The sequence below is a fragment of the Monodelphis domestica genome, chromosome 7 (genome assembly GCF_027887165.1).
Source record: "Monodelphis domestica isolate mMonDom1 chromosome 7, mMonDom1.pri, whole genome shotgun sequence".
Lineage (NCBI taxonomy): Eukaryota > Metazoa > Chordata > Mammalia > Didelphimorphia > Didelphidae > Monodelphis > Monodelphis domestica.
Window position 1 is genome coordinate 143,683,985 of NC_077233.1, and position 123,269 is coordinate 143,807,253.

The 123,269-nt window shown below is 43.5% G+C and overlaps 5 protein-coding genes across 25 annotated transcripts; 2 read left to right on the forward strand and 3 right to left on the reverse strand.

The window, feature by feature from the left end:
* Positions 1 to 4,923: 4,923 nt before the first annotated feature.
* On the forward strand, positions 4,924 to 36,365 carry CIAO3 (cytosolic iron-sulfur assembly component 3). Of its 4 annotated transcripts, none has more exons than XM_001365885.5 (11): positions 4,924 to 5,215; positions 8,006 to 8,101; positions 15,921 to 16,064; positions 16,696 to 16,828; positions 18,004 to 18,138; positions 18,680 to 18,798; positions 21,179 to 21,308; positions 22,701 to 22,773; positions 32,043 to 32,180; positions 33,961 to 34,118; positions 34,668 to 36,365. In XM_001365885.5, exons 1-11 carry the CDS (start codon positions 5,150 to 5,152, stop codon positions 34,904 to 34,906), a joined length of 1,431 nt encoding a protein of 476 aa, XP_001365922.1. In that variant the 5' UTR covers positions 4,924 to 5,149; the 3' UTR covers positions 34,907 to 36,365. The 4 variants fall into 4 exon arrangements, with proteins under 4 accessions (XP_001365922.1, XP_007499306.1, XP_056661706.1 ...); XM_007499244.3 differs by having other exon boundaries at positions 5,019 to 5,250; XM_007499243.3 differs by lacking the exon at positions 4,924 to 5,215 and adding an exon at positions 5,439 to 7,357.
* On the reverse strand, positions 24,885 to 87,688 carry HAGHL (hydroxyacylglutathione hydrolase like). Of its 8 annotated transcripts, none has more exons than XM_007499245.3 (10): positions 87,638 to 87,688; positions 76,683 to 76,749; positions 56,973 to 57,108; positions 54,243 to 54,307; positions 51,136 to 51,253; positions 49,743 to 49,851; positions 49,328 to 49,431; positions 47,553 to 47,654; positions 45,439 to 45,518; positions 36,710 to 37,779 (listed from the first exon to the last, which is right to left on the reverse strand). In XM_007499245.3, the coding sequence occupies exons 3-10, from the start codon at positions 57,075 to 57,077 to the stop codon at positions 37,614 to 37,616; spliced, it is 849 nt and encodes a 282-aa protein (XP_007499307.1). In that variant the 5' UTR covers positions 57,078 to 57,108; positions 76,683 to 76,749; positions 87,638 to 87,688; the 3' UTR covers positions 36,710 to 37,613. The 8 variants fall into 8 exon arrangements, with proteins under 8 accessions (XP_007499309.1, XP_007499307.1, XP_056661707.1 ...); XM_056805729.1 differs by lacking the exon at positions 87,638 to 87,688 and adding an exon at positions 86,067 to 86,178; XM_007499247.3 differs by lacking the exons at positions 36,710 to 37,779; positions 76,683 to 76,749; positions 87,638 to 87,688 and adding exons at positions 24,885 to 25,255; positions 62,067 to 62,256.
* On the forward strand, positions 61,006 to 86,335 carry CCDC78 (coiled-coil domain containing 78). Of its 5 annotated transcripts, none has more exons than XM_016424155.2 (16): positions 61,006 to 61,130; positions 70,834 to 70,945; positions 72,277 to 72,471; positions 73,058 to 73,144; positions 73,589 to 73,768; positions 74,959 to 75,141; positions 75,889 to 75,939; positions 76,714 to 76,814; positions 77,764 to 77,842; positions 78,647 to 78,772; positions 79,421 to 79,635; positions 80,003 to 80,177; positions 81,177 to 81,220; positions 82,730 to 82,790; positions 85,018 to 85,118; positions 86,104 to 86,335. In XM_016424155.2, exons 3-16 carry the CDS (start codon positions 72,283 to 72,285, stop codon positions 86,213 to 86,215), a joined length of 1,704 nt encoding a protein of 567 aa, XP_016279641.1. In that variant the 5' UTR covers positions 61,006 to 61,130; positions 70,834 to 70,945; positions 72,277 to 72,282; the 3' UTR covers positions 86,216 to 86,335. The 5 variants fall into 5 exon arrangements, 4 of the variants coding, with proteins under 4 accessions (XP_016279641.1, XP_056661704.1, XP_007499315.2 ...); XR_008913547.1 differs by lacking the exon at positions 61,006 to 61,130 and adding an exon at positions 63,248 to 63,362 and having other exon boundaries at positions 82,730 to 82,840; positions 86,104 to 86,151; XM_007499253.3 differs by lacking the exon at positions 61,006 to 61,130 and adding an exon at positions 63,328 to 63,362.
* ANTKMT (adenine nucleotide translocase lysine methyltransferase) lies at positions 86,661 to 92,833 on the reverse strand. Of its 7 annotated transcripts, none has more exons than XM_007499258.3 (7): positions 92,710 to 92,833; positions 89,810 to 89,973; positions 89,567 to 89,723; positions 89,011 to 89,030; positions 88,728 to 88,868; positions 87,638 to 87,688; positions 86,661 to 87,145 (listed from the first exon to the last, which is right to left on the reverse strand). In XM_007499258.3, the coding sequence occupies exons 2-7, from the start codon at positions 89,969 to 89,971 to the stop codon at positions 86,945 to 86,947; spliced, it is 732 nt and encodes a 243-aa protein (XP_007499320.1). In that variant the 5' UTR covers positions 89,972 to 89,973; positions 92,710 to 92,833; the 3' UTR covers positions 86,661 to 86,944. The 7 variants fall into 7 exon arrangements, with proteins under 7 accessions (XP_007499320.1, XP_056661711.1, XP_056661710.1 ...); XM_056805733.1 differs by lacking the exon at positions 89,011 to 89,030 and adding an exon at positions 92,005 to 92,236 and having other exon boundaries at positions 89,619 to 89,723; positions 92,710 to 92,817; XM_056805732.1 differs by lacking the exon at positions 89,011 to 89,030 and adding an exon at positions 92,005 to 92,236 and having other exon boundaries at positions 89,619 to 89,723; positions 92,629 to 92,791.
* Positions 92,834 to 103,224: 10,391 nt separating this feature from the next.
* METRN (meteorin, glial cell differentiation regulator) lies at positions 103,225 to 112,910 on the reverse strand. Its single transcript, XM_001373252.5, has 4 exons — positions 112,539 to 112,910; positions 107,701 to 108,122; positions 105,941 to 106,000; positions 103,225 to 104,237 (listed from the first exon to the last, which is right to left on the reverse strand). Exons 1-4 carry the CDS (start codon positions 112,634 to 112,636, stop codon positions 103,921 to 103,923), a joined length of 897 nt encoding a protein of 298 aa, XP_001373289.2. The 5' UTR covers positions 112,637 to 112,910; the 3' UTR covers positions 103,225 to 103,920.
* Between the last annotated feature and the right edge of the window lie 10,359 nt (positions 112,911 to 123,269).

The following is a 123,269-nucleotide window of genomic DNA, read 5'->3' on the forward strand; positions in this document are numbered from 1 at the left end:
GGGCCCCAGGAATGGATTCTGGAGGAGGAGAGAAGACTGGCTGGAAGAACAGTGAGGGTCTCTCCATCTTGAGAAGCTGAAGAGAGAAGGTGGGGAAAAGACTTTCTCCTGAGGGTTACCCACTTTTCCTGCTAGTGATTAGAAATCTTTCCCCCCCCCCAACACTTCCCAATTGAAGGGACTTGTGAAGAGAAACCTGACCAGACTTTACCTCAGCTCCTGTTGCCCAGGGGTGAGTCAACCAGACTTTCTCTCAGGGGGCTCAGGCTGCCAAGGCCCGAGTTCCCCCCAAACTTCAGGAGGGAGGAGAAAGGGTTAAGATAGGACGGGAGATGGGGTACAAAACTTCCTTTTTTATCTTTGTTTTAATATACTGTAAACAGACAAACATTTATAAATAATATAAAGGGTGACAGGGTCATGTGATCCAGTCTTAGTTCCAATTTATATAGACCACTTTGCAGTTTACAAAACACTTTTTCCCAGAAGAATCCTATTATATTCTATCACCCACTAGGGGTAAAGTAGAGGGTGAAAACCTGGTTGCAGAGGCAGTGTCAGATCAGTTATTACCAGTCAACAAAGATTCAGGGCCTGAGAAGAAGGATGGTTAGAAACAGGAGACATAGTTGAGAGCTAGAAATATGGGTCAGCATGCAATAGTATTAGGATCCAAAGAGCAAAATAAGCAAGCAAAGTCTAAGGGCAGACACAAGCCCAAGGAACTAGGTCATAGATGGATCTATGCCCCAACAGCAGCCTATTTCCCAAGTTGGCTTGCTTGGCACCAAATCCATAATGCCATTATTTTGAACTCCACCAAGATTTCATATTCTTTCTCCATGCCTTTAGAGGATCCTTCTCCTCTCTTCTACCTCTTGGAGTCCCTACCTCTCTTCAAGACTCATCTCAAGAACCACCTAGGTCTTTCTTGATTCTACTTGTTAGTAACATAATGCCCCACCAATTTCTTTTACTTTATTTGTACATATCTTGTATTTTCATAACTGTGCCCACACTGACTGTAAGCTCTTTACAAGAAACAACTGATTTGTTTTATATCCCTGTTGCTTGGCACATTAATAAATGCTTCTTCAGTTTAATTATGAACCAGCTGAGGACAGGTCCGTGATCCACTGGTATTTTCCATGATGGAAGCATCTGTTTGTCCAAGTTTCATTATAAAATAAGTAATGTAGACATTGTTATCTTCACTTTGTAGAAGAAATGTATGCTCAGAGAGACTGATAATTTGATCATGGTCAACCAGCAAGTAAGTGGCAGAGATAGGAATTGACACCAGATTCTCATTGTCTACTAGGCAGCCCTAAATTTAGGATCATAAACCAGGATTCAGAACTTGTGAGCCCATTGTTTCTTACATTTATTTACTTGGTTGTGTAACCTTTAAAAGGTTCTCTGAGCCTTAAATTCCTCAGCATATAAAAATGGGAGGATAGAGATTTATATATTAAATCTTTGAATATAAGAATTATTGATTCCTCGCTCCCCTTTGAAGACTTAACTCTTAGAATACAAGAATTAATCACTCCTTTCTCCCACTTTTTTACATCAAATCCTAGATTACAGGAATTTAGATTACAGGAGAGAGACTCACATCTCTCTCCCCTTGTACATCAATTCCTAGAATACAAGAATTAATGAGTCCTCTCGCCTCTCTTGTACACTAAACCCTAAAATACAAGAATTAATGACTCCCCTCTCCCCGCCTTGTACATTAACTCCTAAAATACAAGAATTAATGACTTACCTCCTTGAAGCTAGAAGGAGCTAGTTTAGAGGAGTAATGATACCCCACAATAACCCTGAGACATAGGAAGTACAGTGCAAGTTGAATTATTACCCTACTCTTTTTGCCAAATTAGTTAAGGTTACTTTGGGCATCTGCAGGAAAATAATAAAAAGGGAAATTAATCATATTCTCCTACCCATATTGCCCTCAAAATGAACCAAATTGGCTAGTAGGGATATTGCCAGAGCACAGACTGGGTAGAAGCACCAAAGATGATTCTCTACCATTTATTTTAGAAGCACAAAAATCCCAGATCAGCTAGTGAATGACAGAAACTCCTAGAAGTCTCAGGAGGGTCTACAGCACCAAATCTGGAGTTGTAGCATTCCAGATGTGATGTCAGTTTCAGCACTACAAATGAGATGTCAGCACTTGGAAGGCCAGTTGGAGGCAGAAAAGTCCAGCACTAAAGACGACTCATTAGCTTTTCTATATAGAAAATGTCCCATCTCTGATAAAAGTCATTAATGTTTCTAGTTTCTAGGGGTTCCAGGTCAGAGATGGACAAGCCTGGATGTCAAAGAAAGGATGCAGAAATCTGTTAACTATAGTCCCAGGAACTGACTTCAACAAAAGAAAGAAAAATTCCTACTTGAACTATAAAACTTACTTTAAACTTGAGATGCGCACTATTGTAATTCTGGAAACAGAAAGACATCTTCCCAGAAATATAGGGAATAAGGTAACAATGATGAGCAACAGATTATGTAATTAAACAGAATATACTTTTTGTAGAAACTGAATTCCTAACGTTATTTTATCTCTAACTTGACCATAGACAAGAGGATGTCTTCAAGCCTTTGTCTTTCAGTGAAGATTTTGTCTTAAGGAATTACAATGAACAATGTCAATTCATTTACTGGTATCACAGTTGCAATTTTAAGAGTCCTAAATAATTTAATGCATCTTCATATACATTATGGAAAAGGATATAGATCCTCAAACTAGACAATATGCACAGAATGTATTTTGGCAGTAACAGTTTAGTTGACACCAACCCAATGACTTACGAACATCTAACTTGTGAAAGGCCAGTTTTTCTTCCATGGACTCTACCTTCTGTTGACCAATTGCAGTTTTCCACTCATTTGAGGACCTTCTTTCAATTCTTTTGTTTGTTTGTTTTTTTAAAAACCCTCACCTTCCATCTTGGAGTCAATACTGTGTATTGGCTCCAAGGCATAAGAGTGGTAAGGGCTAGGCCAGTGACTCACTCAGGGTCACACAGCTGGGAAGTGTCTGAGGCCACATTTGAACCTAGGACCTCCCGTCTCTAAGCCTGGCTCTCAATCCACTGAGCTACCCAGCTGCCCCCAATTCTTTTGTTTTTAAAGCTCTTACCTTCCAACTTAGAATTAATACTAAGTACTGGTTCCAAGGCAAAAGAGCAGTAAAGGCTAAGCAACTGGGGTTGTAACTTGCCCAGAGTCACACAGCTAGGAAGTATCTGAGCTCATATTTGAACCCACTTTTAGGACTGACTCTCCATCCATTGAATCACCTTGCTTCCCCTCCTCCCTTTAATTCTTCTATAAATGATTCCTTGGCAGTTAATGATTTCCACTCTAACTTATGTGAACTGCATAAGGAACAGCTCCTCATTTTAGAATATGTAATTAGAATTTTGTACCCCAGGACTCTGTTTCCCAGAACCCACTTTCATCCTCACCTTAACATACAAAATTCTAATTCTACAAGAATCTATTAAATTCTGCTCCATAGTTCATTAAGCTTTGATTGACTGATGGGAGGATCCTATCTGACATCACAGACACATAAAACATTTCATTCACTGAAACCCACTTCCAGGATCTGTTAAGAATTCCATTGTGGGGTCCAGGAGTAGCACCCTAGACAAGAAGGGGGATGAGCCTGCAGCTGTGTCACTATGACTTCCAGGTCTTGGAGTGAGCTTATTTCTTTGACCTGAGAAGAGCCTTCCAGTGCTCTGACTTCTGAGCTCAGGTGATCCAGGAGCCTCAGCCTCCCCCTTAGCCAGGATCATAAAGCCATTTCCCAGGTTTAATTATAAACTCCTCAGAGTCCTTCTGCAACAAGGTGCCATCCTTTCTTTCTAATCTTGTCACCCATTAATTATGCCCCCCCTTCATATATAATACAGCCCAAACTGGCTTTCCTGCTGTTCCTTCCTACCCACCATCACCCTCCAGGGTTTGGAATGTGCCAGCTCTCCTCTCTCTCTTAGGAACTCTCAAGCTCCCAGTTTATGTCCTGGACCCCTCTGGCAGTCTGTGGACCCCTTCTCAGAATCATGTTCTTAAATGCACAAAAGAACTCACTTGGGATTATAAAGAAAACCAGTTGTTTTGAAATAAGAGTTGTTGGAATCTTTACAGGAAAAATTCAAGGACCCCAGCCCAACTGGATTCCAAGGATGTTCCTTTTTCTGCTCACCCCCTTGGCTATGAGATTGCCTTATCTTCCCTTCCTAGACTGTAAACCCCTCTAGGACTGGGACCATTTCACTTCTGTATTTGCTCCAGGGCCTGTCACCAAGCAGGAGCTTCATAAATGCACATTGTACTTTTAAAACTTTATTATTCTAGGGGTTTTTTGGTTTATGTTTTCCTTAACATGTTTTGCATAAAATGTTTTTCATGACTACACATGTATAATCTATATCAAATTACTTGTCTTCTCAAAGAGGAGGGATGATGGGGAGGGTGAGAACTTGGAACTCAGAAATTTTTTTTAACTCCTGCCTTCCATCTTAGAATCAATACTGGGTACTGGTTCAAAGACAGAAGAGCAGTAAGGATTAGGCAATTCGGGTTAAGTGACTTGCCCAGGGTCACATAGCTAGGAAGTGTCTGAGGCTAGATTTGAGCCAAGGACCTCCCGTCCCTGGGCCTGGCTCTCAATCCATTGAGCCACCTAACTGCCCTGTGAACTCGGAAATTTTTAAATGAACGTTTAAAACCATTTTACACGTAATTGAAAAAAAATTTGTGTAAATGTCTGTTGGTGGTTTGGTGACTTATTGATGTCTCTCCTTGGCTGAGAAGATGCTCAAGATTCCCATTTGGGAAAAGGAGAGTGACTGGCTCCAGCAGGGGGCAGCCACACTCAGGGCCACCGTTACTCATTCTCAGAAAGCGATAGAGAACAAGGGTTGGGGAGTAGCCAGACAAGAGAGGCGCGAGGCACAAACACTACGCAAGCGCACGATCATTCCTGAAAGAGAGGCGGGGAGAAGGAGGAGGCCGGGCATGAGTGAGTAGCTCTTGACGGCAGTGTGGCGGAAATGAACCTCCCTGCAAGCCCCTTGACGACAGTCCCGTCTGAACCAGAGCGCCTCCCAGCCGTGCGGCCGTCATGGCGTCGCCCTTCAGCGGGGCACTGCAGCTGACGGACCTGGACGACTTCATCGGGCCGTCTCAGGTGGGCCAGGAATAACAGGGGGATGAGCCTCACAGGTGGGGAGCCTGGTGGCTGATGGGGCGGGAGGGAGTAGGCGGGAAGGGGAACGGGGCGCCCGAGATAGGACTGAAGAGCCGTTGGTGACGTCATGGGGGCCGGGGGATTTTCCCATATGTATATTTGCATAACATGCTGGAAGATTCCTGCGTTGTCGCCTCAGGTCTTTGGCTTGTTTCTCCGCCATCCTTTCCACTGATGGGGAAACTGAGGCCCTGTTGAGCTCTCCCTGGGACGTGGCTCTCCAGACTCCCTAAGCCAGACCTCTTCCTCCCCCGTGGAGGGGTTCGGAGTGGGAAGAACACTAAATTTAGCTTGGTCGCTAGACCTGGCTTCGAATCCTGGCCCCTGCCCCTTGCTGCTGCCCACGTGACTTCGGGCAGGTCACATCCCGAGTCAGGGACTCATTTACCCCCTCTCTTCAACGCAAAGCTTCTGGTATCGCGGGTGCTGGCAGAGGCGCCTACGACAAGGTTCTGCCTCCCACTTTCCGGCCCAAGGTCCTCTTCCACCCCGCCCACTGGGGTCACACCCCTTTCTCTGGAGGAAACCTGGAAGCTGCAGAGGTCTTCGGGCCTGGAGCTGGGGGGCGGGCAGGGACGACTAATCGTGACTCAGCTTTTCGGCCAAACGGGCAGGTGGCTGTTATTGAGTTACATAAGTCCCCCGTGGGTGCCCAAAACTTCGTCGCTGGTAGATCATTGAATGGTAGAGCTGGAAGATACATTTAATAATAATAATAATAATAGCAGCTTCTATATGTACACCACCCTTGAATGTTTCCCAAGCCTTTTACACAGACCACAAAGCTGGCTCTCTAACTCTAATCACAAAATGCCCATAACAAACATTATTTTCCCAAATGATGAGGCAAAGCACTTTTGTACAACTTTATAAGCACAGTTATAAATGTGAATTGTTGTGTGGCCCTGGACACAGTCATATCACAGCAACTAGTATGTAATAGAACCAGGACTCCAGTCCAAGTCTGGTGCCAACTTCAGAGCCCATCTTTTTTTTTTAATCTTAATTTTATTGCTGTCTTTTAATTTTACATTACTTTCATTTCCAAAAGTACACTTCCCTATTTCCTACCCATTGAACCATCTGTTTTATTTTTTTTAATGGAGAATAAAAGCAATTAGAGAAAGTCAATCAAAACATTAATGATGTCTGACAGTGTATGTGTTCCTCACCTCTGCACCTTTGGCTTGTTTCCCTGCCTCCCTTTGCAATGATGGGGAAACTGAGGTCCTGTTGAGCCCGACCCAGGACCCGGTGCATCCGACTTCCTAAGCCAGACCTGTATTTTTCCAAGTGCAAACTTGGTCATTATGTTTACACAATATTCAGTTTTGATTTTTTTGTATTTTCTGTTCCCATTGTTGTAGTCACTCTATAGTTCCATCCTTTGTATTTAGCTTTCTCATCAGTACATATGCCTTTCCATTCTTCTGTGAATACCCCATTTTCATATTTTAAGAATCAGTAATATTTTCTTACATATATATACCACATTTTGTTTAACCATTACCCAGTTATCAAGCTTCTACTTTGTTTCCAGTTTTCATCACCACAAAAAGTGCTACTCTGTATATATTTGGGAGCTTCCTTGATTAAAGCCCTTGTCCCAGGCTCTTGGTGCTGTACTAGTTTGTCTCTGTCCCTAAGAGGTCTTATCAGAGAGAAGTAACAGGATGCCTGGAATTAATACTGTTCATCTCGGCTAAGGAAAATTTCTGACCCTGTTCAGCAGCCCTGGGGACTCTAGGGAGAAGAAACTAAAAAAGGGAAATTCTTGCACAGTGTATGGGGAGGGGAGTTGGGGAGATGGATGGAGATCTTCAAATGCAAAATAGTTTCCCCTGACCTCCCTCTGAGTAGCAAATGCAGCATTTTGTCATCTTGCATTTAATGACCACACCTCCTGTTTGCTGCTATTAAAAAGGAAGGTCAGGATCATTAGAAGGGCTGATATAGAGACTTCTGGGCAGACATTGGCTAGTTCTTAGTAAACTTGTTTCATGGGCTTCTTTTATGCTGATCAGCCGAATAACCTTGGGTTCCCTCACAATGTTAGAAAACTGTTCTCAATGTGAAAACAAGGTAAGCAACTCTTAATCTTGTGCTGTATTTCTGCTGGCAGAAAGCCAGCCTTAAGCGATTAATTTATTTTTGCTCTTTCAGGACTGGTTGGGAGTGGCGGCAAAGGGCAAAACTAAAGCAAGTATTTAATGTCTGGGTTTGTCGGTGAATTTTAAAAATTCACTATAAAGCTAAGTGAGACCTCTTCAATTTTGCAAAATATAGTGATTTCCTTTTGTTTTACTAGAACCCCAGCCTGAATCAGGCAGGAGTCATTGCAGTCTAGTAAAAAGAACTCTGGGTTTGAAGTCAGAAGGCCTGGGTTTGAATTTTGATCCTAAAATCTACAGTCTATGGGAGTGATCTTAGGCAAAGGACTTTATCTGTACAAGGGAAATGTGATACCTTCCTCAAAGGTGGGGAAGAGTTTTTAGGTCATAAAGCACCATGTAATTGTAAACTATATTGGACTGGGAATCAGGAGAATGTGGATCCCAGTAAAAGGTCTGCCATTCACTTGCTTTGTGACCTTGGGTGAGACCTTTCCAGAAACTGAGAGGGTTGGATCAGATGATGGCTAGAGTCCCTTCCAATTCTACATATATATCTCTGATATTATGATTTTCTCACCGTTATACCATTTGAGTTTTATGTGTTTTTCTGTCCTAGGATTGCATAAAGCCTATGAAAGTTGAAAAGAAACTTGGAAAAGGCACAGCCAAAATTCAGATTGAAGATGATGGGACTTATTTCCAAGTGAATCAAGTAAGAATTAGGGGAATTTTCTCACCATTCCTAGCCATAAAATTGCAACTAACATGTTGAGTCCCACTTTTCTGTGCTTCCAGTTTGCTTTCCAGCTCTGAATGTTGGTTACACATAAGTTATTTCTGTTTGATATCAATCCCTGGAGTCCATTCAGATTGAACAATGTATGTGATTTGTTTGGCAGATGGTATCTATTTAAGAAAGATATGGCCAGTGACTGGTCCCTTTTCTTTTTAGTGTGTTCTGCTTTTTTTTAAATGAGATTTTCAAATTGAAACTACTTATCCTGAATGAGCATCTATTGCATAATTAGCTTATGATACAATCAAAATCACATTCTTTGTATTAAAATCAAGCTATTTCACTGAACTCTGGTTATAATTTAGGTTGAACTTATAGAATTCAAGTAGATCTGCAATAATCTCCTATTTGGCAGGAATTGAAAGCATGTCTGAGGATGAAAGTTAAGTGTAATTTAGTGGAGAAGAGTGGAGTCTTGGGAATGAGATGACTTTTTCTAGTCTCAGTTCTGACACTTACTGTGTGTGGCAAGATGATCAGTCGCATCACTTGATCTCCCAATATTCAAGAGCAGCCCATGTTCAGGCTCATATGTAGAGCATTGTATTAGGTACCAGGGGAGCCCATATTAGTCTGGTCACATTATCGTGCTTTGGTAGACATATTCCCAAATGCTTCCCTTCTTCTTGGCCCTGTAAGTTAGAATTCACATCTGCTAAAACTTATCTTCTCTCACACTTGTCTCTCTTTCTAGTCATAGATTTCCCTTTGTCCTAGATCTCTGTACTTTATACTATTTCCATCTTTTTGCACTAATAGAAACTTGTCTCTTTACAAAAGACGCTAGATTTTATTGACTGACTACCTGATCCCTGGCTACCCTTTCTGGTACTAGATGCTACTCCTCTCATGCACTGAGCAGGAAAAGTAAGCATACTTCTTCTATTTCTGGACTCTCCTTTTGCCATTATCACTTAACAACTTCATTTGAGGACTACCCCATCCAAAGAAGTGCTGGTAAATGTCTAATAAAGGACTCTTCTGAAGGAAAATATATGCACAACACATTTTTAAGTTTAATCTGCATTATTAACATTTTTTCTCCATCACTTTGTTAAACCTAGGCAGTCAAGGAGGCAATACATCAAGCTCTGTGGCATCTGAAGTATAAATGGTTTACACTGAAAATTTAACATTTCTCTCTCACAAAGCCAGTTCAGAGCTGACTCCAGCACACCCCTGACTGTCCATCTTTATCATCTAGTTCATTGATTTATTGCAGTCATCTACAGATCTAACTCTCCTTTCATAAGAAGTTCATTACCTGGCTTATAATGTTCCTTTTCATCACATCCTTTACCCTCCTGCTTGGGTTCTTTGATGTATATGTCAAGGTCCCCTCTCATACTCTGGCCTCCTGATTGATCCACCATCTAAGTTGTAAGTCCTTATCACAGCTGATTCTGTATTATAGCTATTTGTGCAGAAGAGAACAGCAAGCAAAGTTCCCATTACCAAATGAACAGTCATGGGAGACCTCACATGGTATTATTACAACTTCCCAAAAGGACCATGTTGTAACTAAGCCATCTTCCTCAGTGACCAACAGAATACCAAACTCAGTGAAAATGCTCTTGAACTATGGAGGAAGACTTGGTCAGAGGCAGAACTGAAACTAGAATGAAGGTCTCCTGACTCCTAAGCCAAAACGCCCCTTTCACTAATTCACACATAGAGTCACCAAGGTGAGGGTGCCAGAATTGGGCCATAAAGGATAATTGAGAATTCAGCAGACTTGGGAGAGGGGTGAAAACAAGGGCATAGGATGGGGGGAAAGGTGCAAAAACATTAAGGTAGGGCATATATGAGGGATAGAAAGTAGTCTTAGCTTAGCTGGAGGATGAAGTATATGGAGGAGAATAGCATGAGACAAGGCTAGAAAAATAGGTTTATTATTCTGGAAATCAAATTGGAAATATGCTCAGAAAGCTATTAAATAGCATATCCTTTGACTCAGCATTAGGCTTATATCCCTAGAGAGATCAAAGAAAGAGGAAAGGACCCATATGTACAAAAATATTTACAGCAGCTCTTTTTTTTGGTAGCAAAAAATTAGACATTGAGGGGATGCCCATCAATTAGGGAATGTTTGAACAAGTTGCAATATATTATTGTAATGGAAGTATTATAATGGAATGTAATTACAATAAGAAATGATGAAGAGAGGGCAGCTAGGTGGCTCAATGGATAGAGAGCTAAGCCTAGAGTTAAGAATGACCTTCATCCAAATCTGGCTTCAGCATTTCCTAGCTATGAAACCCTGGGCAAGTCAGTTAGTGTCCCATTTGCCTCATCCCTGCCCCTCTGTGTTAAGAATTGTTATAAGAAAGTAAGGGTTTTTAAAGTAATCAATGAAATGAAGAAGATTTTAGAAAAATCTTGTCTGAACTGATTCAGAGTAAAGTGATCAGAACCAGGAGAACTTTTTTATACTGTATTGGAAAGATAATCAACTCTGAAAGACTTCTGATCAACACAGTGACTTACCACCATAATTCCCAAGGACTCATGATGAAAGAAGCTATTCACCTCCAGATAGATACCTGGTGGGCTCAGAGTGCAAATTAAAGCATGTTTTATCCTCATTTTCTATTTTTGAACATGGCTAATGTAGGATTTTGTTTTGTATGACAACATATTTTTAATGAGTTTTGGTTTCCTTGCCTTCCCAGTTGTAGGGGAAGGGAAGAAGGAGGAAAAGAGGTAAAAATAAAATAAAATTGAATTTTAAATAAACTTATTTTTAAAAAGGTAGGATTGTGCCACATTGTAGAGGGTCTTATATGCCAGGCTAAGAAAGTTAAATTTTTATTTGATAAGTGGCAGAATGCCAGTGAAATGTTTGAACAGAAAACTGACATGACTTCCTTCTGCATAAGGAAGATTAGCAGCTGTGTGATGGGTGGAGTTAGAGGGAATGGAATATAGTAATGAAAGATATATTAGAGTAGTGTCATTTGGAATAGAGAAGGGAAGCAGGTATGAGAGGCATTTCTGGGATAAAATCAATAAGGTGTGATATAGCTGTGAGAGAGAAGAAAAAAAGAAGAGCCAAAGATAAGTGTCAGATTTTCGAACATGGGAGACTGGTGGTGCCACTGACTAAAAAATCATGAAGTCCAAAGAATGAGCAAGTTTGAAATGAAATAATAAGACCAATTTTGATTGCTCTGAGGTGAGGTGCCAGTGGGATGTCTATCTGGATAATTGAAGATGTTGGCCTGAAATTCTTAAGCTTGGAAAAACTGAAGATAAAGATTTGGGAAGGACCTACACAGATGAGGTCTTTGAAATCAGGGAAGTAAATAAGATTGCCAAGTGTAGGAATGAAAAGAGCCTAGAAAACAGAACCCTCAGAAATACTCATCTGAAGTAGTCAGGAAGACAAGAAGCAAGCAAGAGAGGAAAAGGATGGTTATAAATTCTGTAGGCAAAGGGGGAAGAGGAAGGCATTGTGGGCATAGAAACCAGTGGCAGAGGAATGAGAGTTCAGTGTTGTCAGGTTTGGTTGGAAACTGGAGTGCATGGTAGAGAGTAATAAAATAAGGCTCAAAATGTAGGGTGGGGGAAGGTTGCAAAGGGCCTTAAATGCCAGACAGAAAAGTTTGTATGTCAGTTGGGAAGCCAGAAAACACGTACTGAAGATTTCTGTGCAGAAGAATGATTTGTCTAGATCTTTGTGTAGGAAGGATTGTTATTGATTTCTGTGACACTGCTCTTTCTTGCTTCTATCTGTCTAATCATTTCTTCTCTATCTCATTTGCTGGATCATCACCTTTCTACCAGCTTAATGTGGGTATTTTCCAAGGCTTTGTCTTGGTTCCACTTCTCTCTATAGATACAGATATCGATATTGATATCGATATCCTTCTTCTTGATGATCTCTTCAGCTCCCATGAGTTACAGTAGACTGTAAACTCCTTGAGGTCGGGAACTATTTCATTCTTATCTTTGTGTCTTCAGCAGTTGGCACATAGTAAGTAGGTGCTTAAGAAATATCACTGAAGAAATTAAAGTGATTCAGATTATCAAGTTTTTGTAGATCCTTGCCTTGACTATCCCCCATGCCTTCCTTCAAAGTTCAGTTCAACCTACTATAAGATTCTCCCCACTGTCCTGCCTTGTTAGTGTCCTTCCAAAATTCCTTTGCATGTATTTTGTATATAATTTCTACATACATGTTGTTTCTGTTAAAGCAAGAATTTAAAAGGAATGCTGGTTTTAAAATCCCAGTATGCATGATAATGTATTGACAGTAGAACAGATCTTTGAAAGGACCATAAGATAGGAGGTAGGTAGTTGGAGAATTAGGTTGGAATGTGATTGGAGAAGAGTAGAAGTAATTTTTTGGTATTAGTTCTCAAATATTTTGGTCCAATATCCCTTTATACTCATAGAAAATTATTGAGGACCCTGAAGCACTGTTGTTTTTGTGGATTTTATCTATTGATATTTATCATGTCCATATTAGAATTATTCAAATAATTATTACTACCTTGGAGACCCTCTGAAAAGGTCTTGGGGGACCCCCTGGGTTCTTCAGACCTCACTTCAAGAATGTGAAGTAGACAATTCAGAAGGAAGTAAAATTGTGCTTGTGCCTTAGATGATGAAAACAGATGGAGAAAACTAGGACTTGATTTGCAGAATTTAACCAGAAGATTTGTGGCTTAGATATATCCAGCCTTCCCAAGGTTTCTCTTCCAAACTTCCTATGGCTCCTAATTGAAGGCAGCTGGACCTTGGCTCTCTAAACAACAATGTTTATCAGGTGGTGTGTAAGGGCCCTTTAGTATATATAATAAAGGCCTTGAGGGAGAATAAAAAGTGCTTTAGATTTCCCTTTCTGTTCATCAGAGTAAACACAGTGACATCAGGTTAAAATTCCAGGAAAGCAGCAAAAATGTCAGAAAGGATCCTTTACAAATCACTTGGTCCTCATCCAAGGAGCTCCTGCATTTCTAAATATGGGGATAGAGACCTGTTATTTTGCATCTAGCAAAAGGTAAAAAAGTGAGACTTGGAGGTTACGGATTTAACATGGGGTTAATGTATTTGTTTAAGAACTACTTAAAGGGGGCAGCTGGGTAGCTCAGTGGATTGAGAGCCAGGCTTAGAGACAGAAGGTCCTAGGTTCAAATCTGGCCTCAAACACTTCCCAGCTGTGTGACCCTGGGCAAGTCACTTGACCCCCATTGCCTAGCCCTTACCACTCTTCTGCCTTGGAACCAATACACAGTATTGAATTGACTCCAAGATGGAAGGTGAGGGTTTAAAAAAAAAAAGAAGTACTTGAGTTTCTTTTCTGTAAAGTTTAAAGAGAACAGTCTGGATTCCTGATTTTCAGATAGCTAGAAGGGCAGCTATTGGGAAAACCCTCAGCTCTGCTGCAATATTGACTCTTAGGGGACCTAGCTAGATATCCTTGTCAATCAGATCTGTAGCTAGAGCCAACCCAGCCTTTTACAAAGATGCTGTACTATTTACAACACCAGGCAGACCACAGGTTTCTATATTATTCAGAGAAGCCAGATGGTGTAATAGACAGACTGAATCAAAATACTTGGGTTCGAATCCCAACCCAAATCATTTCTCTCTCTGAGCCTTAGTTTCCTCATCTATAAAAATAAGCATATCACCTACCTCCAAGGATGGTTATAAATATTAGCAAGAGCTCCATAAATACCTTGTTACTTACTTTTCTGTCTGCTATTCTTAACCTCTTTCTTCCTTCAGCTCTTTTCCCTATCTCTCTTCAACAATTATGGATTACAAATGGCAAAGGTTTTATGGTAGCTAGGGAGTCAGAGCTGATTTGGAGCTCTAAAAGGGCCTGCCTCTGTTTCCTCCTCTGAAAAATGAAGATGATGATCCCTGCTTTGCCTGTCCCAGAGTCTGATAGCAGTTAAAGGACTTGGTAAGAGTCCTGCATTGACATCCCTTTCTAACTCCCAGCCTCATAAAACCTGTTAGAATATTGATTCCTGCCTAGTTTCTCCCTCTCCCCTCATCAGACCTATGATAATTTAGTATAAAGAACTCTTGAGGAGGAAACTCTCCCTGCCAGTGCTGGTATCATCTGCCCTGCTATTTGGTCTTGGAGAGCTGCCGGACATTAAGAGGTTAAGTGATAATAGTCAGCTGAGTGAGATCCCTTACCCAGAGCTACAAGGCCAATATGTGCCAAGGGTGAGACTGCACCAGCTGCCCAGTGTGGAATAAACTTAAACCTAAGGCTCAATCTGCTTTTCCTCTCTATTGATTTCATTGCTACTTTTTTAATTCATCCCTTTGACTTCACTGTTTCATTTAATCCAAGAACAGCTTGAGGAAATCTGAATGTTTGTCTCTTTCTGGTATTTCCAAATGAGTTTTTATGAAGTGTTGAACTTGAATTTTAGGAATATTTAAATGTGCGGTTTCCCATGAGTATTCAGCTTCTGAGTAAAAGTAGACCCCCATCTAAAGTCATTAATTGGTTCTTGAGGGAAATGGTCTTATAGTGTGTGGGCAGTTGCTTCCATAGGAAGAGATAAGATGGCAGACACTCAGGGAAGTTAGACCATTATAAGGAAGAGCTAATTTGATGACTGCTTACCATCTGGTTTGTATCCATGAGATCCACTGTCATTTTGTGGGTGTTTTGTATATATCTACATATATGTGGGTTTTGTCTCCCTCCTACTTCATCATGTAAGTTCCTTTAGGGCAGGGACTGTCTCAGCTTTGGCTTTGTATTCTTGGCACCCAACACAATACTTGACAAGTTGTTGTCCATAGGCTGTTGTTAAATGCTAAACAAGATCAGGCAAAAGACAATGAAATTTAGCATCATGGTGGGATTTGGTTATACCATATTTCTGTAGTTTTTAATGGTTTACAAAGGTCTTTCTTTCCTAACAACTCTGTGAAGTAGATCAGGCATGTATTAGGGAGCTTGGAGTGCCAGAGTAAGGTCTGCTCAGTCACACAGTGAGTGTCAGAGCCAGGACTCAAAACCCCTATCCACAAATTCACATATCTGGGGCTTTTTGCCCTCCCTCCTACCATTCCAAAATGGCATTAGTCCAAGAAACATCGTGGGTATACCTATATACCGTGAAATCTGAAGGACCTGGCCTGCAAGACCACTCACTTTCTTCTGTGCAAGCCTACTGAGTTAGTAGGCTTAAGATTTAACCTTACTGAAGTATCTAATGAAACTAAAAGAATAGAGTTTAAAATAAAATAACCCAACACCATTCTATTTCCCTGTTAGAATAATGCAAGCTTCTTAAAAGCAAGAACTGGCTTACTTGCTCATACCTATATTCCTAGTGCTTAGCACCATTTCTGGCGCATTGTAGACCTGGCATTCAGATCCAAATACTATAAGCAAATAGGCAGCATAAGGAATAAAGTGCATAACTTGGAATCAGAAGACCTGAGTTCAGATTCTGCCTCAGACACTTATTAGCTATGTGACCCGGAAAAGTCACTTAGCCTCTCTCATCCTATTTCAAGGAACCTACTTCATAGTTGTTTTGGGCTCAAATGAGAGAGCATGCAAAGCACGTTGCAAATCTTAAAGCATTATATAAATGTTATCATTTTTATAGATAATTATCTTTCTAACAACATAAGATTAGAACATAAAGACTTCCAGTTAGCTCTTTAAAGTAATTATCTTTATAGCAGCCTTCACAGAAATAATTTTCTGTTAGTTGTTTATGTGTTCTCATTTTGTTCTTCCTAGGATGGAGGCTCTCACAAGCTTGAAAAAGCTAAAATCTCTCTGAATGACTGCTTAGCCTGCAGTGGTTGCATTACCTCAGCTGAAAGTGTCTTAATCACCCAACAGAGTCATGAAGAGCTGGACAAAGTTTTGAATTTTAACAAAGTATGTGATAGCATATTTCTAAATGTATATCTTCATCAAATGCCATGGTGTAGGATTCAGAAGTTTTTTTTACCAGATGATAACTGTGTGGTTTATTGGGGGAGGGGGGGTGTCTTTAAAACCCTTACTTTCTTTCTCAGTAACAAATCTAAGACAGAAGGGCAAGTACTAGGCAAACAGGGTTAAGTAAGTGACTTGCCTAGGGTCACAAAGCTAGAAAGTGTCTGAGACCAGATATGAACTCAGGCCCAGCACTCTCCACTCTGCCTCCTACCCTAATGCTGTTTTTTAAATATTCCCTATGTTTTCCATAAGAAATCTAGAACTGTGAAATAGTCTTCAGGTGCTGCCTTCCTTTTTAACATTTTTCTTAACTGTAATCTTCATAAATTTTATAATGTGAAGTAATGTATTCTGCAGCCCTCAAATGGTATTTAAGTCTAAATTCACAAAAGCCACTGTAGAATGTTATTTATATCATTTTTGATATGATCAACTAAAGTGACTAAATTTGATATACCATTTATAAGTAGAACTGATGAAAATCTGACCCACAATCAAGTGTAGTCATTCTGCAGTCACTCTCTTATCTTTTGAAATGATGATTGATTCCTTCCTTTTTGTTTTCCAGTCTGCAGAACCAAACCAACAAAAGCTAGTTGTCATTTCTGTTTCACCACAGTCAAGAGCATCATTAGCAGCAAAATTTCAACTGACTCTTCTAGATACCGCCAAGAAATTAACTGCATTCTTTAAAAATAGAGGTGGGAAAGGGACCCCTTGTTCCAGTTGTACTTGGATAATGAGGGGGTGTCCTCAAACTATCAAGGTGGGAAGTGAAACACTTTCATGCCTATTAGTCACTGACATTTTGCTTAACTGCATTTCTAAGTTGTTGTTTTTTTTTAACTTCAGCCATTTATATTATATTTGACTCCAAGTTGAAGTTTCAGTTTTGAAGATCAGGGGCAGTGCATTTTAAGGCCAAACAGTTTAAAATTCTGACTTTGGTCCTTCCAATGTTTAGAATTAATTTATTTTTCCTTTAAACAATATTTCACATTTGCTTTCGGATTTATAAAGCACTGGGGGACAAAGCCAAGATGGCAGCTTAGTAGCAATGAAAGCTGAAACTGCTCTGACAATCCTTCCAAACCAATCTTTAAAAAGTGTCTCTTGTCAATGGGCCACATAGATGATCATCTAATCCAAGCCCTTCCAATACTAAGAATCCCTTTCTACCATCCTAAGACCTAAAAACTTTGGGTGAAGGGGTGCCCATGATAATGCATTCTATTCTTTTAACTTCTACTTTTTTCCACCAGGCCTAACATAATAAGTTTTCTAATACTTATATGTGAAAAAAAATTTTTTTTAATACTTAGCAAGTCTTCAGTACTCTAACTCTGATTCAGGATAAATATCTGTAATTCTTTTCATCTCATTTCTCAAATGAGACAGCCCTTCTACTGGGCTTGCCCTGAGCCAGGCACACTCTCTTTTATCTACTCCAGAGACCAATCCAGAACTGTTAGCATGCTGACAAAAGGAGCAGTGCTTCTTATAAAAATGCTTCATATGCAAGTACAGTGGGTAGTCTTTAGGGACATTTTTTTAGATAATATTCTTTCCTTGGCCAATATAGAAACAGCTAAGCGGTAACATTACTGGGGCTCAAGATCACTGTTATTTTTGTGGCATAATCAGCAGTACCATTTTCTCCTTAGGCAAAGTCAATTGATGTTCCAAATTCAGCCTCACTTCTTGCTTGTTGGTAAACTGAGATGAATTGTTCATTTTGTTATTCAGTCAACATATAATACAAATACAAAGTAATTAGGCAAACTTGAGGTTGAGGATTTGAATTTTTGGTATATTTGGGGGTTGTTTGTTTTTCTAGCTTTCTTCCTTGTTTCTAAATGAGGTACTCATTTAACAGGAGTGCACTATGTATTTGACACAACTTTCTCAAGAAATTTCAGCCTCTTGGAAAGCCAACGAGAATTTGTACAGCGATTTCGAAGACGCACAGAATCCAAACAAGCCTTGCCCATGTTGGCCTCTGCCTGCCCAGGTGTGCCTAAAAAATACAGGTTTTTATCAGCCTCTGAGTATTTAAAATAAAATCTGACAGATTACTAGTTGTTCAAAATAAGCAGAGGGAGAGTCATTCTTAAGGGGAGAGGAGGTGGGTAATATAGTGTTATAAAAGAGCTAGTTCATAGCATCAACATAAAATATTCTGTTCCTAGATCTACAGAAAATTGATTGTAGGAGCCAAGAAGTTTTTTCCCTGGTTCTTGAAATTGATTTTTCTAGTCTGATTTTCATTTCCTCATGAAACCAGAGTTGATGTGATCATTTGAACTACTATTAATAAAGATAATAGTTGTAAAAGAGGAAAGTTCTCTAATGTCATCATATACATGTTTTTTTCCTGTCAAGACTTTCTTTAGCAGCTAATCCTCCCCCAGATGTCATGTCTTGCAAACCTGATCCATAGACATTTGGCAGCAAAAGTACCTAGAATACTTAACCTTGTTTAGGGAGTGGGTGGCTAGGCTTTTTGAAGTTGTCAGATCTGTGCACTGACTGTATTTCATGGTGGTTTTCAGGTTGGATCTGTTATGCTGAGAAAACCCATGGAAGTTTTATTATTCCTTACATTAGTACAGCTAAATCTCCCCAGCAGGTCATGGGCAGCCTGATCAAGGATCATTTTGCACAACAACAGGTAATGCTTCTTCCTATCCATATGAAACTGGCAATGTTGGCAGAACCCTATCCGAGATCTCTTCACCACTAGGTCACTTTTTAGGAATAACAAGACAGACTAAATTAGAAAGCATGTGTGCTTTTAATGTGTTTCTACTAAAGTCTTCCCCTGAGGCCTCATTGCAGTGTAAAAGTGATCCAACATGGTTTCTTAAAGGCCATGGCTTCACTGGGTCCTACTATTTTCAAGAAGCTTTTTGAGTGTGGGCTTGGTGGCAGACCATCTGTCTACTGACTGACCCAACCAAGATAAGAGAAGCTCAGTGCCAGAAGTTTGACCACCATGTGAATATTTTTTGGCTGCACTATCTCATGAAGACCATCTACTAAGGTGTAATGGGGATATAGTCTCCACTTGTGGAAAGAATACACATTGGCAAAATCCTAATTCTTGTGAAATATATTTCATTGGATCTGTGATACTGCCAATATGGGTATTCTCTCATGATGCAGATCAAAACCCTTCCATACTTTCTCGATGACCTCCTATTAATCTTCAGGTCAGGGATTTATTCTAGGTCTCTTAATATTATGTGGGTACTAGTACCATATACTTTTTTCTCTCAAACTCCTATTTATTAATTCATAATTGTTTTTGTTTTTGCTTTTTTTTTTAAACTCTTACCTTCTGTCTTGGAGTCAATACTGTGCATTGGCTCCAAGGCCGAAGAGTGGTAAGGGCTAGGCAATGGGGGTCAAGTGACTTGCCCAGGGTCACACAGCTGGGAAGTGTCTGAGGCCAGATTTGAACCTAGGACCTCCCATCTCTAGGCCTGGCTCTCAATCCACTGAGCCACCCAGCTGCCCCCTTCATAATTGTTAAGTGCTGGTGTCCATTGAATAATCAAAGGTAATCTAATAAAGGGCAGATTCCAAAATATAGGTTGCGTTTAAAGACATAGAGGTACCCATGATACCCTCATACTTCCTAAGAAGAGGGGAATAAAACTAAAGAGCAGGGCATCTAGGTGGCTCTCTGCATAGGGAGCAAGGCCTGGAGATAGGAGAACCAGGGTTCAAATTTAGCCTCAGATACTTCCTAACTTCCTAGCTATTTGATCCTAGGCAAGTCACTTAACACCAATTGCCTTGCCCTTACCACTTTTCTGCCTTGGAAACAATACTTAGTATTGATTCTAAGACAGAAGGTCAGAGATTTTTTTTTAAGCTAAGGAGGCAAAGCCATTAGAGCATAATGGAAAAAAACGCTGAATTAAGAGTCAGCAAATCTGAGCTTGATTCCCAGTTCCACCATTCCATTTATTAATACCTTGTGACTACATAAGTCACTTCAATGTTGACCTTCATCCAAAATGAAAAGGTTCAACTAGGTGATCCTAGCTGAGGTCCCATCCATTATTCTATAAGAAAAGGGAAAAATAAAAAAGGGCATTATTCTACCTGTAATGTGCCAAATATTTTTAAATGTACTCTATACAGCCTTTGAGGATGGATGAAAATCCCATGTAACTCAGCTTAATTATTCTACTTAAAAGCTATTTTGGGGGGCAACTGGGTGGCTTAGTGGACTGAGAGCCAGGACTAGAGATGGAGGTCCTGGGTTCAAATCTGGCCTCAGACACTTCCTAACTGTGTGACCCTGGGCAAGTCACAACCCCCATTGCCTAGCCTTTACCGCTCTTCTGCCTTGGAGCCAATACATAGTATTGACTCTAAGATGGAAGGTAAGGGTTTAAAAAAAAAACTATTTTGTTTTTCATCAAAACATGAATAGATCTTTCTCTCTAAGCTTATTAATTTTTTCCAGTGTGATTTTTCCCTTCCTACTTGACCTCTGCAATTCCTCTTTAGATACATAGATATCCCAAGGGTTTTTTTCCCCTCTTATTTCAAAATGATTTTGTTAGGGAACATGTGAAAGTACTACAAACTCCATGATTTCCTATCTGAATGATTTAATATCTGTGAATGATTTCATTTTCTTCTACTAAATTTAACTCAAGACATCTGCAAGCATTTTTTAAAAAACACTGACAGAGACAAAAAATATTTGGCAAAATTCTCATTCAAATGGCCTTGACTATCAGTTATTTCCTGGCCCTTCCAGAAGTTGGTGGTGGGTATGTTGTATTTTTGTGTCTATAGTGACATGTCCCTGATCCCCCTCATTCAATAATTTGAGAAGTACTATTAGGTATTCATAAGAAAGTTAGGCTAGGACTCAGACAACATGGGCTTTAGTCCTAGCTTTGCCACTGGAAAGTGCCCTATAAACCAACAAGAACCACAGGACTGTGAGTTAATGTTTAGTAGTGAGATTATTCTTATGAATAGTAATCAGTACAACAACTCCATGTTTTCCATATTTTTTAATGTAGCATTTAACTCCTGACAAGATCTACCATGTAACTGTGATGCCCTGCTATGACAAAAAGTTAGAAGCATCAAGATCAGACTTTTTCAATCAACAGTACCAAACTAGAGACGTAGACTGTGTAATTACCACAGGTATGAGTAACATTTTTACAATATACTCAGCACTTCTCTGAGACCTAATATTTTCATTGGATGTTATAGTTGTTTCATATTAGTTACTAGACTAACAACATCTCTAGGTGCCTGGCTTTTCTCAGCATCCCTTTTTCATGACATATAGGAAAACTATGCTATTTTATTACTTTGGTGTGGAATCTAGCTATAACTTGGTTCTTTTCTTATTCATGTCATATTTATGTGAAATACCACTGTTGGGCCTCGGAATTTGGGGGACTTCCAAGTTTCTCAAGTATTCGACAACTGAATGCTTTGAGCATAACTGGACTCCTTTGTTCCCTCTGGAGCTAGGAAAGCCCTGGATCTTGACTCACCCCAGTACCAGAATAGTGTTCACAGCTTCCCTATTTCAAGGAAATTTAATAACAAGAAAGGATTATGTCACAAGCTGAACAGGAATCAGCAGTGTTTTGTTGTGACAAATAGCAAGCATAAACCTGAGAACAAATTAGAACTATGTAATAACTTCTCCCTCATAACCCAACCCTTGCAAGCACTCAACAAGATGTCATGTCCATTTCTGGACTGTAGGAAAATGGGAAGAAGATGGAAAAGATAGTAATCCCTAAAAGAATAGAAAATGGGATTTTTGAGGGGATGTTCAGTAACCTGGGATGCTATCCTAGAAAGCAGAAAACCAAAAGGTAACTTAATCAGTCTTCATTATCCAACCATCTGCTCCACAAGCATTTATTAAAGTGCAGACTATATGCCAGACCCCAGTGCTGGGTGGAGGGGATACAAAGACCAAAATAAAAATGGCCTCTGCCCTCACAGAGCTTCAGTTCTGCTTGGTCCTAATAGAGCAGTCATTCCTGATCAACTGTTCTCAGTTTCCACTTAGAACAAAACAGGAAGAAATGGACTTATACTACACTTGGAAGGGTTTGGAGACATAGGCCTAAACCTACAGTTTTATTTTTGTAATAATAATGGAGGTAGAGGTGTCAGTGACAGGATAATAGAAGGGAAAAAGCCTTCAGTTGTGTTAACTAAAGCATCAGGTTACCAGAGGAAGCTGTGGATATCCTCTGGAAGACTTTAAAGTCTGATAGAGGCACATCTAGTTTATCAGGGAAAGGATTTAATGACTTCTTAGGGTCCCAGGTCTGGGTTCTTGTAGGAACTGAGCCATAAGAATATGTCAATATCTTTACTCAGCTCTCATAGCTTTAACTCAGCCTAGGATTTTTGGTCCTTTTAATTATGTCAAGCTTGTACGATGGTCCCATATCCCCTAACAGTTATTTATTTTTTTAATATCTGTGAAATTTTTTCACCTAGATGACTCAGAATTTTTAGCGACATGCCAAGGAAAAAAGATTCTATGCTGTGGTTCTTTTCTAGGGGAAATATTAAGGCTGCTGGAACAAGAAGGAGTCTCTTTGTCAGATGTGGATCCAGCCCCTTTGGATGCTGAGTAAGCATAAGTGTTTTTGTTGCCTGTTTGCTAAGGCAGAGTCTTCATTTATATCTGCCAGAGGGGAACAGAGCAAACTTCAGAAACATCCTTGAGTGCTCTCACTCACTGTTTGGATGTTGGGATCTAGGAGCTGTTACAGTGCATTTTAGAAATGGGGAACTTTATTTTGCAATGTGTGTAGAGTGGCTAATTGTCCAAAGCAGAGTGAATCAAAAGTTGAAGTGAGCTTTGGCAGTGGCCATTCTTTGACTTGAGCGTGGCTTTCTAGAATGGTGAGTCCAACCCTCTTATCTGATAGAGAAAGCAAACAAACTCAAGGTCATTCAGCCTGTTGGTGGCAAAACCAAAACTGGAACTCAGTTCTCCAGATTCCTGGGCCGGTTTTCTTCTATCGCATGGTGCTTCCTGACAGATCAATAGACATTTACTGCCATAAAGCATTAAATCCCTTTTGATTAAAGATCGCCTCATTCTTTGTACTTGTAGCCCTTGCACCTAGTACAAGACCTCGCATATAGTAGGCATTCAGTAAATACCGATTGATAAATTGATTAATCCAGTGTTCTGAGGATGCCAAATAGAATCCCCAGACTATTACTCTGGTTTCTGTGCCTTTCCTGTCCTTTATTTCTATACAGATATTTCTTCTGTATCTCTACATATATTAGGTAAATTTATTTGTGACCCCAGGACCATTAACTGAGGGGAAAGTTATAAGAAATGTGAGTCTACTTTTGAATGTCCTTTTTTTATCCAGATGCTTAATTCTCTGGAACAGATTATGCAGTGATAAATAGCAATCTTTTTCCCCTTCCCTGGCCATTTATTTTATTTTATTTTTTAAACCCTTACCTTCTGTCTTAGAACCAATACTACGTATTGGTTCTAAGACAGAAGAGTGGTAAGGACTAGGCAATGGGGGTTAAGTGACTTACCCAGGGTCACACAGCTAAGCACTGTCTGAGGTCAGATTTGAACCGAGGATCTCCCATCTCTGGACCTGACTCAATCCACTGAGCCACCCAGCCCAGCCCAGCCCAGCCCACTCCCCAACCATTTTTTTAGTCAGTCATTTCCAGAGGGTATCTGAATCCCAAATACACCAATAAAGTCATCTGGGGTCATTCTAGCTTTCCCCTTTGTGTGTATCATTTGTTTTCAATTTAATAAAAGCAAGAGCTCTCAAATGTGAAAAACAGATGAACAATGATTCAAATGCTTAAAGTGAAAAGCAGCACCATTGGCTGGATGCCATCCATACAAACAGAGATGGGACTCAAAAGACTTTGAACAACTTCTAAATTACATGTTTTTGCTGCTCTAAATTAGTATCAGCTGTAAATGTACCACATTTGACTGAGCTCATTTCTTTTTAAGTGTGCAGAAAATGGCTTTGTAGCCTTACCTCCTATTTAATCAGTGATACCAGATAGCTTGGCACCACAGTCAGGGTTGAATTTGAACTTATCTCTGTGTCCACATGCATTCAGAAGTAGCACACAGAGCTGCCTAGTCTGGGGCCCAAAGATCTGGATTCTCTTCCTGCCTCTATGAATTTCAGCAAGTCTTCCTCTCCCTGGGCCTCACTTGCCCCTTCTGTATGAGGAGGCAGCCTTTGCTCGATGACCTCTTAAGGTTTCTCTCTGACCTGCTAAATTCAGGACTGATAAAGTGGAGTTAATTCAGTCTCACCACACCATTTAAAGAATTAATTGTGGATTTGTTGGGGGTTTTAAGTCTTTTATGAACATAGATTCTATATTAAGGAAAAAGAAAAGTAACCCAGTACAACCTGTTTTCAAACATTCTTATCAAAGTGTCCCTGGACTTAAACAGAATTCTACCTAGGAGATGCATTTTAGCCTGAATCACTAAGACTCACACTGTTTTTGTCTTTAAAAATGTTGTCCACGTGAAGAGGAGGCAGGGCTGTGACCTGGCATTTAAGTGAAATAACCAGCCTAGATATTTTCATAGTCAAAAATATCTGCACACTAATAATGAGAAAGCCTAATTATGGATATTTTTTTTTTTGGAGGGAGGAAAAGGTTCTTAGGCCACATAATCCCTCATTTCTCATTATGATAAAGGAAAGGACAGTGGAAAGATTTGTGGAGTCCAGAAGACCTGGGTTCAGGTCGTCTCTGACATTTATTAGATGCTATGAGGATCAAATGAGATGATATAGGTAAAGTACTGTTTAACCCATAAAGTGATGTATAAATGTCATAATAAATAGCTATGTCCCAAGGAAGTCATGAGGAAAGCATTCTGTAATGGCAATAATACACTCTAGAAATATGAGCTTATATTATTATAACTTAGGTAATATAAGTGCTTCATTGTGGAATAGAGGTGACCCTGTATTCCCAAAGGCCATCAGTGATGGAGAGGCTAAAAGTAAATGTCCATTGCATGAAGATCAGCTTCATCACCAATAGATTGGTCACTTGGTGATGAATTCTCTGGCTCTGACAACCTAGGAAACAGACAAAAACCAAATAGCCAGTTATCCAGATATAGATCCCTCACTACTCTATCCTACTTCTGCAAAGACAGTAGCACAGTACCAGAAAAGAGCAGGGATTGTTAACGGTCACACATGCGTGTGACAACTAACAATTAACTTGGGTAACTAAACATGAGGTTTATAACCTATGACTAACAAGTAGATTTACTACTGGAAGGACTGACTCTTCCCAATCTGAATATGATGCTCAATAGAAATTAAATAAGATGGGGGCAGCTAAGTAGCTCAGTGAATTGACAACCAGGGCTAGAGACAAGAGGTCCTATGTTTAGATCTCCCTCAAACATTTCCCAGCTGTGTGACCCTGGGCAAGTCACTTGACCCCCATTGCCTATCCTTTACCACTCTTCTGCCTTGGGACCAATACACAGTATTGATTCTAAGATGGAGGATAAGAGTTTTTGTTTTGTTTTGTTTTGTTTTGTTTTTTAAGGAGGAAGCTGCAGCTAAATGGAAAGGTAGCTCATAAGTTCTCTTTCAAGATTCAAATAAAGAGAAATATTTCAGAGGACATTCAGTCATTTCATATTACAGTGCACAAGGACTGACTACTTTTTATTGCATTAAGAATGTGATAGGGACAGCTGGGTAGCTCAGTGGATTGAGAGCCAGGCCCAGAAATGGGAGGTCTTAGGTTCAAATCTGGCCTCAGATACTTCCCAGCTGTGTGACCCTGAGCAAGTCATTTAACCCCTATTGCCTAGCCCTCACACCACTCTTCTGCCTTGGAACTGATATACAATATTGATTCTATAAGAGATTTTAAATATATGTTAAAGTATAATATACCAAAAAAAAAAAGAATACCATAAAGATAACCGCAACCTGTAGGCCTACATCTGCCATGTGAGGAGGTAGAGAAATTCTACAGAGAATTTGATATTAGACTCTCCAAATTAAATCTGCATTAACTTTATTAGATTGTCACATTGCTTAGTGACAAAACTAGGATTTGAACTCAATCCAGTTTTCAATGCACAAGTAAGCATGGATGAGGATGGCAAAAAATATGTTGAAAAATATAGATCAGGAATAGAAAGAAAAGACCAAAGACTTCAAAGCTACACAGAGGCCTCACACCTATATTATGGATGTTTTCTTAAAGAATGGATTAAGAAGACACTAGATTTGTTGAGTAATCAAAATATATAACAACAAAAAAATTATATCTTTATGTATTAAGAAAAATCCTAATACTGATGTAGAAATCATTCCTGATTGTTAAATTTATGGTTGGACTGAATATTTAATTGGTTGCCAGGGATTAAATTTCTAAATCCCAAATACAAATTACTAAAGTAAAATGGAATTTATGGTAGTTTATTTTTATAATAGAGGGAAGATATTAAGGAAGAGAGAAAAGGGGAGAGAGAGTGGTGAGAGAGAGCTCCGGCTTCCTCTGAGTAACAATTCTAAGGCCCCAGCTAGGGGAAAGGAGTCTCAAGACAACGGACATTTCCTGGAGGCTAACGCCTCCAGAAGGCCAAGGAAAGAAGTCAGCCTTTACACTCACCCCATGTCAGTTCAGTCAGCAGATTCTTTATCAGCCTCAACTCCAGCAGGCTCCACTTCAAGTGTGTCTCTTTCAAACTTCAAGTGTCCCTCTTCACTCCAAGTGTCTCTCTTCACTCCAAGTGACTGTTCACGCCAAGTCCAAGTGTCTGCCCTCTGTGTGTCTCTGTTTCCACTTTTAAAGACCTTTTTCTCTTGTCACTTCCCCTAAATTTTACATCTACCAATCACAACTGACGCTCCACTCTAGGACTGCCCACTCTTTTACACATGGGTCACAGACCTCCCACTCAATGTATGAAATGGGTGTTCACACCTTTTTGTGGTCAAAATCCAAAATGTATAGATCTTCATATTCAACTTTAAGTACTGTGTTTACACTTTGGGTATTAAAATCTAAAAATAGACAGGGGATTACAATTTAATCTTCATAATCAAGGAAGAGCTAAGTACCGTCATTGTTACAATCTGGAGAGAGCTAAATCCAATCTTCACATAAATCAACTCAGTGATTAGTCAGTTTAGTTATCATATCAGTCAATCCGATATAGTCAAAACTCTGACTTGTAAAGATAAAAATCAGTACAAAAATAGAAGACTATGTTCTGTAATTAAGGCAGCAAACCTACTGAAATAAGCTGTTGACACTGAAAAATAGGAAATGAATAAAAGAACAGCTCTGGTCAGTAGACCTTCATCAGTGTAATAATTTATATATAGTAATGAGGAGAATCAGGAGAACCTGAAAATTGTCCCAACCAGCAAACAGTTGATTTTGTTGCCAGGTAGACACATGGGCAGCCAAAGGCAACCCCAGTTCAGAATGTAAATTCGTTGTCAAATCTACCAAAGAAAGATTATAGGACATTGTGTACTTCATAACACAACAAGAAGCAATGACAGAGAAAAACAAGATTACAAAGAGTTTTGCCAAAGACCTACGAGCTTGTTAGCATTTAAGAATGAAACTGGTAAGAAGACAATAATTACATGAAAAATGGGGACCTGAAAGATTTTTTAAAATAAACTTTTAACCATTAACAAGTAACTGCTACCACCTATTACCTACTTAAAGAAGTGGAAATGGTACTGAAGGAAATAAAAATGGTAAGAGCTCTTGTACTGGATCAGATATATACAGCAGAGTTCCATGAGTAGATGAGGAAATTTTGAGGAGATTAGGATTGATTCTCTAGTTATGAAATGGAGGAAGATACCAAACTTTTGGGGAAATTCTTCGATCTTGTTATTATTTTTTTAAAGGCAACTAAAAGATCATCAATAACTACTAACCCATGTGCTGACTTTTCTTTGCTAATAAAATTTTTGTGAGAATAATCTACATATACATCTATATATCAAAAACTCAAAGGTTTGAGGAAAGAATTTTCATGATTTTTTAGTAGCCGTATATTTATATTCAAAGTTGAATGAAAGGTAAGAGAATACAAGATCTCACTAAATTTATTGTTGAGTATTAAAAAAAATTTGATTTGGCAGAACAAAACACCACCTTGAAGTCTTTCCTTCAATAAGGTATATTCCATTTATGTCAAAGTCATATTAGACTTTGTGAAACATGAAACAACAAAAATAATTTTGTTCAACTCTAATCAAAATCAGGCAAAGAGAATAAAATCATGTGCTTGCCAACCATATTTGACACACATTTAAGGATTCTCGAATCCAAATGGTAAGACCCTACAGATAACATGGTGCATTTTCATTAAAACCCTTATCTTACACAGCTTCCTAAATGAAATCTGATAATTCAAAAGCCTTCCACCTAATCCCCCAGAAAAATACATGTAGGTGAAGAACGTTTCTGATTTGTAGATAAAAGTGATCTGCCAGTACCTGTGCTGCAAACATGCTGCAAATAGACAGTAAGCTTGGTCTAGAATGGATTAGGAGGAAGAAAAAGGATTGGATTGCCTTTAAGAAATTAATTGTTCAAGTGCTCCTAGTGCTCCCAACCTGAAATTGACTTATCAATTTTAATATTAATATTCTTAGGTGATGCCATATGGCTATGAATTGTGAAATACAATATCTCCAAAGAATTAAAGTTAAGAGTCACCGAAGGGAGAATGGGGAGGCACGTGGTGAATATTAAGTAGGTTACATACAATATATTAAAAATGAAGAGTTGTTTGAGAGACATAGCATAAAGGATGTCATCAGACAGAAAAAGATTGACAAAGAAAGAACAAGAGATGTGCCTGTGTACTCTGTTGGTATCCATGCTATGTTAGGAAATCTGAGGAAAGTCACCACCATGGTGAGTGGAACCAAGATTTACACTATGAATTTAAGATAAGAGTGTGCCCAGGATGAGTACATGTGAATGGACTGTAATCTGCACTATTGTTATCAACCATCCACATGAGGACATGGATCCACTGAAATAATGGTTAATATCAAACTACAGATAACCCCCAAATCAATCGACCAACAAGCATTTACTAAGCTCTAGCCATAGAAAATGCAGTCATAATTGTTGTATTTGACTTTGGAGTCCAGTCAAATGTGCAGATACTGACACACATCCCATTCAGTGTTGAGCTCTCACCTAGCTCAGCTAAGGATCTAATGGGCCAGAGGCAAACACTATGGATAATAGAGTACTGACTACAGTAGATTGATGGTGTCACAACTTGTGACACATCTGTGATGTAAACATTGGCAATCTCTTTTACTCTAAAGAGGTGGCAGGCTTTGTGGTGTTAGAAGCCCAAAGTGTCCACTTCCTAGCTCTAAATCTTTTGACAGTGAACTTATAAGGCCCCTCAGGCAGTTACTCAGAGTTACTAATTTGATTTCTCCTTAAAAGAGTGACAATTTTTGTTTTCCTTTGGCCTTTCAACAAGCTGAGACACATCTCAGACAGCTCCCAGTGCGTACTTTTCCTTGGGATTATTTTCACAGATGGAAAAAGAGAACATGGCACTTCATTTTGGTTAGGATATTGGGCTCCTGGTGTCAGAACCACTGATCTTGGTGTGACTATAGCTGAATCTGCTTTGGTTCCCTGATGAGGTTACTGGTAGCTCTCCTGGTAGAGACCAGCAGGACGTGATGCTGAACACACTGAAGCATTTACTAATGAATCTCAGTTCCTGTAAACAAGAGCAAGGAAGTTAAAAATAGAAGCTTTGAAGCAGATTCCCAGGCACAATGTTGCTCTTCATAGTTCTTCCCAAATGAAGATGTTAATCTGCAGAAGACTATAGCTTTTGCTTCTAGCAGAGAAGCCTCCATGCTGACCAAGTTGAAGGGCAGCCTTAGTTTCTGCCCAGCTATTTCCACAGTGCCAGCTTTCTGATTAACCTCCTGTACAAATCCATTGTTCCATTCCACACTGAATTTGTTTCTGCCATGCAGGTCTGAGACCTAAATAGAGGCTAGCATAGCTGTAAAGGAATGAACTGAAATTATATTCATGTGACTAAGAAGCATGGAAGAGCAAGGAACAAGTTGTAGGTGATTTCAGGACCTTGGTCCTTAAAGATACTCTCATGAGAGGCAGCATGGAATTGGTAGGTAGTGGGGAAGTAGATAGGACCAAAAGATCCAGTTCTCAGCACTAGACACCAACTATCTATTGACCCTAGGAAAAACATGTAGCATCTCTGAGCCTCAGTTACTTCATCTGTCAGAGATAATTCTTGTACCACCTGCTTTAGGATTAGTATGCAAGGCAGCTAGGTGGAGCACTGGGCTTGAAATCGTGGGTTCAGACCTTCATTAATTCAAATCCAGCCTCAGATACTTAACTACCTGTGTGATTCTGGGCAAGTCACTTTAACCCTGTTTGCCTTGGTTCCTCCAGTGTAAAGTGAACTAGAGAAGATGACAAGCCACTCCAGTATCTTTGCCAGGAAAACCCCAAATGGAGTCACAAAGAGGCAGACAAAACTGAAGAACAATAACATGCAGACAGTGTTTTGCACATCTTATATCAGTGCCAGCTGTTATCAACTGATGAATTCACACATAGATGGCCACTCAAAGCACTTTTTCAGTTTTTCAAATAAGCACCAAAACTACCAGAATACAACCATTTTTTTACCAGCTCACATTCTTTAAATCTGAGCTCATTGTTCCTTGTCTGATATCATGAGCCACTACAAGACTTTATTCTGTTATAATCTGACTTGAAAAATAATTTTACTAATATCCTTTATTTTTACATCATTGTTTCTGAATATGCCCCTACCCAGCCAGCCATCCCTTGTGCTGAAGAATTAAAAAGGCGGGGGAAACATCTCAGCAAATCTAACCAAGAACTCAGTCGTGTCTAACAGTATATGCAATCTTCCACACCCATAATCTACCTATGCAAAGAAGGGAGCAAGCTTCATTTTCTCTGCACTTTTCTGGGACCAGCCTAATAATTTCATTTTCACAAGCATTTAGATTCTAATGTCAGAGGCACCTTGGTCATTACCAGGGAGTCAGAAAATACAGCATTCTGTTTGGCACCTTCAGCACAGACTCGTCGGAGAGCCCATTGTACTTTTTTATCTCCTTCCACAGGCGAGTGGGACAGAATACATAGAAGCTTATCCATGCATGATTTGGTATGGGAATGGAGCCAAGTTGATTTTGTATCCAAGCACAGCAGTACTGGGTGCAGTGAGCCTTGTCCCATAGGCCTCAGTGGGCTGCTGAAGTTGAATGGCCTGAATGTAACATGATGAACCAACAGAGAGCCCCACTTCATTTCCTGCACCAGTACACATGTGCCCATCTCCCTGCATAATGTGATGAAAGGGTAATGATCCGACCGAGCCATTCCCAGATCTTAGTATTAAAGTGCAGTACATTTGTTCACCCAGTACATTAGACACAAAAAGGCTTTTGAGCTTCCAATATGTCTCATAATGAATTTCCCTAGAAACTTACTGTTACCATTTACGATTGTCCTTCATGCCACATGTTCACTTCTGCTGGGGCTGAAATTCTGTTGTCAGCAAATGGGCCCATGGCTAGGCCATCCGTAAACACCGTACCTATCTGCCTCAGAGATTCTGCAGGATCAGAAGCCCAGGGCCATAATTCTACTGTCAGACGCCTAGGAGCCATTCAAATCCACTGAAGCCATCCTGGAAGGCAGGGAGCAGCAGGTCAACTGAGAAAAACCTTTTCCTTGTTATCTGGAGATGGATTTCTTCTCCACCTGATCAAGCTGGTTGTGATGTCTGGTGTCCTCTCTCCCCAGGTTTAGCAGTGTTTCTGGAGAAGAGCTCCTTGGCCACCACGGAGGAGGTTCTGGTGGTTATTTAGAACATATATTTCGACATGCAGCCCAAGAACTCTTTGGAATGCAAGTGGATGAAATCACCTACAAACCCTTAAAGTAAGACTTTTAAACTACTGTGCAGAAAAGAGGATTTGGAATGTGTTAACTGTCTAGCAACAGTTAGTCCCTACACAAGCATGTATTAAGCACCGCCTATATGCCAAGGCGCCTATATGCCAAGGTACTGTGCTATGTACTGAAAATATAAATGCAAATACTCCCTGTCCTCAGGGACCTAAAACTATCAGAGGATGTAAGATTATACATACACACACATATATGAATGCAAACTAAATAAGGTAATTTAGTGGGGAGATAACAGGAAGCAAAGAGAAATCAAGGAAGTCCTCATGGAGGAGGTGGAATTTAACTGAGCTTTGAAGTAGAGATTCTGAGAGGATACAATTCGGGAGGAAATTCACTCCAGACATGGAAAACAGCCTTACAGAAATGGAAAAGTGGCTGTTATGTGTGAAAGAGAGCAAATTCTGAAGTCAATTTGGCTGAGAGTACATAAAAGTCATATATGATAAGGTAGGAAGAATAAGTTAAAGCCAGGTTGTGAATGGCTCTACATGACTATTGAAGGAGTTTGCATTTGATTCTAAAGGTTAGAGAAAACCACTAGAGTTGATTGAATAATGGGGTGGAGGGGGCTGCCATAATCCAACCTGCACTCTAGTTAATATAACTTTGGAAGTGAAGTGGAGGGTGGATTTGGAGAGGAAAGGAAGAGGCAATAATTCAAGTAAGAGGAAATGAAGGCCTTTACTAGATGGTAACCTCAACAAAGTTTGACAGATAATTAAATTTTTAAGATGGGCAAGAGAGAAGAATCAAAGGCGACTCCCAAGGTTATGGACCTGGGTGACTAATAGTGCTCTTCAAGATGGGGAAGTTCGGAAGATGGATGGGATTGGGGGAAAAGATTGAGTTGTTTTGAACTTGTTGAGTTTAAGGTGCCTGGAAGGCATTCAGTCTGAAATGTCCCCTGGACACTTGGTGATAAGTCCTGAAGTTCAAGAAAGAGACCAGGATTGGCTGTCAGATTTGGGAGTCATCTACATAGAGATAAGTGGGCAGCAATGAGGTCATCCAGAGAGAAAAGAGGACAGAACCTTGAAGGACTCCCAAATGTGTGAAGTGAGTGACGATCCAGCAGGAGATATGAATAGAACCAAGAGAACGGTGTCTCAAAAACCCAGCAAGCTCCCAGGAAGAGTGGTCAGCAAGTGTAAAATGCTGAGAATCAAGATTGAAACGAGACACCAGATTAGAGGTTTGGGGTAACTGAGGAGGAGAGTTTCAATTCAATGACATCAAAAACCATATTGCAAGGGACTAAGACCCAAGTGAGAAGAAATGAAATGAAAACAATAAAAACAGCCTGCATTTCCCAGGAGGTTAGTGATAGTTTAAGACGGTAGCAGCCCAGTTTGGCATCCTCCTTTAACTTCACTGAAGTCAGCCTTTATGGCAAACCCCTCTCCCTTCCTTTTTCTTCAGGGTTCACTTTGCAGTTTGTCATAGCCAGCTGCCAAGAGCAGGAATGAGGACTCTTGATTACTTTGGTGCCCTCTCCTCTGGTACCAAGAAAGCTAATCCTTCTGCATCTGCCAGCTATTCTGTTACCGTTCCTTTCTGGGTCCAATTTCCCATCTGCTGAGGGCACAGAGCAGTAAATGTTATCAGCTACAGTCCCGATGGCCCTTAGAGTTGGCACTCTGTCTAAAGAGCCACAGGTTAACTAATTACCTAATGAATCGGCCTGATGCGTGTGGAGTGTAACATCATTGATCACAGATTTTTACTTTCTGACATTTTCTCCTCATCTCAGAAACAAAGATTTCCAAGAAGTGACTCTTGAAAAAGATGGCACCGTTCTGCTTCACTTTGCATTGGCATACGGATTTAGAAATATTCAGAACTTAGTGCAGAAACTCAAAAGAGGAAAGTCTCCGTATCACTATGTGGAAGTCATGGCCTGCCCATCAGGTAAAAAGATCACATTTTGTGTCTAACTGGCTCCCATAGCGACTGTACTGGCCTTTCTAAGACTTAATGATTTCTTTATTATACAAATGTATAAATTTGCAGAAATTAACTTTGGGTAAGGTAGGGCAAGGGAAGGAATCAAGTGCCTTCTGACTTTAGTTGGTAGAGCTGTGCTTTTCACAGTAACCAGTAGGGGGCAGTAACAAAGTACTGCTGATCCTACTTCCCAGAGTGTTTGACAAGGTGATGGTGTCCATCATGACCCTTTCAGAATCCCAGAACAAAATTGAGGTCTTTTCTCCATGTCTTGTTCTTTTGGGGATAGGAAAAGGTGAGGGAGTAGAGTAATGGCTATTCTAAATCAGTCCCTGATCATTTTGTCACTTTATCTCCCTACTTTCTCCCCATTTTATCTTTATTTCACTATGTAGCATCAAGCCCATACCTTTCAAGTTCTGAATAACTTTTCAGTTGCATTAAGGGCTTCCTCTATTGTCTTTAAAGTTGGATATCTCACTCCAAATTCATGAGTTTTTCTTTTGCATTCAGGCTGTTTAAATGGCGGTGGTCAGATCAAAGCAGAAGCTATATCCAGTAAGGATCTTCTCCAGCAAGTTGAAAAACTATATGAGATGGTTAAGATTGTTGTGCCCGATTCAAGTACAGAAATTAAGGAATTATATGAACAGTGGCTCAAAGGGGAGGACTCTGAAGAAGCTGGGAAAACATTACATACACAGTATCATGCTGTAGAGAAGATGAGCACTGGATTTAATATTAAGTGGTAGAGAGGCTGTGTGTCCAGCATACAGTTTCTGCTGAATGAATAGTAACTGTGAAAATAAAAGGCTGCTGAAGTTGACTGAGCTTGGCCCCAGCAGAAGAAATCCTAATAAAGCCATCATTCCCCCTACTTGCTAAGAAGAACAAACTGCCAGGCATTGCCTCAATCAAGTATTGGAGCCATATTGAGACAAGAGGGCTGTCAGATAAAACTAGAAACCAGATTAAGAGGTGAGTTTCTAGTTGAATGGGACAGAAGACATTTATACATTACATTTTATCTGCCCTGGAGTTTTAGCCAAGGAGATTCAATATTCTAGCTTGTGGTGGTGAACCTATGGCATGTGTGCCAGCAAGGACACATGTCAACACATGCTGTCACATGCCATAGTTCATTACTAGAAAGCCAGAGGGACTTGGGTGGAGCTCCCCCCTCCACACACCTGAATCACCCATCCCTTTGCCCTTTGCACGGCAGCCAATGGCAACATTTCTTCCCTCCTGTCTGGGGTAAGGCGGGGAGGGGGAGATCACATGCTGTGTAAGGGAACAGCACAGTCTGTAGTGACGGTGATCCCTGTGGTGGGATTGGAGATGAGCTAGGTTGGAGGGGGGCATAGCTCACAGTATAGCACATAGCTGGAGGGGAGCAGAGTGCTCGGGCCACTCTCCTCTCCCTCTCTACACACACACCTCTCATCACCTGCCCCTCTGCCCAATGGGAGCACTTCCTCCCTCCCTTGCTGGAGAAGGGGAGGAGGCAGCATGGCACTCAGTCTCTAAAAGGTTCACCAGCACTGCTCTAGACTCTCCCCAACTCCCATTCAATCTAGTCTTCATATAAGTGATTTTGTAAGCACTTCCATGTATTATGTGACTCGTGTGTCTGTCACCAGGATCTAAGAGACCAAGGGTAGTTTCCTTGATCTCCTTGGTGTTTGTCTCTTTATTTTTGCACAACTGTTCTGAGATTTTCCAATAATTCAATGGTGCTAGCATCATTTTAAAAAAATAATTACTGATTGACCCCAAATATTAATGTAAATCAAAATGTGAATCATAAGTCATTTCCTGATGTCTGAAGCAGGAGAAATGAAAGTACCAGAAACAACTGAAGTAGTCTTGACAAGAATCTATCCCTAATTCCTGGTGTCATCAGTCATGTTATAGAATATTGGATTAAAGTAATTCTGTTGGTCAAATGATAAAACTGAAAACCACCTGGTATGAGAACAAATGGTATATTCAGGTACTTAGGTTCAACATGTCAAGCATCTAACCAACTCAGATGCCTTAAGAAGTCATCTGTATGCTGCTGTCTCAGGTAAAACATAGTATTATTTTTTACAATCTACAGTGACTTCTAGTCATAAGAATCTTTTTTTCCTTATATGTAATTATGTTCTAAAACCTGCATATTGATTTAATGAACAACATTAAAAATCAGCCCCCAGCTTTTTTCCATTTTCTCGTGTAAGCCTCTTGTTTCATTGTGAAGGGTCTAACTCAAACATACATTAAGGTGAAGTCCTCTAAACTGTAGCTTCTATACAGCAGGTATCACTAAATTACACGTTTGTGGTTTGGGGTTTTTTTAGCAATGAGAAATCCACTCAATGCTTCTAAGGAACTAAGTTCCTCCCTCTGACATTTCTTCAAATAAAAAAAGCTTTTTTCTAAGCTTTATTGGGGAAAAAAAAAACCACCATTCCTAAAAATAAATAGGTTCTGCCCAGTAACATGAAAACAAATGACTGTGAGCTCTCAGCTCCTTTAAGCAGTTTTTTAAAATCAACTTGGTTTCCATATTCCATTTTCCAAAATGTTTTATTTCCACAGACTTTCTTCACATATAATAGGCAATGCAGGTGCAGTAGTGATAAAAGGAAAGCCCATGACTAAGACTAAATTTTAATACCTTTTAGGGAAAAAAATGACTGCAGTTGAGCACGATGGTGCACATTCATTGTCCCTAGGGCTGGCATATCATTTGAGTTGAGAACTTCTGGGCTGCAGGAGAGCTTAGACCAGTCAGGGCTCTACACTAAGACTGGCACCAATAGATTGAGCTCCCAGGAAAAGAGGGCCACCAGGCTGCCAAAGGAGGGGCAAAACCAGCCCAGAATGGAAAACAGCAGCTTAAATCTTCCATGTCCCCTCAGTTTTAGAGTTGGACCAATGGCTGGCTACTGCTCTTCTAGTCTGGGTAAGATAGGAAGACACACCTCAAGATAGAAAGGAGAGAGGAAGAAAGAAAAGTGATAAATCAGCAGAACAAACAACTTAGGGCTATTAGAGATTTCAGAAAGCATTTAATTCAGTCCCTAATTTTACAGATGAAACTGAAGTGGAACGACTTGCCCAAGGTCAAGCAGCCAGTAAGGGATGGAGCCAGGCCTCAAAACCAGGTCTCTTAGAGCAGCTAGCAGGCTCTTATCTTAACCCTTTCAAATAAGGCCAAATCAGATTAAAATCACAGATTAGCCAACTATAAAAAATCACTCAGAGGATGAAACTATCTCCTAAAGAAATTGAAGATTCATCCCCAAAATCTTATTAGCAGTAGGCCAAAGTAAGCCTAGGAGAAGCTCTGGTGAAGGATTAACTTAAAACAAGCAAGTGTACAGTAGACTCTAGGAGTCCTTCCCAGCTGTAGTGTTGCCAAATGTTAGGTGAGGTGGGCCCAATTCACAAGTGCTGGTTTCACTAGCTTTATTTCTTTTGCACTAAAGAGCCCAAAAGGCCCCATTCTAGTGCAAGGACTGCACGGGGGTCCAGTGGTTCCACAGGTTTTTTGAAGTTGTCGTTTTCCTTATGTAGAACTTTCATGACCTCTACTGGATCCTTTTTCCCAGTGAATTTCTGGACAGATTCTTCCCTACAATTAAAAGGTAGCTTTAGTTCTGTAAGAATGTTAGAGGTTTTAGAAACTAATCCAGTCAGGGATCTGAAAGTGTCATAGCAGCAAACAAAATCGTGCATTGTGAACAAAACAACCCACATTCCTAGCACCTCTGATAATTCAAAGAACCAGGATTACCCACAATGATCAGGGTGAATGGCAGTGGAGAGAAGCAGGGCTTATGTAGTTTCTTCCATTACTTGAGGGCAGAGCCACTGTTGGACTCACAGGTGATCCAGCGGCCAATAAGATCCAGACCCAACATGACACCCATTGTCTAGCCAAGCCTTAGATCCCTGGGCTAAAGGATGGTTTTTATTTTTTTTTAATGTAATAAGTAAAAGTAAAAAGTAAAAAAAAAAATATTTACTATTTACAGATGTAAAAACAATTCTTAGCTCTTGTGGGGGAAAAAAAACAGGTGGTGAACCACAGAGGGAATAGTTTGCTGACCCCTGTCATAGTTTATCAGGATGTTTTGGGAGCCTGATTTTTGTCATCTATCTATCTTGTTAACTGTCTACCCCAGCTTTGTATCTTCTGCAGGTCTCATACTTACACATGTTGACTATGCCACTCTCTGATGTTGGAAAACTAATGGCTATTTTTTGGACTCACTGTTCAGCCAGTTCTGAAGTCACTTAAATGTTCTAGCTTATAATCCACATCTATCTCTTATTCATAAGAATAGCATGCAGTTTGGTCAAATATATATATATCTTCCTGAAATTTCAAGCAAACTTGTCTGGTAGATAAGGGTGTAATACCATTTCTTCCCCTATCTATGAGTCAAATCAAAAAAAAAAAAAGAAAGAAAATGGGTGTTTGGTATGTCCTTGAAGTCATGCTGGTTTATTATCATGGTTTTCTTTTCTAGATGTTCACCTACTATCTCTTAAAAATGTTCTAGAATTCTGCCAGGAACTTAAGTCCAACTCCCTTGCCTAATTTCTTCCTGATTTCAAAATCAGTTCTGGGACACCTTGGCCATTCAGCACAGTCTCACATAGATCACTGGCAGTGGGACAGCAATTACATCCAAAAGCTCTTTTACAGTGTACCCTGGTATTTAACTGGTCCTGGGGATTTGAACTCATCAAAAGCAGCTAGTGCTCTCTCACTATCTCCTTATCTTGAGTTTCAACTCCCTTATAAGCCATTTTGTTTTGTCCTTTCCAGGCCAAAAAGATACTCTTGGAAGGGGGGAAAAAAAGAAAGAAAATTAAAAGTCGAGTAGTTCCATGTTGCCTTTGATACTATATATATATATCATCCCTCCCACCCTAGCCAGCACCAGTCTTTATTCCTTCTTTGATCCTCCAGTTTACTTCAATAAAACTTTTTTAACTCCCATTTTGTTTTTGTTAGTAATGTTATTCTTACAGAACTATGCCACCCTTAAATATTCACCTTCTGTAGCTGTCTTAAACCACCACAGTCAAAGAGTTTCCAAGTATAAATAGAAGAGGCAACGGTCTCTTTAGATAACAGAATTGCTTCCTTTCTCTGTCTTTTGAATGTCATTCTGGAGTCATCCTTCTACCTACCCTGTAGAATTTAAGTGCATGATATCCCACCTATCCTTTGAAATCTGAACTCCCAGACTCTAGAGTACATGTCACACTCTGCCCAGCTCACCCTCCTAAGCGGATGTGATTACTTCCCCACCTCCCTTACCCATAGAATACAAACTTCTCAATTTCTTTTTAGTGGCCAGTGGTTGGTTATTTTTTTTGGTGGGAAGAGGGTCCAGAAAGGCAATTCCCCTTGTTTCCTTCAACTTTTGAAGAATGGAATTATTGTTAGGAAACATCAAGAAATCATCAGTTGCTCTCCTTTTGGCACAGAACTCCAGCAGATCCTGGTTAACTGAAGTGTCCTATCCCTTCTATATATCATGTCTGTGTGTCAAGCATCTGATCAATTTCCTGAACTCATCCATTTCCTCTTTTCTGTCCAGGTGGTCCACAGTAATCTACTTCCTAAGAATATTGTTTCTATTTCTTTAACTAAATGTGCTCTGTACCAGTTCTTCCCCTGATTTCTGATGCCTGAATTTCCTCACATGAACATCTTTTGTTTTTTTAAACCCTCACCTTCCATCTTAGGATCAATCCTATGTATTGGTTCCAAGGCAGAAGATCTGTAAGGGCTAGGAGTGGAGGTTAAGTGACTTGCCCCGGGTCACACAGCTAGGAAGTGTCTGAGGCCACATTTGAACCCAGGTCCTACAGACTTTCAGGTCTGGTACTCCCTCCATCCACTGCTGCCTCTGAGATTGTCTTTTTTTTTTTAAGACCTTTACCTTCCTTTTTATAATCAATACTATGTATTGGGTCCAAAGCAGAAGAACAGTCAGGGGCTAGGGCCATGATGACAAACCTATGACACGTGTGCCAAAGATGGCATGCAGAGACCTCTCTGTGGGCACACACAGGCCCGTGGCTTGGCTGGCTGGGAGCCTGGCCCCATCCCCAAACTGAATGAGAGAGACACTCTCTCCACCATCACTGGAAGGAATGCTGCAGGGTCAGGAGCCTGGCTCTGCTCCCCCCCCCCAAATGCAAGGGGAGAGTATGGGGCACTGGAGCCTCCCTGTGGAGCTCAGCCCTGGATTGGCCAGCCTGCAGCTTGGCCCCTCCCCCTGATCCCATCCCCAAGAGCAAGGGTGGGTGGGGTGCTGCATGGTGGGGCACACACTTGGGGGCAGGCCATGGCATGCAATAGGGGCCAGAGCACAGGCACATAGTTGCTGGGGGGGGGGGGGGGGCGGGGGGTATGGTACAGAATCCCTAAAAAGTTCCAAAAGGTTTGCCATCACTGGGCTAGGCAACTGGAGTTAAATGACTTGCCCAGCTAGCAAGTATCTAAAGTCAAATTTGAACCTCCAATCTCTATCCCTGGTGCTCCATCCACTGAGCCTCCTCACTGCCCACATCTTTTCTTTTCTGTACATCACTACTCTGCTCCTTTCTTTTAGATAAGGGATAGCTTCCTACCTTGTTTATTACCCACATCTTATGCACTGTATATAAGGATCTGTTGCCATGAGTTTTGTTTTGTTTTGTGAAACCTTAGTTGCCTTCCACTGCTACTTTTCCATCATCATAGTTACTCTCTCTGGAATCTAGCTTGATGGATATATATATGTGCAGTTCACCTTGATTCATTATACTACAAACAAATATATTTTTTCCAGCTTCTTTTAGGTTTACTCCATTCCTGATCAAAAGGATATCATTTCTACATTTTAAGCTGAAATCAAAATCCTCTTCTCAGACATCTCAACCATCCTTTCACTTCTCATGTCTGCTTTTCTCTTTTGAAGCCCTTGCCTTTAGTGAGCAGCATAAAAGAAAATACCTCCAAGCCTTGAGTTGTCCATTTCTTAACCAAGACTTCATAATCCTGAGCAAGCTTTCCAGATTCCTTCTGACAATATCATTTTTGCCTATGTCATAAGAATCAGGTTTAGCAAGTCTTGGGAGATCCTAGAATACATGCCCCAGGAAGAAAGGAGACTTCTGTATTATTATTGTTGAGAGGAAGACAACTGTGTGGTACTCATCAGCATCTCTTCTTCCTCTGCTCCTTCCTGGATCATCTTTTTACCTGATGATACCTATAGAAACACATCAGGATTCCTTAAAGGACAACCAGCTGCTGCTTGTGGAGAGGGTCCAGCTTTTTTTAATGGGAAGAGCCCCATACTGATGACAGTACAAGAAGACTGAGCAAGCTCTAAAATCAATCGTTTCTGCCTTGGAAATTGATAGACCTGTAAGAACTCCACTTCTCAGTGCCTCTTTCCCTCCTTCCTAATTTCTTTTCCTTATAATTAAGTAATAGGGCATTCCCTTAAAGTCAAGTGCTGATAAAAACAGAAAAGAAAGGCTTGGGAGTGTGGGTACAAGAGCTGAAAAGGAGGGATGCGGCTACAGAGTAGTTCATAGTGAAAAAGAATTTGGTAGGAATGGTGACCTGCAAGCTCCATGTATCTTGGCATGGTGACCAACAAGGCAGGTGTGATCTTTTTCTTCATTAAGAAAAGCCAGGGGCAGCTGGGTAGCTCAGTAGATTGAGAACCAGACCTAGAGACGGGAGGTCCTAGGTTCAAATCTGGCCTCAGACACTTCCTAGCTATGTGACCCTGGGCAAGTCACTTAACCCCCATTGCCTAGCCCTTACCACTCTTCTGCCTTGGAACCAATACACAGTATTGACTCCAAGATGGAAGGTAAGGGTTTAAAAAAAAAAAAGAAAAGCCTAGTGTCTTATCTTATCTGGTCATGTTCCCCTAAAGACTACTATATCCATTTTTTAACACAACTTAGCAAGGAAACAGTCCAGCTGAAGAAACAAAGAAGGAACTGGCTGCTGGAATAGAGTAATGGGAACCTCAGAATGAAAATGACTATACTATCTTGGAATTTGTAATAATAATAACCAGTATTTTTATAGTGCCATGTAAGGTTTCCAAAGAGGTTTATTATCTCATGTGATCCTTGCAACAACCCTGCAAGGTAGGTGCTATTATTATCTCCATTTTATAGATAAGGAAATAGAGGCAAACAGAGGTGTCACTTGAAACCCCCCAGGGTCATATAGCTAATAAATGTTTGAGGTTGGATTTGAACTCAGGTCTTCATGATTCCAAGTCCAATGCACTTCTCTAGCTACATGGAGTAAAGAGTAAAGATGAGCATCTAATAGGCACCTTAGATTTTTGGGAGTGCAGATATCAAAGGGTTCAAGAAATGCCAGCGTGCTACAAACTAAAATGCTACAGGGGGCAGTTGGGTGGCTCAGTGGATTGAGAGCCAGGCCAAGAGACAGGAGGTCCTAGGTTCAAATCTCAGACACGTCCTAATTGTGTGACCCTGGGCAAGTCACTTAACCCCCATTGCCTAGCCCTGACCACTCTTCTGTCTTGGAACCAATACACTGTATTGATTCTAAGGCAGAAGGTAAGGGTTTAAATGAACAAATGAATAAAATGCTGCAAAGGAATATAGTCTAGGAGGAATTGGAAGATCTCAAAAATGAAATTCTGTAGTTAAAAAAAAAAAAGAAACAATTCCAAAGAGGAGAGAAAAGGAGAGTTATCTAAAAGGACTGATTTGAAGGCAACTTGCCAACCAGCTTCTAATAAAAAAAGTTTTAAAAAATATGAAAGCAAAGTCAAGGAATGGAAGACAAATACAAAAGTATAGCATAGTTCTAAAAGAAAGCATCAGGAGGAGCAGCTAGATCAGATAGATAGATGGATAGAGAGTCAGGCCTGGAGGTGGGAGGGCCTGGGTTCAAGTCTGGCCTCAGCTGTATTACCCTGGGTAAGTCACTTAACTCCATTTGCTCAGCCCTTACCCTTTTATCTTAGAGTTGATACTAAGACAAAGAGTAAGGGTTTAAAAAAAGTGTCAGGAAAGCTAAAGTTCTGAACATATTAAAGTTATAAGAAGTTGAGGAATAGTAAGAAAATCAAAATAAAGTGTTGGGGGAAAAAACAATGTTTACTGGAAAAGAAGATCAAAGAAGGGATAGGATTGCTGCTACTCATGGCAGATTGGGCAATGGTAACTGATAGCAGTTATTCAACTCTTTATTTTGCTTTGTCCTAAATGAATTGTTTTCTCTTCCAAGAACAATGATCTCTGAGCTAGAAAGGACAGAATAAAAATGGCTAATAGAGAATGGATTCCCAAGTAAGGCAAAAGTAATTGCCTTTAATGGATTCAAGACACCTAGTGCAAATAAACCCCATCCCAAGCCATTAACTGACAGTGTGGCTGCTGGGCCACTGTCAGTGGTCTTTACAAAATTTTGGACAAGAAAGGAGCCTTAAGACCAGAGAAGACAAATGTCTTAATCTTTTTTAAAAGGAAAGGGGTTGGAAAATTAACTTCTATTCCTTGCAGAATTCTAGAACTTATTATTAAACAGTTAATGAAAGGTTAGAAAAGGAAGAAGAGCTCCCAGAACTGAGCAGGCCACACTGACCAGCTTTCCTTTTTTGACAGGATTGCTAGATCAGAGGAGCACAACACATTTGATACAATCATGCTCTGCTTGTGGATGAAACTACATATAGACTCAATAAGCTGAATTTAATAAGATGGACCACAATAGCACATGGATTTTAAAAATCAGCTTCACAAAGTATGAGATGGAGGGAGGCTTGTCTAGGAAGCAGAGAAAAGATTTGGAGGCTGCAGCCTCAGTATGATAAGGCAACCAAGACCTGTGATTTCAGTGGAATAGGGGGATTCCTGGTGGGAAAATTTCCTCTACCAAGGCAAGTATTCTCCAACTCAGTTTTTCAGTGTTTTCCTGGGTAGGTGACTTGCCCAAGGTCACAAAGCCAGTGTGTGTCAGAGATGGGACCTGAACTTACATCTCAATGCCAAGGCTAGCCTTCTAGTCCATAATGCTACCTTTGCTTTTCAGCCCAGTTTTGGGCTTCATTAAAAGATACACAGTGTCCGGTTCAGTTCTTAGCATTACATTTTAGGAAGGACACAAATAAGCTGGAGATAGCCCAGAGGTGTGCCAAGACAGTGAAGGATCTCAAGCTCATGCCATATGAGGAATGGTTGACAAAACTGCAAATGTGTACCCTGAGGAATAGCTGGCAGGGAAGGTCAGAATAGGGAAAGATGAGAAAAAAAGTAACACAGCCATAGATTTCAGGTCCATCCAAGGAAAAACTTCCTAAGAATCAGTCTCCAAAATGAGATGGGTGTTATCATAAAGCATCAAGTCTTACTAGAGGCATTCAAGACTGAATGACCGTTTATGGATTCTGTAGATCAGATTTGTACCTCAGGTTAGGAACTGAATTATCAGACTCGAAAGGCCCTTCCAACTCCAAAATGGAATTGTATGATCTAGAGAGCAAGGAGAAGCCAAAGAAGGGAAGAGAATGGGCTCAGTTGAGTTTTTACAGGCCTAATAGTTTCCTTAAAATACAAGCTTTCTATGTCCTTTCCCATTTTTAAATTTTGTAATTGTTATTTTTCAGTTTCCTGAACCCACTCATGCATGACAAGTTCACTTACCCAAGCAAAAATTACAGGTGTGACCGAGCAGAGCTTCAAGCAGCCCCTTATGCATGGAAATTCCATGAGCCCAACTGTCTCCAGGAGCAAGGGCAACAAATGGTCCCATAAAGATATCACTAACTGTCCAAATTATTGCCAAAGTAGGAATTAAGGCCCAAGAGAACCTAACCACTTGCTACATGGTTCTCCTACCTCTAAGTTTGCTCATTCTAAGCATGCTGTCTGTTCCAGTGTGGATTTTCTCACATTAACTACTATTAACTACTAAGCTAATATTCCTGGGTCCACAATAACCATGGTGAAATCCTCTGCAACAAAAATGTTATCATCCCATGGGAGCTAGACATTTCTTAAACTAAAGATAAAAAGAGTTTTTCCAAACAGGATCTCCACTAGCCCCCTGGACACTTTAGAGATGGGCTGAAAGGAGAGCACTACATAGAGTAGTGCGGCTCATTTGCAGGGAGCGAGAATGGACAAAGGGAGAGGCCAAGGCAGAGGACAAAAGGGCTGTACACACATGGAATATTCTCCACATCAAGGAATCAAACCCACCTAACAGTAAGATACTTACGCTACTCTCAGGAAAGGGTTGTAGTGAAACTCCTCTCCCAGGGTTGAAGGCACTGTGGGTATGTCGTCATCGTCTCTAGCCTGGAACGAGCAGGTTCGGTGATGTCTTTTCCCCCATGCCATGTCACATTTAAGTTGTTATCAAAAAAGCCAAAACAAATCACAAGCCCAGAACCAGTCACTGCAGGCAGTCTGTAAAGAACACTCAGCTCATCTGCTAGTTTCCTGGCTTTCCTGCTAGCAGTTACCTCTTCAGTGAAAAGCTGGAAATCACTGGGACCCAAGCCTGGCCTCCATTCCTTTCACATGACACAAAAGCCCCAGGTCCAAGTGGAGAGGCAAGAAGGAGTTAATGGTCATACACGACTACAGCCCGATCAGTACCCAAAGGGGAGGACAATGGAAATGGCCAGTGGGTCCACGAAGGGCCTAGAAACATTCCCCATATCTAAGCAACATCAGATGAGAGTCCTGGCACATGGCTGTTGTAGCATGAACTCAGTGTGACATAACAGAAACAGACTAAGAGTTAAGTATGGGAGAAGGGCTCATTCGGCTAGCTACACTACTAAGGGGAGACAAAGGAAAAAAAAAGAATTAACAGAAAACAGGGGGAAAGGAAAAGCAAAAGCCAACAGGGAAAAAGAAACTGAGATAAAGGAGTGGGGGGATTTGAAGGTCAAAAATTCTAATGAGAACAGACGAGAGGAATCATTCAAACACTAAAGGGAGAGGAGAAGGGAAAAAGAACATAGGCCAGAGATATCCTGCTAGTTATGAACGACAGTTAAAAACTAGGGTATACACATAAACTGACATAAAACTCGTTAGTGAGTAGCGAGCCTTGAAGATTCTCCTTTGCCAAAGCTACACCTTGTTATAGCATGCAGGAGACTGTGGGCTCTCAAAGGAGAAATGAGCTCACTGGGTAACTGTCTGCTAGCCAAGGACCAAGTGCAAGAGGCTCACCACCAGAAGATTCGTTTCTTCTACCACAACAACTCATTAAATGCCTCCTAAAGTCCCTGAACGGAACAAGTTACGATGAACAGGGATTATAAAAGCTCTGGTCTCCCCTCCTTGGGGAGGCAATAAGCAATGTGTGAAGAGAGCATGTCTGTGTGGCACCAGGAAGGACTTTCTGCTTGGGAGGTAAAATAGATCGTTTGCTATCCAAAGCAGAAAACTTCAGCCATCAAAGCTGGAACTGTGAAAAAGGCTCAGATTAGTGAAGATACAGGGGAACATCTATTATGCCAACTGATTCAAAAAGAGGGACAGTCAGGACTATACCCCCTAGTCCCTTGTCTTTCAAATGTCTAACAGTCATTAACATCCTTACTCTGTGCCAGCAGGGACAGTGTGCTAAGGAAGGTATCTTCCACAGGAACCCCAAGTGGGAGAAAGCTGATCCTAAAGATCCTCAGAACTCACTTCTGTCTGTATCATCATCTCTTGGCACTAAATGTCCATTAGTAATTGCACAGATGAGTTAGTGCCAGCCAAGCCAAGTAAGATGAGCTGGAAAGCAAAAGCCCAATTGAATGGGCTGCCCAGGTCCTGACAATTTCTTTGCTTGTACTAGGTTCCTGACATCCCAGACCCAGTAAAGCCCTTTCCTTTGAAAAGCATCATGTTGCCAAGGGCCCCCATCTCTGAAATGGAGCCAGATGTCCCACTCAATACAGAAAGATGGGGAAAAGCAATAATAAAACAGTTCTTTATCCAGATGTTCCTGAGATAGCTGTTATTTTGCTTTATTTCTACAAAGTGAAAATGAGAGGGCTGAAATATATTGTTATTTCCCAATGTTTCATGAAATAAAAACCAGGGAATTTGTCACTACCATCTTTGGGAAGCAATTCTATAGTGCTATTGCAAATAGCTTCCACCTTTTATCCTAAGATTTACAAAATTTTAACAAATCAACCTTTTTAGGCATTTTGATAAGTTTGGATAATAGAATGGGGCAGTTGATTCTGACTAACATAAATTTCTTTTCCCATTACATTTCTAAGTCCTCAGTTTCAAAGCAGACCTCCCTAATACTCCACTTACTTTCTCTTAACACAGCCTCAATGCCCCTTTTGTCTTCCCAAATTCTATAATACTTACTTTGGCCCAAGCCAACTTTGTTTTCACAGTTTCATTATCAGGCTCTACCTTCAAAGCAAATTTGAGATTCCTGACAGTGTGCTCGTGTCCACAGAACACTTTCTGCAAAAAAGAAAGAAATAGATGCTTAGGGTTCCATAGTACTAGGGGTTTACCCTGGCACATAAGGATGTTCCAAATCATCTCAAGAATAAGCTCAGGAGCAGTTAGGTGACTCAGTGGATTGAGGGCCAGGCCTAGAGACGAGAGGTCCTGAGTTCAAATTTGGTCTCAGATACTTTCTAGCTGTGTGACCCTGGGCAAGTCATTTAACCCCAGTTGCCTATCTCTTAGTACTTTCCTGCCTTGGAACTAATACATAATATTGATTTTAAGAGGGAAAGTAAGGGTTTAAAAAAGAAGCTCAGCTGGGGACAACTGGTGGCACATCAGCCCAAAGTCTATTACCCAAGCAGATAGATGAGGATTCCCCAAACCTTTTGTTGACTAACAACTGAGTCTCCATTCCCACCAAATCTCTCTCCTCTCAGAAGTATGCCATTGAACTTGTCTTTTTCTCCTCTTTTCTCTTCCTAATCTGGCTCTTCAGAACTGATGCCAGCTGTGGGAGTATAGTCAAAGGGAAAAAAGAAAAACCAAGGGCCTAGATGAATCGCACACAGGATCAAGGTGGCAGAATAGAGTAAAACCCAAGACTAGAGCATTGCAGTATTTAACCTTGGCAACATTTCTAGTCTTGGAGACTTCTGAGTGCAAACCCTGTCTAAATCAATTAGCTTATTCCTATTACATGTTACCCCAGTCACAGGATGACCTCCAATCCTGACCCCTGACTGAGCCCTAATCCTAGCCACAACCCGAATCCTGACTCTAATCCTTATGTGACCCTTAGCCTTGCCAGTTACTCCCCCCAAAATATATGTTGTCCACATGGGTAGACAGGTGAGGAAATATAGCCACATCAAGAGAGCCCATCTCCACTGCTGAAGACTTGCTTCATAGAACACATCCTACTAAAGAATTAAGAGAGTGGTACATAACACATTTAACAGAAGGCAGAAGCCTGTGGGATATGCGTGTATCTAGTCAGCTATTTGGTCTCCCTAGGCAGAAAGAAGTACATCGCTACTGCTTGATTATCTAAGAAATAGTGCCCTAAGCATGACCCAAAGCAGAAGCAAGAATGGGTATTAGCCATTTGCTTCAATTCAGGGGAACAAGTAGATTTTTGCATAGTTCCAGCAAGGTCATAGACTGGAAAGGAAGGTTCCTCACTCAAGCTACTTCATTCTCTTTGTTTTCTCTATGTGATGCACCCCCTGGTCCCCAAGGGCATAGCACCCACCTCCCAAATGTGGGCAGTCATCGTGTTAGCCAACTAAGTGGCCATAAGGCTAGATTCTAGACTCTGCTTGTCTTCCACACCTGACCAGCCTAAGTCCTCTGTCTCTTACAGACACAAAAGAGGAACTGGCCCCCCAAGGATCTTGATTCTTGGCTCTCCCACTCTTTACTTTCTCCGAGTCCGCTACCCTGCAGGATCCTTTGGGGCTGGTATCAACATCTCTGCTCATAACTTATCCCAAAGGTCTGGAAGTGTCAGGCCCCAGTCAGGCTGTCATGCAGTAGGGTCAGAGAAAGCACAGAGACAGACATCAGATAGCTCATCTCCAGCTCTACCTAAAGCCTCCCAAGCAGGAAGATTCAGGAAAATGTGGTAAGATGATAAGAGGAAAAGACGAGTGAAAGGAAGCAGGCTAAAAGAGGGCGCTCACGGTTTCCTTGGGCAGAGTCCCCAGTGCTTCATTGAGGCTCCGATACATTTGTTCTGGCGTCCCTTCCAGGAGTCGACCACAACCACCGATGAACAAGGCATCGCCTGTTCAGGGAAGGAGGGTTGGAAGTTCTTTCTAGTTGCCAGAGGAAAGGAACATCATGGAGAGAGACACAACACAAAGGAAAAAGACACATAGCCACACAGCAGCTCGGATGGCAGAAGGTACACAAAACTTCCTGCTGTGTCTGCTGGAATGGTCCCATTGGGACAAGACACCCATCACCATCAGCCAAAGGAGAATGCACAGGGAATGATATCAGCTATAATCCCAAGGGAAAACCAAAGTGCTCCCTCCCATTCCTGCTCACCCTGGCTCCTCAGCATATGCCACACAAAGAAGCGCCTCCAGGTACCTGAGAACACAGCTGGAGCATCTGGACAGTTGTCTTCCCACATGAAGTAACACATGTGGCCCAAGGTGTGGCCAGGTGTGAGCAAGCACCGCACACAGATGGCTCCAAACTGCAGAGGGAAGGGAAGGCCAGGAAATTGCCTGGAGCTTACAAGCTTCCTCTCCCATTACCCTGTGACCGCCACCCACCACCACCCCTGACCCAAAGGGTGTTCCCAAGTTGCCTTAGATGGAATCTATATAACCCCTATCCCATTCCCTCCTTCCAGATATGTGTCTCTCTCACTTTCTTGGCAGGAGGGTAAAGCCCAAATTCCAAAAGAGACCCAGGACAGGGGAGAGAGGAAGTCACCTATCAGATAGGAAACAAGCCTGAGACAGAAGTTTGCATCCTTCACATGCCTCACCTAGGATCGATGGCAGGTTTCTGAAGACAAACAGACTTGCTGGTCTCATTCCCCCTAACTTCCAGAACCATTCTACATAAAAGGGTAAACCATGAAGACTCTGGTCTGGCTGGTCTTAGAGCACAGAAGGCCAAAGTAGAAGGTACCTTAGAAATCATCTAGTCCAGTTCTTTGGTTTGATAAAGATAATGAGGTCCTGGTAGATATGACTTTGCTCATCATCATGCCTCAAGTTAGCAGCAGAACTGAGGCCCAACGCCATTCCCAAGATCAAAGTGAACTAGCCTCATCCCTTAAAACCCCCTTCTAACCCAAGATGAGAACCACTAAGAGAAGATTTCACCGATTCGTCACAAGGCTCAGGGCTGCCCCCTCTTAGCCAAAGCTTCTCTCAGCTTCTCAGAAATTTGTCACTGGGCCTGAGCCATCGGAAGACTCGTGCCTTTTTTTATTGCCATGTGGTTCTCCACAAAGAGCAGAGAGGAGTACATAAGAACAGAGAAGCTTAGTGGCTTACCCAAGGTCACACAAGAAAATGGGAATGTAACTACAGTGTTTCTGGCATCCAATCCATGCTCAGTGCCAGTACTTTGCACCCCTCTGTGCCCCTGGACAACCTGTTTGTACCCTGATAAACATTATTCCTTTCTGTTTTCCACACATAAATCCTCTCTCCCTGAACAGGCTGAGCTTCCTAGACATAGAATCTGTATCTCCATCTCCCTCCTCCTCCTCATGTGTCTCTCACTCAATGTAGTAAAATTCAGAAATGGTCATACTAAGGGGCTTAGGAGTGGCTGGTTTGTCTTATGCCTGATGACTAACTCTTGGTCCCTGCCTCTAACCCAACAACCTAATTAACCTTGGGCACTGGGAAAAGGTAAGGTGGCACAATTTGAGGCACAGGACATCCAAGAGGAGAAAAGGAATAGTCAAGAAGGGGAAGACAGAAGGGAACTGCCTTGGTCCCCTGGGCAGCCACCGTACCTTGAGTTCCTGGTTGTGAGTCAACTTGTGTGTTAAGGCACCAATACGCTCATCAGCACCATACACCTGAAGTCCTGGACACAGTTGCATCAGCTCCTCATTGCCCCTGGAATGATCCCTGCAAAGATAGATAGGAAGGTTTTGAGGACCCCTGAGAAGCCAGAATTCTCTGTATCCCTTTTTTCCAGCTCCAAAAGCCCAGGTGGGACCCTTGACCCTAAAAAAACAGAGTGAGTATCAATAGAAGTGACTTCCTCTCATCAGAGCTGTCCATCAGTGGAGATGAGGAGAGAGTATGACTTCCCTATCACTGGAGATCTTTCAAAGAGATGCTGAATGACCACTTAACAGAAATTAAAGAATTCCTTGTACAGGTTCTACTAGAGGGCCTCTAAGAGTTCCTTTCAACTATTATGAAATTATTAGATCATTCTGAGAGTCAAGAGATTTCTCCTATTTTTCTACCCTGATATTGTTCCTTGGGTCTGCTTTAAAAGCCCTTAGAAAGATGTGCCCAGGTACTACTGCACACATGTAAGACCCATCCTAGGTCTTGAGTTTACTGACCCTCCACAAGGGGCCAGATGTATTAATTCCTCCATTTGCCACCAATCAAGGCACTCTGTGGCTTTGACTTCCAGGTCTTCACCTTACACCATTTTCTATACTGATCCCTGAAATTACAATATAAGGCAGGAGGCCTCCTAGCTATCCTTGCTTCATGAATTCAGAGATATATCCCAGCCTCATCCATAACTGACACACCTCTTTCTGTCCCTATTGGTGACATTGACCCTCTTGATGTGGGTCCAAGCGCCTACTTTCCTCTTTCTCATCTTCATCTATTAATACACACTCCATACAACAAAAATGCCTTTCTAAGGTTGGTATGGCTCAGTTTTTAACAAAGGAAAGGAGATAATTAATAATCATTCAATTACACTGACATAACATTCTTTGGTTCATCAAAACACTTTCTTCATAACATTCCTGTGGATAGGTAGGACAGGTGCTATTAGCCCCACTTGACACATGGGGAAAATGAGATCAGAAAGGTAAAATTACCAACAATTCCATAGGCTTAGAAATGAAAGTCCCTCAGTGGTCATCTAGTCCAACTCCTTCATTTTATAGATAAGGGGAGAAAAGCCTCAATGAAATGAAATGAGTTGACCAAGGACTTCAATAAAAAATGTCAGAAGTGGAGTAGAACCAAACCCTCTCACTCCAGATCTCGAGTTCTCTCTGATCTACTGCCCTCATTTTATTTGTTATTGAACCTTAACTTTCTAACCAAAGTTTCTCAGACCCAGATTGACCCATTGTGATTCTCTCTAAACTAGGAATAACCATCACCAATAATGCTGACAACCACATGCTTGCAAAAGAGAAGTGCAACCATTCCTCAAAAGATATCTAGACAGTGGATATACATATAGGATTTGGCCATTTGGAAGCTCTTTTGCAGTTCTGTAATCCTAGGTTCATAATCAGCCAATCCAGAAGCCCCCTGAGTGCCACAACAGGCAGGTTTGGGTGCTCCCAAAACATTTGCCTAACTCTTCAAAAGGTCTTTATTAAGCCACTATGAGGATCCCAGGTTGTTTGGTATCACAGAAGTTGTATGACCATTTATCAGGCATGTTCTAGGTGGGATTGCTACTTAGACAGGGGCTAGATTAGATGATCTCCAAGGTCTCATCCAGTTTTGAGGCTCTATGATCCCATGACAATTTAACAATCCCTCCCCCAAACAAGAATGAGTAAATATAAATAACAACAATAATAATGCCAAAAAGGATCTAAAATCAAAAGGAAACAGGTAAGACAACTGTGAGATGTAGAAAGCCTAAGGTGGTGGGTAGGGAGAGATGGGCCAAAAGATAGATGGTAAAGTATGAACACATTGGTCTCCTATTTAGAGTACATTTCTGAAAGGGTAAACTTTATTTAAAAGGGAAGACATTTTTTAAAAGGGCAAAGGAAACATATTAAAAAGAAATGCTTAGAAAAGGAAATCCAGTAATAAGAGAGAATATGATGGATGCCATTCAGGTGAGATTAAATGGGACAAAGCAGAAGCAACAGTGTCAAAGATATATACATACTATAAACTATCTGGACAAAGGGAGGAAGAGCTTTACACAAAAAGCTTTGGTATCAGTAATAAAACAATAATGAGGAACATTTCAATCATCTGGACATTTTCTGGTTCTCTCTCTCACAATCTCTCTCTTTCCTCTTTCCCTCTCTTCCTCTCCATCATCATCAAGCTTCTTGAAAAACTCCATCTATACCTTATGCAGGATGTTCTTTCTAACTGTGAGATTTTGTGATTTGGGCTCAATTGTGGGCTCTGAATTAATTACTGGTATGTTTCCATTCTCTGTCATTCAGTCCCTTTTATGTCTGGACAACAAACTACATCGAAGTTTCCGCCATTCAAACTCCTAAGATTAGGAACATGTAATACCTAAAACATGAGAAACTCATGCAAGTACACTCTAGACTTTGTGCTTTAGGACACAGTTATTTAACAACACATTGGCCCACTGGAATCACCATTTTTTTTTCATGAATTCACTGCAATCTCACTCCTGAGCTCAGACTTTGCTCTTACACTGGGTTGGGCAGGGCAGGGCAGTGCAACTACCTGCAGCATTCCCTTCCAGATATTCTGCATTGCAGCTTTGTAACCATAAATAATGCTGAAGGGGCAGTCAGTGGATAAAGTGCCAGGCCTAGAGTTGGGAATATCAGACCTGGGTTCAAATCTAGCCTCAGACACTTCCTAGTTGTATGACCCTGGGCAAATAAGTTAGCCCCAACTGCCTAGCCCCTAATGCTCCTCTGCCTTAGAACCAATACTTAGTATTAATTCTAAGACAAAAGGTAAGGATTTAAAAAAAAGAAGTTAAAAGTAACTTGCCAAGTTCACACAGCTAATAGGTGTCCAAGGCCACATTTGAACTTGAGTCTTCCTGACTTCAGGGCCAACACTATTCACTGTTCTACCTAGTTGCCTCTAATAGGCCTAGTTATGTTGAAGGGGCTAGGACTGGAAGATATAGGTAAGGAACCATCTTTAGCAAAGGGAAATTACTTACCAGTGATGATGAGTGGTCAGGACAGTTGTTAGCTTCACTCCCTCCTTCTGGACAATTTCCAGCAACTGAAAGGGAATTTGGATGTTCCTGAGAAAGAATCAACTTTCTCCTGAGTTCTGAGTTCTGCTCAAGAACCATATTAACTGGCAAGGGATGAGGGTATTGAGAGAGTAAAAGAGGCAAGGCTTAAGGCTAGAGGACTGGGGAGGAAGGAACACAGTTTTGCACAATTAATTCAACCTGCTCCAGCCATACAGAACAAAGGGCTGACCCCTAATGCAGGGCAGCCTATAGGCCCATAGGATCATATCCTCAGGTGGTCAGGCTGGTAGACAACAACTGGTGGGGTGATGTCAAGGAATTTCCCAGATCCCTCCTCCCATTGGGGAACCCTGACAAAGATCTTTGGTACCTGGAGGAAATGAGAACTAGATTTAGTACTGATACATTCTTTTTTTTTTTATAACCCTCATCCTCTATCTTAGAATCAATACTAAGCACTGGTTCCATGGTAGAAGATCTGTAAGGGCCAGGCAATGGGGGTTAAGTGCCTTGCCCAGAATCATACAGCAAGGAAATATCCAAAGTCAGATTTGACTCTAGGCCTAGCTCTCTATCCACTGAGCCACCTAGCTGTCCCATACTGATAGATTCTTGTCAGCACAAACTACCAGCCCATTGCCCAAAGGACCTTTGCCACCATGAAGCCTTTCCAAGAATCTGAATCACAACCACAGAATATTCAAACTAAAAGGAACTTTGGAGATTAATATAATGTCTTTATTTTACAAAGGTGGAAACTGAGACCCAAAGGGGTTAAATGACCCTCTGGAAGTCACATGGCTAATAAGAGGCAGTAGATCTCTTGACTCTGACTACAATGACTTCTTGAGCTGCATGATTTCTATTTAGATTTAGGCAGAATATAGCAAGGTCTCGAGCTTCTTGGTGAAGCAGCAAAGGCCAATTAGGGCCTGAAACTAGGTGGAGAATTATAGCAGGCACTATCCTGAGTGAGTAGTCAGAAGAGAAGCAGGGTTGCTATGCAGATGACAAGCACTCCTTGGAGAAAGCACAGCCCATCCCCCAGGCAACCTTGAAGCTCTGTTTCATTTAAGGGAAACAGGTAAAGGAAAGATACTACCTTTGAACACCCCCTACAAACATATCTGATCCCAGGTGCCTTAATTCACCTAGCCTGGGGACCCATTTCCAAGTATTTTACTTCTGTTTTTTGTTCCTGCAGTCAGCTGACACCTTTCTGCACTTGGTTCTCTTTAAAGTTGCTCTATACTGACATGTCTTCTTGGATTTCTGCCTTTTGCGATTGTTTCTCAACTGCCCTCTCCTCGATTCATAAACTTTGGGTCAGTAGCATTCAGGAATTACAGGGCACAGCACAAAAAAGTGGAAGTACAAGTCACAGACACTCTCCCAAGTGAGCCTAGTCAGAAGAAAAGGGGGGCTGCCAGGCAGGCGATGATTGCCTCCTTAGAGAAAGCTCAGCCCACCCCTAGACAACCTCGAATCTCCAAGGAAATACACCAATTTCACTCCACAGAGAGCAGTGTGGTGGCTTGGAAACTGATCCTACCATCATTTTGCCACAGAAATGTGAAGGAAGCATGGGTAAGATTTGGGAGAATCTACAATACAGCTACAGTGGTATGGGGATCTCTTTGTTCTCCTTCGGGATGTGGGAGAGATTCCATAACCTCAATCTCGGCCTCAAGGGTGTTTCTCATGTTTATGATCTCTAAAGGGCATTACTTCCAGGAGGACCACTAGTTGTGTCTATCCAGGGCTTTGAGAGTGGTCAGCATGAAGGACCAGGGAAGTGTAATTAGCAGGAGAAAGAAAGGTCAGAGACACAGCAAATTATCCCCAGTCTCAGCTTTTTGTGCCTTCTCCTTTCTCCACTACAACAGAAACTCTGGCCATACAGAATGTCAGCAATAACCTTAAAGGTCACCTAGTGATCTCCACTTTACCAATGGAGAAATCAGCTTAGAAAAAAAGAGGTGACTTGCCAAAAGTCACACACAACATTAGTGACAGAGCCAGGAACCTAATAAATCTATTTCTTTTCTTCATATCCCTTCTTATTATTAATATTATGACCAAATCTAATATAGCAGCAGACTTTGCAAGGCTTGGGACCTAGAATAAGAATATTCTTCACCTATTCAGCCTCCTCCATCCCAGTCACCTGAATAGGAATTTCTTAGGGAAGGTCCCCTCAGACAGATCCCTCAAAAATTTTTGCTTTTAACCACCTTGTTCATTTTCATTCTTTGATGATTTAAAAGTTATTGTAGAGAAGGAAGCTAGGTGGCTCAAAGGATAGAGAAGCAGGCCTGGAGATGGGTTCAAATCTGGTCTCAGATACTTCCTTGCTGTGTGATCCTGGATAAGTCACTTAACCCCCACTGCCTACCCTTACTATTCCTATTCTTCCACCTTAAAACCAATACATAGTATTGATTCTAAGATGAAAGGTAAGGGTTTAAAAAAAAAGTATCATAGAATTTAAACTGAAAACTCTGATTTTGACAATTAGTGAAAACCCAATGACTCAAAACTGGGAATTCCTCAGTTCCTACAACAACCTAATCTCTTGAAAAGAGTTAGCAAAAAAGAAAAAAGAAAAGAAAAGAGTTAGCCCTAGCTAGTGCTACCTTAAGAGATGACTGAAGCCCACAAAGGGAATGTCCCCAAATTCCTACTTACCCTTTTGGGAACTGCTGCATCTACTGCAATGGCTTCTCTGGTATTCTCTTCAATGACCAAATACATATAATTGTCTTCCAGTACTGAAATAACCTTGACCTTCATGGTCTATTCAGTTTCAGGTTCTACATGAAAGCTAGGGAAAAAGAAACTTTTCAGTCTATTAGCCAACAATAAATTCCTGAGCATCTATGACATGAGGGATCTGTGTGAGGAGGGGAGAAAAAGATGGGAGACCTTCCTGCCCTCAGGGAACTTATATTTGAGTAATGGGAACAAAACCTCTACAAATAGAGTACAAGGCAGGATATGATTAGAGCTACACGAGTGGTACTAACTAAATCCTAGATGAATATAGAGGAGAATCATTTCAAATTACTTACTCACTCTAACCCTCAATTTCTTTATCTGTAAAATGGGAATTGGGGATGAGGAATACAATCTCTAAATTCCTCTCAAATCTAATCCTGTAATATTACAATCCTATAATCTACCAGATCTATATATTCCCTGCCCTAATTTCTCTTCTGAATTCCAGTCATGTGTTACCAACTATTTCCTCAAAGTCTATGCCTGGATATCTTGTTGGCATCTTAAATTTAACATGTCCAAAATAAAACTCCTTCAGCTCAGGGTACAGTGGATAGAGTGCTTGGTCTGGAGTCAGGAAGGCCTGAGTTCAAATCCAAACTCAGACACTTACTAGTTTGTGAACCCAGGCAAGCCACTTCATTTCTGTTTATTTCAGTTTCTTAAATTGAAAAATGGAGATGATAATGGCATCTACCTTACAGAATACTGAGAATCAAATAAGGTCATATTTGTAAAAATTCTTAGATACAGTTCATGAAATATAGTAGACACTTAATAAATGTTTATTATCTTCCCTTCCCCCCACATCCTTCATGTCTCCTCCAAACTTTCCTATTTCTGTGGAAGGGACCACCATTGCTCTAAGTAACACAGGTTCTCAATCTTGAAGTTGTATAAATGGAGATTTTGAACCTTAGACTTCATTCCCCAGAAGTCCTTGATATTCCCCAGAATTCCCTATAATCTCTCCAGTGTCTCCACATTGACGAGATCATGTTATTGATATTTAACTGAATCAAGTATGGTGGCAAACTAAGTGTGGGGATTTTAATGGGCTAACCAGCCATGGGCTGCATGGTTTTTATTTTGTATCCTCTTTATTCCTAATGATCCTTAATAAAACTCATAAAATATAATATTTTTATCAGAGATACAAATTTCATTTTTACAAAGTCATCTTTGACTCTTCCTACTCCCTAGCGTCATCATATCCAGATGTTGCCAATTCTACTTCCCCTTCAACTCTGGCATCTCTCCCTTTCTCTCTCCATTCATATTTGTTCAGGCCCTCTTTTCTAGACTACTACAAAAGCCTCCTGACTTCCCTTCTTCCATTTCTCTAACTGGGCTTCCTTATAGAAGGCAAAATAAATTTTTTTTTTAAAGCACTGCTATGACTAATGACTCCAATGGCTTTCTCTTGCCTCTGTGATAATAAAAATCTCTCAGCTTGGAATTTAAAGCCTTTCAAGAATCTGACTACAAGCCTCCCTTTCCAGAATGATTTCCTATTTCCCCCTTTCATACTCAACCACTCATCCAGCCAAACTACCTACCTGCTATTCCTTAAAGTCCATGTTCCATGTCTCCTATTGAGGGACAGCTCTGCATTTTGGGGCAGAGATTGTCCTACCATGTACTCCTTCCCTTCTTAGCTCCTTTCAAGGCTCCACCCAGCAATATGCCCTAGCAGAAGACCTTTCTCATCCCCTTATCTTTTAGTGTTTCCTCTCTCCTCAAATTATCTTGTATCAAACTTTCCTGTACAAATGTTGTATCACCCTAAAATGCAAAATGCTGAGGGCAGGGAGTTTTCCTTTTTGTCTTTGTATCCTCAGAGAAGAGCACAGTGCCTAAATGGGGACATTTGCCATGAGCTCCCTCCAATGCTTTCATTTCACCTCACTCAAATGTAGTGACCCTGGGCAGCATTGTGCTGAACATAGTAGATACTTAATCAATGTTTATCCAGTGAATGCATAATAGTACTTAATAAATGTTTCCTGAATTAAATGAATTGACTTCTAGCCAGAGGAACCAGGAAAGAAGATAGCACCTGAACTGGACCTTAAAGAACAGGTAGGTTAGAGACAGCTAGATGGCTCAGTGAATAGAAAGCCAAGTCTGGAGATATGAGGTCCTGGGTTCAAATATGATCTCAGACACTTCTTAGCTGTGTGACCCTGGGCAAATTGCTTAATCCCAGTTGCCTAATCCTTACCACTCTCCTACCTGGCAACTGATATTTAGTATCAATTCTAAGGCTGAAGGTAAAGGATTTTTGTTTGTTTGTTTTTTTAATGAAATTGGTAGGTTATTAACAGGCAGAGATGGGAAGAAGGCATTCTAGATATAATGGAGGGTATAAACAAAATCATTAAAGCACGATGAGCTTCCTTCAAAATTCAGGTCAGCTCAAGAATTACTCCTTGTACAAGGTTTTCCTTGATTCTTATCCCAGATGCTACTGTGTCCTTCAAGAAATTATCTTGTACTTACTTTGTATGCATTTTAAACATAATTATATGTACATATTTTCCCCAACACAGTACCATAATAAGCACTTAATAAATGCTATTGGTTGATTGATAACAGGAAGTGTGCTAAAGACATTTTAGGGGAACAGCAAATAATCCAGTCTAACTGAAACATAATAGTTCACATTTAAGAAATACTTTTGGGGGGCAGCTGGGTGGCTCTGTGGAATGATAGTCAGGCCTAGAGACAGGTGAGGTTCTAGGTTCAAATCTGACCTCAGACACTTCCCAGCTATGTGACCCTGGGCAAGTCACTTAACCCCCTTGTACCACTCTTCTGCCTTGAAACCAATACAAAATATTGAATCCAAGATAGAAGGTATGGGTTTAAAAAAAAAAAGAAAGAAATACTTTCTAAGTCTTTTAAAATGTCATTTCATTTGATCTTCACAACTCTGTAATTTGGATAGTAAAGGTATTATCCTGTTTATAAATCAAGAAACTGAGTCACCAAAGGGTAAAGGGATTTGCTCAAGGTCAATTTTCAGGTAAAAAGTGGCAAACATTGGTCCTTTGATTCTAAATGCATTACTCTTTATACTATATCACAAAAAGGGAAGGGGGGAGAGGGGGAAGGGAGGAAGGAACATCCAGGGAAACAGTTTGACTGGAAAGATAAATTAGAGCTAACTTGCAAAAGAACCCAGAATGGCAAACTAAAGAGTATGAACTTTATTGTAGGCCCTGGGGAGTCACTGAAGTTTTTGACTAGGAGAATGTCATATCTCTCCTTTACAAAGATGACTCTAGAGCAGGAATGATTAACCTGAGATCCACACATCCCTTAGAAGTCCATGGATAGGGGCAGCTAGTGGCATGGTGGCTAGAGCACCAGGCCTGGGATCAAATCTGGCCTTACTAGCTATGAGACCCTGATCACTTAATCCTATCTGCCTAGTCCTAGCCTTTTTTGTTTTAAAGCCCTTACTAAGACAAAAAGTAAGAGTTATTAAAGAAAAGAAAAAGAAATTCATGAATAGCTTTTAGAGGGTCTGCAAACTTGGGTAGTAAAAAAAAAATTACATTTTTTATTTTCACTAGCCTCAAACTAGGTTAAGAAGACTTCATGTTAAATCAGGTGGAAATTGTCCAATTAACATCACCACTGAACTGAAATTCAGCATTTCCTTCCATTATAAAAAAATCTGAAGACATTCTGAGAAAGAGTCCATAGACTTCACCAACACTGCTGAAAGGGTACATAACACAAAAAAAGTTTAAAACCCTTGTAGGGTAAGCATATGCAGAATGAATCAGAGAGGCAGACACTAAAAGCTATGCAATAATCTAAGAGGGAGAGGTAATAGGCCCTACCTCCTCCATCATCTTTGTCATCATCATCATGATGAACAACAAAAAGTGTTTATTATGCATTGGGCTGAGTCAGATCCAGTCTCTGCCCTTTGGGCAGCTCACCATTTAAAACAAACATAGGGACCATATAAGAATATTCAGCCTACTGTTCATTATAATGACCAGCCTCCAAGATGTTTCAGACCAAGTACATTTAAATTGCCCATCATCAGAAGTGAGTACAAGTAAATGGTCAGAGGGCTTCAAGTTAAATCAGGTCAAGGTCAACATCACCACTTCAGATGTGTCTAAGATGGCTTCTTAAGATCTCAGATGGGACATCTGGAGCTAATTCAAAACCACATAATAGGTTTGAGGGAATGGGTAGCCTAGGTCCATGACTTGATATATCAAGCAACTGGGTGGTAGTGAACATCAGATTAGATATTAAGGTAGATAAATACCTTATTATCTGTAAGTTCACAAATAGGTTCCTTTCCTTAATATAGTAGTAATGTCAAGTTTCCCTAGGATACTTAGGTGGTGCCCAGGCTTAGGGCAGTAAATGAAGAGTATTTCTTAGTCATGTGGAGAATTTGTCCCAAAGTTAAATATAATTCCCATACAAGGTTCTAAGCAAAGGTGCACTACTCTACAGCCGTTCCAGCTCTGGGCATCAATTTCTGCAACAGCAAAATAAGTGGATCGTCCAGCAGAAGATATAGTGACATTTACAGGAATTATTTAAGAGTGAGGGGTCAGGTACTAAGAATGCAAAAATTAGTAAATGTCATCACACTTCCAAATGGTACCCCTTCAAATACAGAACCAGGTGCCGATTATTCATTCACACGGGACACTGTTTTCTGTTCAACTTAATTCTGACACTCACCTAAAGCTTCCCATCACCCACCTCCTTACACTACCAAAATTCTGCCCACCTACCTCAAATTTTCTTACAAACCCTCCCCAAGGGCCTACCCAGCCCAGTCCTAGATAGCCTCTCTAAATTATCCTCATTTCTCCTACCATTTCAACTTCCGCCTACTGCCCCGCCCAACACCCATACTTCCGCCCCCGCCCATTTCCCCCCCTCCACTTCCGCTCACGTCGACCCCTCCCTTACGGCCGCTACCCCCTCCCTTTTAGGAGAGAAGGTCCCCACCCTCACCAGTGGCTGAACCCGGCCTGTCCAGACTGCGGGAACGGTGTGGGGTGGGGGGAACGCGCTCGAACTGCAGAGCTGGGGGGCGGAGCCCGAAGGCTGCACCAGAGGTTCGTTCTGGGCCGGCTTCAGCTGTCACTTGCCCCGACAACAGTCCCGCCCACCAGCAGCGCAGGCCCCCTACGGCCAGAGAGCAAGCGCCCCTCCCCCCGCCCTCAGGCCCCGCCCCCTGCTTCCCCTCTGCCCCTCCCCGCTGTTTCCGCCTTCTTTACCCCACTGCATCTGTCCCACGCTTCCTCTGTCTCTCCGATGTTCTCAGCCCTTCCCCCACTTTTTCCTACAGCACCGGAGAAAAGCGTTCCCCGTAATCTCCCTTGTGCCTCACTATAACTCCTCCAACCTAGCCAGCTGCCCCCTTTTTGAAGACCTTTCCATTCCGGCCGCAGCTGTCCATCTGCCCCTGCCTCAGTTTCCATGAGCTGACCCTGCCTCAGAGGTTGTCCTGCAGAGGTTGTCCTGCACTCCTTTCCGTGGCCTTATGGACACTGCCTTCCCCCCCAAATAAGCCTCATCTACACATTCCACCTGACCCTGGCTCTTATTCCAGTCTAGGTCGCCTTTTTCTTTTTTTCCTACTTTCAGTCCCTTTATAAAGTCCTCTTCTTCCCTTGAGCCTTCCCAGACTACTTTCTTCATTTCCATCCCTCCATTCCTCAGTTTATCCCTTAGGCAAACCTACAGTATACAGTGCATGGGGCAGCCCCTCCTTTACATTCCCTCCCCGGACCCTTCCAGAAGGCAAGTTCCCTTCCGTTGTAGTCCCTTAATTCCATCACCCCAGTCCCCTTCCCTTCAGAGAGCCACAGTCACTTCCCTGACATGTATCTCTCCAGCTTCCTCACACCCAGTGCTTCTGCCTCAGTTCACAGATAGTAAAAAATGGCATAGTAGTGAGATGATTGGAATTGGAGTCAAGGGACCTGAGTTCTAGTGACTGTTCTGCCATTTTATTAGTGCCATTTGGAGTGCCACTTATTAGTGCTACATTTCTGAGGTCATCTGTACATAGGTTGAATTCTTTTATGTAGGCTCACATCCTTTAGTCCAGGAAAGTAGTCAATGGTATCCAATGCAACTATTTTCTATCAGAGTCTATAAAGATGCTAGCCTGATTGCTCAAAGCCCATCAGAGAATTATGCCAGGCCCTGGCTTGGCTGAAGACTTCCAACGAAAATGTTTTGAACACTAGTTTTCTCACTTGGCTTCAAATGACCTACTTTAATGCACTTTATAAATAAGTGGTAAGTGATAAAGGATAATAGAATCTAGACACACTAGGCTAGCCATAGAAGTGAATTTATTGAAAAGAAGAATTGTGTTGTTTTCATCTTGGTATCCCCAGTACCTGTACTTAACAAATATTTATTCAATTGGATAGAATGGCATAGCTATAAAGAACCTCATTTGACATGATAGAAAGGGTTCAGCCTAAGTTTTGAGAGACCTAAGTTCCAGGAGACCTTAGTTTCTCTTATCTCCGCAAAGGCTTCCATTCCATACTGGCATAGAAGCAATACTTGGGTTTTCTAAGGGGACAGAGGATGTGGAAGAGAACCAAAAGAATTCTCTAAGAAAGCAGAAAGCAAAGGCTGACAGGTTCTCCCATGATGGAAGAAATTTTAAGTATAAACCTAGTACGAAATTTTATCTGCTTTCTAAGTTAAAACATGAGAAGGCTCATCACCAGTTAGTGGACCATCTGGTGATGAAGTCTTCTGGCCTAGGCAACAGATGAAACAAAAATATAAAATAACCCTCAGTCCTATATGACCCACTTAACATTTCTGCAGTGACAGTGGCAGATAGAAAAAAGGGAGAAGGGGGCAGCTGAGTAGCTCAGTGGATTGAGAGCCAGGCCTAGAGACGGGAGGTCCTAGGTTCAAATCTGGCCTCAGATACTTCCCAGCTGTGTGACCCTGGGCAAGTCACTTAACCCCCATTGCCTAGTCCTTACCACTCTTCTGCCTTGGAACCCAATATACAGTATTAATTCCAAGATGGAAGGTAAGGGTTTAAAAAAAGAAAAAAGGGAGAAGAGAATCCTAAGTAAAATCACTCGCTTTTTAGACTGTGAACATCAAATGTGAGATCTAAGCTACAGTAGCTAAATGAGAAGACAAAACAAGTTGTCACTAAATGAAAGGGTGGCCCCTAGTTTATTCTCTGGGTGGCAAATAAAGGCATTGGCAGAATTTTTTATAGTATGTGTAGAGACAAGAAGAAACATCATTTCATGGAAAATCTGCTTATCTTTTATATGGCAGTACTCAAGCTGAACATTTGAAATAAGGCAACCATGTGAAGACAACTGCAACTTATATACCAATATCCATTCAGGATGAGTTAGAAAAATTCTATTAAAAACTTGAGATCAGAACCCTCCAAATTAAATCAATATCTATTTTAATAGTAACTTCAATATAAAAGTAGGCATAGGAAAGGATGGCAAATAATATATTGTAAAACATGATCTAAGAATAAGTAATAAGAAGCACATAAGACTTATAGACTATATGGAGATCTCATATCCATAGATAATGAATATACCTTAACCATTTTCAAAAAGAGGTAGGAGGCACTGAGACTTACAAGCATCACAAAAAGAAAAGAAAGTAATCATATTTTAACAGATAAGAAATAACTGGGTACTGATGTGGGAGTAATTGCCAAATTAGCTGTCAGTGTATAGTTATCAAATTGTTAAAGAAAAAGACCAAAATTAGAATAAAGAACAAAAATTAACAGTTATTTCATGCAATTGAAGCAACCTCAATTTGACCTACTTAAAGAAGTTGATGCCAAAAAATAAATAAATAAGAAAATGGATAAAAGAACAATGACAAAGATGATCAGTTTCCTAAGAAAATTTAACCAATATAACTTAATTGCCACAAGGAGGAGCTCAAAAGAGTCTAGAAACTGCTTCAGCCTGCAAATACTGTATCTCTTTGCCAAGTGATATGGCCCCCAAGATAACACTAGTTTAGAATATAAACATTTATAAAATCCTATAGAGGAAGATGGTGGCAGATTAGGAAGATAACATTAAACAGGAGGGAAGCAAATGTTTATAGGAGCTTTAAAAAGCCAGATCATTCTGAAAGCATTTAAGAAAGAAATTAGAAAGAAAAACAACAAACATGTAAAATGGAGTCTGTCAAAATGACTAAAACAGTAACAATGTTCTTCTTCTCCATCAGATTCCCTCCCCTATCATTTCCCTCCTCATTCTCTAATCCTCGATCTCTTCCTATGTCTACTGTTTCCTTCCCTACCTACAAATACTCTCAAATCTCTCCATCCTTAAAAAAAATTCAGGGGGTAGCTGGGTAGCTCAGTGGATTGAGAGCCAGGCCTAGAGATGGGAGGTCCTAGGTTCAAATCTGGCCTCAGACACTTCCCAGCTGTGTGACCCTGGGCAAGTCACTTGACCCCCATTGCCTAGCCCTTACCACTCCTGTGTTGGAACCAATACACAGTATTGATTCCGAGATGGAAGGTAAGGGTGTTGTTTTTTTAAATAAATAGATAAATACAATTTTAAAAATCCACTAAATCCAACCATCTCTGCTACTTAGTTTTAGATAGACATACATACATAGAGAATATAAAAGATAGATAAATCAATGGATATAAATTCAACTGAAACTACCCTCTTCAAGGTTAACATATCTCCTAATTGTCAACTTCAGTGGCTTTTTTCTCAATACTCACCCTTCTTGATCTCTCTGTAGCATTCAATTCTGAAGACAACCCTCGTCCCTAAGTTTCCAGGACACTGCTCTCTTGGTTCTCCTCCTACATGTCTAAGTGTTCTTCTCAGTCTACATTAGTGGTTCATCATGATATCACACTCTTTTAAGGGTGATTATAGCCTAAGGCTCTGCCTTGGGCCCTTTTCTCTTTCCTCTCTGTCTTCTCTCACTGGTGATCATTAGCTCTTATGAGTTCAATGATAATCTCTGTGAAGATGATAACTCACATTGTATTTCTTCAGCCCTAGACTCTAACCTGAGCTCCAGTCTTACATCACCACCTGCCTATTAGATATTTCAAACTGGATAACCCATAGAAATCTCAAACTCAACATGTACAAAATAAAATTCATTATTTTGTCCTCACAAATCTACCTTTCTACTAAAACTTCCCTGTTTCTGTCAAGGGCACCACCAACCTTCTACAGTTCCAGCCTTACAATCTTGTCCTCCTTGATTCCTCAGTTTCACCCCACATATTTAATGATCCCAAATTTTATCATTTCTCTCTCTACAACATGTCTAAATATGCTTCCTCTCCACTCACACAGCTACCACACTAATTCTGGCATTCATCCCCTTTTCCTTCTATTGCAATAGTCTTCTAATTAGTCTCTCTGCCTCCAGTCTTGTTCCTCCTCCTCTATCCAGCCACCAAGCTGCTTTTTCCAAAGCAGAGATAGGTCTAACATGTCACAACCGCTACCTCTCTCCCCAGTGAACTCCAATTCACCTCTATCCCTCCAACTAACTCCTTATTACTCCTGGGATTAGATATAAACTGCTATTTTATATATAAACTCTTTGCAATTTTGCTTCAATATGCCCATCCAGCTCTATTACACATGACTTCCCTCCATAAACTCTTATGGTTCATTCAGCCTGCCTTGTTGTTACTTAAACAAAACACTTCATCTTCCTTGTTGGTACCTTTTGCACTGATTGTACCACAAGCCTAGAATGCTAACCTCTCTCACCTCGGTCTGTCTCTGGTTCCTTCAAAGATAATTCAAACTCTGCATTTTGTATGAGGCTTTCCTGCTTCCCTTAACTGCTAATCCCTTGCCCTGTTTTGTATATGCCTGTATATGTGCATGTTATCTCTCTGATAAAATAAAAGGCACTATTTATATCTTGTGCTCTAAATGTAATGCCTGAAATATAGTAAAAGCTTGTTAACTGACTGACTGTGAAACCCAACATTCAGGTAATAATATCAATCCCAGACATGAGAAGCAGAAGAGAGAAAGAGAACTGGCATTTGGAGTAAGGGGAGACCCAGGCTTAGATCCTAATTCTGACACTTACTATATGGCCTTGGGCAAGTCACTTAAAACCTCTGAGCCTTAGTTTCTTAATCTGTAAAATTGGAATAATAATACCTGTAGAACTTACTTTAGAGGGTTGTTAAGAGGATCAGATCAAATGAGAGTTTTTATACAGTTTGCAAACCTTAAAAGTACTGTACAGGGTATTACAAAAGTCTTAAAGATATATATTTTTTAAAACTCTTACCTTCTGTCTTGGAATCAAAACTGTGTCCATTCTGGGGGCAGCTGGGTAGCTCAGTGGATTGAGAGCCAGGCCTAGGGACGGGAAGTCCTAGGTTTAAATCTGGCCTCAGACACTTCCCAGCTGTGTGACCCTGGGCAAGTCACTTAACCCCCATTGCCTAGCCCTTACCACTCTTCTGCCTTGGAACCCAATATACAGTATTAATTCCAAGATGGAAGGTAAGGGTTTAAAAAAAAAACTGTGTCCATTCCAAGGCAGAAGAGGAGTAAGGGCGAGGCCATTGGGGTTAAGTAAATTACCAAGGGTCACACAGTTAAGAAGTGTCTGAAGCTGTATTAGAACCCAGGACCTCCTGTTCCCAGGCCTGGTTCTCTATCCACCGAGCCACCTAACTGCCCCTTTAAACTTTTAATAGCTTAAGACTACGCTTAGACTTTTGGGGGCACCCTTTATTAATGTTATTATTAATGTGCCACATGACAAAGTTGAAAAAGCACACACAAAAAAAACAAAAAGAACAGTTAGGTAAGACTAGGCATAAAAGAAGTAAGAAGATCTCTATTGGTAACAACATAATTTTTAAAAAATTTCATAAGAGAACAACCAAAAACTTCAAAAAACATTTTTAAGCAAGTAGAAAAATTTAAACTACTGACCATATGCCTACTTTCCCATCTCTATAAAATCTTTTTGAGAATAATCTACAAATATATTACCAAGGGTAAAATGAAAGCATGAAAAAATACCAGTCAAGTTTTTACAAAAAAGTTTCTCCAACAGACCACAACTGACTAAAATATGTAAAGAATGCAAGATCCTAGTGTTATTCCTTGTTGACTATAAAGAAGTATATGGTTCACCTCAAAGTCTCTCCTCCAACAAGTTCTAACCCAGGCAGACATTCAAAATCATACAAGATTCTTTCCTTGAAAAATTATCGACAAAGATTACTTTGCTTGATGAACCTCTCTTTAATTAGTATCAAGTAAAGCACAAAACAAGGAGGCTTATGTTTGTTAAAGTTCCTTGCCATCCTCCTGAAGGCCAACCAGTACAGAGTCCAAATAAAAGGGTTCCTTGTAAAAGGTGAGGGCCTCCAGATACTCATGTTTGCTGATGACTTTGACCTGATTGCATCAAACCCTGGAATACTTGAGTCTCCCAAATAAGATTTATAACCACACAAAAGAATTTAACCTAACTAGTCACATAGGAAAAACCCAGATGAGAAAAAAATGTCTATTATCTATCAATCAGACTGACAAATGCTGGAGGAGCTCTGAAAAGGCAGGAATGCTGATGCATTTTTGGTGGACCTATAAATTAGTCCAAATGTTCTGGAAAAGTTTGGAAATGTACTAGAAAAGTAATTAAAGTATACATACCATTTGTTTGGCCTAGCAATACCACTACAAGGTAAATACCCCAAGAAAGTCAAAGTCAGAGGCAAGGATCCCCATTTGTGGGACAAATACAAAAATATTTATAGCAACACTTTTTTCTTTATGGCAGTGAGAAACTGAAAGCAAAGTGGATATCTATTAATAAATTATGTCATATGAATGAAATGGAGGGAATATTATTGTTATAAGAAATGACAAAATAAATTCAGAGAAGCTTAAAAAGCCTTCTACATATAAACTGAAACTTAGGAAAGTAAGTAGAACCAGATGAACAATTTGCACAATGGGCACAATAACGTAAAGAAAAATAACTTTAACAGACATCAGAACTCTTGACAATGTATTAACCCACCACAGTTACAAAGGACTAACAGTGAAATAGGCCTTCTACCTCTTCTGGAGAGATGAGAGATGAAGGCATGATATATGGATTATGCTGTCAGATATGGCCAACGTATAGGCTTATTTTGTTTAACTGTATTTTGTTACAGTTAAGGATTCTATTGTTGGAAAGGGTGGTGTAGATGGAGACTGAGAAGTAACTATGCTATAAAAATTAAAAAGAACATCAATAAAACATCTAAGTGCCTATTGTCCTATGAAGTTACATGACAACTCACAGTGCTAGCCCAGAAATATATTCATCTTGGAAAGACATAAGCAGATAAGCAGTGAACTGGGCCAAGAATCAAATAGGGAAGAGGAAAGTTGGCTGAATTACCTTTGAGAAACTGCTCAGTGCTTTTAACAACCCTCTAGCCAGAAACAAAAAACAAAAACAAAAACAAAAACCACAAACCAAGGGAAACATTTAAAAATGACAAACTACAAACTAACAGATGTATTTAAAGTCCTCTCTGAAACCAAGACCCAACAATATTTTTCCAATAATGCTATCTGGTTGTTATGGAATTCCATAGTCTCCCAAAGAATTAAATATGAGGGTTACGCAAAGGGCAATACAAAAACATGTAGCGGGTATGAGTGGGCTGTAACATGTGACCAAGAAAGAATGATAAGAGAAAAAAGGATGTCATCAGAGAGCTGTATGCACAGAAAAGGAAGGGAACTAGTCATGTGACAAGAGCAAAGGAAGCAAGGAACAGCCAAATACACGGTCTGGAGGAAGGCCCTCAGCACAGTCGAGTGAAACCTCTGTGGAGGATTTAAGGTCAACAAGCATTGATTAAGTACCTACTATGGGTCAGGCATTGGGCTCAGTTGCTGGGGATACAAAGAAAAGCAAAAAATAGTCCCTGTCCTCCGGAAGCTCACAGTATTAACAAGGGAGACAACATGCAAATAACTATGAACAAATAAGATAGAAACAGGCCAAACTGGAGATAAGGAAAAGAGGAGAGGCACCAGCATTAAGGGGGACTGGGAAAGACCTTGTAGAAGGTGGGATTAAAGAAAGTCAAAGGAAAAGTATAAATAGGTTGCAATGTGAACCACTATATTGATGAGCTCAAGAATCTATGAAATGTGCAAAGTATCAACCTTTAGTGCCCACCATGGTGTCTTGTACTTTTTAGGCACTTAATAATGATTTATGAGATAGAACAGAACATCTATATGAGAATCTTATTGTGCTTGGAAAGAAAGAAACTCGGAACTCCTAGTTTTCCGTCCTTGTTTTGCCACTAACCCACCGTGTGGATCTTGGGCAAATCACTTTCTCTGGGCCTCAATTTCCCTACCATCCAAATAAGGGTTTGGGGTGAGCCATTGAGGTTCTGTGGTTCTAGTTCAATTCCCTTCCCCCTTCCTTCCTATAAAAGAGGAAACAGGGGCTCCGAGATGTGGTGGCTTGCCCATAGTTCATCTCTACATAAGTGTGCATGGGTATGTACAAGATAGATTGACCCAGGCCTCCTTTGGGCATCTTCTGGCATGCCGGTAACATGACACCCGTGGGGAGCTTCATCAGGTAACAAACAAAGATGCGGGCAACAGTTTCCCCTAGCAACTGGCGGGTGTTGGTAGTAACCCTAAGAGTGACTAAATGGGAAGGTAGCACATTTCCTCTGTTCCTCCAGGCTAGGCTCTACTCATCCAGAGCTTTCCATATTTCATACCACGGAGAACCAAACAGGCAAGGACCATGCAGTGGGTACGGCCACCACAGCACAACAGCACACCATCAAGCAAGTGAGTCCCTGCCCATTCCTGGGGGTGGGAGCCTGTCACCCCGACCCACCACTCTCCCCTTCCTTTCAAGCCTCTCCTCCTCACTAACCCTGCAAAGTGAGGAGGAACAGGGGTGCTTCTGTCCCAAGTCACAAATGTGGGGAAGTATGATGTCATGGAGCATTGGACATTGCAACCACAAGTCCTGGGTTCCAATCCCTTTTGCTGTGTAACTGCTAGAATCTCTTGAGGGATTGTTTACAAAATGAGGGAGAAATGTGTGGATTGATTATCTCAAAGATTCCTTCCAATTCTAATACTTTGTGATTCTGAATCTGAAACCCAGAGATAGTGAGGCTAGTTAGAGAGTAGGGCAGTGAGCCCATCATCATCTGACTAGATGAGTGGTTGAGGAAGAGGTCCATTTACCCATCAGAGTTGGAACAGTATGGACAGACTCAGACAGAGTAAGGAAGGGGAGCAGCTGGGTGGCCCAACAGCTTGAGACCAAGGCCTAGAAACAAGAGGTCCTGGGTTCAAATCTGAACTCAGATCAGTTCTCCAGACCTTCCTATAGCTATAACCAGGGGGCTGGAGGATGTTCATTGGCATTTACTCAGTTCCAGAATCTAATGTCCTTGGAATGAAGGGAATGGGAAGAGGGCGAGGGATGGGAGGAAGTGCTAGGGAAGAGAATGAAATAATTTGGGGAAAGGAGCATTCAGTAGAGATGACACAAATAAATAGTGAATGCCCCAGCTCTTTTCCTTTGTCTCTAGGATGGTAGGTCATAGGAGGTCAGCATTGGAAACACCTTAGAAACCATCTTTTTAACCCCTTTTTTCAAAGGAGGAAATAGGTCCCTGGAGAGGAAAGGACTTGCCCAGAGTCACACAGCTAATTAATGGCACAGCTGGGACTACAGGCAGTACCTAATTCCCAAGGCAGGGCTTTTCCCTCTAGAAGATCTAAGCAGAGTGATGTTGGGTACATAGAGTAAGAGGGGCCTTCCTAAATCATATATACACAAGGATCCCTGTGGGCCACATATTGACTTAGTTTTAAAATGTAATATAATACTTTCTATGTTCTCCTATTATTAGTTATTTTGTTGACTACTTCCCAAGTACCTTTTAATCTGGTTCTGGCTACAACACGTCAAGAACGTTGTATTATCAGGCATCCACTGGCCTTGTGTCTGACCCCTGTGTTCTGACTGAAGTAATGGCCTGACAAACAGTTCCCTTTGCCTGGTCAATCAGAAGGTGGTGAAGGGGAAGGGTGGCTGGGAGGAGAGAGAGAGACTAGCTAGGGTTAGTGCACATGATCGACCCTTCTCCCTGCTGGCTTAGGTCCAGATGCGGCCACGGAGCCACCAACCACCAGGAAGGCTAGGGGAACTCCATCAGGTTCTAAGGCAGATGACCAACTCGAGGTCTGACTTATCCACCCAACTGGTGCTGAGTGAAGAACAGAAATTACAGGTGATCCTTGCAGAACTCAGGGAAGGGATGATACAAGAGTACCAAGGAAAGCCAGATACCAATGTGAGCCCATCTTCCATTGCAAGACCCCAATAAGAAAAAAATCAGGCCCTTTCATTGACCATTCAAGGCCCTCTTTAGCCTGCCTATCTCCCTTTCCTCCCTCTCTTTCTTTCTCTCATACCCTTTGCCACTGCCTTACTGTCTCCTCATTGTCCTTGAACAATGCACATCTCCCTCTCACTGCCTTTGCTCTTTATTTCCTTAATGGAGAAACCTGCCTCCTTTTCTACTGAGCCATGACCCAGTCCTTCAGGCCCTGCCCATCCCAACAGTTCAGAGTGATCTTATCTTCCTCTGAATTTCTAGTTCGCTTGTTTTATATCACCCTCATTTGGCATTTTCCCAGCACGTGGTTCACTTGTGTGAATTTTGTCCTCACCTCTCATTTGTGAGCTACCCAAAGACAGGCCTGGTTCTATTCCTTTTTTGTCCCCATAACAGTGTGCAGCACAGGACTGGACACACAGGAGCCAGTAAGCTCTCCATTTCCCCAGAAAGCATGGGAATTCACCCAAATAGTCTTTCCCCAAGAAACTCAGGATTTGAGCAGCCTTATGACCCACCTTCTTCACCCCATTCCCACCAGATTTATAAGGAACTCATCGACCTCCAAATTGAAACCAATCGCTTGAAGGAGCAATATGAGATGGAAAGCTTTGAGCTCAAGTCCGAGGTGCCTGTGTATATGCATATGTGTGTGTTGTGTGTGTCTATTTGTGCCTTCATGATATCCCCCTCTCCATCCTTCCCCAGGATTGGAAACAAGGACCGAACACAGAGCTCCCAGGTGGTACAATGGCAAGCAGGGGAATGCCTGCTTCAAACTCTCCTAATCCTGGTCCCCACTGAGATAGCCCTTTGCAGTGATGTTGTCCTCTTTTTATAGAGGAGAAAACTGAATAGGGGTTTGCCTAACATGCCCACGGTCACGTAGAGTAGGAAGTAACATCCAGCTCTCCTAACTCCCAGCCTAGAACTTCATCCCGGAATTGTTCCCAGTCTCAGAACCTACCAGGCACCCCTTCTGGTGACAGAAGGATGGGATGGGGTTGAAGATGAAATTGGGGGAAGAATAAGGCCACTGCTGCCCCTTCACTGTGACCCTGCTCCTCCACAGATTTTAACACTGGAGAATAGAGTCCTAGATCTGGAACTGACTAGGGAGAAAGCTGGTTTTGAGCAGGCAGAGTTGGTAGAGCAGCTAAAAATCATGGAAATCAAGCGTCAGGAGTTATCAGCTGCCTACAACAGCCTCGAGAGCAACTACCAGGCTCTGGCCAAGCAACATGAACTTGAGGTGAGGGTGAAAGAAGTCAGATGGGTATCTTGGGCCTCCTCCTTGGGTTTCTACCCAACCTTAAAGGGCTTAATTCATTTTGGGTCTGCCCCAGGAATTGCTCCCCCTCTAGAGCTGTTCTGTCTTGTCCTGCCCAAGGGGGTAGAGTAGGCTATGAAGCAGAGCCACTCAGGTAAATGGCTATGTTCTTCCCCATCTCTCCTCCTAGGAAAGGACCACTTGACAGGGAGGGTCCCTGCCAGAAATAAGCTCCCTGAGTCGTGAGGAACTCACCCTAGATACACTGCTCTTAGCATCTCCAACCACCAGCCCTTCTGAGCCACAACTAAATAATAATAATAATGATGATGATGATGAGTAATAACAATTATTAATATTTATATTTTGCTTTAAGGCTTGTAGGGTGCTGCATACATGTTATCTCATTAGCTTTTCCTAACTGTGAAGTGAATGCTATTATTATTTCCATTTTACAGATTAGGAAACTGAGGCCAAGATAGATGTTAAATAATGTCACATAATGTTTTGGCCAGGTTTCTAACTTAGGTCTTACTGATTTCAAGTACAATATTCTTATCTCCTCTGCCATTTCATTACCTAAGTGCTTCAATATGATAGGAAGAAATCTAGAGACCTCAGTTCTATTCTTTACCCTTTAATTACTGTGTGACTTTGAACAGATCACTGCCCATTTCAATCTCATTTTCCTCTTCTGCAAACGGAGAATGGACTAGACAATCTTTAAGGGCTCTATCCTTCTATAATCTATGAGATTCCCTGGCCACAAAGATACAAATAGTCTTAATTCTAAGAACATACAAAATGCATGATTGAGGTAGTGAGAAGGGAGAAAACCACTATTTAACTTCCTACTTTTTTTCTTTAACAATAGCCTCCTCACCTCCATGTCCTTTCCCAAAAAGTTATCAAGTTGGCCTGGGCCTTTGGGAGAATGCTTTCTGCATTCATCATACTGGCAAATACCACGTTAGATTTGAATTGAGCCCTTCTTGGAAAAAGGACTCATCCTGCCCTAGCAGCCCGGGGGCAAGCTGAGACACAAAGGAGGAATGACCATCCATGGCCCCAAGACAAAGCAGGGAGGGTACTGTTTGTCCTGAGTACCAAAAACATATGGAGGGCCAGAAGTTGGAGTGGAATACAGGCCTTCCTTCCCCTTGGTCTTGCAGGTGCTCCGGGGTAAGGAGCTGAGCCTGGAGCTGTCTATCTTATCCAAGAAAAAACAGCCTTTTGCAGCCTGGCAAGAACCATCATCTTCCCAAGACTCACAGCTTTCGATAATTACTGGGATAACAGCTGAGCTAGAGAGAATCAGGTCTATGGTACAAGGTTTCACTCACCAGAAACTCAAGGTGGGACATCCCAAGGGGGCCCTCCATCAGCACTACTGACTGAGAGTTTCCACAGAAGGCAGATCCCTAAACCAGGCACACTGAGAATTGAGGGGGGAAAACTAATCATAGTAGCTAGAATTTGCATAGTGATGTCTCAGTTCATTCTTAAGAAACCCTGTAAGAATAAGGATTATTACATACTTTGTATATACAATTTTGTGTGTGAATGGATGCCTTTTCTAGACAGGAAAGTGGAGGAAAGGAAGGGGATACCTGGGAATTTTGATGGAACTAAATTTTTTTTAAAAGACAGAGAAAATAAGGGCTATTATTATCTTCATTTTACAGATAAAGGAACTGAGGCTCAGATAGGTTAAATGATTTGCTCAGGGTTACAGCTAGTAAATCCTTAAAGCAGAATTTAGACTGAAGTCTTCTAGAACTCTATTCATTGTACTACCCAGCACCTCAGAAGTCAATGCCCTTACCCTCACTAAAATAAGCTATGTGGCTGGAGGGATGCAAGAAGTGGAAAACTTATGTTAACAATCTGACAAGCAAAGTATCTGGGCAAATGAGCATAAGTTTCCTGAGAGAGCATAGAGTAAAGAAGTGGACTACATGTAATTTGAATCTGGGGCAGCTTCCTTAAGGAAGGGGATTTCACATAGGGAGGTCAAGGACATCGATTAGTAGCTAAGACCATGAAAGCAGCTGTTCCACCAGAGCTATACATCTCTCACTCGCCTTTCCCTCTGTCCTCAGATAGAAGACATCAGTGACTCTGAACAGGACCAGAAGAAGATGGAGAAGAAGGTGAGTATACCAGGCCCAGGTTCCCCTCCATTTTCAGGAATACAAGGAAAGTGGACCTGTCCTTTTCCCCAGGGAAGATCACAGTGTAGTCAAGGACACAACTGAGAATGGTTTAATGAGTATCATTAGCTCCATATCTGGGGAGCAAAGGCGTGATGGGTAGATTGAATGGGCAGGGTTTCTCCAAGATCAGATTCCAGAAGAGGTGAGTTTGGGAGAGCATTACACAGTGTCTGAGTGGGTCCTCACGTTACTAGCAGCATTATGCTCCCAAACACTGTCTTCAGATGGTCCTAGTGGTGTCTGAGCCAGAGTCTTCAAGTCTATGAAAATTGGGCTGGAAGAACATAGGTCTGGGCATGGGACCTAGAATTTGCCAAATAAGTCCTAGTTATAAGATGCTTACTTTTTCCTTTAACCCTTACTTTCCATCTTAGAATCAATACTATGTATTGGTTCCAAGGTAGAAGTGCAATATGGGCTAGGCAATGGGGGTTAAATGAACTTGCCCAGGGTCACACAGCTAGGAAGTATCTGAGGGCAGATTTGAACCCAAGACCTCCCATTTCCAGGCCTGACAAGATACCCACTTCTAACATGCAAACTAGGTCCAATTTTATATGGCAGCTTCTGACAACAAGTCAGTTTATACCAACTTTAAACATGCCCATCACATATAAATGAATATATAACTTGAAGCAAAGCAGTAGCCAATGATTAGGAAGAGGAATTGTCTCACTTACAGTCTTTATCACCTTTCTCTCTTCTTCCTAGGAATGGCCACAGCCGCTGGTCAGTCAAGAGAACATTCTGGAAGAGATGGAAAAAAAGAAACTGCTGCAGAATACCCATCAGGAAAAGTTGGAAGAGAGAATGTGAGTGGTCAGAGGAGTGTGGTGGAGGTGGGAGGTAGCCCTTGGGTTCCAGTAGGGAAGAGTACTTTGAAAGGAAATCCAAAACTATCTTGCATTAGTCTGCAGAGCAGTACACTTTTTACAGAACTTAGAATCATAGCGCATAGATTGTTAGATCTGGAAGGAATCTTAGAACATTCAGTATCCAAGTTAGAAAAAGGGCCTTGGAGTGAGGCCCAGAAAGAAAACGATTTGTGTAAAACTGCACAGAGCTAATGCTTAGAACTGAGACTAGAAACCAGGTTTTCTTAACTTGTTATGGGATTCTTCTACTACTATCACACTGCCTTTTGTTACATCCACACATTTCCCCAAGAGGCTACATAGATCCAAAATCTCAACAAGCCATACAAGGGCAAGGTTGGAGACAGACTCTGACCCACAGACCCAAGACACCTTCCATCTTGGTAGTTGCTGCCATCGGCTCCCTGGGGGCCTGATGCCTTCCTCCAGGAGCAAGTTAGGGGTCCAAGGGGAGGTCCAACTGCTAAGTTCTGATGCCCTCAGCAGCCCAAGCAATAGAGAGTCAAAACAAGGAGGAGATTCTCTAGGCTCTTGCTCCCTTCTCATGGGATGAAACAAGAGAAAAGGAGCATGAGCTGGCCCATCCAGTCATCTAGCCAAACATCACATCCCTCTTTTGTCACCTCGTCTATTATGGCTGGGGCCCAATCCTTGGTGGAAAGGAAGGTGAAAGGACAGACATCCTGAGGTATACCTAGTATAGAAAAGGGCAGTGACCTCTAAACTGTCTTCCAGTTCTTGTCACACACACACAGGGAAGATATCTAGGGAAGATGAGAGCTGGCCCCATAAATGCCCTACTGTGTTTGGCAGGACTGAAGGACACGTGGGAGTCACTAGTCACTAACTCTGCCATGAACCATGTTTGCCTACCCTTTGCCTTCAGGACCGAGCTGGGGAAGGAACTCCAAAATGCCAAACAAGACATTGGTGATACACGCTTCAAGTTTGCAGAGCAGTCTATGGTGAGTCAGCAATGACGTTTCCCCCAGGGACCCCTCACAGGATGGATTAGAGAGCATTTATTTAGTTGTTTCCCTAAAACCATTGCCTTCTGTATTAGAATCAACAGTAAGTATTGGTTCCAAGGCAGAAGAGCAATAAGAGCTAGGCAAAATTGGGGTTAAGTGACTTGCCCAGGGTCACCCAACTAGAACTGTCCAAAGCTATAGTTGAACCCATGACTTCCTTGTCCCTAGACCTAGTTCTCTATCCATTGAGCCACCTACCTACCCCTAATCAGAGAGCATTTAGAGCTGAAAGAGGCCCTGTGAATTTTAAAATCTGATCCCTTCATTTTGCAAATGAAGGCCAGCATAGTGAGTGGTTTTGCCCATAGTTACACAGTAGCAGAACCATGTTTCAAGTCCAGATCTCGTGATTCTAATTTCTGTATATAATGACTGGACAATAGGAAGCTGGGGGCTATCACTGGGAGTGAGTGCTCCATGGGCAGGGGACTGTGGTTTTAAACATCAAACTCATGACTATGCTGGCCATTAATCCCAGGAATTTCTCCAAGTTCTGAAAACCAGTGTTTTATATTTATATATATATATATATATATATATATATATATATATATATATATATATATAGAGAGAGAGAGAGAGAGAGAGAGAGAGAGAGAGAGAGAGAGATACACACATATGCAAACTAGTTTGAGCCAGAAAGCCAGGGAGATATAAGGGGTTGGGAAAGGGGACCTTAGCAAGGACCATGTCACTCAAGCCCCTTCCTCCTAACATGTCCATCTCTATCTCCTCCAGGCACTGACCACTTCTCAAAAGGAGCTTCAAGAAATGGGAATGGAGAATTCCAAACTGCAGCAGCAGTTGAAGATGATGAATGAGGAGTATCGTATCAGGCTTCTATACTATGCGAAGAACATGGCTGTAAGAATCTAGAATCTAGGGGGTGTACAGGTTGTAGGTATCTCAGTGGCTAGAGAATAAGGCCTAGAGTCAACACTCCCTAGTTATGTGTCCCTGGGCAAGTTACTTAGCCTACCCCTTGCCACTCTTCTGCCTTAGAGCTGATACTTATTATTGATTCTAAGATGGAAGGTAAGGGTTTATGAAAAAAAGAACTTAGGGGGACAACGAGATGGGCAGGAGACTTGACAGTGTCTGGGGGGAGTAGACAAGGCCCATTCTTCACAAAATTCGGGTAGGGAGGGGTTAAGTCCATATCAGGGCTTATCTGGCTGGACACTAGGTCAACCAGTATGAAATATTGGGACAATTCTTGAAACTAAGGAAAAGTTGAGGGTGGTTTGAGACTGGGTTTTGGAGAATTACTAGTAGGGCTCTTGGTAGGTCAAAGTAGATTGTTGGGTAAATTCCAAGAGTATTACAAGTGAATCTGGCCATGCCCTCAAGATGATTTTTCTTAGTGAGAACTGCTATTAGGAGAGCCTTGCCTTAGGCAGTCTCACAAGTCCAGAAAAAAAGTCTAGCCCAGCAACATTCCTTACTGCCTCTTGGACTTCCATGGCTTGTCCAACTAGTCTTGGTTTCCATTTTTCCGGTAACCACGGAAAGTCTTTCATGGACAGCACTAACATGGACCACCAAGGACCTCAACAGACAAATGCTGCAGAATCAGGAGCAATGAAGAAACTGTTGGATGGAATGCTAAATGACATGCAGGCCTCAAACCGAACTCGGGAACAACAACTGGCCAAGGTCGCCCGGAACTATAAGAAGAGGATGGACAACCTGATGCAGAGGCATGAGAGTCTGCTCAATGCCTACAGGTGCAGTCTTCCAACACCTCCCCTTAGATGGGCCCAGAGCTCCAGCTGGCCAACCCTCTCCCAGCTTTCTGCCCCTAATGCCATTCCACAGGGCAAAGAGCACAAGGTCAAAAACCTCAACTGTTTCTTTTCTCTCAAGAAAGGAAAACCTGGGCATGTCCACTTTAGTCCCTTTATTGGGGTAGGGAATGAAGTGGGGGGGAGCTCCCTACTAACACAGCCTTCATCAGGAGGAAGTTTTACGGAGAGTATTCTGGGATAATCTGGAGTTGGGCAACTACCAAGTCTGAATAGGGCCACATCTGGATTCTCGGGGGTTCTGTGGGCAACAATCAAAGCAGTGGGTGACAGAGCAAGCCTGGCTTAGGGTCCAGAGGGAGCAGATTAAGGCCCAGGGTGGTCCTGACATGGAACCTGGTCCTCCGGAAGCCTACTTCATCTTCGGCGACATAGATCTTCAGTCCAGCCCAAGCCAGGAACTCAACAAACTTCGTGAAGATAAGGCTCGACTAGAGATTCAAATTCAGGACCTACAGGCCAAGGTAAAGAGCTAAGCCACTTTGATCTTGACTGAATCCACATGATACCTCAGAAGGCTATAAAATTCATCAAATAGAAATCAAAATTCCTGGGGGTCTCATATAACTTTATTCTGACAGCTCATAAAATCCTAGGATGTCAGAGCTAGAACAAAGGATAGAAGTTTGCTAAAAGGAAGATTTTGCTTTTATAAAAGGAAAAAGTAGCTAGTAGAACTACCCTGAGAATGGGCTCTTTAGATGGTGAGTTTCCTATCACTATGTAGAAGTTAGATAACCATTTATTTGGTGACATTCCAAGAGAAATTTCTGCTCAAGATATGGATAAGACCAGATGAACCCTAAGATTTCTTCTTCATGGGACACAGTAAGAGTCTAGAAAATCCAAATAGCTTATTTCAGCCTATAATATCATCTTTATGCAGCACATAAGCAAAATGTAAAGCTGATGAGTTTTTCCTTCTCCTTTTGGAAAGGGCTCATGCTTATAGACTATATAGATTCAGAGTCAGAAAGGACCTTAGGAGGTTCCTAGATCAATACTTTCATATTACATATAATAAAACTGAGACCCAGGGAGCATCAAACCTAAGGTCACAAAGGTAGCAAGAGACAGAGCCAGCAATCAAACCTGGACACTCAATCCAGAGCTCACTGAACTGTGCTCAGATACCTTTGGGAGATGTCCCTAGTTTTCTGAGGATATCCACTCTATCCCACAAAACACCAATGTCAAAGATGTAATATAGGACTGAATGGGTCAAGGACCTGAGCCAGAGGGGCATTGAAAGAATAGGGTGAGGAGGGCTAGGTAGGTGGCCAATTCCCAGCTGTGTGACCCTGGGCCAGTCACTTACCCCCCATTGCCCAGTTCTCATCACTCTTCTGTCTTGGAACCTACACTTAGTATCAATTCTAAGACAGAAAGGAAGGGTAAAAAAAAAAGAATAGAGAAAGAAAGTAAGTACTAGAATTGTTTGTGACTTTTTTTTGTTTTCACAGAATAGATCCAACAAAACTTCTGAATTGAACACATCTTTCGCACGGTGAGTATCCGTAATATGTCTAGGATAAGATATTCTCCATAGCCCAAAACAGGATCTGTAGCAGGGAAGAATAGAAGTGATAACTGTGCCCTTGTTCAAAGTTAACAACTCAAGAGTTTTCCATCAAGTGGAAATAATATTTGTCCTGCCCCTGCTCATGTAAGGGGCCTAATTAGCTCCTGGGTGTATAACCACTTATTTATTCACTCATCCAACAAGCACTTTGAGCACTTTCCATGGGCAGGGTCCTGTCCCTGGTGCTGTGTGAATGGGAAGCCACAAATTATACAGCAGGAGGTTAGGGTAGGCATGTTCCTGTTCAAAGCCCAAAGGCAGAGGTTTCCTCAAGTGAGCCCAGCTCCCTGCAAGACATTCCACTGACCACCAGAGAGCATCTGTGCAGTAGTGACAAGGCCTTGGAGGCCTGGAAAAGACTTCAAGGAAGGGTGCTCAGATGTCAACTTATCCAATTATTCTTGAAGCACGGATCTCTCTTCTACAATAGCCTTCCAGCATAAATATCTCCAGTGACTATGAATTCATTCATTACCTTTCACTGAAGTCCATTCCTTTGTGAGACAGCTGGAATTTCTAGAAAATTCTTCTTAACAGTATGATCAAGCTAAAATCTGCCTGTAACAAATATTACATTTGTTACTATATTTAGGTAACTACAGAATTCCAGGTAAAGTCTGGAGTCTGGATTTTACATAGCACTGTTAGGCTGACAAAGCACTTTTTCTCCACAACAATCCTACAAGGCAGGTGAGGCAAGGCTTATTTTCATATTGCATATGCGGAAGAGGGGTTAAGAGATTCATCATGGTCCTATAGCTAGGGCTAAGCTGAAGGCAAGATTCAAATCCAGATTTCTTGATAAACTTTGGTCAACTCAAATCTCCTCTACTCTTCCCATTCCTTGGTCAAATATGGTGTCCTAGACCAGACATGCCACTCCAGAGATGGTCTGAACAAGGTAGATCATGCAATATTGTCACCTATGATGTTCTGGAATCTATGCTTCCATTACTACATGCTGGCTCTAGGTTATAATAACTCCCCGTATTCCCTGTAATTTTATAGTCATGCCTCTAAGTCATTCTAGTCATTTCCCACATAGCCTCAGAAGAAGGCTTGCAATACTCATGGCAGACATCTTGATAGCATACAATGCACTCCACATTTTCTCATGTGATCTTTACAAACCGTATGAGGTAGATTACATATTATTCCCATTTTACAGATGAGGAAACTGGTAAAGCCTAGAGTCTATAAGTGACAGAGTTGACTTTCCACAATACCATGAAGAAAGTGGAACATCTGTTATTTTCTAGACGGTCAGCTTCATCACAGCAGATCTCTTATATAAAAAATCTTCCAAAGAGAAGGGAGTGGAGTCAGCGGAAGCCAGAGAATAATCTCCAAATGGCTGGAGAATCCAACTACTTGCCTTGTGAGATCAGAAACCTGTATTACTTTATCTTCCATACACTCTCTCTTCTCTCCTAGGGATGCAGTGGTCTGGGATAAAATCCAGAAGCAGCTTCAAGAGTTCACCCAAAACACTCAGGTAGTAGATGTTTCGGAGGGAAGACTCTTGGGCTCACCATTTCCATCCAGGTGCCAATCCAAGGGGTAAAGGGGTTGGGATTTCAGTTCAGTCATTTCTTCCCCTCAAGAATGATAAATAGGCTTGAATCTCCGATTCTTGTGCACAAGTCTTACTACACCTGAGAAGCTACTCTCTCTCTCTCTGGTAGATATGCTAAGGCTAGCCCGATCTCTAGCACAAATGATGGGTGTGACCCGGAGACAGTTCTCTATTTGTCTAGCTCTTTTCCCCCAAGATCAATGCTTGCTTCCTAGTCCTATTCTGACTAAAGCAAAATGATGAAGTTTCTTATCATCTTAGCCTGAAGGCATCTAGCTCCCTTCCTCCTTAAAGCAGGAATCCCTTCTCCTAACAGGCAGCCATGCCACTTCTGCTCAAATACCTCCAATGAAGGTGAGCCCGTGAGATGTCATATTTTAGGAAGTTCTTTCTCATATTGAACCAAAAGCTGCCTCCAGCTCTCCTCTATTAATTCTAGTTCTGCACAATGGGGCTGAGGACACAACAATCCTGCTTCTTCCCAAGGGCCTTTCTGATATATGAAAATGCCAACTCTTATTGGGATTATAATTTGGAATTTGGGAGACCCACTCCCAAATTACCTCAAAATTAATTCCAGGTGATTTTATTATTCAATACCCTGCGAAGATCATTTGCTAAGAAATGAGTAAGCCAAAGTTGATTGGGCAGAGGGCAGAGCAAGAGAAGATGCTGCCTTCTATGACTGCCCAGTCAACTTTGAAGAGCCATTGTTTTGGAGAGGCTAGTACTTAAATTAATAAGGGAGGTAATAGAGTGATAGTGCTTTTCCCTGGAAAATATGACCCTACCAACAGGCTGCTGTTTTTCAGCCATTCAGTCATGTCTGACTCTTCATAACTCTGTGGACCCTACTGTCCATGGAGTGTTCTTGGCAAGGGTATTGGAATAGTTTGCCAGTTCCTTTTCTGGTGGATTAAGGCTAACAGAGATTAAGAAGATCACACAACTAGTGTCTGAGGCCACATATGAACTCAGGTCTTCCTGACTCCAGGCCCAGCACTCTAGACAAACTGAACCATCTACCAACAGCATTAGCTATTAGAGGCAACCATATTATAAGAGGGCCACTGATAAACTGGAATATATCCATGGCACAAACACAATGGTTGGAGAGAGGTCTAAATCCAGCCCACAAGCCTATATTAAACACCTACTACATGCCAATCCTAGAGATCCTGTTCTCAAGGAATTTGAAGCTAATGGCTGGGAAGGGGGAGAAGAGACCTGTGCACCAATAGCTCACTCTCCCTTTTATTACAAAGGAGTAGCCCGGACTTTAGTGCTATGAAAAATTTTTGAGGGAGAAGAGGTAATTTTCATTAGTGGGATGGTTTAAAAGGCATGGAGATGGGAGAAGGCAAGGACAATTATAGGGAATAGAAGGTTGGGTAATTTGGCTGGAATAGCACATATATATATATGAAAGGGAGGTAACATGAAATAAGGCTGGAAAGATAGCCTGGAGCCAATTTACAAAAGATTTTAAATACGGAGGATAGAAGCAAATTGGAATAGTGGAGAGTGCACTCAGCTTGAAGTCAGGAAGACCTGTGGTCTGAGTCCTGGCTTAAGACACTAGTGTGTGACTCTGGAAAGACACTTAAACCTCTCCCATCCTCAGTTTCCTCATCTGTAAAATAGGGACAACAGCACCTACCTCACAAAGTTGTTGCATCAAATAGGTGATAATGTATATGGTGCTGTGCAATCTTAAAACACTTGGCCATTATAACATACAAGGATCAATTGAGGTAACTAAGGAGTTAGCTTGGAAATAAAAAGATAGCAAGGGAGATATTACCACTGGCTTCTAATATCTGAAAGACTACCAAATGCAAGAGATTGGGATTGTTTTCCTTGAACCCACAAAAGGGACCAGAGCTATCTGGTAAAAACTACAGGGGATCAGGGAATAAGGAATAAGGATTTAACAACCAGAACTATCAAAATATGTAATGGGCAGCCTCTTTAGGTGGTGAGTTCCCCATCACCAGAAGTGTTCAAACAAGTTGAGTCAATTGTCAGAGATGTTGGATAATGGGATCTTGATCTTGCTTCAGACAGAATTGAGACTAGAGGATCTTTGAGGTCCCTTTCATCTTTGAGATTCAGTGAGTCTGTTTTCTCTCCTTGTTATACTCAGGCAAAGCTAGAAGAGGAGAGGAGCCATCTGTGGAGCCGGGCCTTGGTGGCAGAGGAACAACTCTCACAACTGCAAGAGTACGTGAACAAACATCTAGGCAGGTGAGCCCAGGTGAACCTACCCCAGAGGGACCCAGCACTACACTGGATGGTTCTACCACCCCCTTAAGAGCCTTCAGATTTCATCACTTCCCCTCCCCCTAAGGTCTTCCTCATCGCCCCATCTGATAAGGCACAAGAATGTAGCTATTATTCTGGGACCTTTATCTCAGTTTGTTCACTGGCCCTTCTGCCCCTGGCTCTTCCACACAAGGAGTATGGAGTAATATACCTTCTTTTCAAAAATACCAAGCAAGGGGGCAGCTGGGTGGCTCAGTAGATTGAGAGCCAGGCCCAGAGATAGGACCAGGATTCAAATCTGACACTTCCTAGCTGTGTGGCCCTGGGCAAGTCACTTAACCCCCATTTCCTAGCCCTTACCTCTTCGGCCTTAGAATCAATGCACAGTTTTGATTCTAAGATGGAAGGTAAGGGTTTAAAAAAAATACCAAGCAACCACTATCCTAGAGCTAACTCCATCAAACTGCCTGGGTTTTCTCTCTCCCATTACCCTTCCTTGCCTCTCTTGGCAGAAACAAGCAGAGAGAGGTGGTAAAGGCACTGTTAGCTGAAATCCAAAGTCATTTAAGAACTATGATGCCATTGGGATTGATGCTAGTCCTAGGCACCAACATAGGAAAAATGTGAACCGGTCAGAGCTGGGAGTGTTCAGAGGCCTAGTCGATCACTGAGTGCAAATGGCCCTGTGAGTGAAGGCTCTCTGACAAGGGCTTCAAGGGAGTTAACACCTGGGCAGCTAGGTGACTCAAAGGATATGAAGCCAGGCCTCGATTCAAATCTGGTCTCAGACCCTTCCTAGCTGTGTGACCCTGGACAAGTCACTTAACCCCCATGGCCTAGTCCTTACCATTCTTCTATCTTGGAATTGATACTTAGTATTGATTTTAAAACAGAAGGTAAGGGTTTAAAAAAAAGGAATGGAGACCTGACCTAGAACAAAGTTGTCTTCCCTGGACCCTCTCCACAGGTACAAGCAGGAGATCCTGAGGCTGCGGAAGCTTCTGGGAAATGAGTCCTCACAGTCTGCTGAAGCCACAGTTTCTGTAAATGCCCAGAGCCAAAGTACCATCAACCACTAGCTATGTCTGTTCCCAAGAAATCACTGGAGGAACTGGCCCTAAAAGCCAATGGGCAGAGAGTTTCATATGGATTTCTGGGGTATATGGGATGGGAATAAACTCTTGATCTGCAAAGAGGAATCCAATTTTCTCAGAATTTTGTGCCTACCATGATTACCGTAATGCCTTCCTACAGTGATAGTGAACCTTGAACTAGGCCATCATCCCACCAAGAGTAACCTGGAACAAGGCTCTACACTTTTGAGTCTTGTACTTTGAATGATCCGAGCTCTCTGAGCCTTGAGGCCCATTCACATTAAGTATGGCCAGGCCACCTAATCTGGTTTCTATGAGGATAAGAGCCATCAGAGGAAAAGAAACAACTTGAGGTTTTTTAAAAATTGGAGGGGGAGGGGGGGAAAGCAAAGTAGTTATGGTTCCATTGGTGGTCAAGAGAGCATCAAAATGGACAAAACAACTTTTATTGTGTTCAAATGTGAACCACAGGAAACAAGTTTCAGTTCTTGACCTCTAGACTGTCAGTAAAAATCTTCAGAAATAGTCCTGAACTTCCCTCAATGTTGGCTCTTATCATCTGTTTGAGCCCCAAATATAGTGACCAAGAGCAGCACATCCTGGGTCTTTGTAGTTAAGGAAGATGAAATCCTTGGCGAGGAGGAGGGCTAGCCGGGTTGCTCTTATATAGAAGGCAGTGTCCCTCCCATGAAGAGAGCTGTACCTCCTCAAAACCTAGACTGGTGTTCCCTGTTCGAAGGCTGCAGCCCTCTCAGCCATAGTTTGCCGGACGTGTCCAACATCATAAGCCCAAACCTTGTCCAGGCCCTCACCAATTGTAGCTGTTGGCTCCCAATTGGGAAAAGGGAATCGACCAGATATCACTCGGGCTTCATTGGGTAATTCTGCTAGTAGTTTGGTCTCCAGGAGAGAGAGCTGTGGAAAGAGGCCAAGTCAGGAGAGGGGTTTGGTGGGGGAGTGGGAGAGGAGGAAGTCAGTAATAAGGATAAAGGAATTGGTTTGAAACACAAGGTCACAGAGTTAGGAAAAATCTGGCCTCACCAGGCTGAAGTTCAAAACCAATAACCCTATGGCTGGTCTGCCGCCCTAGGGTCAAACAAGATCTTCCAAAGGATTTTTTAAATCTGGTGGCTACTTTCCTCCAAATTGTTCCCATTCCATCTCAAAGACACCAAGACATCTTTGAGGTTCCTAGCAACATCCAATGCCAGCCCATTTGTGAACAGCCTGCTAATTTTTCATGGGGATGACTAGAGAAACAAGCAGACGTTGGCTGTGAAGCCAAACAGATGGGGCACTGGCCCACGATGCAACAATTACCTCAGTTTGAATCATTCCCTAGCCCTGGGAATATTTCAGTTCAACAAATCCCATGGCCCAAAAGCCTCTAGAAGTGCTCAGACATACCACACTGGGAGCCAGGAACACTGTGATGTTGCTGCAATCAGCCAGATTCACCTGCAAAAGAGATATGGCTGCTTATGGGAGAGGAATAAATGACAACCTCAAGAGACTCAGAGATTGCTCTTCTACTTTTATAACACCTGGAAAAGGGAACCTTTGTGCTCTACCTGAGGAGCCTAGAAACCTCTAAACAGGTATAAATTTCAGATTCCCAATAATTAAGTTGGTTTCTTAGTTTCAAGGGAACCAAGAGGCCATTGGCCTAGGTTAGCTTCCCTTGCTCTTCTTCCTCTGTTGATGGCCTCTAATTCCAAGGTCAAAGTTATGCTAGACCAATGACAAGTTTTTAGACTTTAAAAACACCTATCTGGCTCTGCTTTCCCTAAAAAGCCCAAGGAAATATTAGCAAGAGAGCAAACATCTTAACCAATCCAAACTAGGCTGAGGCCAGAGGTCCAAAGCCCCCAGGCCATAGAATCATTTAGGAACTGGGAAAACAGCTCATTTCCAGGTGGCTTGGAAACTGTCATTCCTCTAACACTGATCTGACCAAGGGGATTAGATAAAATGAGGAAAAGGTTAAACTGAGTCAAGAGACTTCTCTTGCCACTTATTCTCTATGACCTTAGGCAAGTTATTTCCCCTCTCTAGGTCTCAGTTCCTCCTCTACAAAATGAGGAGGTTCAAGTAGATGTCCTCTGAGGTAGGGGCAGGTGGCTAGCACAGTGAATAGAGCACCAGGCCTGGAGATATGAGGTCCTGGGTTCAAATTTGGCATCAGACACTTCCTAGCTATGTGACCCTGGACAAATCACTTAACCCTGCTTGCCTAGCCTTTGCCCTTCTGTCTTACAGTTGTCACTAAGACAGAAAGTAAGAGTTTAAGAAAAAAAAAAAGATGGGTGGGAAGATTTAAGAAGGATAAGTTACCTCTTATTGGTATATTCTCTAGGTACCTCATCTTGGCCTCATCACTTTGAGTAAGGTGGCTTACTAGGCCAGGCAGTACTTCTGTGCCCTGTTGCCCCATTATCCACTCCAACTAACTAGAATCCTGAATTAAGGAGAAGGAAGGATATAGAGCTGCAATTACCTTCCAGAGATCCTCCTTTAGGTAGCAAACCCTTTGAGCACAACCAGCCCGCCACGCATGGAGTCGGGAAAGCCGTAGAAGCCAGGGATTCAGTTCATAACCCACAGCAGGATAGAATCCTCGTCTGTATGCTGCCAAAACCTGCAGGGCAAAACAATTAATGCTCCCTACCATAACCCTCAAGGATTAGGGAAGGCATTGGCTGAAGACACAGCAAAAGCTAAGTGTAATGGACTACATATACATATACATATAGGGAATGGTATCCAGAAGAAATTCTAACCTGATGAAGAAGCCTGAGACCTATAAGATGGAACATGAGAAAAGAAACCCAATTAAGTTTGGCATTCAAGGCCTCCACAATCTAGCTCCAACTGCCCTAGTCATAATTTTATGAGCCTGTAATATTACTTCAGTGCCTTTGTTGATAGCCTTTCCTTTGCCTGAAATGTCTTTCCCTGACCTCAGCCCATTAAAATCTCCCCATTCCTCAAGGCCTAATCCCAATACCATCTTTCCATGAAACGTTCCTTCTCTCCCCAAATGGAAATGAATGCTCCTACAAATCTCTCATTACATTTTGCACTTTTCTTATGCATTCATCATATTATTTTGTATTAGTTACCTATGTGTATGTTTTATTCCTATTCTTTAACAACCTCCCCTGCAAATACTAGACCAAGACCAGACTTTCCTTGAGAGTAGTGACAGTTGTTCATCTCTATGTCCCCCACCCCCCACCCCCAGTGCTGGACTCAGCCAGTGGTCAATAAATGTTTGCAGAATTTTTTGGAATGACCCGAGTGTAGAATAGTCTGAAAGGAACTCTATCCTCTAACCAGAAAGAGACAGAGGGAAGGAAGCAGAGATGGGGGATTTTTTCCTCCTTACGATCCTGCCATCACCAGAGCCCAAGTCCACTATCTTTCCAGAGCGACCCTGGAGAAGATTCAACACATTCTGTACCTGCCGCTTATTTGCTGGAACATAAGGCACCTGGGAAGGCAGAAAGGGCACAAATTTGGAAGCTGTGCTTTAATCAATATTCATCTTTCCTTCTCCCCACCCAGAGGCCAGCTTACCTGAAGTTTCAGGGGCACTCTGCGGAAACCAGGCATGAGGAACCCTGCCCAGACAGCATAGACAAATAAGCCAGCACCAACTGCCAACTGCATGACACCCAATCCCCCAATGGAGCGCTCTTGTAGTTCTGTCATGGCTTCTCCAGGATCATCTTGGTCCATTGCTAAGGGGGGGCAATATATAAATTGGCTTTGAGTATCCACCTTTCTGCTCCACTTCTCTATTGGCCCCTTGCTATTCTTCTTTCTCATCCCTGGCCTTCCCAAGATGCAAGTTCCCTCCTACCTGAGGATGAACCTTATCAAGCAAAGCAAGGACAGTTAAACCCTTGGCATACAAAAAAAACTTAATAGTTCCAATGATAATGAATCATCTCACTCTACAAGCTAGCATGTGGGGGGAGGGGGGGAGGGAAGTGATTTGGAACCATTGAGTTAGCCTGCAGAATGCATTGTACCACCAGCTTCAGCATATTGGGTCAGTCTGACAAAGGGCAACTCTGAGAATATATAGGGTTCAGATGTGAGGGTATTAGCACATGTTAGGAATAAAAGGGACAGTGATTCTTAAACTTTAAAGTGTTGGAGCTATACTAATTTTTATAACCACATAAAACCAACTAACCAAAATCCTAAGTGCCTATTAAACTATTAAAATAATTGGTTTTCTTATGAAATCAGAGCAGTTAAGTATAAAACTCAAATTAGCTCATTCTCAGCTCCTTGCTGCCCCTCAAACTATGACTATACTATAATCATCTAAAAGGCCTGATCTTGGGAGCAGCTGGATAGTTCAATGGATTGAGAGCCAGGTCCAGAGTTGGGAGGTCCTGGGATCAAATTTAACATCAGATATTTCCTGGCTGTGTGACCTTAAGCAAGTCACTTAACCCCCATTGCCTAGCCCTTACCACTCTTCTGCCTTAGAACCAATACACAGTATTGACTATTGACTCTAAGATGAAAAGGTTTTTTTTTTTAATAAATAAAAGGCCTGATCACTCTACACTATCCCCAAAAGGAAAAGACAGAGCAATGTAACATGGATGTGCCTTACCTTAGGTAAAAGATTTTACAAAATTATATATACATATATATTATAAATATATATATATATAATTATGTATACATATATACAGAGAGGGAGAGATCCTCTAATTCAAACCTCAATTTTGCACTAATTATCAACACCCAGAAAGAGGAAGGAATTTGCTCAAGTTCCCATGGTGAGTCAGTAACAGAACCAGGTCTGCAAACCTGGGCTCTTTCCATCATGATGAAAACTTCTAAAATGAAATTCTATGATGCCAACCCTATTTTAAATATCCTACTTAGATATGCTATTTAAAGGAATGTTATAATGTATCCTTTTATAATCACAGCTTCCCTTCAACCTTGCTTGTTCTTTATGCATGCAATTTTTAACACTTGCCTAAAGCAATATTCAAAATCTGAGAGTTGGGTTAGGTTAAGTAGTCCAAAATATATTTTAACAAGAATCCCTTCTAAACACACTGGATAAGACCAGGAATCTTTGATTTGGTTATAGAAAAACTCTCTAAGCAAATCAAAGATTCCTGGTCATCCAACCTTTCCTTAAACACCTGCAGTGACATAGGACCCATTGCCTCACAAGGCAGTCTGTTTCTCCTTTTGTTAGCTCATTTTTTCTTCTCGAGGATCCTAAATCAGGCTTTTCGATAATTTCACCTATTGCTTCTAGTTCTGTCCTCTGGGGCCAAGCAAAACAAGCCCATTTTCTCTTCCATTTGACAACTCCTCAAATACTTTAAATCAGCTATCATGTCCCTCCATGTTATTTTCCCAAAGTTAAATAATCCCCAGTTTCTTTCATTGATCCTTATATGGCACTAATGATCTCATGGTACTTCATCAAAAATCCTTCTTTGGATGCTGTAAAAACTTTCCTTAAAATGTAGTGACCAAAACTTGCAAATGTGGTCTGGTCAAGGATGATAGAATATAGGAGGATTATCTATCATGTCTTGCCTCCACCCCACAACCCTTCGTGGAGGTTGTGCTACTCTTAATGGAGAGTAAGATAATATAATGGTGAGTGGGGGACAGTTAAGTTGCTCAGCAGAGAGCCAGGATTGAAAACAAGAGGTCCTGGGTTCAAATCTAACCACAGCTACTTGGGGGGGGGTGTAAAAGATTTGTAAAATGTTGATTACTCAAGTAGAAAGTAGGTAGCAGAGGGTGCCTAATAATCCTCCACCCATCAGGGGAGACTGGAGATCCAGGAGCTGTCTCTCTTCATGGCACTTCCCTATCTGGACCTCAGTTTCCTCATCTGCAAACTGAGGGTATGATCTTGACTCCTCTTCCAGTTCTACGGTTTACTGTGTGACCTGGTGCAAGTCACACTTTCTCTCCCTGGGCCTTGATGCTAATTCCCTTGAGAGGCTGTGGCGACAAAACATAAAGGAACTTTTTTACAGAGGTAACCCCAAAGCCCGGGTCACTCCCCGGGTCAGGCCTTAGGACACCTTCTGGAATCCGCGTCCTCCAGGTCCTTTCCTACCATTCAGGAGGAGGGGGTTAGGGGAAGCCTAGGGCGAAGCCTCACAGGCTGGGGCAAAGCCATTCGCCCAACCTCCCAGATTCCCCACATAATCCCTGGGGGACAGAACCGGGCCCCGATCCCTTTCGCCGCCGCTCCTGCAGGGAAGAGTTTGGCCACTACACCCCCACCCCACTCCCCGGAAGCAGAATGCAGAGTCTGGGCGGAATGCAGCCCCTGATCCTCTGTACACTAGCTCCGCCTGGATCCCAGGACCCCCACCCTCGAGTTTTACTGGCCAATCCCCTCTGCAAGGCCGCGGCCGATCGGGGGAAGCGAGGTCAAGCGGAAGGACGGGCAGGTCGCCAACGGTCACCCGGAAGAGAGTACGCCGCCTGGTCGGGTCGGGCCGGGCCTGGCCTGGCGCGTGACCTCCTTAGGAGGTAGAGCGCGTGCGCGAGTTGAATGGGGTGGTCGGGAAATCTGACTGGCCGCGTCGCTCACCGTCACCAAGGAGATGGTGCAGGGGAAGGGTGGAGGAGAGGAGGAGGGGAAAGATGAGAAAGTGGAGCGCGTGTGCGCGCGCACACTGTGCGCGCCCCTCCTTCCTCGCGCACCTAACGGTCACCCAGCCCTGGGAGCCAGCCTGGGGGAGGAGCGCGTGGTCAGCCTGCCTTTATCCACGTGGCTAAGGGAGGTTGGGGGTAGGGAGAATCTGTGTTATCTTCTTCGCCCCAGACATGCCATACCGGTTTGGCACATCCTCCTTAAAAGTCCATTCTTGCCGATATTAAAGAGAGCTGCAAGAGAATTTCCAGCGCAGCCCAAGATGAGCATCTATTAAACGCCTTTTGGGTTCTTGGCACTGTGCTAGGTAGTTGGGGCACAAAGACCAAACGGACCGCCCCTATCCTCAGAGAGCTTGCGGGGGTTGGGGGGGTGCACATACAAGCGTTGAGAAAACATGCCCGAAGTGAAGGGAGCTGGGAAATCAGGAAAGGCTTCCTACAAGAGTCAAACTTGGGACTGAAACCCAAAAGCACTTCTTTAGCCCTTGCTGTGTATCAGGTGCTGTGCTCAGGGCCAGGGGTACAAATGTTGTGTACCAGTCTATAAGAAAGCTCAGGTCTCCAGCTCTGAAGACCTTAAGGCCACAGGAAGAGGATACCCAAAACAGACCCAGGTTTAAATGGTAGCCCTCCTCCCCCCCCCCATTTAGAATTTAAAAACATCTTTGATACAGTAAAAAATGAGTGTTGGGGTTCAGCAACCTAGTGCAGCTCATTCCAGTTTTAGGTTCACAGTTCTGATTCAAGGGCTTGATTCCTGCACATACAAAGAGGGCTATTGTTGGTTGTGACCAAGCAGTTCTCCAGAAGAGTCCTCTCAGAATGGGGAGGAGGGGATGTTGAAGGAGGGAAAGCCTCCTCCACCACCACCCCCTCCCCACCTGCCCCCATTTGGTGCCTAATCTCAAAGGAGAAAATAGAGCTCATTATAGATTGACATTCCACACCTCCACTTGTTCCAAGTTCAGGACTCCAAAGGCAATACTTCAACAAGTTGCATGTTTTTCCTCAGTGTGGCCACTCAGTATCCCCTTTATGGATGCAACTCACAAATCCTCCATGCCCTAGTAAGGAGTCTTCTGGAGTTGTGACCAAATGCTCAACACCTGGTGGTTCACTTTTGGAGATGGGCCTCCCCAACAGTTAAACTAGGCTGGTTCTTTTACTGGACGGGTACTCAGTTCAACAGCACCTACCTGAGTCTGCAGCTTGTTGAGTCTTCTGGAGCCCAGGGTCACCTCCACACCATTCATTCGGCATCAGTTTGACATTAGTGGATGCTTACATATAAAAGGAATATGGACTGGATCTGTGATTTCACTAGTGTAGGGGATATTCCAGGGAGGAAATTCCCTCTGCCTATGCTTGTTGTGGCCCTCTCTGCTATTTATAGTCTTATTTAAATGATTATGGGCCTTTAAAATGTACAAAATTCTTTCACATATATCAACTCATTTGAACCTCAGATCTCCACTTTACAGACAAAGAAACTGAGGCCAAACAAGATGAAAGAATGAGAAAAAAAATATTTATTATGAGCCAAGCACTATACTAATTGCTTGGGATACAAATAGAAAATTGATTCAGTCCCTGCTCTCAAGGAGCTCACATTCTACATGAAGAAAACACTACAGACCTTAGAGCAGATGACCAGGCCCAAGGATCCTTATATTTGTAAGGGCAGGTCAAATAGCAATACCCAGTGGGGTCAGCAGGGCAGGTGGTAAAGCTCAGTGGGCCAGAGGGAGCTGGCAGGCCCAGCCCACAATGCTAGGAAATGCAGAAATGCAGGTCTAATAGTTGTAGTGCATCAGGGGCTCTGAGCTCCTTCTTGAAGGGGTAGGACAGGAAATGTACTAGTGTATAGATCCTAGGGGAAAAGGGCAAGAAAGTGAGGGGTCACCACCACACCATCAGCTCCTGCTGGGCCCTCTAGTTTTAAAGACTTTCTGACACAATTCAGGCACTTCTTGCTGATTTAAGTCATCAGGCCCCAGTACCTGTTGGATGCCATATGCCACATCACTGTGGTTGCTTTGATGCTCTAGAAGGACAGGGATAAGCTTCCCAGTTTAGAAGAGTCAGGGAGGAGGGAGAAGAGATTGAGGTTGCTTCCCTAGTGACAGATGTTATAAAGGCCTTTTCTTCTAATCCTATCCCCTGACACATACACACATCTCTTTCCCAAGCAAGTTTCCCCATCTCCCAAGCTTCTACCTGTTTCTTCTTTTCTGTCACTCAAAGTACTTTAAAAAGCAGGGCTAAGTTAAAACAAAGCACTTTCCTTTGGGGTTCCATCTTGAAAGACTTGCATTTACATATATTATCATATTTATTATCATAACAATCTTGTAAAATAGGTACAAGAAATATTTTCATCCCCATTTTGTGGAGAGGAAACTTGAGGCTCAGAGGTTATATAAATTGTAAACGGTCACACAGCTATATAGTAGTATCAGACATTTTATTGACTTCAGGTCCAGCCCATTCTTTTCTATGTCATGGTGCTTCTTAAAATTCTATAATCTAACCATGCTTGGGGGCCCACAAAAGGAGACAACCACCACCCTTACCCTCAATGTTCATATTTCTAAAAGCTGAAAGTTTTGATAGGCAGGGAATGAAGGGTACAAATTTTTAGCCTTAAAGCCAATTATATTTGCGGGGTAGAAAGAATGCCAGAAGTCCTAGCTTCAAATCACAGCTCAAATATTTCCTTCTTCATGATGCTTTTTCCAATCTCCCCAACTGCTCATTTTTTTCCCCTCCAGAAAAAAAATTGCCTTGTATTTCTTTTTAATATACTTCTTTGAATCCTAGATCTGCCTTGTGACCCTTCTGACTGCAAGCCTGTGCCAACTTCAAGTATCAGAAATTGAAGGCTTGTCAGTCTGCAAGATCTCTAAAGTTCCTCAAAACTCTAAAATCCGAGGATCTTTCTCTGTGTAGTAAAAGGTCTCTAAAATGAAATGGTCAACATTGAAGCTTTAAGATGATGTTTTTCAGAGCTGGTGACTAAGTTGATCTGTTTACCTTTTAATATTATCAAATTAGCTCCTTGTTCTAGTCATGTGTAGCTCCTATGATTAGGGTATGTGTCCAGAGAATGTTATTTTTTAGAGGCAAACATTTATTGAATACTCATTCATAAAGAATATTTTATTCAAACAAAACACTAAAATTTAACTAAGCTCAATTTAAAAAATTAACAACTAAACTTTACTTTTAAAGTACAAATTTTGCAAAGTGCTCCTTTTAATCAAACCCTTTCCCTTACCCCCCAAATATAGAATAACTTTTTTAGCCTTATTTTCTTGTCTAAAAAAAAAAAGCACCACCTGGACCCTACCCCCTTATTCATAGGACCAGGATACATCGTTTTAAAGCTTAAAATAATTTTTTTTTCATTTTCCCCTGAACCAACCAGAGCCCCAGAGTCCTACATTAAAACAAATTGGCCAAGCAAAGTCAAAGAGAAAAAAAAGTGTCTAACTGATTTTTCCCTGATGTGGCTCCAGGCCATCCTAGACACTGGGAGGACAGATCAACCTAAGCAACCCTGATAGAAATGGGGTTCCACCAAGTAGAAGTAACACCACTAGAGCAGTTTAGGCAACACCTCAGAGGTTCAGGAGGAAGGTGGCAGAGGGGCACCAGCCTTCCAGGTGACCCATGTCACTCACTAGACATTCTTCCTCCCACGCCAGAGAGGAAGGAAGCAGGAGAAGCAGCAATAGCTGCAACCACCAGGCATCCCCAGAAACCCAACAGCCCTACGTCAGCCAAAAGCCTAGGCACAGCCCAGCATAGCCCATACACATGCCTACGCATCACCAACCTACCGCCTTTTGGACATGCCAAGCAGCACGTTCCATAGGCCTCTCGAGCTCAACATAACCAGAACAACTCATCTTTCTCCCCAAACCCTTACCTCTTCCCAACTTCCTTACCACTGTCAAAGACATCCTCCTCCCAGTCACCCAGGCTCACATCCTCAACATCATCATCCTTCATTCATCTCTGCACACATCCAGTTACCAAGGCTCGTCCTATCTACTTCCATCACATCTCTCTCTACTCAGAGGACTGCTCACCGCTCAGGTGCAGGGGCTCATCACCTCAAGCCTAGACTTATATATAGCAAGAGCTTCCTGGTTGGCCCTTCCCCCCTCCGGTTCATCCTCCATTCAGCTGCCAAAGTCATTTCTTAAAGTGCTGACCGTGTTACTTCCCTATTCAAACTCCAGTGACCTCTCACCTCCAGGATGAAATACAAAATCATATTTGGCTTTAAAACCCTTCACAACCTGGTTCCTTCCTATCTGTTGAATCTTTTTAATCTATTCTACTCTCCTTAGCCCAACATTCAAGTTATTCTCTACACATGACACTCCATGTGCCAAATCCAGTTATTTTCACCAACTATTCCCCACCCCCCATGCCTAGAATGCTTTTCTGTCTCCCCTTGGGCCTCTTGGGGTTCTCTTCCTTTAAGACTCAGCTTAGAGGTGATTTTCCTGGCACCTTCCCCAGCCTTTCTTCTGAAATTACCGCCCATCTACTCCGTATGCAACTTGCTGTCCATAACTGCTTCCATGTTACATCAGAATGGAACTTCCTCGAGGGCAAAGACCCTGTTTTTGGCTTTCTTTGAGCCCTGCACTGAGCACATGGCTGGTACGTGGGAAGCCCTCAATGAAGGCTCTGCGGACTGACATAGATGGTCGGTGGCAGAGCTGGGAATGGAGCCCAGGTCTTTCCACTCTTTTCGGGTGGTCCAGGTGGGGAATTTCCAGGAAGTCAGAACTGTTTCCCAAAGGGCCAGGGAGATTGGCCCTCTGGCCCAATTTCAAAGAGGGGAAGAGAACCACAACTCCCGAATTCCATCATTAGTTCATGGCTAGGCATTCCTACCCCTCCCTCTCCGCTGTGTGCTGCTGTCACCATCAGAGCTCATCAGTGCTGGAAGGACTCTAGAAATGACTGCTGAGAAAGCATTTTGTATACATCCAACATACTGTCGAAAGGCATAATCGCTGGGCTTAGGTTATTTGAATGGGGTCCAGGGAGGAAGGACAGATGCACTGGGAGCCAGAAGGGTTGTTGATCAGTGGGCCTGGGGAAGAGCAAAGAGAGTGATAAACTTTATAGCGAGGACTCTTTCCACCAGCCTCCCCTCATTAGGGCTGGGGCCCCGGCCCCTCCTAGCTCCTGTTCTGGGACAACCAAACAGGGCTTCGCTAAATGAAACCATCTTGAGCCCTCACCCCAGCCAAATGAACCGCCACGGAGACTTCTCTGATTTTCCGGTTCTCTCCTGCAGCTGGAGGCAATTAGCTTGAAATCTGATGGAAAATCAGGCAAAGAGAAGGGAGGGGGTGTAGAACGGAGAGAGCAGGAAAACGGGGAAGTATGGAGGCAGAGGGAGTGTGGAGATGGAGGGAGCCCTTGGGGAGGAGAGAGAAGCCAACAAAAATAAAGGGCCAGGGAATTAGCAAGGGGGCCGCCGTTAAGAAAGATGATGTGTGAGGGAAACTGAAAATGAAGTGAGCGGAGAAAATGAGCGAGTCCAGTTGGGAGGACAGGAAATGTGAGAGGAGATGGAGGTGGAGGGAGGCTATTCCCTGGGTTGGGGTTGGAGTGTAAGCTGGATCCTTATGACTCCTCACTCCTGAATTTTCCAGTTGTCCGGGGAGAGAAGGAAACTGGAGAGATTTCCCACCCTGGACCATCCATAAAGAGGGATTTAGGAATACAGAGAAATGACCTTTCCCAGCCTGGGGGTGGGAAGAGGGGGCACTACTGGGATTCCAAAGGATTTAAAAGGGGGCAGGTGAGGACTGAGTTAGAGAGGCTTTATGCTCCTGGTAGGAAACCTCTCAGAGCCCAAGACCTTTAATCTTTTACCCTCCTAGGTCTTTTTTTTTTCCCTCCGTGCTGTAAAGTAGCCATGAATGTCAGGAATTTGTCACTATGTGCTGGGAACAGCTCCCTCCCCAGCTGCCTGCAATCTCAGCCGCAGCTCTGACAGCCAAGAGCCAAGGGGAGAAAAAGCAGCTGAGCTGGGAGAAGGCCCTTTCCCAAGCCCACCTGAGCACTCAAGAAGCTAGAGATCCTTCCCAGGCACTGGACAGAGCCCGGGGAGAGGACCAGTCCCCCTAGGCCTCAGGGCAGAGAGCCATCTCATTTAGCTTCCCAAGCACACACACCGCCTCCCTCCTGGCCCCCCCACTCCCAAATGGGGCCCCGGCTGAGGCTGCCACTTAGATTTCTGCAACTACGCACTCCCAGATGATGGGAAAGCCCTGGACCTTGGGAACCGCTCCAGAAAAGAGAAGTGACCTGGCAATGTTCTAAGCACTGGAGAGAGAGCAGGCCCAGAGACCTCAGCCCAAACCCACTCACAATAGCCCTTCCCCTTTGGAGACTGCTATTCATTAGTGGCCCTGCCACCCTGGGGTGACAAGAGGCTGCCCTTCTAAACCTTAGAAGGATTAGTCTGGTTCGGATCAATAGCAGAATGAGTCCCAGGAAGCCACATGTGGAATTTGTACTTAATTCTCTCTACTCTCGTCCAAGAACCAATTACACAGAAAAGCTCCCAGGCATGCAGACCACTTTCTCACACACCCACAGCCTCACCCGAGATGTGTCCCAGACATTCTTGTAGAAGCCTCCTCCATGCCCTTGTCAACGTGCACCGCCCCCACAAGACACCGGGGTGCACATGCATGTGGGATCCCATTTGCCACCAGCGGCACAGGAAGGCGCTCACACACCCACACGTCCTTTCACACGGATCTCCTTCCACGAAGACCAATCTGAGCCCCGACGCTCCGGCTCATGGAACCAGCAGTGAAGAGCCTGGACAGAAAGCAAAACCAGAGCATCCCTCCCTTCCCACGCTTGCCATGGGGCAAAGGACCTACGGCCTGGATTTTAAAAATAAAAATGTTGTGATTCCTCCGGATCATTTCCCTGGAGATGGGTCGGAACCATAAGGGGCTCCTCCGGCCCGGTGCAGCCACCACCTCGCCTTTTTCTCTCTGGAAAGAGGAAACCCAGTTGTAATCTCTTTCCTACCCGTCTATGCAGGGCCAGAACTCCAGAGCAAGAGCGGGTTCAGGAATATGTGGGTGAGTATCACTAGTGTCATGAATAAAAGCTGGCATTTATACAGCACCTTGAGGCTCGCAAAGCACTTTATACAACTAGGTCATTTTTCTCATTTGGTCCACAAAAAAACCCTGAGGTAGGTGCTACTCCATCCATTTTTCAGTGAAGGAAACTGAGATTGAGAAAGGTTAAGTGACCACCACCACTGGGGTCACATAGCTTAAGGCAAGATTCGAACTCTGGTTTTCCTGACTCCACCATGGCATGCTGCCACCAGACTTGGTGGAGCGAGTGGAAGGTTGAACAGGAAGACCAGGGTTAGTGATGGGGACAGTTCATCTAGTGCCTCGGGGAGGGACCCTATCAATCCCCTAATTTCACAGATCAAGAACCTGAAGACCAGAGTGGAAATGACTTGCCCAAGGTGATATAGCCCCGTCATAGTCACAGCCAGATGAGAACACAGATTCTAGGCTTTAACTCCAGTCTCAAGATTCCAGCACTGAATCTTGTTCAGCCCTAGGAAGTCTTTCCCCAATAAATACCTGTTGACTGACTGCCATCCCTGGAAAAGCCTAAGCCAAGGGAGGCCCCTGGACCCCCGTGACCAGGAAGCAGATGGTTTCAGACACCGGGATGCGATTCCACAGGACAAGCTGGTCTGGAGGCTGGTCCTGAATGGCCGGGCCTCTCTGCAGCCAGCGTCTCTTAGGGAAGATGCTCTTTTCCCTGGCCAAGACGGAATCAGACCGAAGAGGATTTGGAAATAGGCCTCTGGCTGTGGTTCATTTTGAGGCTGCTGGTCCCCATCCCAGCCCCGAGGGACCATCCCAGACATAGTCCCTGGAGGCGAACGTGCAGAAATAGCAGGAGGGGCAAGAGCGGTATGGGGAGCTCCCTGGTTGGGAGATTCCTTTCGCCAGCATGTTTCATGGCTGAAACTCGAACCCAGATCACCCTTGCCGGGAGGCCTGCTTTCCCTCCTCCAGCCCAAACTGCTTTCTCTATGGAGTGACAGGAAGGGGAATCCTCCTGTATGTTCTGACAGGCCCCCCTCCCTCCCAGCTGCTTCCCCCCGGCTCCCCCCACACACATTTGTCCTTCATTCCCTGTGCTGGTACCAACTCTCCCTCTACCAACAGAGTACCTTGGGGCCTCGGAAGGGGGTGAGGAAACCTTGATATGATATATGATCCTGGCATTTTCTCCAAAATAACTCCAGCTGCTGTCCCCCCCCCCCAGAGGCACTCTTTCCTCAGGCTCTTGAGAAGCCTTGGGGGGGGGGGGGTAGCAGGCAGGTCTCTACTCTTCCCTCATGGCAGGGGACTGGGAGGAAGTCAGCTATGCCACCAGAGGGACTCTGGGGTCATCCTTCCTGGCTTTGGCTTCATAGTTTTTTTTGGGGGGGGGGGAGACAGGGGAAGCAGCCACAGTCCTCTGCCTCTTTCAGGCTTTGTGCCGCCTCTTCTTTGTAACCCACCAATTCACCAATTCAGCCCTTTATCTGCCTGAAAGAGCAAGGAGGAAGGAATGGGGGAGGGAGAGAAAGGGCGACAATGGGGGGAAGTGGCGGGAAACATCTCCTTAGAGACCCCATTGTGTGGCTCCCCCTCCGGGGCTGGCAAGGGGGGGTAGGGAGAGCCCTGAGCCCTCAGCCCAGCTGGGTGAAACAGCTCCCCAGCCCCAGCAAGGAAATTCACCAACAAGTGGCACATTCTTCCCTGGAATGTGCTGGACCGCTGAAAGTAGGGCGAGAGCCCTTGACTCACAGGCCAAGCTTGGGCCAAGGATGGGGTTCCTTCTCACTCTCCCTCCCTCCTCAGTCCACAAGACCATCCTCCATCCACTGTCCTCCAAATTTAGAGTGCTCCCCTTTCCCCACCCAGTCCTCCTTCTTAGTCCCTCTGGAAAATCTGCCTTCTCCTCTCTAGCAAGTATCAAGACAGAATACCCACGGCATTGAGGATTCCCCTCACGTCCACCACCTCTGAGGAGCTCCCAGCACATCACAGACATCCTCTCATTCATCCCCAGGAAGGTGGGCCAGAGCCAAAGATTCCTATCCCCATTTTACAGACAGGGTGACTAGGGCACGCAAAGGGGGAAGTGACTTTTTCCCAGTCATTCAAAGTCAAAGCTGAGACAAATTCCACAAACTCCAGGAGTTCTGAATCTCAGGCCAGTACCATTCACAAATCTCAAGGAAACAGTCTTTTGGATCCAGCTCTTTCTAGGGAACATTTCCTCTTTTTTGCTAATCTACCCTCCTTCTCTGCCTCCCTCTGTGTTTGACATTCTTCTTCTCAGGCATTCTTACCCACTTTAGATTAACCAGCCACCTAGGAGAACTTCTCTAAAAACCGAGTTTGTCTGCTGGGTCTGTGCCTTTGAGATGCAAGCTCTGAAAGAGCATCTTCCTCTCCTCATCCCCTCAGTTGCCTTCCTGGATGGTGGCCAGTGTGAGCTCAGCCTCCAGGAATCTCTCCATCCCTCCAGCTTCAATTCTCAGAGATGGAGAGTGGCTGGGGGAAGATGTTCCGTGTGTGTGTGTGTGTGTGTGTGTGTGTGTGTGTGTGTGTAAGTGGGAGTTTTTAACCCATTTTTCAGCTCTCATCGTGGGCGACTATAAAATTCAGGAGTTGGGAGAACTGTGGTAACTTCAGTGCAAGAGAAAGAAGGAGTGTGTGTGTGTGTGTGTGTGTGTGTGTGTGTGTTTGTGTGTGTGCGTGGTGTGAGAGAGAATGCAAGGAGCAGTGGGTGGGTGTGAGAGCCTGTGTTTGAGAAAGTACATGTGTCTTGGGATGGCCAATATGATATATGTACTGTAACAGACCTAGAATACAGGTTAATAGAAACAACATGTACATGAGGCCATCACAGACTTGGAAGGCAGGGGGAGAAGAGATGTAGGAGACACATAATAATAAATAAGGTACCAAGGAAAAGAGGGTCTGACCCTCTTCAAGTCATTTCACACTCTAACCCACCATACCCCACCACCCCCACCTTTCACTGAATTCACTTCCTTTCCCCCAAAGAGGTTTGCCCCCATAAGCCCCAACAAACAGGCTCTGTAGACTGGAAAACCCAGTCAGAGAAGGAAAGTAACCAGGACCATGGTGGTCCCCGGCCTTCCCCCGGCACAGAGCTTTCACCAGCCAAACCCCTACCCTCCAATGAAAACAGGAAGAAACCACTAGGCCAGGCACACTTGGCAGAGAGTTTAGTTTCCCCAAATACCACTGTCAGCACATACATTTGGTATCAAGATAACTGTAGGGCACCCAGGGCCTCTTCCACCTTTCTGCCTTCCATCTCTGCCCTTCCTAACCCAACCCATTAAGTCATTTCCCAAGGTGAGATGCCCACCAAGATGGCTATCCTGGGCTCTAGCAGCAGTGTCCACCTGGCAAGGGGAAGTTAGGGTGATGGGCCAGTTCAACTTCCCCCTCTAAGAACTCTTTGATCACTTGCACCAAGGGGCAACTTCTGCAGGATTAGATGGAGTCTACCCACTAGGGCAGTCCCCCCTGGTGGTGGTCATGGTGGGGGAGGTCTGTACCAGGGATTATCCCTGTCTCTTCCATGGAAAAGATTTACTTTCCCTACCCAATGCCAAACCCCACCCCACCAAAATGAATCATCCAGAGTATGCCCACTTGACATCTCCCAAGGCATTCTGTGCTTGCAACACTTTTCAGACCAGATGCATGGGAATGGGCTGGCTGTTAGACCTTGCCGACTCCTAAAACAAAAGCTAGGATCCAAGCAATCCCTTATTCTTACAGCACCTCTGGACAGACGGCTCAAGGCAGCAACAGTCTTGGGTGCTGATAGCTTTTTAGCAGTGATCAGAGGATAAGTGGGGTCCTTTCTTGCCTTCTCCCCAACTTCAGACAGCCTTAATCCAGGGCCATCTCACAAGGGTTATGGTGAGCGGCCTGGGCTGCCTCATACATGCGGCGAAAATCCTGGTATCGGGGAGCACAGCCCAGCCAGGCCTCCCCAAAGTGGCTCCAACCAGTGAAGAGGAAAATGCCAGGCCCAGGCCTGACGCCACAGCGCAAAGGGGTGCGGATGGTACCGGACACTTGGTTGGAGGACTCAGCGGGCTGGAATAATGGGAACTTCTGACGATGGATGCGAGGAGTGCTGATACTGATCACTGACTCCTGTAGCTCCTGGTCATGAGTCACTCCACAGATAGTCCCTCGAACCACTGCCAGAGGAAGGAAAAAAAATATTTGCTATCTCTAAGCAAAGCTGTCCAGCTTTTGATGGTCTAAAGACCCACATGTGCTCATAGGGAAAGAGGCTGCGAGAGGCAAAGGGTCGTGGGCTGTTGTAAAAATTAAAATCAATGATGACTGTGGTTTAAATTAGTTAGCTCCCTTTTAACTCTAGTTTTTTTTTATTTTAATAAATCTTATAAATATGATACTTGAGTTATTGCATATTAATTTTAATTCTCACACTGTGCCGGTGAAAGAAACAGGGGCAGAGGGAGGAGTAGCTGAGGGCAGAGGCTATGGCCAGGTGAATCATCTGGGGTTAGGGGATGCATGAACCAGAAGTTTTCTTTCTCTTCCAACTTGAAGTTTTCTTAAAATCTAGGGACTTGAGTCCCTCCAAAAGCCTCTCTCTTTGTCCCAGACCCCTGAGATAACTCCTCTCCAGTCTTGACCCACATTTGTCAATCATTTCTGCAGGAAAATCCAATGTCCCCAATTGAGTGGGATTCTAGAGAGAGGTGGGGAAAGAGTGAGCTTGCCACTCAACACATCCAAGATTCCCAGGGATGCCTGAGGCAGATATATCTGCAGGAATTATCAGCTGAGGAGTCTCTGGACTCCAATCAGAAGTTGATAAATCGACCTCCTGGCCTCATACTACCCAGCCCCCATACAGGGCATCCTCACAACACCCCTTGGCCACAACCTGAGCCTTATGGCTGCTAAGCAAGATGCTCTCTCTCTGCTGAAATCCCACCCTCACCCCCTTGCCAGAGACCTGACTAGCATGGCCTTGGGGTAGGAGGTCGAGCTGTGTAGCTAGCAGAGATCCCAGGCTTCTTGCTAACTTAGAAGAGTAAGCTCATGCCAGCAATACCAAAAGGGATAGGCTGCAGGAGTGAGTTCATCACTCAGCCTGTCAAGTAAAGCTGTGCCTTCCCCCACCCCTGCAGGCCCCAGACTCCCCTGCATCGTTTGACCCCTCACCCTAGTGCTCTCTCTCCTCAGCCAATTCTGCTGATGAGTCTCTGGATTTCTGTCAGAGGAACTAATAAACCCCCTGACTTCCCATAGCAACTGGGCCCACTCTCCTGGGCAACCTGCAAAGGCTGATGAGGCCAGGCCCTCCCCACATCTCCATCCCTGGCAGTCACCCTCCGCATGCTCTGCATGCTCTCCAGGCTCGGCTTCCCAGAATCCCCAGAACAGAGCATGGCTTACAGCTTGCTACTCATCACCCTTCTAGGGACAGGGGTCAGCTCTACGCCCCCTCCCTCCCCGCCCCCCGCCCCGTGCTGCCCCGTGGACCTTTAATCCCTCCTCTTCCCCAGGCTCCCCAAGTCTGTGACAGCATCGAGCTCACTGCCCACTCTCCCTCCTCCGTCACCTCACAAGCGGAGATCAAAGGTTGGACCTGTTTTTAGCAGCGGGGACTGTACTTACTGAGGGTTCCAGACAAATAGCTTCTCTCCCTCCCAGGAAACCTAAGACAAAAGGGCAGCAGAAAGAGGGCAAACACCAGCAGGATGGGGACAGTGGCCAAGAGAGATGCTAGGAGAATCCAATCAGAGCCCAGAATAGTCCTGGGAAGGGGGCAGCAGTTTGGGGGAGGAGGAGCTGGGATAAGATGGGGGTGGACTGCCAAAAGACACCGAGCAGAGCCAGTCTGAGGAGCCAAAAAGCTACTTACCAAAATCGCTGGTGCACACAGCCATGAGAACCTCAGCATCACTGCACGGGCGGCAGGTCCCTGTGGCACAGACGCACAAGCGTGAGGTGGCCAGGCCAGGCCGGGCGGGCTTCCTGCTCCTCCCCCACTCCCCCATGGCCCTCTGGGATACCCGGCAGGGCCATTTGCACAGGAAAGTGCCTAGTGGAGGTTTCACTGGCCAAACCCTAGTCTTGGGGGCTGAATCCCCTTGATCATCACTCCCGTTTGTACCGTGCCTAGCAGTCCAAGTGCTCGTCTTCCCACTTTGCGGAGAAGGAAGCCGAGGGGTAAAGCGACTTGAAGTCCCCCGGGGAAGTAAGTGGTGGAGACGGATTTGGATCTAGGTTTTCTGACGGTCAGCCCGGGCTTTTCCTGCTGCCAGAGAGTGCTCCGGCGGACACCCCCACGAGTCCTACACGTACACACACATGCGATTCTATCCCTCGTCCTCAGAAAGAAGCCACAAGGCTCTCGATTCCCTTCTTTGGCCTCCATGACAAGCCCGAGACATCCTGGCCCACCAAGTGCTCCGAGGAGCATCTTAGAAAATTGGCAATTGGGAGAAAGCAGAGCCCTTGGGATAAGCCCAGAGGCCTCTGGAGAGAAGAGAAGGGATCTTTCCCCCTCATCCTGGCCACCTCCATCAACCTCCCACCCCCTCTCAACAGATGGGTGGGGCTAATCCCATCATATCCAGCCATGGGGCTCTCAAAGGATGGGAATGAGCTGCCTGGCCCAGCGGGGGAGATGGCGGGGGAGTGCCTGTATCACCATGGAGACCAGGCAGCCAGGCCACAGATAGTACACTGGACTTTTGTTGGCGGCATGCAGGGGTTGGCGGAGGGATGAGAGGAGGGAGGTCATGGGGCTACAGCCCCTTCTGGGCCCCCAGCCCCTGGAGGGAGCACGCTCTAACCCTGGCTCCCGCTTCCCCTCCCCCTTCAGGCCGAGGGGAGAAGGGACTCAAGTTACTCCTCCTCCCCAAATGGGAGGCCTCAGGTCAAGGCAGGGCTTCCCACATGCTCCCTGAGGCCCAATCACGGACTCCTAAGGCGGAGAGGAAGTCTGAGAGGTCAGGCAGCCTCCAAACACCCCGGGGAGGTCATTGCCCACATTTCCCTTAAACAAACCCTGGGTAGAGGCCTCTTCGGCCTCCCCTGGTAAGCCTTGCAGCCAACAAATGCACAGCTAACCTGAATTCTGCCTGCCACAGGTCGGCTCTGTTCCTTTTGCCCCGATTCCTGGAGCTTTCAGTGGGCAGCGGTGAGGGGCAGCCATACACTAGGACCCTCCTCCTTAAGAGCTAGCAGGTCCTCCCTCATGGCCAGCCTCCAGCCTCTCACTTAATCCAGCCAAGGGTCTTGTCTGATGCCCTGTCTCTGACTATCACCCATCCTCAGGCAGAAAAGCGGAGGGGCCGCTCCCCACTCAGAACAGGGTTTGAAGCGAGGATCCTGCTCCCGGATCCTCAGTCTGTCCTCAGATATCTCAAAGCACTTTTTTTTTCATTTGGATTTGGGGAAACTGAGGCCCTAAGAGGGTAACTGTCTACTTGCCAAAGGATAGCCAGCAAGTCGGGCTACAGCCCAGCCTGGCAAGAAAACCCAGACATTCTAACCCCTTGACTCAAAAACACCTCCCTCTCGGGTACAGGTTTCAGTTCAGACAGAGGAGGGAGACGGTGCCATGCATGCAATGGTGCCAGCAGAAAAGGGCCCATCCCTCGGAGGCCTCCTCACCTTCCATGCTAAGGTTGTGGGTGAAGAGCGGGAGGTGCAGGTGCCAATCCCCTCGAAGTTCGTAGCGGAAGGCGGCTACTCGGCGGCTGATGTCCCGGTGTGGGGTAGACTGAACGAACAGTGCCACCCTCTCCTGCGGCTGCCAGCTGACACACCGGCCTCGGGGCGGCCCCTGGGCCTCGGCCAGCAGCAGCTCCAGGAGTCCATCTCTCTCCACGTAGACTTGGGCTCCCCGGAAGGGGCCAGAGGACTTGATGCAGGCTGTGATATGCCTGGGACTCTGGCCAGCACCAGCACTGCCTGGGGGCAGCCTGGGGGAGAGGGTAAGGCGAAGGGCCCCCGCTGGATACAGCCACTCCAGGGAGCCCTCAGCACAATGCAGGGATAGCTGCTCCACGCTGTTCGTCTCCTGGGACAAGCCACTGCCAAGAAATGCCACCCCCCACGACAGGGTCAGCAGAGCACCCTCACCCGCAGCACTTCCCTGCCCCAACCTCTGCCTCATGGAAGGGCAAGAAGGAGCACCCCCATTGTGTAAATGTAGACACTGAGGCTGCGAGCCTGACCCCGAGCCCAGCCCAATCTCTGCCACAAGGGAGGGCGGTGCAGACCACGAAAACTCAATCAAACGGTCATAGTGATTTGGCAGCCAAAATATCAAATGGGGTTTTAGGCTGCATTGCCAGAGGCATGGCATCTAGCTTTGGGAGAGGAAAGCACAGCTGGACTCTGCCCCACCCACCACTTCTGGAGCAGAGATCAGCTCTGGACATCATCGGCAAATTGTGGTTGGTCCAGGGGCAGAGAACCAGAATGAGGCATTGAGCCTGCCACCAGGCCCCCTGGGAAGTCAGCTGAAGGAAGTGGGAGCATTTAGCCTGGAGAAGAGAAGACGAGGGGCAACATAACAGGCCAAGTAACTCCAGGCTGCCCCAGGGAGTTGAGACATGGGTTTGACCCCCAAAGGTAGAGGTAGGAGCAACAGAAGCTGCAGAGAGGCTTGGGGTAAGGAACAATTCCTAGCAATTACAATTATCCAACATCTAGAAGGTCAGCATCCAAAGGTCCCCCTCAACGGAAATCTTAAAGCAAAAGCTAAATGACCACTAGTCAGCGATGATGGAGGGCAGAGTTCTTAGCCTGTTGGGTGTAGTGGACTCTTTCTTGGAACAATGTTTCTAAATGCATAAGAAAATCCAGCATTACAAAGGAAAACAACTGTTTTGAAATAAGTTCCCCAAATGGGAAAAAAACAAGTGCATGAACCCCAGGTTCAAGACCCTTTATTGAAGAGGGTTCTGATTTCAGGTAATGGAATGGCCTAGCTGGCCTCCTGAGATTCCCCTACAGCGGAGATTTTGGACTTTTCCCCATCCATGTGGTAGGGGGAAGGGTGGAGAATTTGGTGGAAATCTTGACCACAGTACATTGAGCCACAGGAATCTAAACTATCAGAAACAAGCACTAACCCTCCTCTCTCCCTAAAGCTTTCTTTCTCAGCCCAATGCCAGGTCATGTGGCATTGGCCTAACAAGTCGTCTACTTTCTCCTCTATCCTGAGAATCACTGAATCTCCTATGGAAAGAAACCTCAGGCGCCATCTAATCCAGCTTCCATCTGAACATGAATCCCCTCTACACCATACTGAATAGGTGGTTATCCAGCCTTTGCCAGAAAAATCTCTCGCAAGAGCCATTCATGTTTGGTGTTAGATCTCATTATTAGGAAAGGTGTAAGCTGTCCTCCAAGGCCACTGGACAAACAAAAATCAGAGATTCACAAAATGATGGAGCATTAGAAATGGAAGAGATCCTATAGAAGGGGAAACAAGACTCTGAGAGGCTAAACTTCCTGATTTTAAGTATAAAAAGGAGGTTCTAAGAAGGGATAAAAAAAATAGCTAACAATAATGGCTAGCATTTCTTCTATAGCTTGTGCTTTACAAATGCTATTTCATTTGATTCTCATAACAACTTGGAGGGGTAGGTACTATTTTTATCCCCATTTTACAGAGGAGGAAACTGAAGCAGACAGAAGTTAAGTAACTTTTCCAGAGTCCCACAGCTGGTAGGTGTCTGAGGTCCTATCAGGTCTCCCCAACGCTAGGCCCAGAGCTCTATCCACATAGCAAGTTAATGGCAGAACCTGGACAAGAACCTAAGTCTCCTGTCTCATGGCTAGTGCTCTTTCTCCTGCACCGTGCCTCACTGTCACAAAATCTCAAGAGTCGGATTGCATCTCAGAGGTCATCTAGTCTAATTCCTGCCTTCAAATGGATCCTCTCTCCCAGAGCCCAGATCCAGAGTTACCCAACCTTTAATTTTCTTTTAAACCCTCACCTTCTGTCTCAGAATCAATACTGTGTATTGGTTCCAAAGCAGAAGAGCGGTAAGGGCTAGGCAATGGGGTTAATTACCTGCCCACAATCATATAGCTAGGAAGTATCTGAGGCCAGCTTTGAACCCAGTCTCTAAGTCTGGTGTTCTAGCCACTGACCCACCCATCTGGCCACTATCCAACCTCTTCTTGAAGACATTCCTTAATCTTTCCCCTTGCAGAGAATACTTACTCACTACTAGCCCATTCTACTTCTGGGCAGCTCTATAGGAAGGGCTCCTTATGTAGGGCTGGAAGGGATAGAATCCAACTTCCTATAATTGAGGAAAGGCTGGTCTGGCCCTTGGCCTGGACCTCCAGGGTCCTCGGTCTAAGCTAGGGCCAGTTTCCATAGACATTGAATTACAAGAAATGCAGACTGATATACAAAGTGACTGGAAAGCCCAATGAAAGCCTTTGGGAGATGGGGGTGGAGAGAGACTGGCAGGCAGGCAGACATGGCAAGAAGCTAGAAGATGTGGGGCAAAGAGCAGGAGAGAACCTTCAAGCCAAGAAAAGGTTGTCTTATGAGGGACAGAGAACAGCTGTTTTCCCAGGGAACTGTTTAAGTAGCAGCAGGAGGTAATTTGATTAAGATTACATGAAGAAATATAAAGGTAGGGAGAGCAGTGTCTGATCCCAGGGCAAACCATGTAATCTCCCTTTGGGTTCATTAGGAGGAGAAAATGCTCTGGCTGGAGGCAGAGGGATGGACTAGATGACCTTTCCACCCTGAGATGCTCTTCAAGCAGACTACACAGAGTCCCTTTGGCCTCCCTTGTTTCTCCAGTTGCTCAGCCTCTGAGCTGGTTCCAGGCCCCACAAGTTGTTTGATCAGCGATTTGTGGATCCTGAAATGTTAATCCTCCCTGGGGCCCTGCAGACTGCATCCCAGCCTAAGATCCTCACACATCTGCATCACACTGGACTGAGGGAAGGGGAAAGAGAAGGTGGGGATCTTCCATTAGTTTTCAATCTAGGCCTGGGACAGAAAAAAATCGTATATTTTTCCTTTCTGGCTACAATGTCTCCGTGGCCATATGAGGAACAGGGAAGCTTGGGTGATGGCTTATCCTGTCCCCTACTCCCCAGTTCCCCAAACTTGGAATCAGGGGGCTGAGTTAAGAGATCTACTCTAAATGTACTTCTCTTAAAGAGTGGGGAAATGAGGCTCAAAAGATGGGAATTGACTTGCCCAAGATCACTCGCTGAGCTAGAGGAAGGACCCCAACTAGATCTCAAGGATCCTGACTCCCCAAGAGTTCATCAATTTGCAAGGGATTTCAGTCTTTCTAGTCCCTCATCCGACCGCACCCTCCTATGCCCATGGTCACCTCCCCTAACTTCTTGTTCTTCCAGGAAAGAGGAGGGTACCCATTCATTAGTGACAGCTCTTCAGTGGGGGAAGTTTCCAACTGCCAAGTTGTCCACATATTTTCCCAAACCCTCTCCCTAGAAATGCTCTCACTTCTGAGGCTCAGTCCGTAGAGAAAAAGCGAATTCCCTGCCCACCGATACTAATTCTGAAAGAAATGAGGACAGTCAAGCCTCGCACCAAACAGGATGAGAGTGGCAGCTTCACAAAGAGGGTTCTGTCCTTTCCCTATCTGGGTTCCATCTTTTCCCTTTCCAGGGTGATGCCCTGCCTAAGTTTTGCCTTAGTGCTCCCCTCCGCATAACGCTGGGGCACTGGAACCTATTTCAAATATCCTCGCCCTCCTATCACAGCTCCTGAATCCCAAGCTCCTAGAAACCAGAGGCCGGTGGGGGTTAGCTCTCAGCTTCTGGGAATCAGGCAAGAGAAAGACTGGGGTGGGGGGAGACAAGTGAGGTGAGGGGGAGGGTTAAATCCTCGGCATGCCAGGAGGACAGGTTCCCCTACTGAGAGAAGAATGTGTGTGCATATGGATGTAGTGGGGAGATGAAACAGAGAGGGGGGGCCCACCTCTGAGGACCCGCCAAAAAACCGTAGGAGAACAAAACCAAGCTGACTTTGTGACTTCTCCCTCCTCCCGCCGGGCTGCCAGCCCCGCCTTCTCCTTGGAGATGCCTCATCACTCAATCCACGCAAACCCCGGCTCCCCACCACCCCATTCCCTGTTGCTGCCCCGTCCCAGGTGATGGGGGTAGAAGCCCCAAAAAGGGATTTCTCCTGAGCGAAGGGAGACACTCACTCTAAAGGGGGGAAAGTCCTTCCCCGTGCCGGGTGAAGGGGGGGGGTTCCCCCCTTCTCCCTCCCACCCTGTCTTGAGAGGAAACCCCACGTTACTATATATTCCTCCTCCTTCCCCCTTCTACAGCTCGGGGAACGGGGGCAAAATAATAAATTGCAAAGCCTTCTACAGCAAAGAGAGGTTGAAGAGGGAGGTACGAAGATAGAAAAAGAGAAGAGGATGGCTGGGGGGAGGTCTGGGGTGGGGGAGGAAGGGGATCGGGCATGATAAGGGTGGGGGCGTCCATACCTCCCTCTCCAGCTGCACTGATCCTCGGAGTAGCTGGCCAGGACCGCAGAGGCCAGGAGGCCGCAGCCCAGCAGCCAGAGCAGCGGTGGGAGCGGCATGGCCAGGCGGCTGAAGCCGAGTCCTGGGGCCCCGGGGCGCTCAGGAGCCGCAGCCCCGCCGCCGCCTCAGCAACAGCTGGAGCTGCATCCCCAGACCCTCGCACCCGGCAAGCCTCAGCCTCCGCTAACTGCAGCCCCCATCTCCTCTCGCAGAGGCGCTTCAGAGCCCGCGGAAGGCGAGAGGAGCGGCAGCGCTGGCCCACGGCCACATAGCCCCAGCGGCGCTGACCGCCGCGCCGCCGGCCACTTTCAACCTGGGCAGGGGGGATGCCAGCGGCTGGGGGAGGGATGAGCAAGGAGGCGGAGACCGACAAAACCCTCCAATCGTGACCTAGTCCCGAAACTTTCCTCCAATCAGGCTGCGGAAGAGCGAGGAGACAGAGGAGGCTGGAGTGGGAGAGCCCCTGCCCCCACCCCCGCCCCCGCCCCGGTCAGTCCGAGCGGAGCGGAGGCGAGGGGATAAGAGAACAATATCGGGCTATCAGGCGGGCAGGGGGAAGCGTGCGGCCCAGGGGACTCCAGGGCTCCGAGCCAGATGTGGGGGCCGCGGAAAAGGAGGCGCCGGCTTCGCCCACAGCGACGAGTGTTCGCTGTCCCACGTTACTCCCCTCGCTCTCTTTCCCTCTCTCCCTGCACCCACCCGCCCCCACCCCAGGTCTCGTTTCGCCCCCTGGACTTTGTGGAACTTTTTTTCCGGACCTAGAAAGAAGCCCAGGAAATACTTGAATTAAATTAAACCATACGTCATAATGATTAGCAAAAAACCCGCCTCGTTATGCACTCCGTTGCTCTGCCCCCACCCGCGATACCTAGTCTACTCTTTTCCCCCCTCCCACTATCGTTGTCCGCTACTTTCCGCCTCCTTCCTACTCCATGCTCTCTCTCCCGTCCTAAGATGCTAAGGTTTAACAGGGACTTTTTTCTGTCCCCCACCCGACCTCGCGGGAGAGCCTGGCTGGGGGCCTGAAGAAGAGAGATTGATAAAGGGGAGGACTAGGGAAGGAAGGCGGCATCGACTGAAAGGAACCACAAGCCTCCCTCGCCCAGCCAGGTTGCTAGAGTAAGAGACCACCTGGCTTAGGGGTGTAGGGGTGAGGAGAGCCAGACCAGGAACAGTTGGGAGGGTGGTACCCTCCTGGGGGCAAAGGGAGCCCGGACACACCTCAGTCCCCCCACACACACCTGTCCTGCTGTTCCAGATCGTGGGAACTTGCTTCTTTCCAAGAATCTGCTTGAACTCCCCACGCCTTGGGGGGAAATTACTACCACCTTTGCGGTAGTGTCTTGCTCAAGACGCCCACTGCTAGCGGGTTCTGAAGTAAGGTAGGAGATTAGGCGATAGGACTGGAAGAGTCACTTAGCACAGGGGTCAGCTCAGATCGGCATGGAACTCACCTACAGACAAGTAACTGGAATGTTTGCCTCTGCTGCGGGTCTGAAGGACAAGACTGAAATGGGGACCTGAGTAAAGCCAAGGCAGACCTTTCTGGTGCGGGGCCACATCTCACACCCACCTACTTAACAACCTGCAAATTGCCCCACGCATTGGAAGTGCTGCATGTTGTCTAGTTCGGGGCTGTCTCCTTGAAGTAAAGCACCGGATAGAGGGCTCAGAACAGTCCAGCTTTGCCTGGTATGGGCTCTTTTTTTTTTAACCCTTATATCCTGTCTTAGCATCAGTTCTAAGACAAAACAGCAGCAGTTCAAGGACTTGCCCAGGGTCACACAGCTAAGAAGTGTCTGAGGCCAAAATTAAACCCAAGCCCTCCCAATTCCACTCTATCTACTGTGCTACCTAGCTGTCCCATATAGGCTCCTAATAAGTACAGTCTCTATTTTATATCTATATGCCTATCTATCCAGCTATCTTTTGGAATAAGAGACAGGGTGATTGCCGGTTGGTCTATGTCCTACCAAAGAGAAGTTCTGATTGAGCTGCTAACTAATAACTCAGATGAGCAGCTGGTAACCAAACATGGAAAAACCACCCAAGAGAAAACCTGGTCCTTTTGCTTACTCCAGATCTCAAAGTCCAAATCCAACAATCCTGCTCTTTCTCCATCTCTGTCACACTGACTCTCTGCTTCCAAACAGTCCCCTTCTCTTTCAGCTTGTGGGTATCTGCTCCCCTTTCATTTTTATTCAATTGAATTCACAGAAATCTGAAATAGTGGAAAGAAACTCTGATACTGTGGTCATTTCTTCCTCCTTTACTGCCTGAGTGTCCTATTCTAAGAGATCATTCGGCATCCTGCTGTCAGAGACTGCAACCAGAGAAGAAATATTGTATATACAAACTTTCAGCTTTTGTAAGGAAAGAGGCTTGTCATGAAAAATGGCTTCTGAGAAGTAATTTACATAAAGACTATGCTGATCAATAAAAAAAAAAACAAATCATGGCTTTAGAGGACTGATGATTAAGGATGGTTCCAGGCTCATCAGAGAAGTGGTAAATCATAGGCACAGCATAAGGCTGCATTTTTCAGCTAATGCTGAATGTATTTTTCTTTTATTTGAAAGGAAGGTCCTTTGGATCTATTTTGGGGGGTAGAGGAGTCATTGAGAAGTGACAATGAAGAACATTAATACAACCTATTATTTTTTAAACCCTATGCATTGGTTCTAAGGCAGAAGAGCAGTAAGAGCTAGGCAATGGAGGTTAAGTGACTTGTCCAGGGTCACACAGCTAGGAAGTGTCTGAGACCAAATTTGAACCTAGAACCTGGCTTTCAATCTACTGAGCCACCTAGCTGCTCCCAATAAAACTTTTTTAAAAGTATGGCCAAGAGAAGAGAGGACTAGTGAGGAGGGAAAACTCCCTCCCCTGGGTCCAAGCTTCTATTCCTTCTAACTTACCCCTCTCAGCTGAATCTACCTGTTTATATTAGATAGATAGATAGATAGATAGATAGATAGATAGATAGATAGATAGATAGATAGATAGATAGATAGATAGATACACAAGATATAGAGATGAAGGCATTTGAAGGGCCATTCAGGGAGGTCCTAAATCCAGGGGCCTTGTCATGCTGAAAGGAGGATTACAGGGAAAGCAGGTGGAATAGGTCATAAAGCTTGCTCTCTTCACCTATAACTGCCCAAAGGAAGCAGGACCCTTCAAACTTCCCTGTTTCTGTGAAAGGTCCTGCCATTCTTCCATTTACTCACCCACTCTTATCATGCCCGACCTCCTTTCTCCCCCACCTCTATTCATTCACCTTTAAGTCATCCTTGAGTCTTCCTTCTCTCTCCTTCCCCATACCCAATCAGTCATCAGATTTATTATCTCTCAGTCTGCCTCCACATCATCTTGTATATCCCTCTTTCCACTCACTCCGTTTTCCCTAGTTCAGGCTATGCTTGTCTCTCTCCTGGACTATTGCAAAAGCCTCCTTCAGTATTTGATGAGTCAATAAATCAACAAAGATTTAAATGCCTACTATGTGCCAGGCATGGTACTAAGTGCTGGGGTTACAAAGAAAGACAGAAAACAGTCCTTGTCCTCAAGAATCCCATAGTCTAATGGGGGAGACAGCATGTGTCTATGCATAGAAGATGTTCATTGAGTACCTACAGATGATCTGAAAGGGGAAGGCATTAGCAGCTGGAGGACCAGGGAAAACCTCTGGTAGAAGGTGGGATTTGAAGTGAGATCTGAAAGAAGGAAGCCAGGGGAATTAAGAAGCTGAGGTGGGAGGGCACTTGGTCTTCCTGCTTTCAGATTTTCCCTTTCCCAATCCATCCTTCATAAAAATGAACAATATTTAGAGTGTGGAGGAGAGAGGGTCAGGGGTTATGATTTCATCATCAAGAGTAGGAAGCTCCTAGCAGAAATTCCCATGGGGGTGGGGGGAGAAACTGGGTGGCTCAGTGGATTGAGAGCCAGGCCTAGAGAAAGGAGATTCAATGTTCAAATCTGGCCTCAGACACTTCCCAGCTGTGTGACCCTGGGCAAGTCACTTGACCCCCATTGCCTAGCCCTTAACAACTCTTCTGCTTTGAAATCAATATATAGGGTTGATTTTAAGACTAGGTAAGGCTTTAAAAAAAAAAAAAGAAATGCCCTCTATTGATGTACATCTGAAATGTTAATGGGATGCTAAGTGACTTGTCCATAGTCATATAGCTAGTTGTCAAAGGGAAGACTTGAACTTCGGACTTTTTGACCCCAAGGTTTTCTTTCACTCCATTATGTCAAACTGCCAATTCAATTCAACTAAACCAGCATTTATTGGTTAGTTAGTGTGAACTTTAGATTACTCCACTCTTAGTCTAATAAAAATCAGGAATGTCAACACCCATACTTAAGTATTAAGTATTTTAGAGGATGGCCTATGACAGACATGTGTTAGCAAATGACAAATCAGAAACAACTGACAGACCCCTGGGCTGTCCTAAGTCAAGCCTAAGATATCATTGGTACATGTGAGATGCAGGAAAGTGATGTAAAACTGTCTATATATTTCGCATCACTTCCTCTCTCCGGCCTCTTTCCCTGGAGAGGTGGCTCTGGCATCTTGGCATGGTGGCAGCTATTGTCCAGTTTGGCGGTTAGTTTTCCATGATACTATACTGGGAGAAGCTGAGTAGCTAGTTCTGGTGAGGCATCTTAGCTGAGCTCTCTTGGACTTTAGGCTGATTCCTTTCTCCTTTACCTTCCAAACACTATCCTCTTAAAAAGCTACTAATCTTCAGGGATCTCATGGTGGAGAACTTTGAACACTCCCTGGCACAGGCCAGGTAGGAGAAATCTTATACCTTTTCCCTCTCCCTTCTCCTTAATTTCTTTCCTCCATATTAATTAAAATCACCATAAATTTCCAGCTGACTTGGGTATTTTATTTGGGATATTCCCTGGTGACCAAAATTAACTTAGATTAGGTCACAACCCTAAAATTATCCTTACATTAGGCAATCAGGTTAAGGGACATGAATCTAGGTCCTTCTTACTCCAGGCCTATCCTCTTCCCATTGAGCCACCTAGCTGCCCCCTTAAATGAGCATTTATTGAGGGCCTGCATAGCAGGCATCATACCAGGTTTTGAAATAGAAAGACAAAAATGGAAAATAGTTCCTGCCATCCAGAAGCTGATATTATTCTGATTGGAAGAGGAGAGGCAACTTGTAAACAAATAATGTTTTTATTTATGTATGTATGTGTGTGTATATATATATATATATATATATATATTTCTGTGCATATAAATATTTAAAATCATAATGTGAGACAGATAGCTAGCATAATGGACACAGCACCAGGGCAGGAGCTGGGAGGGCCAAATGTGGCCTCAGACATCTTCTAGCTGTGTGACTCTGGACAAGTCACTTAACCCCAATTGCCTAGTCCTTGCCATTCTTCTCTCTTAGAACTGATAAAAGGTGTAGAACTGATAGAAGAACAGATGGAACTTAGATAGAAGGGATAAGGGCTAATATAGAAGGTAAGGGCTTTAAAAAAAAAAAGACTTTGCTGTGACTTCACTGGCATAGGGAACTCTCATTGGAAATTCTTCCAATGCAGATCTAGGACTCCTAGTCCTCAGAGAGCTGTTTTGGGCATTAAGAGGTTGAATACTATGCCCAAGGTCCCAGAGCAGGAAAGTTTAGAGGCAGGACTTGAACTCCAGTATGACGTTAAGACCAGCTTGCTATTCACTGCACCACACTGCCTCTATGCAAAGACAGATCTTGGCTTAAACCAGTTTGGAATAGAATTTTTCTCATATTTAGCTTTTTAAAATTTAAAAACTGCATGTGCCAAACAGATCATCTAAAACAGACCTTACTGTGTCATTCTTCTACACCAAAATCACAAATGGCCCCTTTTACCCAGGGATAAAGTACCAAATCCTCAACCTGACATTTTTTTTTAAACCCTTAGCTTCCATCTTGGAGTCAATAAGGCAGAAGAGTGGTAAGGGCTAGGCAATGGGGGTCAAGTGACTTGCCCAGGGTCACAGAGCTGGGAAGTGTCTGAGGTCAGATTTGAACCTAGGACCTCCTGTCTCTAGGCCTGGCTCTTAATCCACTGAGCTACCCAGCTGCCCCCTCAACCTGACATTTAAAGGGAAAAGAGTAAGTATTTTTTATTCACCGGGCACTCTTACAAACATGACTTCATTTGATCCTCACAACAACCCTGTCTGTGAGATAGGTGCTATTATTATCCCCTTTTGCTGTTGAGGGAACTGAGGCTGAGATGGTAGAGTGACTTGCCCAAGGTTACATAGCTCCTAAGTCTCAACTGTGAAAGACTTCACTACTCTGAGCAATAGGATGATCCAGGACAATTCTGAGGGACTTAGACTGGGAATGCTATCTACCTCCAGAGAAAGAACTGCTGGAGTCTGAATACAGATCAAAGCATATTATTTTGACTTTAGTTTAATTGGGTTTTCATTTGGGGGTTTTGGTTTTATATGAGTATACTCTTACAAAAAGCAATGCTATGGAGATGTGATGCACATATAACCCGGATCAAACTGCTTATCAACTCTGGGAAGACGGAGGGAGATCATTTGAATCATATAATTTCAGAAAATGTATGTGGAAAATTATTATTACATGTAATTGGTAAAATAAAATCTCTTTTAAAAATAACTCTCAAGGCTAGATTTGAACTCAGATTATCTTGACTTCAAGCCCATTGCTCTATCCACCGGGCTACTTTTAACTGTGTCTTAAAGCCTTGTACAATCTGGTTTAGCTTATTTCACTTTATTCCCCATCATATTATTCTTTGTTCCAGCCAAACTGATCTGTTAGCTCTCCATCCATATTCCATGTCTTTGTACACGGAGGCCCCCGTTTCTGGAATGCAATTCCTCCTCTTCACCTCACATGATCTTGTTTCCTTCAAGCATATTTCACCTGCCCCATCCTAAAGATCTTGTCTTTTGAATAATTTTTAATATATTTTCATGGAAGCCTATATCACTATGATTTCAATTGTGTCATAAAACTTGGGCAGTTATTAAGCACCTGCTGTATACCAGTCTTTGGGCCAAAGGAAGACCCAAAAAAGTCCCTTTTCTCAAGATCACAGGCTAGCAGATTCTGAGAGGACATGCAAAAGACTCTGTACGGAGATATAGGAATAAATTGGAGCTAATCTCAGGGGCAAGGCACCAGCCGTGAGGGGGATTGGGAAAGGCTGCTAGCAAAAGGTGGGATCTGAGCTGAGCCTTTACCAAGACAGAGAAACCAAGAGGCAGAAGCTGAATCAAACTAGGAGATGGAATATCTTGTTGGAGAAACAGCAAGGAGGCCAGTGTCACTTGATCCCAGAGTGCATGGAGGACAGAAGGCACAAGAAGAAGCTTTAAAAGCCAAATAGGAATTTATATTGGGTCCTGGGAGTAATGGGGAGCTGCTGAAGTTTATTGAGTAGAGGAATACACAGTCAGAAATGTACTTTAGGAAGGCCATTTTGATAGCTTTGTGGAGGCTATACTGGAATGGAGAGAGACTTGAGAGAGGGAGACCCACCAACAGTTCAGGAGTGAGGCAAGGAGGGCTCCCACCCACCAGGGCAGTGTCAGTGTCAGAGGAGACAAGGGGAGCACCAGAGAGAAATCTAAGGGGGTTTAGCAACTGACTGCCTATAAGAGAGACTTTACTTTGTTTACTATTGACCAGATGGAAAAGAGAATTGATAAAGGGAGTCATTTAAGAAGAATGTAGCTGGTTTTCAGAAGATATTTTCTCCCAGAGTGTACTGGCTTTTGTCATTTTATTTGTCTTATTTAGTACATTTTAAAATCCTAAACTTAAACGGTCCATCTTTGTTTTTGTTTTTTTTTTTGGAAGAAGCATTTCACCTTTTGCTCCCCAATTACTCTAAAATGTAAATTGGAAGTCTCTGGTCAAAGGGTGTCTGGATGAGAAGCAAAAGTTATTCTGACCTTCTGAACCTCAGTCCTAGCTGGAAGGTTTGTGTATCAATTCATTCTTTCAGAAAAAAGAATTTTGGCTAAAATGCAAAGTAGTGATGTGTCTGTCCACTTTCTGTGCTTACATATAGCACTCTGATCTCCTCCAGGGGAGGGCACTTGCATTTTGGTTTTTGAATCCCCAGCACACAACAGGTACATAAGGTTGTCCTTCAAACTCAGAGGACCATCTCTGATGATGTCTTTTGACTTGAAAACAACTTGGATTTAAGTGAGACTCAGTTACACAAATGATCAGAGAAGGCTCTTTTCCAGGCATCAGTCTGTCAGCCAGACAAAAGTCAGGACACCAGTGATGGCTCAGAATGAAGTGCATGCCCTTGGCTTCGGCCATGGCTGTTCTAAGTCCTCCACATCAACTGCTTCAGCCACCTTCTTGGCACTTGAAACACAATGTTTTCAGCTGCCTCTCTGCAGGGTTTGAGGCTTGTCGGATACCCTCCACCTGGCTTAACCCATCTGCCTAGAGGGTCCACCAGAATATGGCTGCTGCGCATGCTACCTCTTCTTGGAGCCACAGGTGAGAGCTGGATGGCAGGTGGACACTGAAGGACAAAAGCATCCCTGAAGAGGCCTCGGCTAGCCCTCACAGGGAACGTACTAGTCTTCCCCGAACACCCCATCTATCTCTCAGGTGCATAATCAATGTCTATGGAAGGGCAGTAAATTAAGATCGGGCTCAAAAAACGCCCCCCTCCATGGTCTTTCCTTATTTTATCCCTGGCTGGAAGCTCTCTTTTTCTCATTACACTCTCTGTATTTATTCACTCTTCACATTGTATTATATTTATTGCTAAGCCCATCTTATCTCCCCTTCAGACTATAAACTCCCTGGCCACAAGGATTATATCTCGATCATCTTTTGTGCGTCCCATTTTTGAACCCAAGTCATGGGTTGTTGCATGACTAAGGGAAGGCAGGTACCTTGGCCTGCGCACAGTTCTTAGGTTGAACCTTCCAGCTCCTAGTTTAGAGTCCCAAATTATTTCATGGAACTGAAGGAAAGGTGAGCCTGAGAATCCTTCTGGCAGCTAATGGAGCCAGGTAGAGCAGTAGCACTAAGAGCAGCACATTGGCCTCCGTCATTGCCACACATATCCCATCATGAACACTGGTTGAAGGTAACTTTACCAAGCACACTAATGCCCAGTTTCTATGTCCCTCCCCACCTTTCCTCCAGACTTTGGCCCTGTCAACATGGAATCCAGAAACCCCAAATGTGCAGCCTGTAAGATCTGACGAACCCCAAGTTTTAGGATTAGCTTGTAAATTGGAGACCCCAAAGCTTGTCCTTGTTCCCGTGAGAATCCACCCTGAAGGGGATCCCAGGCTAGCAGTTTCAGACTGAATAATGAACCCTAAGGAAAGAGACAATCCCAGTTAGGTAGGGCTAAGCATAAACTGAGTGCCTCTTTTTGCCTTAGAAGCTTCTCCCATTGTACCACATCCCCCTTTCCAGAACCGAATTTAGCCCCACCTGACTGGGATTGTCTTTTCCTTGGGGTCCATTATTCAGTCTGAAACTGCTAGCCTGAGATCCCCTTCAGGGTGGATTCTCAGGGGAACAGGGAACAAGGACAAGCTTTGGGGTCTCCAACTTACAAGCTAGTCCTAAAACTTGGGGTTCATCAGATCTTACTAGGCTACACGTTTGGGGTTTCTGGATTCCATGTTGACAGGGCCAAAGTCTGCAGGAGCTGGAACCCGGACTCTCCCAAAAGCTTGACTTGATTGAGCCTGGGAAGAGAAGGTCATTCCTCAGGCTCCCGCCCACCCTCCCCCTTACACCCTGTGCCTGTCCATCCCTCTGACCTGTGCTAGAGCATTTTACAGGGGACTCGTTAATGGACCGTACAATTAATGGAGCACGTGGCTTATGGGGAAGAGGCAATAAAGCCAGGGCTCTGTCTACCAAACAGATTTGGACACAGTGGGATCTTGGAAGCTGGGTGAGAAGCCAGGACACCTGGATCCCTCCATAACAAATGAGTCTGAAAAGTCAGTTTTCTCCTCTTAGGAAGGGAAAGTCAAGTTATACCCTTGGGGCAGGGTGGTACAAAACTGTATTGAATAAATGAATGAATGAAAAAGTATTGTTTAGAACCTACTATGTGCCAGGCACTGTGCTAGAGACATAAATACCGCAGTGAGGCAGTTCCTGCCCTAGAAGAGTTTACGTTCTAATAGAGGGAGACAGCACAGATTGGGGAAAGAAGGCCAGGGAAGGGCATCAAGTAGGACCCTGGTATGGCCAACTCTCACCGGCTTTCCAGAAGCTATGGCCCTGTGCATTTACTCTTGCCAGAGCCAGGGAATGGAAAGTGAGGAACAGTACATATTTTTGGCAACAAGGGATGATTGGAAGATCCAAACAATTCAGCCCTAAAGAGGAGTTACTAAAATGAATGGATTAACTCCCCAGCCTTTGGGCATAGTGTCTGGAGGTCAGCTCCAGGGAAGTGCTGTTCCCTGTAGGGAGATGGCGAGGATGTGTTAATGGGGAGATTACGCCATCTTGGTTGCCATGCCCTCCCAAAGTGGTGAACTCTTATGCCTTTTAACCTAGTAGGGAAGAGAACAATGGCCTTGGGTCATTTACCATTTTTCCATCTCCATCTGTGAAATGGATAGAACCATCTCTCCTACCCTGGGGGGACCATCATAATATAATAATAGGTTTA

Coding starts and splice junctions, on each gene's coding strand:
- CCDC78 (XM_007499253.3), top strand. CDS start 63,343: ATGCACTTTATAAATAAGTG. Junction 73,769..74,958: donor CCAAGCAACATGAACTTGAG/GTGAGGGTGAAA, acceptor TTGGTCTTGCAG/GTGCTCCGGGGTAAGGAGCT. Junction 85,119..86,103: donor GTGAACAAACATCTAGGCAG/GTGAGCCCAGGT, acceptor CCCTCTCCACAG/GTACAAGCAGGAGATCCTGA.
- HAGHL (XM_007499245.3), bottom strand. CDS start 57,077: ATGAAGGTCAAGGTTATTTCAGTACTGGAAGACAATTATATGTATTTG. Junction 51,254..54,242: donor CTGACCACTCATCATCACTG/GTAAGTAATTTC, acceptor CTATCTTTGCAG/GGATCATTCCAGGGGCAATG. Junction 49,432..49,742: donor TGCTCCAGCTGTGTTCTCAG/GTACCTGGAGGC, acceptor TTCCCTGAACAG/GCGATGCCTTGTTCATCGGT.
- METRN (XM_001373252.5), bottom strand. CDS start 112,636: ATGCCGCTCCCACCGCTGCTCTGGCTGCTGGGCTGCGGCCTCCTGGCC. Junction 106,001..107,700: donor CCACAACCTTAGCATGGAAG/GTGAGGAGGCCT, acceptor TCTGTGCCACAG/GGACCTGCCGCCCGTGCAGT. Junction 104,238..105,940: donor TGTGTGCACCAGCGATTTTG/GTAAGTAGCTTT, acceptor TTCCTCTGGCAG/TGGTTCGAGGGACTATCTGT.
- CIAO3 (XM_007499243.3), top strand. CDS start 7,289: ATGCTGATCAGCCGAATAACCTTGGGTTCCCTCACAATGTTAGAAAAC. Junction 18,139..18,679: donor GTTGGCCTCTGCCTGCCCAG/GTGTGCCTAAAA, acceptor GGTGGTTTTCAG/GTTGGATCTGTTATGCTGAG. Junction 22,774..32,042: donor CCAGCCCCTTTGGATGCTGA/GTAAGCATAAGT, acceptor CTCTCTCCCCAG/GTTTAGCAGTGTTTCTGGAG.
- ANTKMT (XM_007499258.3), bottom strand. CDS start 89,971: ATGGACCAAGATGATCCTGGAGAAGCCATGACAGAACTACAAGAGCGC. Junction 87,689..88,727: donor TAAAGGAGGATCTCTGGAAG/GTAATTGCAGCT, acceptor TCTCTTTTGCAG/GTGAATCTGGCTGATTGCAG. Junction 87,146..87,637: donor TGTTCCTGGCTCCCAGTGTG/GTATGTCTGAGC, acceptor CTCTTTCCACAG/CTCTCTCTCCTGGAGACCAA.